A 144,179-nucleotide genomic window follows, 5' to 3' on the forward strand; every position below is an offset into this window, starting at 1 on the left:
GGACCAACAAGGACCCCGGAACACAGTACCAGTCACACAAACAAATTCACCCAGTGTCCCAAATTCACCCAGGCCCTGCATCCCAAATTCATAATGGGGTACGTGTTCACACTTCCACTTGCCCTCAGACCTCAGCAACGTTTGCGCACAGGAAGCAACCTTTAAGAGGAAAGAAGAAAACGAGACTAGAAGGGAACAGACCGGAGCGACTGAACAGGACAAAACCAAACAAAATACACAATGGTCAGTCACGTAGACATTCAGGAACAGGGCGCACAAGCGAGCTTGTCAGCAACAAGCTCCAACAAAAAGAAAGCCTCAGGGTCCTTCACATTACATTTTGGCAACATACGTAAGTTTACAACAATATCAAATGAGTCCGGGGCATGACCGAGAGAGTAGCGACCCCCTAGGTAAATCTGGGTCACCTTCCCAGAGCAAACTCCCTTGAGAGCTTTCCTTCCCTAACCAACTGTAGCAACTCGTTGCAACTTGATTTTTGCACACTCCAAATCCTGTTTAAATGCCCATTCCTTTTCATACTTTACATGATCATGCTCTAGTTGTAACAGAAGTAGTTATTTCTGTTGTTCAAAAGACAGACTACTAGGGCTAACAGATTGGAAGGCCATTGTAATGAAACAGGGAAATGGCGAGTCCTCGGCAGAGGCTGCTCCAAGAATACCACTCTCCATCACATTGGCTTTCAATATCAACCTAACAGAATTTGATGTTTTGTCACCAATTTCAATCTTGTAGAGTTCAGCGATCTTACATTTACATTACATTTACATTTAAGTCATTTAGCAGACGCTCTTATCCAGAGCGACTTACAAATTGGTGCAATCACCTTATGACATCCAGTGGGACAGTCACTTAACAATAGTGCATCTAAAACTTAGGGGGGGTGGGGTGAGAGGGATTACTTAACCTATCCTAGGTATTCCTTAAAGAGGTGGGGTTTCAGGTGTCTCCGGAAGGTGGTGATTGACTCCGCTGTCCTGGCGTCGTGAGGGAGTTTGTTCCACCATTGGGGGGGCCAGGGCAGCGAACAGTTTTGACTGGGCTGAGCGGGAGCTGTACTTCCTCAGTGGTAGGGAGGCGAGCAGGCCAGAGGTGGATGAACGCAGTGCCCTTGTTTGGGTGTAGGGCCTGATCAGAGCCTGGAGGTACTGAGGTGCCGTTCCCCTCACAGCTCCGTAGGCAAGCACCATGGTCTTGTAGCGGATGCGAGCTTCAACTGGAAGCCAGTGGAGAGAACGGAGGAGCGGGGTGACGTGAGAGAACTTGGGAAGGTTGAACACTAGACGGGCTGCGGCGTTCTGGATGAGTTGTAGGGGTTTAATGGCACAGGCAGGGAGCCCAGCCAACAGCGAGTTGCAGTAATCCAGACGGGAGATGACAAGTGCCTGGATTAGGACCTGCGCCGCTTCCTGTGTGAGGCAGGGTCGTCTCTGCGGATGTTGTAGAGCATGAACCTACAGGAACGGGCCACCGCCTTGATGTTAGTTGAGAACGACAGGGTGTTGTCCAGGATCACGCCAAGGTTCTTGGCGCTCTGGGAGGAGGACACAATGGAGTTGTCAACCGTGATGGCGAGATCATGGAACGGGCAGTCCTTCCCCGGGAGGAAGAGCAGCTCCGTCTTGCCGAGGTTCAGCTTGAGGTGGTGATCCGTCATCCACACTGATATGTCTGCCAGACATGCAGAGATGCGATTCGCCACCTGGTCATCAGAAGGGGAAAGGAGAAGATTAATTGTGTGTCGTCTGCATAGCAATGATAAGAGAGACCATGTGAGGTTATGACAGAGCCAAGTGACTTGGTGTATAGCGAGAATAGGAGAGGGCCAAGAACAGAGCCCTGGGGGACACCAGTGGTGAGAGCGCGTGGTGAGGAGACAGATTCTCGCCACGCCACCTGGTAGGAGCGACCTGTCAGGTAGGACGCAATCCAAGCGTGGGCCGCGCCGGAGATGCCCAACTCGGAGAGGGTGGAGAGGAGGATCTGATGGTTCACAGTATCGAAGGCAGCCGATAGATCTAGAAGGATGAGAGCAGAGGAGAGAGAGTTAGCTTTAGCAGTGCGGAGCGCCTCTGATACAGAGGAGAGCAGTCTCAGTTGAATGACTAGTCTTGAAACCTGACTGATTTGGATCAAGAAGGTCATTCAGAGAGAGATAGCGGGAGAGCTGGCCAAGGACGGCACGTTCAAGAGTTTTGGAGAGAAAAGAAAGAAGGGATACTGGTCTGTAATTGTTGACATCGGAGGGATCGAGTGTAGGTTTTTTCAGAAGGGGTGCAACTCTCGCTCTCTTGAAGACGGAAGGGACGTAGCCAACGGTCAGGGATGAGTTGATGAGCGAGGTGAGGTAAGGGAGAAGGTCTCCGGAAATGGTCTGGAGAAGAGAGGAGGGGATAGGGTCAAGCGGGCAGGTTGTTGGGCGGCCGGCCGTCACAAAGACGCGAGATTTCATCTGGAGAGAGAGGGGAGAAAGAGGTCAGAGCACAGGGTAGGGCAGTGTGAGCAGAACCAGCGGTGTCGTTTGACTTAGCAAACGAGGATCGGATGTCGTCGACCTTCTTTTCAAAATGGTTGACGAAGTCATCTGCAGAGAGGAGGAGGGGGAGGGGGGGCGGAGGATTCAGGAGGGAGGAGAAGGTGGCAAAGAGCTTCCTAGGGTTGGAGGCAGAAGCTTGGAATTTAGCGTGGTAGAAAGTGGCTTTAGCAGCAGAGACAGAGGAGGAAAATGTAGAGAGGAGGGAGTGAAAGGATGCCAGGTCCGCAGGGAGGCGATGTTTTCCTCCATTTCCGCTCGGCTGCCCGGAGCCCTGTTCTGTGAGCTCGCAATGAGTCATCGAGCCACGGAGCGGGAGGGGAGGACCGAGCCGGCCTGGAGGATAGGGGACATAGAGAGTCAAGGGATGCAGAGAGGGAGGAGAGGAGGGTTGAGGAGGCAGAATCAGGAGATAGGTGGGAGAAGGTTTGAGCGGAGGGAAGAGATGATAGGATGGAAGAGGAGAGAGTAGCGGGGGAGAGAGAGCGAAGGTTGGGACGGCGCGATACCATCCGAGTAGGGGCAGTGTGGGAGGTGTTGGATGAGAGCGAGAGGGAAAAGGATACAAGGCAGTGGTCGGAGACTTGGAGGGGAGTTGCAATGAGGTTAGTGGAAGAACAGCATCTAGTAAAGATGAGGTCGAGCGTATTGCCTGCCTTGTGAGTAGGGGGAAGGTGAGAGGGTGAGGTCAAAAGAGGAGAGGAGTGGAAAGAAGGAGGCAGAGAGGAAAGAGTCAAAGGTAGACGTGGGGAGGTTAAAGTCGCCCAGAACTGTGAGAGGTGAGCCGTCCTCAGGAAAGGAGCTTATCAAGGCATCAAGCTCATTGATGAACTCTCCGAGGGAACCTGGAGGGCGATAAATGATAAGGATGTTAAGCTTGAAAGGGCTAGTAACTGTGACAGCATGGAATTCAAAGGAGGCGATAGACAGATGGGTAAGGGGAGAAAGAGAGAATGACCACTTGGAGAGATGAGGATCCCGGTGCCACCACCCCGCTGACCAGACGCTCTCGGGGTGTGCGAGAACACGTGGGCGGACGAAGAGAGAGCAGTAGGAGTAGCAGTGTTGTCTGTGGTGATCCATGTTTCCGTCAGGGCCAAGAAGTCGAGGGACTGGAGGGAGGCATGGGCTGAGATGAACTCTGCCTTGTTGACCGCAGATTGGCAGTTCCAGAGGCTACCGGAGACCTGGAACTCCACGTGGGTCGTGCGCGCTGGGACCACCAGAGTAGGGTGGCCGCGGCCACGCGTGTGAGGAGCGTTTGTATGGTCTGTGCAGAGAGGAGAGAACAGGGATAAACCGACACATAGTTGACAGGCTACAGAAGAGGCTACGCTAATGCAAAGGAGATTGGAATGACAAGTGGACTACACGTCTCGAATGTTCAGAAAGTTAAGCTACGTAGCAAGAATCTTATTGACTAAAATGATTAAAATGATACAGTACTGCTGAAGTAGGCCAGCTGGCAGTGGGTGCGTTGTTGACACTACACTAATCAAGTCGTTCCGTTGAGTGTAATAGTTTCTGCAGTGTTGCTATTCGGGGCTAGCAGGCTAGCTAGCAGTGTTGTTTACGTTACGTTGCGTTAAAAGAACGACAATAGATGGCTAGCGAACCTAGAAAATCGCTCTAGACTACACAATTATCTTTGATACAAAGACGGCTATGTAGCTAGCTAAGTAGCTAGCTACGATCAAACAAATCAAACCGTTGTACTGTAATGAAATGAAGTGAAAAAGTGATACAACCTGTGAATGCGACCGGGTAGTTGAGTTCTATACAGAAGACGTTGGCTAGCGTTGGCTAGCTGTTGGCTAGCTAGCAGAGTTGGCTAGCTAGCAGAGTCACCTACGTTAAGGACGACAAATAGCTGGCTAGCTAACCTCGGTAAGTTAAGATAATCACTCTAAGACTACACACTCTAAACCTAAACAACACAATTATCTTGGATACGATGATACGAAGACAGCAAAGACAGCTATGTAGGTAGCTAACACTAAACTAATCAAGTCGTTCAGTTGAGTGTAATAGTAATAGTTTCTCAGTGCAGCTAATCAGTGGACGTTAGCTAGCTGGCTAGTGAAGACTACGTTAGGACGGCGAAATACGATAATTACGCAATTATCTTTGATACAAAGACGGCTATGTAGCTAGCTGAGAAGAAATTGCTAAGATAAGACAAATCAAACCGTTGTGATATAATGAAATATAATGAAAAAGTTATACTACCCGTTGGAGCGACGTGCAGATGCGATGATCACATTGGAGAAGCATGTAGAGCTGCTGTCTCAGACTCCACTGCTGCTTCCCACTTCAAAAATGCACAGGTCAAAGTGCACATAAATGATTAATGGTGTTCTAGCACCATACTTTCTGAAATAGTTTGTTGCCGATGTGGGTGACCAGCGTTTCAGCTCACTCCTCGATGAGTCCACGGATGTGGGTGACCAGCGTTTCAGCCTCCTCGATGAGTCCACAGATCTTCAACAGCTGTTCTTTAGTACATATTTCTAACAGTTCCATTGATGGAAAGCGAATAAACTTGTCTACACAAAGACACCATAGTCACAAGTAAATACAAAAAAGTATGCTTTTGCTCTTCCCCTCTGCTGAGCACACCAGACCACTAGAGAAATGACAATCACACTGGGCACCACAGAAGAATAATGAGACATATGGAGCTTCCCCAAAACAGACAATAACTCAACCCTAGTCTTCGGTGGGTAATTACGCACTGTAGCCCGCTGGAAAGGATATAAAAGAGGTTTATTTATCCTGAGACGCACCCGGGCCCAGGTGTGTCCCATGTCTCTGACGACCCTCCCAGCTCCGCCTGCCGATATCCTAATAAGGAAAACAAGAGCAAAGAGAAAGAATATGGCAGACAGAGTGGGAGGGTCGTCACCCAGTCAATATAAGGCTGACAGGTCAATAGATATCTCTGAACCTTACTGCAATAGGCATAAGTGTCACATCCAGGGGCCTGGAGATTAGCAGTTAGGCTGAAGCCTCTGCTACTGCTGTCGCTGGCCATTCTGTCACTGCGAAACTGGGGATCATGAGGCCTATTGGCAACACAGAGAAAGGTGCTCCCTACTGTAGCTCTCTCAACTAAGTCACCATGAGTCACCAGTATAATACCATTACAATGTCATACAAATGAGAGGCAGCTGCTAGTGAAGCTCAGTTTCACTGCTTGTATTTGCCTTGATTGAAGCAAAGAAATGATATGCCGTATAACTTGTCATTGTATATTTTATTTGCAAATGAAATAGTAATAACTCAGAAGTAGTAAAAATAGACATTTTTTTACTTGTAATATTTACATGGATTGTTTTCAACAAATAAAGAGAAGCAACTACAAGGAAGATGACAGATTATTGAAGAGAAAAGATTGGTTTAAATTTCCCTTAATGATGCTATGCTGAGCTGTCTGTCTGACATCCAGTCAAGGTTGTTACAGACAGAACCAAACCCCCCAACCCCCAACCCTCACCCGTGATGAGCACAGCACACAAAGGTGCAAAGTACATGGATTTGGAAGAACCAAAATAGAAAACAAATTAAAAGCGTCATAAAACTCTCTGTAATATATACTTACAATCATGTTTTTTAGCCAAATACTGGTATACATTTACATCAAAGCAAAGCATTCCCCCTCATCTGCTCCATAGCTTCTGACATGCAGCTCCCTTTGCGTTCCTCCTTTCTGAGATGGACTTCCACCCCTCCCTTTTCAGAATGTCACAACAGATCATGTTCCCGTGCCAGAGGCTGTCCAAATACAGTCTGAGCTTCAATCTGTCATGCTGAAATGCTTATCCCCAAAACTGCTTTAAGAACACAAACGTATTGGCTACATGAGATTCATAGTCATATAATATAATGTAGGATAATCAGAATCATGAATCATTTCACTTACATTTGAATGATGATAACATTATAGTAGAGCTACTTTAAGACCCATTTTGTCAGTGTTGCAAATCTGGGGGTGGAGAAAAAGCCTAGTTTAAATTCCCGACTGCTCAGACAAAAGCCTATCAGGATTCATTTGGAGAAAACAGAGCAGGTTTGACAGTCCACAAAGCTAGCACAGATGTGGAAAAAGCGACGCGAGGGCTCATAATCTGGGGAATTTTCCACCTGGGACCTCCAGTTGCTTGAAAGCAAATTAAAAAGTCGGAGGAATTTAAGACAAAGCATCTTATCCTCCACCGAGCTGCTCCTATAGGCAGTGGAGGGAATTTAAATGGAGGAGCCTAGAGCTCTGGCTCGATATCAATCTTGTTTTATGTCCCCTCCTCTCCCACTACTCTCTCATGTTCCCTTGAAAACTGTGAGAGCATTTGTTTTGAGAATGCTAAGACACATAGCACTGTTCATGTGTGTGTGTGTGTATTGTCTCCTGGGCTATGCAATGGTTATTTTTATGCTCCCTTTGCTGGAGAGTGCCATCAGTCAGTCGTAATGCCCGCCAACCATCCATCAAATGTATTCTGAAGGAACAGAAATAACAAGGCTGACTGTTTCGGCTTTTGGTTCACTATGTACTGTATGTGTGTGTGTCTGTATTTATGTGCATTTGTGTGTCTGTTTCTGTGTGTGTGTTTGTGTGTGTGTGTCTGTGTGTCTTCGTTTCTATGTGTTTGTGTTTGTGTGTGTGTGTGTGTGTCTGTGTTTCTATGTGTTTCTGTGTGTTTGTGTGTGTGTGTGTGTCTGTGTTTCTGGTTGTGTGTGTGATGGGAAGCTGTCAATACACAAAGAGACCGGTGCATGGCTATATTGAAAGACAGCTTTGCCAGGCAGATAGCATGCGAGCGACTTCCAGAGGCCTAGATGAGTATGAATTATGGACCGGCATTGTTACCATTGTTACATTGTTACTAGAGAAAACAAGATTGCTGCATGTGAAACTGAATTGATTTCAATAATAGACATACAGTTGAAGTTGGAAGTTTACATACACTTAGCTTGGAGTCATTATAACTCGTTTTTCAACCACTCCACAAATCTATTGTTTAAAAACTATAGTTTTGGCAAGACGGTTAGGACAGCTACTTTGTGCCTGACACAGGTAATTTATATCATGGCTTTAGAGCTTCTGATAGGCTAGTTGACATAATTTGAGTCAATTGGAGGTGTACCTGTGGATGTATTTCAAGACCTCCATTAAAACTCAGTGCCTCTTTGCTTGACATCATGGGAAAATCAAAAGAAATCAGCCAAGACCTCAGAAAAAAACAAATCTTGTTCAGCCTTGGGAGCAATTTCCAAATGCTTGAAGGTACCACATTCATCTGTACAAACAATTGTATGCAAGTAAAAACACCATGGGACCAGGCAGCCTCCATACTGCTCAGGAAGGAGATGCGTTCTGTGTCCTAGAGATGAATGTCTTTGGTACGAAAAATGCAAATCAATCCCAGAACAACAGCAAAGGACCTTGTGAAGATGCTGGAGGAAACATGTACAAAAGCATCTATAGCCACAGTAAAATGAGTCCTATATCGGCATAACCTGAAAGGCCGCTCAGCTCCAAAACCGCTATAAAAAAAGGCAGACTAATGGGGACAAAGATCATACTTTTTGGAGAAATGTCTTCTGGTCTGATGAAACAAAAACTGAACAGTTTTGCCATAATGACCATTGTTATGTTTGGAGGAAAAAGGGGGAGGCTTGACCCAAGTTAAACAATTTAAAGGCAACGCTACCAAATACTAATTGAGTGTATGTAAACTTCTGACCTACTGGGAATGTGATGAAAGAAATAAAAGCTGAAATAAATATTTCTCTCTATAATTATTCTGACATTTTACATTCTTAAAATAAAGTTGTGATCCTAACTGACCTAAGACAGGGAATTTTTACTCTGATTAAATGTCAGGAATTCTGAAAAACTGAGTTTAAATGTATTTGTTTAAATGTACTTAAACTTCCAACTTCAACTGTATACTGCAAGTCACAGAAACTAATATAAACACTGCATGTCTACACTGCAGTCTTTTCCATTCAGATTATTCAGGTTATGCCTAGCTGGTCCCACTATTCTTCTCACTTGAATGAGCGGCTAACATGAGAATGTGTGGGTGTTGGTGTGGCCCTGAAGGCTTGTACCATTGTTTTCAATTTTCGCCTAAAATGACATACCCAAATTCAACTGCCTGTAACTCAGGCCCTGAAGCAAGGATATGCAGATTATTGGTACCATTTGAAAGGAAACACTTTGAAGTTTGTGGAAATGTGAAAGGAATGTAGGAGAATATAACACAATAGATCTGGTAAAAGATAATACAAAGAAAAAAAGTTTTGTCTTTTTTTGTACCAGAAAGGCCATAATGTATTATTCCAGGCCAGGAGGAATTTAGATTTTGGCCACTAAATGGCACCAGTGTACGTGAACGTTTTAGACTGGTCCAATGAACCATTGCATTAATTTTCATTATGTTGTATCAAGACTGCCCAAATGTGCCTAATTTGTGCATTAATAACTTTTAATGTTCAAAACTGTGCACTCTCCTCAAACAATAGCATGGTATTATTTCACTGTAATAGCTCCTGGAAACAGTGCTGTTAGATTAACAAGAATTTAAGCTTTCAAACAATATCAGATATGTTTACTTGTTACTTACAACCTCATGCTAATCACATTAGCCTTCGTTAACTCAACCGTCCCGCAGGGGATCCACCGATCCTGAAGAAGATTTATAATGTACATCATTCCCTTGGCATGGAATGTTGTCTCATTATGGAGATGTACACCCTCTGCATTGTGATTGGGTTACATATACATATACATATATTATAGCAAAGATTAGTCCTAGTGAGATATTCTTCCGGGATACCCTTGTGCGCCTTCAGTCAGGGTCTTTCTCCACTACTTTGTATACAAAGCCTACATGCCTCTAGTGCTCTCAGTAGAGTACGTACCATTGATGAGACCTCTACCAGAAGGGATAAAAGTAATACAAAAATGAATAAAATAAAAACCATTCATGTCTGTACTGTTACGTATTGTTTTGTGAGTGATGACATCAAGGGAGTGATTGACATCAAGGGAGTGATGACATCAAGGGAGCTATTAAGTAGCATTGGAATGTGCTTATTGCTGATCCTGCTTGCCAAAAGATTTTCTCTGACCCTCCTCTCATTTCACACTACAGGGCCAGGAATGTCAGGGACTTCACTGTTAGGGCTGACACCAGGTGACTGGCTTCTACCTCTGTCGTAGTTGTGCAGCATGTAAGGATACCTATTACAAAGTGAGCGTATTCAACAGCTCTGCCACTGAAAATCAATACACTATCAAACAGTATCCACATGCAGGTCTTCTAACGTCATATTCTATTTCAGGCATGAATGAATAATTGTTATTGAAGTGTTTTCTGCAACTATTTGTGTACGATACCCCCAGCTAGTGGTGTCTCTAGCTCCCTACTCTTACAATCCTGTGTTATTTATTTTGAGGAAATGTTCACATTGTACATCTATAAGTAATAATTGATGATTTCTCTCTGTCCGCAATTGTATATAATCTAGACCATGCATTCTATTGTACTAGGTACTACTTTATAGATTTTCTGATGTATTTTCTTGCCCATGTGACATGCAAGTATCATTGAAATAGAAACCAGGTGTGTGCTGAAAATGTCCACTGATGGCCTCAGGAAGAAACATTTGTGTTTTCTTTTCACATTTTATTTATGCACTATGCTATATTCTTTGGACACCATGATGTTTCAATAAACATCTTGATTTTGCATTCAAGCCTAAGTTTTGGATCTATTATTTTTTCGACAAGGTGCAGGTCTCTATTTCGTCCAGTATTGTTACTTTGAATCCTACGCACCTGCAACAGACCCTTTTCAGTAGTAAGGACCTTAAAAGAGCGCAGATGGACTCTGATCAGATACATATAATCCCACAGGTTTGGTTAATGCCCCTGTCTCACTGTGTTTTGGCAGTAGATTCCCAAAGCTGGATCAACACATAACTCAAACCACACGTGCATTCATGATAAGGACAGAAAAAGAAACCATCAACAGGGATAGGGATTTCAAAGGCACACTAAATAGCCTACTTCATTCAAACTGCACAGGGTCAGACAGATGTACAACAAAGGGGATGGCTGATGCCAAAGCTTGGCCAATGTACAGAGAATGTACAGAGAAACTATCAAAACAATCAGACAGTAATCGAGTGGCACTCTGTTGTTGTGGATCCAAGGAGAGTACCTACCAGGGGGTGGAACCATGCACACTGTACAATAGTCCCCAGAATCATACTCCTTCCTCTATTCAATCATCCACAGTATTTTGGGGATTAACTTCAATGTCATTTTTGTCTCTTTAACTATGTTTTACTTCCTTCTATTCAGTACCTTACAAAGCATAGAACATAATCGTAGTGACCATCTTTGTTCAACACACATTCATTGACTTTTTGACAGGTTTTGGTTTCCGTAACATTGCAAAACAGTGGAGGTAAATAAATTAGTAAATAAAGCAACGATGACCCATCCTGGGGATTGGTGGCACTTCCTTAGGCTGAGACACAGCTGTCTGTCACCCTTCACAACCTGAAGTATAATGGATATTAAATATCCTTTGTCTTAAAGTTATTTTTATTATTCAGTATATTCAGTCATGTGTCTCTATCTACTGTACATTAACACCCAATTCATCCATATGCTAATTTGGGGAGGAGTTTCTGTACCATATGGGATGGTAACGCCAGTCCTCAGGGGCCTGATTGGTGTCACACTTTTGCCCCAGCCCCAGCTAACACACCTGACTCCAATTATCAACTAATCATGATGTTCAGTTTAGAATTCAATTAGTTTAATCAGCTGTGTTTGCTAGGGATTGGGGAACAGTGTGACAGCACTCTAGACCCCGAGGACTGGAATTGCCAATCCACGGAGCTGAGAGAGGATGTGGTGAGAAAAATAAAAGTTTCATCAGAACTCTGACTACCATGTCAGTGCTGCATCCTATGAATGTGGCTAAAGTTTCTCCAATTGAGAAAAGCAAATGAGCTGTTCTCTGAATGGGGTCAGGACCATGGAACATGATGTGTCTCAGATGTCGTCATGGAGTTCGTAAAGCATCACAGAGTCTGGAGCACAGGAGGCTGCTGAGGGGAGGACGGCTCATAATAATGGCTGGAATGGAGTGCATTTAATAGCATCACACAATGAAACCATGTGTTTGACGTGTTCGATACCATTCCATGTATTTCATTCCAGCCATTACTATGAGCCCATCCTCTCCAAATAAGGTGCCATCGGCCGCCTGTGTTCTGGAGGGTTGGTCTAGCGGTTTCTCTCCTCACAGGGCACACAGCATGCTCTCTGTCAGAAAGCCAGGGGTGTGTGGTTGTAGTGGGGGCTGGAATCTCCGGTGTGTCTGCCTGTTGGGAGTGGTGTGGTTGGATGAGTCAGAGACACCACTAGGCCAAAATAAAGAGGCGTGGTTCTCTCTCAGTGTTTCATGCCCTCATCCCTCCGTCATGTCGTCAGTTGCGTGTCTCCACTTTGGATCTCTTTTCTCAACCCATTCCTTCTTTCTTCCTTTTTCTCTGCACTCTTCCTGTCCTTTTGATTTGATAAATAACAGCTCCACTCTGGGTTTTTCTTACACCTCACCGCACACAGCGCTGTACTCGCTCATTGCTTCCCATGACTTCAAAGTAGAAAGAAAAGTGTAAAAATAAGTTATTTAGCCACGAGACAAACAAAAATGTGTTCTGTCTCAGTTTTTTTGTTTTTGTTGTTTTTTATTCAGTAGGGGGCAAGCATTTCTTATTTTCCCTTTTAAAGTATGCATTCATTAAAAGTGTTGGGGTTTATATTATTGATTATTTTAATTACATCCTTTTACTACTTGCATTTCGTTGTTTAACGGAAGAGTTTGTGTCTTTGAAGGGGTGGGTTTTACACATCAACATAGCCAGGATAGACTTTCTTCTCCATCCTATACAGTTTGAAAGGCCTTGGTCTGAGCAGGGACCATGAGAGTGGGGGGGAGTGGGCCCAGAGATCTGTTTCCTGGAGTTGATGTTGAATTTGGGGGTGCCAGGGGGCTCAGGGGTCTTGTTGGGGGGTACCACCGTTGTGTATGCTGGGGGGGACTGGGGGAAGTCAGGGGGCTGTCCATTCTCCTTAAGGGCAGCTATCGCTGGGGGCCGAGGGCGTTGCCCGTGGGGGGGCGGTGTTGTGCACCATGGACTGTGTTGAGGAGGCCCCGGAGCGGGAGCTGCCAGAGCGGGACGAGGACAAAGAGTTGGGCTTAACCAGCTTGGCCTTGGGAGCCTCTGCATCCTCCCTGCACAGATACACAAATCAAAAACAAAAACAAACAAGAGCTACTTAGATTTGGCAAGTCATGACCCCAAGCATGCACACAGAGACAAACATAAACTTAGACAAACTCTGCGGCCTTTCTGAGGAGAGCCAGTGGAGAAAACGATCTTACACAATCAGAGAAAAGGGTTTGGTGACGCTCCACTGCCCTTGCTGCATTATCATCTGGGTCTGACACAAGTGTCTAAATAAAAATAGTCCAACTCGTCTAGGTCTTAATCCACTACATTACATTGGCACCACGGTCACCGACCCCACTTCAGAAAACTGCCCCATCCCATCCCACCCGCTCAGTGGTTAAACATAACATGTAAAAAGGAAACACCTCCCCGTACTCTGCATTATTTATCTAAACATCGGCAAATAAGCAGCTACACAGCCTCCAAGCAGTGAATTGTTTTCTCTTCTGCTGTAACAAGCTGCGCCATTAGCAGCCTGGAGGCCCCAGTTTACTGTTCGCTCTGGGTGTCAAACACGGCCTCAATCCACACTTAGGCCCTGCTGCCTGCTTATGGCTGCTCTGGAGAGGAGAGAAGCTCTGGGCACGGGAGCAGAGAGGTGTGAAAAGGATGGCTCTCAGAAACCAATAAATACTACGCTTGACAATGAGAGATTTATTACAGACACACACACGCAATTGCACACACATGCTTCAGTATTTAAAAAGTTAGACAGAAAAAATAGTGAAAGAGGGACAGAAGATAAAGAGATACAGGAAGAAGAAGAAAATGACTGACCTGATCTCATTGGGAGTCTCCTCCTCCTCATACTTCTTCTTCTCCTTCTTGCGGAAGACGAGCCAGATGATTAGGATGATGAGGAGAACACCAAAGGAGACGCCCACCACGGCACCTGCCAGCACGCCCATCCCTCGAACATCTGTGGATCATCACACATTTTTGGCCTCAGAAGGGCAGTGGAAAACTACCATACATGCACCTGTACATACAGTATCCACACGCAAATATTGATGCTTCTCACGTCAACAATCCCTTTAAAAATAATGATTTAGTCCCGATAGGTAAATCCTGTGAATTTGTGGATGATAGATTTTGCTGGTGTTGTGTGTATTATGTGTTCGCTACAAGACTATGAATCTAATAAAATGCTATCACACCATTTCTGTTGCTGTGTTAACTTATAAATCATGTCCCCAACATTTCACCCTGTTGTGACCTTAAAATTCCTGTGCCTTTCTGGAAATCTATTACCGTGACATTGAAACATTACTGTTTGAGCGAAGTCGATGACCAATGGCCACTGTTTTAACGGTACAGTCCCCAGTGTTGTGTTACTGAGGCGCAGGGGAGTGGAGCGAGGAAAAAACAATGTCCAGGTGCTGTTGGAAACTACAGTCATCCATCACCATCATAGCATGGTGTGGTGCGGAGCCGGAGAGCAGCTCTCTCTACTCACACTGCATGGTGACCTCGATGATGCAGTTCTCCTCGCCAACGTCATTGCTGGCAGTGCACTTGTAGACACCTGTACTGTCCTTCGTCAGGTTCCGCAGGGTGACGATCTCTGGATTCTTCAGATCTGTAGGAGAGATAGATAGACTGTGATTTAACAACCTGCTCAACTTGGGAAAGATGATAGGACCAGGTTACAAAGTGGCTCAGTGACTCGTGTTTGCGTCTCAATGTGAAAAAAACTGTTTGCATGTTCTTCACAAAGAGGGCAACAGATGCTACTGAGCCAGATGTCTATGTGTCAGGGGAGAAGCTCCAGGTGGTATCCGATTTTAAGTACCTTGGCATCATACTTGATTCCAACCTCTCTTTTAAAAAGCATGTGAAAAAGGTAATTCAAATAACTAAATTCAATCTAGCTAATTTCCGATTTATACGAAATTGTTTGACTACAGAGGTTTTATTTTATTTTTTATTTTTTTATTTCACCTTTATTTAACCAGGTAGGCTAGTTGAGAACAGGTTCTCATTTGCAACTGCGACCTGGCCAAGATAAAGCATAGCAGTGTGAACAGACAACACAGAGTTACACATGGAGTAAACAATTAACAAGTCAATAACACAGAGAAAAAAGGGGAGTCTATATACAATGTGTGCAAAAGGCATGAGGAGGTAGGCAAATAATTACAATATTGCAGATTAACACTGGAGTGATAAATGATCAGATGATCATGTACAGGTAGAGATATTGGTGTGCAAAAGAGCAGAAAAGTAAATAAATAAAAACTGTGGGGATGAGGTAGGTGAAAATGGGTGTGCTATTTACCAATAGATTATGTACAGCTGCAGCGATCGGTTAGCTGCTCAGCTAGCTGATGTTTGAAGTTGGTGAGGGAGATAAAAGTCTCCAACTTCAGCGATTTTTGCAATTCGTTCCAGTCACAGGCAGCAGAGTACTGGAACGAAAGGCGGCCGAATGAGGTGTTGGCTTTAGGGATGATCAATGAGATACACCTGCTGGAGCGCGTGCTACGGATGGGTGTTGCCATCGTGACCAGTGAGCTGAGATAAGTCGGAGCTTTGCCTAGCATGGCCTTGTAGATGACCTGAAGCCAGTGGGTCTGGCGACGAATATGTAGCGAGGGCCAGCCGACTAGAGCATACAAGTCGCAGTGGTGGGTAGTATAAGGTGCTTTAGTGACAAAACGGATGGCACTGTGATAAACTGCATCCAGTTTGCTGAGTAGAGTGTTGGAAGCAATTTTGTAGATGACGTCGCCGAAGTCGAGGATCGGTAGGATAGTCAGTTTTACTAGGGTAAGCTTGGCAGCGTGAGTGAAGGAGGCTTTGTTGCGGAATAGAAAGCCGATTCTTGATTTGATTTTCGATTGGAGATGTTTGATATGGGTCTGGAAGGAGAGTTTGCAGTCTAGCCAGACACCTAGGTACTTATAGGTGTCCACATATTCAAGGTCGGAACCATCCAGTGTGGTGATGCTAGTCGGGCATGCGGGTGCAGGCAGCGATCGGTTGAAATGCATGCATTTGGTTTTACTAGCGTATAAGAGCAGTTGGAGGCCTCGGAAGGAGTGTTGTATGGCATTGAAGCTCGATTGGAGGTTAGATAGCACAGTGTCCAATGACGGGCCGAAAGTGTATACAATGGTGTCGTCTGCGTAGAGATGGATCAGGGAATCGCCCGCAGCAAGAGCAACATCATTGATTATATACAGAGAAAAGAGTCGGCCCGAGAATTGAACCCTGTGGCACCCCCATAGAGACTGCCAGAGGACCAGACAACATGCCCTCCGATTTGACACACTGAACTCTGTCTGCAAAGTAATTGGTGAACCAGGCAAGGCAGTCATCCGAAAACCCGAGGCTACTGAGTCTGCCGATAAGAATATGGTGATTGACAGAGTCGAAAGCCTTGGCAAGGTCGATGAAGATGGCTGCACAGTACTGTCTTTTATCGATGGCGGTTATGATGTCATTTAGTACCTTGAGTGTGGCTGAGGTGCACCCGTGACCGGCTCGGAAACCAGATTGCATAGCGGAGAAGGTACGGTGGGATTCGAGATGGTCAGTGACCTGTTTGTTGACTTGGCTTTCGAAGACCTTAGATAGGCAGGGCAGGATGGATATAGGTCTGTAACAGTTTGGGTCCAGGGTGTCTCCCCCTTTGAAGAGGGGGATGACTGCGGCAGCTTTCCAGTCCTTGGGGATCTCAGACGATATGAAAGAGAGGTTGAACAGGCTGGTAATAGGGGTTGCGACAATGGCGGCGGATAGTTTCAGAAATAGAGGGTCCAGATTGTCAAGCCCAGCTGATTTATATGGGTCCAGGTTTTGCAGCTCTTTCAGAATATCTGCTATCTGGATTTGGGTAAAGGAGAACCTGGAGAGGCTTGGGCGAGGAGCTGCGGGGGGGCCGGAGCTGTTGGCCGAGGTAGGAGTAGCCAGGCGGAAGGCATGGCCAGCCGTTGAGAAATGCTTGTTGAAGTTTTCGATAATCATGGATTTGTCGGTGGTGACCGTGTTCCCTAGCCTCAGTGCAGTGGGCAGCTGGGAGGAGGTGCTCTTGTTCTCCATGGACTTCACAGTGTCCCAGAACTTTTTGGAGTTGGAGCTACAGGATGGAAACTTCTGCCTGAAGAAGCTGGCCTTAGCTTTCCTGGCTGACTGCGTGTATTGGTTCCTGACTTCCCTGAACAGTTGCATATCGCGGGGACTGTTCGATGCTATTGCAGTCCGCCACAGGATGTTTTTGTGCTGGTCGAGGGCAGTCAGGTCTGGAGTGAACCAAGGGCTGTATCTGGTAGCAAGACTGTACTTCAAATCTATGATACTCCCCCACTTAACATACTGCTTGACTAGTTGGGCCCAAGCTTGCTGTACAACATTAAAACCTATTCAGTCTGTCTACAAACAGGCTCTCAAAGTGCTTGATAGGAAGCCCAATAGCCATCATCATTGTCACATCCTTAGAAAACATGAGCTCTTGAGTTGGGAAAATCTTGTGCAATACACAGACACATGTCTTGTATTCAAGATCCTTAATGGCCTGGCTCCCCCTCCACTCAATATTTTTGTTAAACAGAAAACCCAGACATATGGCAGCAGATCCACAAGGTCTGCCATGAGAGGTGACTGTGTAGTTCCCCTAAGGAAAAGCACCTTTAGTAAATCTGCATTCTCTGTGAGAGCTTCCCATGTCTGGAATACACTGCCATCAGACACACACAACTGCACCACATATCACACTTTCACAAAATGCTTGAAGACATGGCTAAAGGTCAATCAGATTTGTGAACATGGTCCCTAGCTGTGTGTTGCCGCTTTCCATGTTGTCTGTTGTCTGTAGCTTGTGAGGTGTGGAAACACTTTGTTGCTTTTATGAATTTTGTCTTGCTGCTTTTTGTTCTGTGTTGCTCTGTCTGCTATGTCTTGCTTGTCCTATGTTGCTCTGTCTGTATGCTATGTCTTGCTTGTCATATGTTGCTATGTCTTGCTTGTTCTATGGTGCTATTGTCTATATTGTAATTGTTTTTAATAACCTGCCCAGGGACTGCGGTTGAAAATTAGCCGGCTGGCTAAAACCGGCACTTTTACTGAAACGTTGATTAATGTGCACTGTCCCTGTAAAAAGAAACTAAACTAAACTAAACTAAACTAAAGACCGGGGTCTATGGTGCAGTTTGTACATGTATGTCCACTACAATGGTTTCAAGCACTTCTACAGTTAGCATGATCTTGAAGAGCAATTTGATTAACAGCATGTAATAAATCCTTGCAGTGAAGTACTGTACTTCATATCAAAGTCTACTCAGCTCTGATCCACTCCATTCTATGATAATCTAGTACAGATCAGCAGCAAGACAAATGCATTGTGAGGCTGTATTTGTATTGAGGCTGTATTCAATTGTATTGATAAGTGTTGAGCCTAGTTAGAACTGACTCAGGTCTGTTTTGGGCTAACCATTCCTGTCTGCAATAGCGTGTCAGCTCTGAGGTATCACACTCTGTGGGATGGAGCAAGAGGAGAGGAACTTGCAAATGTTGATCTTGGCCTCGGAGAGATTGTGTGTACTCATGCTCAGAGTGACTCTCGTGATTGAAGACCACCGGGCTCGTAGACCCTGGGGGAATTTAGGGGGAGTTGAAGGAGTTTGTCTGAGACAACGACGGAGATTTACGTGGCTAAGAGTCCCTTAGACATCCCTGTCATGACAGCCATGTGATATTACCGTTCACCACCACCCATAAATAATGGGCCACGACGGTGCGTTGTATCGCCCAATGCAAACGAATTAGACTGAACAGATGTTGTATCATGGAGGTCATTAATTTCTAGGCTTTCGGCATGGGCACGTGTCATCACTAATGCGAGTTGAGTGGGGAGAATAGGTGGTGAAACTGAAACGCAATGAAAGTGTGTTTTGTGCCTCAGAGGGGTAGATGCGTCTAGGATAGGGATTATCAAATAGATTCAGCCACGGGCTGATTTTCTTGTTGAGTGGATGGTCACGGGGTCATAATTAGTAATAATTTGTAGAATGCATAAATTAATAAAACATAATAATTTCAAACCTTGCTTACATTTGCATACAATCACATATATCTCTCTATTATGCGTGGGAGTACTTTTGAACAGATTTTCAAAATCAAAATCATTCAGAGCTGATTTGCTGGTGATTTTACAGTCTTTTATGTCCAAATAAAAACAGCCACGGGAACAAATTAGGCTGCCAGTTGGGGAACACTGGCTGAATTGTCGCTATCAGGACGTTTTTGTGCTATAATGAATCTCCATTACATTTTGGTGTTTCGGAGGCAGACTGGAATTTAAGTGTTTGGGGATAAAAATGTATTCTGGGAAATACTATCATCAAACTATCACAAATGATGTAATGTCCTCTTTAGGGGACCTGTGTTTCACATGCACATGGATGAAGTGGGGTACAGCAAGTGTACAATCTACAATCTACTTACCTCTCAGTGCCAGTAGGGGGAGGTTCCCAACACTCTTTCCCTTATCCAGCACCCTCTCCCAATTGTATTTGATAGGGTCTGAGCCGTCACTGGATTTGCAGCTCAGTTTAACATCACTGCCCTCCAGCAGCCTGCCGTCCATCCAGCATCGTGGCTTAGAGGGCTTCACTGTAGAAACAACAGAACAGTAGTTATAAAACACTACAAATAACATTATAATACTGTAGCAGCATGTGTAAACAGGAAATAATACTTAAAGATTCTTGAGTGTAACAGTAGCCTGTTTGTTTCTCATGGAAGCCAATGCTGTGATTACAAGTTGTGTTACAGGCCCCAAACCTAGATCAATAAGTGACTGTGAGTTGGTTTTGAAAGCCTGCAGACAGAGACAGGTCAGGAGAGAGTCCTGTGCTCCTGAGTTCCTGTGGCCTGGGGGTCACTATATGGCCAGCCCTTGTCTAGCTCTATGGCTGCTTCACAGCAGGTGCTCCAGTCCTCCTTATATCTCTCCATCCATCCCTTAACCCATCCCTCCCCTCCATCCCTTCCCTCCCAGTCTAACCGGCATGGTGAACATGCTGCTCCCACGCTCAGTAAGAGATATAATGAAGGGCCTGAGGAGAGTGCCGGGATTCTGCAGTACATCTCACAGCTCTGTCAGGGCCAGTTAGACCAATCTATCTGCAGCCGGAGCAGGCAGAGCGAGGACACACACACTGACACAGGGGCCCAGACCCAGCCAGCCACCAGCTCCTCTGCCAACCCATTATCTTAACGTCGGGACTGCAAGAGAAAAATGCAAATGTTCATCTCTCAGAATCAAAAGTGTCACTGCAAAGCTGAGGGCAATTAGTGAAAATCTAGATGCTAACTCAATGAAATGTCTTTATGGAGGAGAGGGAGAAAAGGAAAAAATGATTAAGAGACTGTTCCATTAAAGTACCAATAACCACCGGTTTAACTAATCTCCCATGATGTTTTAATAAATTGCATGGGAGAATGATCTCACTTCTCCCGTTGGACTACATTGTGGTATTGCTGCTCTCCACTTGCCTGTCTGTCCTTCAAAGCTGTTTGTCTATTCAACGATATGCAGAGACACATTTACCACAGAGCCAGTGAAAACTAAGCCATTTAAAACAGATCCGCCAAACCTCTGTGTATTGGGGCAATGAAAAAAATAACAGAACAAATCAAACAATGGGGTTTTTGCCCCTCTAAAGCAACCCAACTGGCTTTGTCATAATAGTTATGAAAGCTGAATGACGGCTCAGAACTCTGTATGGTGTTTAATAATTATAAACAGATAACAAATATTAAATCATCATAAAGAGCTTGTCTGCAGTACATTTGATGACAGAAAAAGTATTTTCAAATCAGGTTAGCAAAATAATTCCTATTGTTTAACAACTAAATTCTGCATCATCTGTTTCAAGCTGACAAGAGGTCAATCCCCAATGCCAGCCATTTTTTGACATATATTAGATTATGTTACTTCTATGTGCCTCAGCAACCATACATCTGAGACCCTCGCAAAGGATAAACAAGGCCAAACAAAAAAATCTAAATCGAATCACTCCATCTGAATCAAATTGAATCATTTGATCAGTCAGCATGAGAGAGGAAATGTGCCTGCTAATTCCCTATTGATTAGCGTGTGTGAGAGACAGAGCTGGAGAGCAGACTCACCCAGCACTATGAGGTTGACTTGGCTCCAGTGGTACTTTCCCCCCATCTTGACCTTGCAGTAGTACTCCCCAGAGTCGGTCAGCTGTAAGTCACTGAGGAGCAGGGAGGCGTCTCCTTTCAGGTAGTCCCCAGCGAAAGACAGACGACTGGTCCCGCTGGTCATCTCGTTGGTGTAAACCTGGCCCCCGAAAAACGTGATGATCTGGGTTGGGGAGAGAGACAATGAGACACACAGAGAGCTGTATGCAGAGAGATATGTAAAGGCATCAGCTCTGTATGTAGATTTAGACATGCATGGACACTGCTTGCTCATAAAGACATACACATACAGTACAGACAGGTACCCTCTATTTGTCTTTCACTCTCTCTACCTTGTAAAAACACACACACAACGACAAACACAGCTGTCACAGCAGCCTATTACTCAGGGCAAGTGAGAGCCTGCAGATGGGGACTGCTAAACGCTGGTGCCACAGCACATCAGTGCCATCGGAGCTGGGTTTACCTGCTGCGCTCGCAGGTGACGTCTGCCCATTTACACACACACACACACACACACACACACACACACACACACACACACACACACACACACACACACACACACACACACACACACACACACACACACACACACACACACACACACACACACACACACACACACACACACACACACACACACACACACAGTTACTGTGCATTTGCCTATGGGCACACTCCTGCTGTGTTCATCCATTTTGGATGCGGAGTGTACAGTATTTGCAGGTGTGTATGTGTTTGTGCTTGTGGCTCTGAACATATGTTTATGCGAGGTGGAATGAGTGATCTGTCTAATGTGCAATTTAATTCAATACAGCATCCAACATCAGAGTTCTCAATGTTCCCCTTGTCTGTGGACGGCCTCGGGATGGGCCTATGGGTGTGTAGCACCATTAGCATACGCATCCCCAGGTCAGCGCCAGTGAACCCTGCCCTTGCTCGGGATTTCTCTCCCCTCTGTGCTCCTGACACATGTAGCCTGTACACTCGGCAACAGAGGCTAAATGTTGACAAGCTGCTCTTTTCCATTTCAACACGACCTTCCAGCTGAAATAAAATAATGATTTATTAATTCTGCTACAGGCATAGTCTCATTTCTAATAAAATGTTCAGACGTTTCATTTTAATTAATGGTGCCTTCAATGTTATCTCCTCGTTTAAATATTCAATGCAATGTGCCAGCCTCTTCAGAGATATAAAAAAGACATTTGTTTTCCCCTTTCTTCCCTTCTCTCCCTCCTCCCTTCTCCCCTCCTCCCTCCTCCCTTCTCTCCCTCCCCCCTCCTCCCTTCTCTCCCTCCTCCCTTCTCCCCTCCTCCCTCCTCCCTCCTCCCTTCTCTCCCTCCCCCCTCCTCCCTTCTCTCCCTCCTCCCTTCTCCCTTCTCTCCCTCCTCCCTTCCCTTGTGGAACCAAATCTCTCATTGCTAATCAACAGATCAGTGTGTAAATGAATGACTTTCAAAGAAATTAGAAATCTCTTTCATCTGACAAGGCCTGTTGAGATTTCACAGTATTACTGTTATCAGATGTTTGTTTTTTCTTAATGAAATGTACTAAATCAAAACAGAAACTGAAACATCTTCTGAGAGCTAGAAGACAAGTAATTACATTAGGACTGTTTTTAGACTCGGGTAGATGATAAAAGGTGGGTGATAGGATCGAACATCTCTGGAGAGACCTGAAAATACTTGTGCAGCAACGCTCCCCATCCATCCTGACAGAGCTTGAGAGGATCTGCAGAGAATAATGGGAGAAACTTCCCAAATACAGGTGTGCCAAGCTTGCAGTGTCATACCCAAGAAGACTTGAGGCTGTAATCGCTGTCAAAGGTGCTTCAACAAAGTACTGAGTAAAGGGTCTAAACACTTATGTAAATGTGATATTTATTTTTTACATTTACAAACATTTCTTAAAACCTTTTTTTTCTCGCTTTTTCATTATGAGTTATTGTGTGTAGATTTATGAGGGGAAAAAACGTTTTAATCCATTTTAGAATAAGGCTGTAACGTAACAAACTGTGCAAGAGTAAGAGTATACTGTAGGAAGAAATGAGATGGGAAGAAAACAAATTGGAGGAACATTGTGTTGTATTAGTGTGCCTTTGAAAAAGCTATTCAAATAAATCAGATTGGTTGCAAGAAAGAGATTGAGGTAGAGAGGGGGGGTATAGAAAAGGAGAGAGAAGAGAGAGAAAGAAGGAAAGAAAGAGAGAAAATGACAATGAAAGAGGCACGAGGCAGCTTCCTCACCACTCTCTGCTTGGAGTTGGGCTTCTGCAGTAGCCACTCGATGTCAAGCAACTGCACATTGGATTGCCAGAACTGATGGTGGCACGGCAGGGTGGTGTTGTCTCCGACGACTCTCTTCATTTCTGTCTGGGCGCCGGCCGTCAGCAGGCTCAGCAGCACTGGAGCGAGAGAGAGAGAGAGAGAGAGAGAGAGAGAGAGAGAGAGAGAGAGAGAGAGAGAGAGAGAGAGAGAGAGAGAGAGAGAGAGAGAGAGAGAGCAAAGACACTGTCAGATATCTAGAACCAGATACACCACCAGACAGCAGCCACAGGCAGAATATATCTGGAGTAAAAAACCTAGTGAGATAGGAAACCCCATCAGAATTACTAGGACATAACTCATAATAGAAACAGAATCAAACAAACAAACCCATCTAAACCAAAATGAGACAAAGACTATAACTAGAGTCAATTTCTCCCAAGCTCACCTAGCTGTCAGGTTGTTTGCTGTACGACAGGGTCTATGTTGCACTAGGCTCCGTCAGCTGTGTATGTGGGGCTTGTGGCTTGGACCCTGGCCAGTGGCCAGACTGTCAGGGCATGCTATGCAGTGGGGGTCAAAGGGTTCATTTATTGGAGGATGCTGGACAGCCGCGCTGGGTTGAGGGGAATTCAACAGAGGCGTCAGGGGGATTTAAAGAGGGATGGAGCTCGTGGGGGCCGTTGGGTGATCAAGGGGACATACGACTCCCTTCCACTGGTAGACCCAGCACAGGGAAAACAATGCACATGCTCCACAGCCCCCATGACGCCTCCGGCTTACTCGCTCAAATGCGCTAGATATTTTTGGTGCTTCAGCATTAACCTAACGCACATTTCATTTAGCCACTGCAGAGAGCCGGCTAAGTGCCTGGCTTCAAAGTGCTCTAAATAAAGTTATCAAACGCTTGTTCGGCTAAATATACTCATTTTTATTACTCAGTGGTGTGTCGCTGATTAGGTGCTGAGTGGTTCAATAAATCACTAAATATACAATGTGGTATACAAACACTGTTTTTTCCTGTGGGCTGGCCCTGTGTATATCGGGGATTGAGAGATTAAACAGACAGCGACTCATTGAAAGAATGCCTTTGTGCCCTATCACCCTCGATCACATGTTGTCAATGTTCAGTGGATCACCATATGTGGTCAATGCCTCAGCCGGAGGCACATTTCTTCTTATACAGTGGCCAGCCTCTCAGGAACAGCACACATAAGAGCGGTCAGAGTCGATGAGAATGATCGCTTGTCTGCCTCATAAAATAGGTGACTTGGTGTAGGGATGTGGTAAAGAGGGCGACATCTTAAAAGTTCTGTCACTTTTACCCTGCCTTCATGTACATATCTACCTGGAATACCTGGTACCTCTACACATTGATCTGATACTGGTACTCTCTGTATGTATCTCCACATTGATCTGATACTGGTACTCCCTGTGTGTAGCTCCACATTGATCTGATAATGGTACTCCCTGTGTGTAGCTCCACATTGATCTGATACTGGTACTCCCTGTATGTAGCGCCACATTGATCTGATAATGGTACTCCCTGTGTGTAGCTCCACATTGATCTGATAATGGTACTCCCTGTGTGTAGCTCCACATTGATCTGATAATGGTACTCTCTGTATGTATCTCCACATTGATCTGATAATGGTACTCCCTGTGTGTAGCTCCACATTGATCTGATACTGGTACTCCCTGTGTGTAGCTCCACATTGATCTGATACTGGTACTCTCTGTATGTAGCTCCACATTGATCTGATAATGGTACTCCCTGTGTCTAGCTCCACATTGATCTGATACTGGTACTCCCTGGATGTAGCTCCACATTGATCTGATAATGGTACTCCCTGTGTGTAGCTCCACATTGATCTGATACTGGTACTCTCTGTATGTAGCTCCACATTGATCTGATAATGGTACTCCCTGTGTGTAGCTCCACATTGATCTGATACTGGTACTCTCTGTATGTAGCTCCACATTGATCTGATACTGGTACTCTCTGTATGTAGCTCCACATTGATCTGATAATGGTACTCCCTGTGTGTAGCTCCACATTGATCTGATAATGGTACTCCCTGTGTGTAGCTCCACATTGATCTGATACTGGTACTCTCTGTATGTAGCTCCACATTGATCTGATAATGGTACTCTCTGTATGTAGCTCCACATTGATCTGATAATGGTACTCTCTGTATGTAGCTCCACATTGATCTGATAATGGTACTCTCTGGATGTAGCTCCATTCTCGTGCATTTTACTCTCCGTGTTTCTATTTCAATGTTGTATTATTATGTTTCATCTCTGCCTCATTGGGATAGGCTGATAAGCAAGCATTTCATGGTAAAGTTGTAGTCGACAACTATGGCAAATATATTTTATTTGGTACATGGAGGGAGGTATCATACCTGCAAACCTGTTATTCATAAGAGGTTGAATGACTCATAATGATGACATCATTACTCTGTGAACTTTGTGTGCAGCTCTAAAACATTATTTGACTTTCACATTTCCCTGATGCAATAACCCTGGGCTCCACACCAGTCACTCACCACGTTGACCCAGCTCCAGACGCCCTCTCTGACTGGCACCCAGCACCACAGGAAAGGAGGTCATATTACAGTACAGCAGGGCCCTCAGTCTTTTCAATACAACCCTGGTGACAGGACACATTACTGAGGTCTTCCTACTGCTCTCGCTCTCCCCTGCTCTGCTGAAATCATTACTCATCAGAAAAAACGGCCACCTATTTCAAGCCAAGGAGCTCCCAACTCCCCTGAAGGTATCCCCATTCATGACTTTTTAATGCAGCATTTGCAAAGCCATTCATCTTGTGGGCACCCCGCAGATATTACTTGGATGGAAGTCATGGAGGGGAGCCTAGGAGAGAATGATCCAGCCAGAACAGAGGACTGTGGTCATCCTCTCAGCATAGCTCCTAATCACTTTGAGGAGGAGGAAGGAGGAGGTTGGCTGGAGTGTGTGTGTGTGTGTGTGTGTGTGTGTGTGTGTGTGTGTGTGTGTGTGTGTGTGTGTGTGTGTGTGTGTGTGTGTGTGTGTGTGTGTGTGTGTGTGTGTGTGTGTGTGTGTGTGTGTGTGTGTGTGTGTGTGTGTGTGTGTGTGTGTGTGTGTGTGTGTGTGTGTGTGTGTGTGAGAGTGAGTGACCGTTGAGTGTTAGGGCCCGGTGATGGTCCGTTGGGAGCCCAGTGCATGCTGCTGGCCAAGGCCTGTTCAAGCCGTGCTGTCTAGCCCCTGCTCGGTGTGCTGGGCCTGATAACAGCTAGTAAGCTCACCTCACCTCTCCACCACCTGCCCTACTTCCTCCCTTCGCCAGGGGAGTCGGGGAGAGAGAGAGAGTTTTGCATGGGAGCGATATGAGTAGGACCAATTATCAAAGGCAGTATATAGAAGGTTGTGTGTTGTATGTGCAATTAACTGTGCTGTATATCGCCTACTCCTTTAGCAAACTCTCAACGACCTTCCAACAAGCACACTGAGCCAATACAGACTGCATGGGTTTGGAATTAGGCTTCACTTTATCATCGGTCAATGGATTTACCATATATGAAATTATCTTAATTTCAGCCAACAACATGACAAACAATACAATGCCTTTATAGTAACACTACAATCAGCTTTTACATCCTCAGTTTATGGTTGTGGAGAGGGGATTTTGTGCTCTGGGGTCCAAAATAAGTCTACCTTGAAGTCGATTTGTTCTCAGATTTTTTGGATTGGCTTCATTCACAGTGTTCACAGCTGTGGCGGTTTGGACCGATGGAAACCATCATTTGTGAGATACCCAGTATGCGGCATACCAGGGTGTCACAGCATACTATGGTGACTCTGTATAGGAACCTCAGGTAGTCTTTAGTTTATGCCCTTGGCATTCAATGGTCTTATATAGTGGGATATTTCAGTTTACTTTAGTTTGTTATTTCAGCCGTTTAAAAAATAAAAAATAAATAAAAATAAAAATCGCACATAAATCTTTAAAAAGCCATACGTGCACATGAGTAAAATCATGGAGGATAACACACAATAAAGTCTGGGACTTATTTCCATTGTGGTCCTCTTGAGACAAGATGGCTAGGCAAGATCGAACACAGTATGGCACTGAGGTAATAAAACATAAAACCAAAGAAGAAGAACATCTATCATCACTGCAGTTACATCGCAGGGTACATTCATATGGGCACAGAAGACAAACAGTTTGGTACTTTATTGTTAAGTAACTCATTCTACTCTGAGGCTCCAGTATACAAGTAAGTACCTTTCCCAGCATTACTCCTGAACCTGTATAAGCACACATTAGCAACACCTGATCTGGTGCTGTGGTTGTGTGCATCCCTAACATGCAGAAAGTAATCAGTCAGATATCTGGACGCAGAACCATAAATACTAGTGTAAATCAGACTTTAATCTGGGACACCCTAGCATCAACAGGCAGCCAGCTGAGTTCCTGAAAGCAGCTCCTGCTTATGTGAGTATGTGGACTCAGGATCTTTGATGTTATACTGAGGATAGATACAAGCCTATAATTCCTATGGTCAGACTTTATCCCTCCTTCTCATAGAGAGGTATAACTTTAGCTTGTTTCCATGGGAAAGATGCATTGTTCAAGAGAGAGATTAAAGATGTGTAATACAAGGGGCAATTTCCTCAGCAGAATTTCAAAGAAACCTTGCTGGAATATTATCCAGGCCTGGGTCTTTGGAGCATTTATGCTCTGCTAGCATACTGGCTACTTTGGCTGTTGCTACCTTTGCAAGAGAAAAAGAGTTTAGCTGAACCCCTAACTCAGCATAATACTTCTTGACTTGGTCGTTTCCATACAAACTAGAACTGGTGGGCAGCATGCTGACAAGTAAAACAAAAAGATGGTTGAATTACTATGAATACCGGAGACACAGTAAATAGTCTGAGACGTTATCTACTGTCAGGCACAGCAAAATTGTCAAAACATCACGAGCAGACCTCGGTTCAAATACTATTTCAAATATCTCAAATACAGTACATACAAAGTAACCTTTCAGATATATTTGACTTGAAAAGACAAGTCCCACTTGGCACACACTGTTGAATCAATGTTGTTTCCACGTCATTCAATGAAATTAAGTTAAACCAACGTGCAATAGATGTTGAATTGATGTCTGTGCCCAGTGGGGTGGTTGAATATTTTTATGTAGTTGGAAATACAATTGGAAAGTATATTACAGTATTGTAAAATACTTATTTCAAATACTATTTTCAAATTCCTGGATTAAATGCATGAGTGTGTTTTGTCAGTCTATTTGAAATACAAGTTGGCAGACTATTTTTATTTTATTTTTTACAAATAACCATTCAAATACAAATACTTGTTTTGGGCTGTGTATTTGAAAATACTGAAATACTCAAATACACATGTATTTGATCCCAGGTCTAATCACGAGGCCTCTATGTGTTCACGTCTTCTTGACATTCCATAGGGCCCTGGGAAATTGTATGTTAAGGAGGCCATCTTAGCTGAGAGCTGTGAGTCAAGGGGGTGTTTCGCGATAAGGTAACTATGTTAATAACTTCTGGCTCTGACAAGACACCCCCCTCTCTCCCCCTCCTCTTCTCTCATTTCCTCTACTCTCTGGACTGGGATCAACATGGCTGAAAATGGACATTTTTGACAGGGCTCAGTTTTTACCCAAGCAAAGAAAAGAGCTAAATAAATGTATTATAATGAACAAAAGGGGACCTGGCAGCAGCATAGGCTTAGAGAGAGACAGAGGGACAGAGAGAGTGAGGGAGAGCTGGGGCGACTATAGTGGAGGAACCAATTTCTATGAAAATGCCCTAGGGGGAGTTGTGCTCCAGTAAATCCACCTCCCCGCAGAATGGTACAGTCTTATTATAGAGCAGCCAGTGGGATGCAGGCAGGCAGCGGCCCCAGATCTTTCACATTGCCCAAAGTCAAGCTCCACGTCCCATTCAGCACGTTGGCTTGGCTGGGGCCTCAGCACCGCTAAAGCTCCTGACCTCTGTCTCTCACAACTGTAGAGATCAGGGGAGGAAAAAGAGAAGAGAAGGCCCAATGTCTTGTGTTTAATAAGTCCACTCTGTTCGCCATGGTCAACAGATTCTGGCCACAATGAGCTTGTGTGTGTGTGTGTGTGTGTGTGTGTGTGTGTGTGTGTGTGTGTGTGTGTGTGTGTGTGTGTGTGTGTGTGTGTGTGTGTGTGTGTGTGTGTGTGTGTGTGTGTGTGTGTGTGTGTGTGTGTGTGTGTGTGTGTGTGTGTGTGTGTGTGCTGCATGCCTTGTGTGAACATCTGCTGTCTCAGAAATGCACTTTCATACTTCCGACTGCATAATGGGAAGACAAGACCTATCTCATGCTGACGGTAAATCAAGGCCACTGTGCAAACATGTGCAGTAGAATATAGCAGTCGTAGGGCATACAGAGTTTCAAATTGCATAAGAGTTACCAGCTGATCCACACAAGGTCCAGACAGGGAGAAAGGACTGCAGCATTCATCTCTCAGCACAGTCACTCTATACTAAAGTGTTATCTTGCTCCACTGACAGGCTTCTCTGGCAGGAGAAGAAAACAGAGGGAGCGGACAGGGAGAATTACTCAGAGAACAATGGGCTGGGACATAGAGAAATGCCTCCCGGATAACCAGGTACAAAGAATTTGGCTTAGCTCCATGGTATGACTTATATGTGTGAAATGCATCAGAAGCAACTGGTGACACACAGTTGAGCTGGGGACACATTCAAATGATGGAAAACGCTGAAATAGTCAGAGGTCACAACCAAAGTTTCCTCAAAAAATGTTTGGCACCGAGCATATTTCAGGTCTGCTGAACACAAACTTGAACGTTATGACAATTCTGTGCATCTTCCAGTGCGCGTTTACTGTTAACACGGAGGCTGTACCCGCTTTAAGTTACAGTTTTAACAGTGGCCTTGTAGACTACTGTGGCTATTTGATCATAATGTAGCCATAACATTTCAACATGGAAATACAGTAGCTGTTCTATCATTCAGTCTACAGTAGCATCCAATGTGTGGTCTTCAATGTAGGCCTACATTACATGAGACTTAAGAAACATGCAGGGCTTGACATTATAACCTGTTTATCCACTTGTCATTCAGTGGAGGAGGTGTCTGGAAATGTGGTGTTGTTTGATGCAATAAATTACTTCACAAAATTAAATGCATTATTATTTCCATGCCATTATTAGAGAGAATCAGACAAATTATGCTACCCTCTGCCTATTGGCTACTTAGCTTATTCAAGTCTGTCTTAAAATACAACACTTTAAGACAAAAAACCTGACTCACTTTTTAAAGATGTCTAGAAATGTATACATTTTGTGCTCCTGTAGGAAGCAATCACTCCCCTATTGCTGACTATAAATTATATATAACTGGGCTAATAACTCACTAACTAGCAAAGGATATGAACAAGATGTGCAGACGTGGCTACATGAAGCTCTCGCTTTGATCTCAAAACAAGCGCATCTACTCATGCTGTAAGCACAGTCCAGTTCAAAGTAAATGACACAGATGGTCTATTTGCATATAGGCCTACTGCAGCGCTGATTGTTTATGCTGCACGGGTCTGTGTAGAGTACTGGCTGAGTAGTGCATGTCAATGCAATAGAATCCTACTCCGATGTGTTCTGCCTACAACAAAAATCTCTTGCATAGTTAGTTTTGGTATGTTGCATTGAAATGGGATAATATTGCATTGATTCAATCACAATTTCTAGAGTAAAGAGAAACGTCAATAGTGTTAACAGGGAAAACTCTAGAACAGTGGTCACCAACCGAGTCAAGATCACTACGAGTCAAAATGCAACCCAAGATCTACCACTCAGTAAGCTATAGGCTCAGTACATTATCACTGCACATTGGCTGTGCCAATGCATTGTTGTTCAGGACATTTAAAAAAAATCATATTTCAAAATTTGAGGTAGCCTATATGATCATACAGGTAATAGATCCGTTGTTATATTACTTGTAAAGCACAGCTGAGTGAGCGTACATTTAAATAATTTGCTTATTATTTTACTGTGCTGATGGTGCCTGCATCTGACGGTCAGTCTCAGCAGAAGGAGAGAGCAGCAGACTGACGGTCCGCCTCTCAACATTCCTCCGCTCTCCCTTTCCTCCACTGACACTGACAAACAAGGGACACAGTCTTCCAGCTGATGACGAAACTTGAGCCAAACAGCATATTTCTGCATCATGCACATGTTGTTACTCCTGTGAACAGAGAAAGTGAAATATTCCTCAATATTACTGTAGGTCTACCTGCTAACCCACAAAGCATTTGGTCCTGCCGTACATACCTACATGTACGCTACAGTCACAAGACACAGGCCTCCTTACTGTCCCTAGTATTTCTAAGCAAACAGCTGAAGGCAGGGCTTTCTCCTATAGAGCTCAATTTTTATGGAATGGCCTGCCTATCCATGTGAGAGACGCAGACTTGGTCTCGACCTTAAAGTTTTTATTGAAGACTCATCTCTTCAGTAGGTCCTATGACTGAGTGTAGTCTGGCCCAGGAGTGTGAAGGTGAATGGAAAGGCACTGGAGCGACGAACCGCCCTTGCCGTCTCTGCCTGGCCAGTTCCCCTCTTTCCACTGGGATTCTCTGCCTCTAACCCTATTACAGAGGCTGAGTCACTGGCTTAATGGTGCCCTTTCATGCCGTCCCTAGGAGGGGTGCTTCACTTGAGTGGGTTGAGTCATTGACGTGATCTTCCTCTCCAGGATGGTGTCCCCCTCGGGTTCGTGCCATGGGGAAGATCATTGTGGGCTATACCTGGCCTTGTCTCAGGGTAGTAGGTTGGTGGTTGACGATATCCCTCTAGTGGCGTGGGGGCTGTGCTTTGTCAAAGTTTCGTTGGACGGGGCCAGTGTGTCTCCCGACCCCTCCCATCTCAGCCTCCAGTATTTATGCTGCAATAGTTTGTGTCGGGTGGCTGGGGTCAGTCTTATATATGAAGTTTTTCTCCCGCCTTATCCGGTGTCCTGTGTGAATTTTAGTATGCTCCCTCCTTCGCTCTCTCTTTTTTCTCTTAGAGGACCTGAGCCCTAGGACCATGCTTCAGGACTACCTGGCCTGATGGACTCCTTGCTGTCCCCAGTTCACCTGGTCATGCTGCCTGCGGCTATGGAACCCTGACCTGATCACCGGACGTGCCGCCTTGTCCCAGACCTGCTGGTTTGGACTCTCTCTCTACTGCACCTGCCGTCTCTACCTCTGAATGATCGGCTATGAAAAGCCCAACTGACATTTACTACTGAGGTGCTGACCTGTTGCACCCTCTACAACCACTGTGATTATTATTATCTGATCCTGCTGGTCATCTATGAACGTTTGAACATCTTGACATTTCTCCTAGCCACCGTGCTTCTACATCGGCATTACTTGCTGTCTGGGGTTTTAGGCTGGGTTTCTGTACAGCACTTTGACATCGGCTGATGTAAAAAGGGCATTATAAATAGATTTGATTGATATGAAAAAAGACGCAGTAATAATAAGAATGCAAGCCTATAGATACACTTTCCTACTCATTAGTTACTGCTGCAGGGCTTTCTGTGAAGCTGAAAGGAAATAGGAAGAATGCACATTTTATGGCTTATAAAAGTGATCAATACAAAGTGTTGACAGCTCCGAGTAAGAACTTAAACTCACTCATAAAAAGAGCAGCTCTTTGTTGATTTTGTTGACAGTCTCTCTAGTCATGGTTTTAAACATTCTGAAATCTCACAGTATCAAGCTTTTTTATGCCTGCTACATTACTGCAGACAGTCATCTTGAGTTGTACCCTCACACATTAAATGGTTCAAATTGACAACAGTTCGCCTATCTGGCACACAGGGCAGCAGAATCATGAATCGGGTGCACCTACAGTACCGTCTGAGATAAAAAAGGCTTTATCATTTTTTTACAGAAATGTTTAGCGATCGACTAGGAATGCCTTAGAGATTGACTAGTCGATCCCGATCAACCGCTTGGTGCTCTAGAAAGTTGAGTGAAGTTCAATCTCTTGAGTCTCTCTGTGAGCTAATATTTACGTGCAGCAATCTCGGGGCTAGCTTAGAGGGAAAATTGGTCACAGCCAGAAGTACAGCTTGGTGTTCAGAAAGATCAGTGAAATTAATACTTGTGGGTTTGTTGACAACCTGTTGCTATACAAATGGTAAATATATTGGTGCTTTCTTCACAAGGAAACAGTTATTACAGCGATGGGCACAGAGGGAGGTAAAGCATATGCTCTCATTTATACTGCTCTCTGAGGTGGACTTGAAACACTGAAAATGCTCTCACATCTCTGATGGCTCCCCAGACAAGAGCCATGCTCGGAGACACTAGTACAAACTAACAGGCTACAAAAACAACCCTCGTCAGACCTCTCACAGAGACTCCTTTATACAGCCTCATTCATATACAGGCTCTTTTTAATTAGTTCTTCTGAAGGGATTAAATACTTTAACTCTACCAGAGATCACACCTTAAAATTAAATTGTACGCGTTGCAGGCACTCCCTAATTCTTGGTCCAAGTCATGAATATTTTTCTCCTGTGGAATCCAAGAGGGCTGTGTTTTCACTGACTGGAGGCTGCTTTTTGAAGGGATAAAGTACCCATAATCCTTCTCTGCATTGCGCCCGGCAACCAACACCCCTTCTGCTAATATGGAACTTTTCTCCATGCCACTAACAGTACTATTAAAGATCAGGGCCATTTCAAGCATGGAGAGAGCCGGGGATTGAAAATGTTTAAAATGAGGGCCCAGTCATGTACACACTCATCTGTGATGATGGATTCCTAAGAGCCTGGCTAGAGCAGGCGGATACAAAGGAATGGAATCGCTTCAAGGATAATCCATATGACCTGGAGGAGAGAAATAGGGAAAGGGAGAGAGCCTATGGGAAATAAGGAATGGGAGATGAAATTCCACTAAGGTCTGAATAATATACGACCCTGTGGTGCGTTTTCACCTCAAGCGCTATTGTTGGCTTCATTAACATTTATTTCAAGGGCTTGTCATCTATGTCACATCAAGAAAAAATGGACACCATCCCACTGATAGAATCCTAAAATAGATGTTAAATTGGTTTCATGCCGAGCCCTTTTAATTCACCCAAAAGTTTTCAATAAACTAGCAGCAGATAAATTCCTCAAAAAGCTAATTACGACTTTTCCCAAAGGAACGCCAAGTCACGGAATCCTGCTTACATCTTCCAAACCCTGCAGCTGTCGTCATCATACTGTATACATGGGTGTTATCCAAGATCCTATGGATGTTGCGTCAGCTGCTTAGCCGTTAGCGTTAGCTTAAACGACCAGGGCTCCAGAGTGTACCACATGTGGTACTCGAGGCTTTCCAATCAGCAGCTACTGCCACCCCACTTCCTCCCTTTACCTTTATGTGGCTCAGTAAAACCGTAGCTCCACATATGACAGAGTGGAGTTACGAACTCCTTTGGCCCTGCAGTCTAGGGGGGATGGAAACAAGACCCGTAACATATCTCATGCAAATCATAACCGTGAAAAGGAACAGTGAGAACTAAAAGAAATTCACAGACAACCTAAACCTACTGTCAAACACATGTTTATTTCAAACACACGGTAATGGAGGGGGGGGGGGCTGAGCTGGACCCAAGGAAAAAGTATTAATAAATATATATTTTAAAACCTAATCTACTCTTACCTGCTTTAAGAACAGTTAGCTACCTAACCAATAAAATACAGTGGGTGGTCCACCCAGTTCTAACTAGGGTACTTAGACAGAGTTCTCCTACGGGTAATGTATGCCCATGGGCGACTTGGCTTCATATACCCTTTTCCCACCAAAAAACTAACAGTCATACATACTCACAAGATAATTGACAAAATGAGATCTAGGCGCAACAACAAAAGAGAGATGTACCATTCCAGAAAGAGAGAGAGAGAGTTTCTGAAACAACTGACTGGGTTTTTAAACCAAGGGAAAGGGAATGTGATTGGGGAAGGGAAAAGGAGCAGGTGTGTCTTCAGTGGTGACTGATTGGCGACAGATGATTGCCACCTGTGACTAGGGCAGAAGGAGAGAAAACAAACACACAGAGGATACCTGTATCCGTAACAAGTGGCACAGGACTTAAAAGTGCTCAAACACAAAGACTGATAGTCATTGGTCGAGTTTGAATTAAAACGCATATTCATCATTTGGAATGGACATTCAACCAACAGTTTGCCACATCAAATCCCAGAGCTGATAAGGTAAAAATCTGTTGTTCTGCCCCTGAACAAGTCAGTTAACCCACTGTTCCTAGGCCGTCATTGAAAATAAAAATGTGTTCTTAACTGACTCTCCTAGTTAAGTAAAGGAAAAATAAAAAATACATTCTTCATTTACATTTGAATTATGCCAATGCATCTTAAGAGATTCCAGGCTCCCTCGCAGGATAATCGCTGGAGGCTTGTAATGGTGTTAAACCGTTTAAGGTGTTATTTTCAGCTTGAAATAACACCATGCAAAGGACCTCCTATTTCCATGATGTGTTCTAAATAAACAAGCCCCCCCCCAAATGTCAAATGGTCTGGCTTGCGCAAGATAACACGCTTCAGCTGAATTGTGGGGATTGGACAAAGGCCCTCTTCTCTGCTGTGGTAACACATCCTCCCCACATCTGGCCACTACAAAACATACCAGCATGTGCGTGAATTCACTTCGCTACAAATGACGAGAGTGTCTATATACAGTACGTACTTAGCTTTCTCTTCAAATTAAATCAAATCAAGCTTTATTTATACAGCACATTTCAGACTTGGAATGCAACACAATGTGTTTCACAGAAAAGAGTGAGAGAGCGTGAGAGAGAGAGAAGTTTAGACTTACTCCTCACAGAAAACAGCTGAAATGACTAATGTGCTGGTCCTTGGCAGAATCTCTCTCTCTCTCTCTCTCTCTCTCTCTCTCTCTCTCTCTCTCTCTCTCTCTCTCTCTCTCTCTCTCTCTCTCTCTCTCTCTCTCTCTCTCTCTCTCTCTCTCTCTCTCTCTCTCTCTGTGTGTGTGTGTGTTTGCTTCACACGTGGTTGGGGTGTGGGCCTTGTAAAGGGCACATTCCCCCCAGAACACACACACACACAGAGAGGGAGAGAGCGACACACAGAGACGCACACTAAGAGAGAGACACACGAACACACACACCCTTGCAAAACCTTTGCTAGCCCCCAATGCCCCACATCTTAGAGCGGCCACATTTCATGGACAGGGGACTGAAATCCCTTGACACGGTAAGACATTCTCAGACAGGCTAGAATAGACTGCTTTTTTGCCATTTCCACAGAAACATTAGACAACTTCGCTGAAAATAATTTTCACTTGTGTGTATACAGTAAGTAAGGATGGAAAACAATGGCAATATTTGACTGAGTCAGAAATTTGGGATATTTAAAGACAACAATTATACATCCTGTTAAGAAATTACATGTATTTTCACAGAAACTATTAGGAAAACCTGTATTTAATTGAAGCACAATCACAGTTTCTCCAAGAATTCAGCCAAACTATTGTTTTCTGAGCTGGGCCTATTTTTCGCTTTGAGTGCCATTAAGTTATTTTTCTTGGCAAACAAAAAGGTTATTTTCCAGGATTGTGCAAACAGAAAGGAAATATTAATCACAGAGGATTATTACTGTAACAGTTAGCTGGTGAAGAAACAAGAAACAATAACTAGAAAAAGACAAACAGTCATAGATTTGCCTCCATGGGGTTCAGGCTTGGCTTGACCCTGACATCAAAACAGATGGTGCAGTCAACAAGGAAGCTGGCCTTATGAATTAAAGCACTGTTTAATACTGCCTCACCTGCTACTGATAACAGGAGCTGTCCTGTTGGGTATTGGCATGATAGAAGCTAAATTATGCTTGGGACAGACATATGGAGAAGATCTGAGACCAAACACAATTGCCATGGTATCCATACATGTATCAACAACCTTTTTGTGTACTATTTCACCTGGCACCACAGGTGTGCATTTCTCTCCATTATTCAGGACACAAAATAGACAACGTTTATTTCCCTGTTATTTATGCGGTCTAATCTCCATTTGAGGCTGGCTGCTGGTGAACTCCACTCACATTGTTGGTGCTGCCTGAATTTGTGCATTGGCCTCCGAAGATCAATACTTAATACCCTATGGTGCTGCCAAGTCCATTTAGCTGCAATCTGCTATTTTTTATGTCCATTAGGTGGAAAATAAAGCTGACTAGGTGGATGACCACAGGAAGTGGAATGCATGATGTTCGCCCAGTCTCTGTGGTGATGAATGGTCTGTAGCAGCGTACTGTACGACCAATAAAAATATCAGATGCTGTCTGCCTCAAGTATTGTGCCATTAACTTTTATTAAATGCAGTTCAATACTTTGATGATGATGTTTTAAAGGAGTCTCTTTAACTCCTTTTACAAGATGTAGGAAGACAATAAAACACAAAGGATGGTGGTGGTACGTGAAAACAGGGCTGTTTGAAAACAAAACGGCCTGGGTTTGGACATGCTAACGCTAAAGCATGGCTTTAGACAGCATAAAACGGCCTGGGTTTGGACATGCTAACGCTAAAACATGGCTTTAGACAGCATAAAACGTCCTGGATGTGGACATGCTAAAGCTAAAGAATGGCTTTACACCATAAAACAGCCTGGGTTTGAACATGCTAACACTAAAGCATGGCTTTAGACAGCATAAAATAGCCTGGGTTTGGACATGCTAAAGCTAAAGAATGGCTTTACACCATAAAACAGCCTGGGTTTGAACATGCAAACACTAAAGCATGGCTTTAGACAGCATAAAATAGCCTGGGTTTGGACATGCTAAATCTAAACCATGGCTTTAGACAGCATAAAACAGCCTGGGATTGGACATGCTACATTTTGTGGGTTCAGCTTGAGCGTGCTGCTGGGGCTCTGGATCCTTCCCTGATTCCTCTCCTCTCCTCTCCACACACATTTCATTCCATTAGCTTGTCCACTGCCACTGTCTGTCAGTGTCGAGGCCCTTGAGTTCACCCAGGGTTAGACAGAGCATTTCTGAGCAAAGGCACTGAAGCGCTGGGCTGTGTCCATGGACAAATATGATCGGAACAACAACAGAGCGCCTCCTATGTTGTACATTTCACAAGCTAATTGAAAACAGAGGGGATGCTATCTCCCTCCCCTGATCCGAGGCTGCTAGTTCGCCAGCAACATATTATCACTGTCTCCAGACTTATGGTATGTATCTGACTTATTATTATTTTTAACCTTTATTTAACTAGGCAAGTCAGTTAAGAACAAATTATTATTTTCAATGACAGCCTAGGAACAGTGGGTTAACTGCGTTGTTTGAGGGTAGAACAAACTATTTTACCTTGTCAGCTCGTGGATTTGAGTTTGCAACCTTTCACTTACTAGTCCAACACTCTAACCACTAGGCTACCTAATTTGACTTGACTGACAAAGCAGAAAAGAACAAACGCAGTACACCTGAAACCAGGAGTGGATGCCTGATGCTGCTGTTGCTTCCTAGGAGTGGAGTCACCCTGTCCATCCTGTCTGATGACTGGGAAGGGCACACCAATGGACGCCATCTCCATTTTTCTAACTTGATCACTAATAATCAGAATAATTTGAGAGTGCTCTTCTCGACCATTGATGGTCTGATAAATCCTAACCTCGCAAACCCATGTGACCTTTCTTCCACATCGAAATGTGAGGAGGATGCAGCATTTTTCAGAGATAAAAAAGCAAACATTAGGCTGGGTATCAGTGAAGCAAGACCTGATGAGAAGTTTGATAATATGTGCCCTAGCCTACCACACAAAGGCACTATGGATTCATTTCCTCTGGTTGACATGCTCAGGAAAGTGATATCACAACTTACGCCTTTCTTACGCCGTATTTACATTATATAGCCCTTCTTACATCAGCTGATATCTCAAAGTGCTGTACAGAAACCCAGCCTAAAACCAATGCAGGTGTAGAAGCACGGCGGCTAGGAAAAACTCCCTAGAAAGGCCAAAACCTAGGAAGAAACCTAGAGAGGAACCAGGCTATGAGGGGTGGCCAGTCCACTTCTGGCTGTGCCGGGTGGAGATGACAGAACATGAAGCCAAAGATGTTCAAATGTTCATAAATGACCAGCAGGGTCAAATAATAATAATCACAGTAGTTGTCGAGGGTGCAGCAAGTCAGCACCTCAGGAGTAAATGTCAGTTGGCTTTTCATGGCCGGTCATTAAGAGTATCTCTACCGCTCCTGCTGTCTCCAGAGAGTTGAAAACAGCAGGTCTGGGACAGATAGCACGTCCGGTGAACAGGTCAGGGTAACATAGCCACAGGCAGAACAGTTGAAACTGGAGCAGCATCCTATCCCCACCACCTTCTTCAAAATAGTTTTTAATTGTATATGTGAAGGAGTGCAAGCTATTGTTAATCATTCCCTGTTCATAGGGACATTCCCACTGCACTAAAAACTGCTATGACGAAACCCCTTCTAAAGAAAAGTAATCTAGATTCTTCAGCTTTTGGCAATTTCCGGCCAATCTCCAACCTTCCATTCTTAAAACCTCTACAGGATCGGTGTCCCCCCCGCGGGACGGTTGAGCTAATGTGAGCTAATGGGATTAGCATGAGGTTTTAAGTAACAAGAACATGTCCCAGGACATAGACATATCTGATATGGGCAGAAAGCTTAAATTCTTATTAATCTAACTGCACTGTCCAATTTACAGTAGCTATTACAGTGAAATAATACCATGCTATTGTTTGATGAGAGTGCACAGTTCTGAACTTGAAAATGTATTAATAAACCAATTAGGCACCTTTGGGCAGACTTGATGCATTTTGAAGAGAAATGCAATAGTTCATTGGATTTGTCTAAACCTTTGCACATACACTGCTGCAATCTAGTGGACATAATCTAAATTTCGCCTAAGATGGAATAATGCAATGTGGCCTTTCTCTTGCATTTCAAAGAGGAGGAAATAATACAAAATAATACAAAATACATTTTATTTTATATTATTTGTATTAACTTTTATCAGATCTAATGTTGGAGTTGGAGATGGAAGTTTACATACACTTTGTATGGAGCCATTAAAACTAGTTTTTCAACCACTCCACAAATGTCTTGTTAACAAACTATAGTTTTGGCAAGTCAGTTAGCACATCTACTTTGTGCATGACACAAGTCATTTTTCCATCAATTGTTTACAGACAGATTATTTCACATATAATTCACTGTATCACAATTCCCGTGGGTCAGAAGTTTACATGCACTAAGTTTACTGTGCCTTGAAACAGCTTGGAAAATTCCAGAAAATGACATCATGGCTTTTGAAGCTTCTGATAGGCTAATTGTCCCCTATTTGAGTCAATTGGAGGTGTACCTGTGGATGTATTTCAAGGCCTACCTTCAAACTCAGTGCCTCTTTGATTGACATCGTGGGATAATCAAAATAAATCAGCCAAGACCTCAGAAAAAAATTGTAAACCTCCACAAGTCTGGTTCATCCTTGGGGGCAATTTCCAAACACCTGAAGGTACCACATTCATCTGTACAAACAATAGTACGCAAGTATAAACACCATGGGATCACGTAGGCGTCATACGTTCTGTCTCCTCGAGATGAATGTACTTTGGTGCGAAAAGTGCAAATCAATCCCAGAACAACAGCAAAAGACTGTGTGAAGATGCTGGAGGAAACGGGTACAAAAGTATCTATATCCACAGTAAAACAAGTCCTATATCGGCATAACCTGAAAGGCCGCTCAGCCAGGAAGAAGCCACTGCTCCAAAACCGCAATAAAAAAGCCAGACTACGGTTTGCAACTGCACATGGGGACAAAGATCATACTTTTTGGAGAAATGTCCTCTGGTCTGATGAAACAAAAATAAAACTGCTTGGCCATAATGACCATTGTTATGTTTGGAGGAAAAAGGGGAAGGCTGTAACGGCTCTCTTCTATCTCCTCCTCTGACGAAGAGGTAGAACAAGGATCGGACCAAAATGCAGCGTGATGATGATTCATGATATTTTAATGAAGGAAAACTATACATACAGAAACTACAAAAATAATGAAATGAAATAACGAAAACCGAAACAGCCCTATCGGGTGCAAACACAAAGACAGGAACAATCACCCACGAAACACTCAGAATATGGCTGCCTAAATATGGCTCCCAATCAGAGACAACGATAATCACCTGACTCTGATTGAGAACCGCCTCAGGCAGCCATAGACTACGTAGACACCCCACAAAACCCCAAGACAAAAAAACACACCACAATAACCCATGTCACACCCTGGCCTGACCAAATAAAGAAAGAAAACTCAAAATACTAAGACCAAGGCGTGACAAAGGCTTGCCAGCTGAAGAACACCATCCCAACCGTGAAGCACGGGGGTAGCGGCATCATGTTGTGGGGGTGGTGCACTTCACAAAATAGATGGCATCATGAGAGAGGAAAATTAAATGGATATAAATGGATATACTCCTCCCAGTTAGGGGGAGTGATGAGCTCTACAGCAGAGTCTCACAACTCAATCGCTGGTTGAAAACTGTTTTCTGCCCCTCCCAAAAGATAGAATTTGTAGATAATTGGCCCTCTTTCTGGGACTCACCCACAAACAGGACCAAGCCTGACCTGCTGAGGAGTGACGGACTCCATCCTAGCTGGAGGGGGTGCTCTCATCTTATCTGCCAACATAGACAGGGCTCTAACTCCTCTAGCTCCACAATGAAATAGGGTGCAGGCCAGGCAGCAGGCTATTAGCCAGCCTGCCAGCATAGTGGAGTCTGCCACTAGCATAGTTAGTGTAGTCAGCTCAGCTATCACCATTGAGACCGTGTCTGTGCCTCGACCTAGGTTGGGCAAAACTAAACATGGCGGTGTTCGCCTTAGCAATCTCACTAGGATAATGACCACCTCCATTCCTGTCATTACTGAAAGAGATCATGATATCTCACATCTCAAAATAGGGCTACTTAATGTTAGATCCCTTACTTCAAAGGCAATTATAGTCAATGAACTAATCACTGATCATAATCTTGATGTGATTGGCCTGACTGAAACATGGCTTAAGCCTGATGAATTTACTGTGTTAACTGAGGCCTCACCTCCTGGCTACACTAGTGACCATATCCCCGTGCATCCCGCAAAGGCGGAGGTGTTGCTAACATTTACGATAGCAAATTTCAATTTACAAAAAAAAAAATGACGTTTTCGTCTTTTGAGCTTCTAGTCATGAAATCTATGCAGCCTACTCAATCACTTTTTATAGCTACTGTTTACAGGCCTCCTGGGCCATATACAGCGTTTCTCACTGAGTTCCCTGAATTCCTATCAGACCTTGTAGTCATTGCAGATAATATTCTAATCTTTGGTGACTTTAATATTCACATGGAAAAGTCCACAGACCCACTCCAAAAGGCTTTTGGAGCCATCATCGACTCAGTGGGTTTTGTCCAACATGTCTCTGGACCCACTCACTCTCACAGTCATACGCTGGACCTAGTTTTGTCCCATGGAATAAATGTTGTGGATCTTAATGTTTTTCCTCATAATCCTGGACTATCGGACCACCATTTTATTACGTTTGCAATTGCAACAAATAATCTGCTCAGACCCCAACCAAGGAACATCAAAAGTCGTGCTATAAATTCACAGACAACACAAAGATTCCTTGATGCCCTTCCAGACTCCCTCTGCCTACCCAAGGACGCCAGAGGACAAAAATCCGTTAACCACCTAACTGAGGATCTCAATTTAACCTTGCGCAATACCCTAGATGCAGTTGCACCCCTAAAAACTAAAAAAATGTCTCATAAGAAACTAGCTCCCTGGTACACAGAAAATACCCGAGCTCTGAAGCAAGCTTCCAGAAAATTGGAACGGAAATGGCGCCACACCAAACTGGAAGTCTTCCGACAGCTTGGAAGGACGGTACCGTGCAGTACCGAAGAGCCCTTACTGCTGCTCGATCGTCCTATTTTTCTAACTAACCAATTCCCAAGAAATTGCACTTTTTGATAAATTCATGAACTGAGGAAAAGATTATGATTATTAGAAAGCAAAGGACTAAACCTAAAACCTCAGCAGCATTGCCCCAAGAGAGGATGACTTGCACTTTAATCATGCAAACCTTCAAGTGATAAATTCATGAACTTCTTTGAGGAAAATAATAAACGATTGGATGATCACTAAAAGTTAATAAAGAAAAAGCCAAACAAGAAAATTAAAAACCTGCGTAAAAATTCCTCCAAGACCCCATCAGTTTGTCATTTTGATGGCATGAGTCTGCACAACTCTGCCAGGACCTCCAGGATCAAGAGAGACGCTCAAGTGTTTTAGTACTATATCTCTTGACACAATGATGAAAATAATCATGGCCTCTAAACCTTCAAAATCAACTGCTGTATACTGGACCCTATTCCAACTAAACTACATTTCAATGAAAGAACCCCCAAAATTGCTGCTTCCTGTGCTTGGCCCTTGTTCTAGGTCCCAAGAAACAAAGAGATGTTGAATCTGACATAATAAACGGCTCTCCCCAAACTCACTAAAAATGTGGCAGTAATAAAGCCTCTCTTGAAAAAGCCAAACCTTGACCCAGAAAATATAAAAACTATCATGGGATTTGGTCCTGCCGTATCTTCCATTCCTCTCAAAGATTTTAGAGCTCCATTTTTAGGCTGTTGTCAGAGACAAACTCGGTCTCAACCTTTAAGTCACTGCTCATTCTTCAGTGGGTCATATGAAGACTGGCCCAGGAACAATGGCTCTGGACGAAATGCTGTCACTGGGATCTGGTTTGTTAGACCCTCTCTCACCTAGCACTGTCGGAGATCTTTGTGGGCTACTTTGTCTCAGGAAGTTGGTGGTAAATTTCCCTCTAGTGATCCTGGCAGTATTTATGCTGGTAGTTTATGTGTCGGGGGGCTGGGGTCAGTTTGGGAGCTTCTCCTGTCCTACTTCTCTAATTCTCTCCTTCTCTCTTTCTTCTCTCTCTCGGAGGACCTGAGCCCTTGCCCCAGGACTACCTGACATGATCTCCTAAAAATGAGATGACTATGAACCCCAAAATCCACCTTCGACATAAGGACTGCAAACTTTCTTCCATTCTAACAAAGAGATTTCTGTTGAATCTCTTAGGTTGTAACATTGAATGTTAATGTCTCAGACTCCTGACTGACAAGATCATATTACTTTCCCTAGTCCACACTGGCCATGCTCAAAGCTCATTTCAGTTTCAACTGTTCTGCCTTTTGGTCTATTATTCAACCATGCTGGTCATTTATGAACATTTGGAACATCTTGGCCATTTCTGTTATAATCTCCAGCAAACCCGCACAGCCAGAAGAGCTGGCCACCCCACATATGCTCTCTCGCAAATTCTCTCTTTCTTTCTTTCTCATCTCTTCGAGAGAGCAGCATCTGACAAGACCATCTGTGCTGCTGCTCCAGTTTCAACTGTTCTGAGACCATGTTCAAAACATTTGAACATCTTGGTCATGTTCTGTTATAATCTCTACCCGGCACAGCCAGAAGAGGACTGGCCAAATCCCGGTTCCTCTCTAGTTTCTTCAAATTTTTCCTAGCCACCGTGCTTTTATGCATTGTTTGCCCTGTAAGCATAGATATCTGATCCAAAAATAAATTTGATTTGATTTGATATATTGAAGCAGCATCTCAAGACATCAGTCAGGAGGTTAAAGCTTGGTCGCAAATCGGTTGTCCAAATGCACAATGAGCCCAAGCATACTTCCAAAGTTGTGGCAAAATGGCTTAAGGACAACAAAGTCAAGGTATTGGAGTGGCCATCACAAAGCCCTAACCTCAATCCTATAGAACATTTGTGGGCAGAACTGAAAAAGTGTGTGCAAGCAAGGAAGCCTACAAACCTGACTCAGTTACACCAGCTCTGTCAGGAGGAATGTGCCAAAATTCACCCAACTTATTGTTGGAAGCTTGTGGAAGGCTACCCAAAATGTTTGACCCAAGTTAAACCATTTAAAGTAAATGATACCAAATACTAATTGAGTGTATGTAAACTTCTGACCCACTGGGAATGTGATGAAAGAAATAAAAGCTGATATAAATCATTCTCTCTACTTTTATTCTGACATTTCACATTCTTAAAATAAAGTGGTGATCCTAACTGACCTAAGACAGGGACTTTTTACTCTGATTAAATGTCAGGAATTGTGAAAAACTGAGTTTAAATGTATTTGGCTAAGGTGTATGTAAACTTCCGACTTTAACTGTAAATATTTCTGTATTTTTTCTCATTGTTTTTATTCATTTTTTCCCGAGAAGCACATTTTGTTGCATTTCATCTCCGAAATGTGCTGTATAAAAAAAGATTGATTTGATCTCCTCTGAGGTGAAGAGGTGCCATGACAGCTTTCACTGCTTGTGAAAGGCGTTGATTTGTGAGGTATCAGACAAAGACAAAGTGCTGCTGTGGCTGTGGCTGTGCAGGGCAAAATGGAGCCAGCGCTTACAGGAAAGGTCCCGTTTACGCTCAGAGGATCGCTAATGGCCCAGGTTACCATCTGTCCTGCTGGCTACTCAGGTCCAATGGATCAGACAGACACTGAGTGCCTGCTAGGTACACACAGACAGTTACTACTTGCTGGCCTAAGGAAACTATGCAGCAGTTCAGTAGGCCTAATATAGCAGCCTATCAATAGTAAACAATTGAGAGGTATCTTTAAATCATAATTATTGTACTTTGTCCATTTGTAATGTGCCATACACTAGATATCTATCAAAATAATGCATGTGATGTGTTTGGTTTGGAATGGGCATAGCACACTGAACCTTCATAGCCACCAAACATCTTACAGCACAAGGAAACAACATGCCTAAAAAGCCCTTTTAAAGAGAGCACCAGGAAAGGCCTAAAACATTCTCCCCTCTCTGGGGGCCAGCAGCACTAGCAGAGCAGAGGTCCCCATGCATCCACATGTGGCATAAACTTCACAGCTCTCACACACTCCCCCAATAAATAAGGCTGGCCTTTGGGCTGATCAGCTCAGTCAGTCTCTCTCAGGGCAGGGTTGTCCCTCCCGGCCCGTCAGCAAGATAAGGAATTTCCATGCGGCCACATCCGAGGGTGGAGAGGAGATTGAAACCAGATGAATGTGACTTTGGTGCAGCAGGCTCGCCAGGCCCATATTTCACTCCCCAAAGCATGATTAAACGAGATGCGGAGCTTTTTGGGCCAAGGCTGAGAACTCAGTGCTCAGAGGCAGGGCGTGGGCTCACTGCGACAGCCCAAGCTAGAAAAACAGGGCAAAGGGCAGACCTACAGTCTCTCTGATTTGTTGCTGAAGTCTCAGGAGTTAAATCCAGACACGTCAAGAATGCACTCCGAATTTGCTTCAGACACAATAATTGATCTACCCTGATTCAGACTTCTCAGTGAAATGGGAGCACTGATGAATGTAATTAAATTAGGTTCTGTCTAAAAAGGGGTTTGGTGGGAATCTGTCACATTACATTGTGTTTTTGTGTGAAATAAAGCAGTGCAATGTAGGCCATGGGGTTGAAACTGACAACCAACGGTGCCAAAAAAATGAGGGCAAACGGCAACATTTTGGTGCTTGCCTAGGAGCTGTGAGGGGAACGGCACCTCAGTCCTAATCCAGGCCCTACACCCAAACAAGGGCACTCCGTTCATCCATCCTGGCCTGCTGAGCCTCCCTACCACTGAGGAACGTCCTCCCGTCTAATCCATGAGTCAAAACTGTTCGTCCCTGTCCCCCAGGGTGGAACAAACTCCCTGTCAATCCAGGACAGTGAAATAGTCAATCACCACCTTCCAGGAGACACCTGAAACCCCACCTCTTTAATACCTAGGATAGGTTAAATAAACATCCCTAAGTTTTAGATGCACTATTGTTAAATGACTGTCCCTGGATGTCCAAGGTGAATGCACCAATTTGTAAGTCGCTCTGGATAAGAGCGTCTGCTAAATGACTTAAATGTAAATGTAAATGTAAATAGGAACGTCCCTGTCTAATCCAGGAGTGAGAAATAGGAACATCCCTGTCTAATCCAGGAGTGTGAAATAGGAACGTCCCTGTCTAATCCAGGAGTGTGTTATAGGAACGTCCCTGTCTAATCCAGGAGTGTGAAATAGGAACGTCCCTGTCTAATCCAGGAGTGTGAAATAGGAACATCCCTGTCTAATCCAGGAGTGTGAAATAGGAACGTCCCTGTCTAATCCAGGAGTGTGAAATAGGAACGTCCCTGTCTAATCCAGGAGTGTGAAATAGGAACGTCCCTGTCTAATCCAGGAGTGTGAAATAGGAACGTCCCTGTCTAATCCAGGAGTGTGAAATAGGAACGTCCCTGTCTAATCCAGGAGTGTGAAATAGGAACGTCCCTGTCTAATCCAGGAGTGAGAAATAGGAACGTCCCTGTCTAATCCAGGAGTGTGAAATAGGAACGTCCCTGTCTAATCCAGGAGTGTGAAATAGGAACGTCCCTGTCTAATCCAGGAGTGTGAAATAGGAACGTCCTTGTCTAATCCAGGAGTGAGTAATAGGAACATCCCTGTCTAATCCAGGAGTGTGAAAAGGGTGAAAAAAATTGACACAGATCTACAATTCCTAGAGTTACTAATTATACCTTAGACAGTAAAATTGCATTGTTGAGTTACTAAAATGACACTTTCATACCCCTGTCTGCAATTACTGTATTGGATGTAAGGCCTTGTCCAATGAAATGCAACATATGGTAACTCACGCCCCTCCCCCAAATTTGAATGTTTTACAGCAATGTGGTATAAAGTACATTTTCCAGTTGTCCAGGACATCAGATGTGCACAGTACAGAGAAGTTGAGCAACGTGGAGAGTGTTGGCCTGTGCTTCAGGGGACTGGGGAAGAAAGAGAAAAAACAAACCAACTGCACAGGTCTTGTTTTTCCAGCTTGGAGGCGATTTTCTGTTGGCCAGCAGAGGACTCTGCTAAATGTGTGTGTGTGTGTTCAGGGCAGATGGTGTTTGTGAGTGTTTAAGGGTCTGCTTTCATTGGTTGTCCACAATGGCCCTCCTGAGCGAGGGAAAGTGGCATACTTTTTTTCCAGCCCCTGCTCTAGGAACTGTCCCTGTTCCCTCTGACATGTAGCTGGTTGGCCACACTCACAACCCAACGCCAAACACACTCCATATCACCACATTTCAGCTATGTCACTGCTAAAATAATTGTGGCTGCTTTGCTGGCCGCTGCCCTGCGCTATACTCAAGTAAATAAAGAAAAACCTTGTTTTTAATTCAGCCATACTGTTTGATCTGCATTTGCTTGGCCAATGAGAGACTAATCTCATTACCCTGTGCTAAATTGCATGCTTGGGCATCCTCTCTGACAGGACTAACATTTTTCCGTTAGTTAATTAAGAGAACCATTAAAAAGACACTGGACCTACTGGACACGTAATACATTTCGAAGACAGCTCAGCCAGTAGAGAGCAAACCACGTAGATGACAAAATACCCAGCACTATAAACACACACAATAACAATGGCAGAATGGGGGAAACCTGGCACAGGACAGGCTAGTTCTGTGGTCGAACATGTGCTCCAAGTGATGCGGTGCGAGTTTAGTTAGTTGTGGTTTACCTGCTGTGAGAGTGCCCTATTAAACTCAGCCAGCCTTGCCACAATATACATGCAGGCTAAGCTTATTATTCTCCTCCTCCTATTCAAACAGCTCCCTTCATGTGGCACATTAATCATAATTTACACCCATTTGAAATTAGAGGAGAGAGGAGAAGGAGAAAGGGAGAATGAGAGAGAGACAGAAAGAGAGAGAGCGAGAGAGCGCGAGAGAGAGAGAGATAGGGAGGCTGCTGCTGTTCCTGCTATCCTTTCCTCTCCTGTCCTCAGGTTCTTCCCATCCGCATTGGCTTCCTCATCGCTCTGTGTGAATCATGAGCCAGGCCCGAGCCTCCATGACTTGATCCCCTGTGACATCAACCCGGGAGACGTAGTGAGCAACACAAAGCAAAACAACCTCTCTCTCTCTCTCTCTCTCTCTCTCTCTCTCTCTCTCTCTCTCTCTCTCTCTCTCTCTCTCTCTCTCTCTCTCTCTCTCTCTCTCTCTCTCTCTGTCTGTCTCCTCTCTTTCTGGTTTCAAATGGGTGTAAATGATGATTAATGTGCAAGAAGGTATCTGAGGATATGTCAGAGGACCTTAGATATTACAGTTTTTCTCAGTTGCTAACCACAATTTCTGAAACCTTGCTCCATTTCCTGAAAACATTAAACACAAAACCTCATCTTCAAACACTATTTACATAACTTTGACTCCTCTTGCAAAATGAAACATTCGCCTCAAAACAGTTTTAACTGTGTTCAAAATCAAACACCGCTCTCAAATCATAAACAAAGTGTTTAAAATGATATACGCTCTCAAGCAGTCAGTAAACAATACACCAAAAAATAGAAAACACATTGTTCAAAACATACAATTCTCAGGGAGAAGTACATTTTTAATTTAAAAAAAATATTCATATTTTTCCTTCATTGTCTTTTGATGAACGAAAACAGGTTCTATCATAGTAGCTCAAAATTGATCAGAAATTACTACTCTGCTTTGCTCTTTGCAATTTTGTTTTTTGTTCTTCCTCCTCCTTGTACCCCTATTTTTACAGTACTGTACCCTGCATCTCACAAACTTGTCCTTGTGATACTGTAATTCTTGTTCTTTGTTGATATGAACCTGCAACCAGTCAAAATCTATTGAGCAGTCAGTACTGTTAATAAATGGAAAGCACAATGTTCAGGGCCATACAATTAATCCATTGTACAGTATACAGCCTACAATGCACTGTACTACAATATCCATTCTCAGACTTTCTCCTTCCCACCTTCAACAACCTGTTTGCTCTCTGAACTGGCTTATATTGGTTGTGTTGCATCATTTGAAACAGGTTAAATCAATTTTGAGTGGTTGTGTTCAATCAATGACATATGTTCTCTATTTGTATTTGATTGTGGCCACTTGTGTTTACCAGTATGGATGACATGTGCATTAGAGTGCAGAATGTGTTTTGAGAATGAGAATGTGTTTAGAGTTTTGCTGAAAAGTCTAAGTGAGATCTGCAAATTGTATTTTACCATGTGAAATGGTTTAAGGTATTGACAACAGACTGCATAATTAGCTAAATGAGTCCAGGCAACTGAGAACTTTGTTCAGCCAATGGGTTTTAGTGTTTTAGCAATTGAGAAAAACTGTAATTTAACAGATATTTTCTTTTCGGAGACTGAAATTAGTCTCTCTCCCTCTTCTCCTTCGTTAAGCCATTTATTCCCCCTCTCCTCCCTCTCTTGATATGTTATGTAAATTCATACCTTCCATTAATTTGTTTAAACACAGCAACACAGCCCTAGATGAGTGCTTATGTAGAGTGGCAGCCAAACTAGAATCAACACAGGGCCCTTTTAGCCATGAAAAAAGTGTACCCTCGAGGGCTGAATACATTTATTTATTTTAGGCAACAGAATATAAAATGTTCTGTAAGGCCAGACATGCTAAGTGCTTTGTCTCTTATGCATCAACCCTTGGGGCAATTTATTCCTCTTAATTAAAAAGGGAGCAAGGAGCAGAGGAGGGATAGCTACTGTTGAGGCGGGTGGGTTTCTTGTTGTATTTCTTGTCAGAGTTTTTGGTATGATCCTCACTGCCGTGGAGTCTGCGGTTCTGCTGATGCAGGGGCTTTGTTTCAAGATTAATGAAATACGTTTGGCTCATTGGCGTTTGGATCCAACTCAGAGGTTAAGAACAACCTCCAACTGGCAAAGGTTTATGCGCCACACTATACAGAATGTTCTGCTCACTCAGTGAAGCAATTCTTTCTCTCCTCCTCTCCCATTTTTACCCTCCTAACAAAGAAATAAAAAGTGAACCTCAGATTAATTTGAAAATGCCTACTTTTTCACTTTCTCCTGCTGACAAATCAGATTTCAAGCAGGAAAATGAAAACCATTACCCCAAATAATACCATTGCCACGTTTTTGAAGGCAGCAACCATGTTAGAATAGAATATCATCTGTTCTAAAAAGGACAAACGACTCCTGATTTGGGACTGCATGAGAATGCTATTCATTGACCACAGCTCAGCTTTCAACACCATAGTGCCCTCAAATCTAATCAACAAGCTAAGGACCCTGGGACTAAACACCTCCCTCTGCAACTGGATCCTGGAGTTCCTGACGGGCCGCCCCCTGGTGGTAAGGGTAGGTAACAACACATCCGCCACCCTTATCCTCACCACAGGGGCACCTCAGGGGTGTGTGCTCAGCCCCTCCTGTACTCCCTGTTCACTCATGACTGCACGGCCAGGCACGACTCCAACACCATCATTAAATTTGCCGATGATACAACAGTGCTAGGCCTGATCACCGACAACAATGAGCCTATAGGGCGGAGGTCAGAGACCTGGCCATGTGCTGCCTGGACAACAACCTCTCCCTCAACGTCATCAAAACAAAGGAGATGATTGTGGATTACAGGAAAAAGAGGACCGAGCATGCCCCCATTCTCATCGACGGGGCTGCCGTGGAGCAGGTTGAGAGCTTCAAGTTCCTTGTTGTCCACATCACCAACAAACAATCATGCCATACGACTCCTGAACATCTAGTCAAATGGCTACCCAGACTATTCGCATTGACCCCCCCCTGCCCTCCCTTCTCCATGCCCCTTTAGCTCTCTGTTGTCATCTATGCACAGTCACTTTAATTAACTCTACCTACATGTACATACCACCTCAACTAACCGGTGTCCCCGCACCTTGACTCTGTACCGGCACCCCCTTGTATACATTGTTATTTTTTACTGCTGCTCTTTAATTACTTGTTACTTTTATCTCTTATTCTTCACCATATTTTTTTAACTGCACTGTCGGTTAGGGGCTCGTAAGTAAGCATTTCACTGTAAGGTTGTATTCGGCGCATGTGATAATACAATTTGATTTGATTTGATGTCCTTTATGTTCAGGAGTTGATTCATATGCCATTTATATGCCGCCCTGTACCATGCAGCATCACATACATATGTGGAATCAAGTACTCCATATTCATAAAACCTAAAAACATCATGCTGCGAATGCCATCCATCTTATAGAATTCTCCACTTGACTGTGTCCGTGCCAGATAAATCCTATTCCACAGCAGCAGACTGTGGGCTTTGCTTTCTGGGTGTGATGAGAACATCATTGGGTGTCATGACTTCACAACACAGTGAACCGGTGATTGCCTGATCCCATCATCGTCTGGTCATATTAAACATCACAGGTAATATGTAGGTACTAAAGCCTATAACACAAAGCTTTGGCATCTGCCATTGTCCAACATACTTTTCAAAGACGATTATATCAAACAGCGAACTGCAGCATCTTCCTATTCAGAACTACAGTGAGGTCTGGAGGCAGACAGAGTGAAAATGTATAAAGAGACTTTGTCATGCTGTCTGTCTGATTGCCACCCAACCATCCCAGTCTAAGAGGCACCGCATTACTAGTGGTGATACACTTCACTCTCAGGCTACTCCCTTTGTGTGGAAGAGGACCATTTCAAACCAGATTCACCATCACTGTCTGGCTTCTCTGCTGCATTGGGGAAGATGGGGATAGGGAGAGAGGGTTCTGGGGGGAAGAGGGTGAGGGAATGTTTTCAGGAGCCTGCAGTGAGACGTTTTTTCTTTCTTCCATTCATCCCAACCCTTATCCTTCAACCCGTTCCTGCCTCCAATCCTTCTCCACCAACCTCTTTTGCCTTGATGTAGACAAGCCTACAGTGCACCCACAGAACACATACTACAACACAAACACACAGTCTCGCCCTGCATGGCGACTGTTCGGTGAAGGGGAATAATGCACTTGCCATGCATGGGTGGGCCAATGCCAGGGCAATGACAACATTCTCCCAGGGATCCAATAAACAAGAACTGATTCAATCAACTTTGTTTCCGGCCCAAATGCCATGCAGTAGCCCGGTCGGTCTCTTCAGCTGGAGCAGCAAGCCAGCGGATTTGAGGAGAGGAGAGCCGAGCCGAGCCGAGCCGTGCGACGCTGAGGTTAGCAGGATACGTTTCAGACCAGCCCGCTCTGCTCCGGGCTTATTTATCCCACCGTGGCCAATCACACAGGCTCTGGGCGCAATTTATATTCCCTATCGTCGGACGGATTAGTCCAGTCTAATCTGCTCAACTCATAGAAAAAACCTTCACAATTTTTCTCACTCTAATATTTCTATTAGTTCCGCCTGAATTCCAGTGATGTGCTGCGACACAAGTGGCTCTGCGTGAGAGACTCCTCTAATAGGTGGTGGAGGGGGAGGTCAGGCAGGCACAGGACTTCTTAATGCAGTCATAGGTGGAGAGGATCAGGGTGGGACTGCATGCTGATTATGGGTCTGGTGTGGATGAGAGGGAGAAATTACTTGTATGATTTAATGAGCAGTGGCTATTGGCCTGGAGCAGGGTCTTAGGAGGGCGCACACACGTACGGAGGCAACTGGAGCAGTAATGCTGCCCTTAGCGAAATGCTACAGACTCCATAGTGCGACCTTCCAGCCCCAATGTCCTTCCTCCCTCAGATGTCCTTCATGGCAAGCCAGGTCCCCTTTCACTCATTACAAAGCAGGAAGGATATATAGATGAATGTGGATGAGAGAAAGAGAGAGAGAGAGAGAGAGAGAGAGAGAGAGAGAGAGAGAGAGAGAGAGAGAGAGAGAGAGAGAGAGAGAGAGAGAGAGAGAGAGAGAGAGACTTGCATGTTTGGTATATCAAACTGAATAATATACTGAATAATAACTGCCACTGAGGTAAGCACAATAGACCCCCCTTTCACTTTATGAAGAGCAGATTAATAGCCAAATGCATAGAAAAAAAATATCTAATGACATTTGAAGGCCTTCATATTGACATCGGGTCCCCAGCAGCGGTTTTGTATGCTGTAGTAGTGCTCCTGGCCAGTAGGTACAAGCGTGCCTGTGTGCTCGCCAGCTGATCAGCTGCGTAATGTCACTGGGTTTTACCAGAAATTATTCTTAATGTCACTCCGTCTCCCACGCTTGAATGTCACTGCCTTTTAATTGGCCCAGTAAAATAGCAGTGTTGTTTGCAACTGGGAGTGACGGATGGGAGGGGACAAATGAGGTGATGGTGGTTTCAGAGACATGTTCTATGATGGGGGAATCAAAACCTGGCCACGAGCCACGAGCCATTTTGCAATTGGGCTGATTCTGTGGTGCATTGTTTCACTACTGCCAAAGCAACATTAGGTTACACTGTGTGGGAACAGAACCGAGAACCATTCATTGACCCAAGTCAATAGTGTACATACAAAGAACAGTGGATACCCTATACTATTGAGTGATAATGTATGTAGGGACCTGATTGGTTGGTTATGTAGAGGGGAATTGTAGGGCAGAGGTCAAAACAGTCAGGACTGCCCTTAAGCCCTGCCTGTGGCCCAACAGACTCTGGGGACACTGTTCGACTGATATGACACACACACACATCAGCCAGTCAGTCAGCTACAGTAGCAACACAGCACTGAGCGTCACATGCCAACCTAACTCTATGTCCCTTCTGACTACGCTGACATGGTGACATCCCCATTTGGCAAGGTCCTAGACTAGTGCCAGGACTATGAAAATGATCCCTCTGCTCATAAACAAACAGCTTACAGTCAGAATCGTGTGCCCATTGGAAGATTAACGCAAGGAAACATTTGCTCTCTGTGATTTTGGTTTTGAAACATAACAGGAATTTAAGAAAAGAGCCCACTGGGAATGTGCTAGCACTAATGTTTCTGGAATGGAAAGAAAATGATATCAGGTTTCTAGTTTTGAGTAATAAAAGAGCTCATTCTCGGTTAGCTCGGAGGAGGCGCTCTGAATCAGAAAGCCACATAAGCAAAGATCTCAGAGACGTAGAGGAGGAAGAAACAGGCTGATGGGGTTGGTGTTGTGTGGGGCTCGGTAGTGTGTGATCCGTGTGCAGCCTGAATATCTGGTTGCAGGGTGAATTTATCACCTCGCTATGACTATACATGGCAATCAGGTGAAACTGGGGATAGCCTGCCTGCCAAGAGGCTCCAGGTTCAAGTTCAGTTTGTGTTTAATCTCAAGCACACACACTTGGACACTGACACACACACACACACACACACACACACACACACACACACACACACACACACACACACACACACACACACACACACACACACACACACACACACACACACACACACACACACACACACACACACACACACACACACACACACACACACACACACACACACACACTGCTTCACAACCTTCTCTTTTGCCATGACTAACAGAGTGCACATTACTCATTGCAGCTCTGCCGAAGCTCTTTGTTTAGATTAGGTGAGGCAGAGCAGAGCCCTGTCAGGCCCTGTGGCTGTGAACGCCACACGTCCGCCTGCCTGCCGTGCTATATACACACAAGCACGCACACACACACTGCCAGTCTGCTGGCCTTATGTAGGCATGGTGGAGACCCATTGCATTTCATGGGAGAGCTGACATCGTTTCCTCCTGTCCTAAGGCTCAGTGTTTTCCATCCACAGCCATCATACCGTTCGGAATGACAGGAAAGGAGGGAGGGGGCTGAGCTGCAGGAGACAGGGAGATGAAGAGTACTCTGGTGCTCCCACAATGTTTACAGTGGTTCAGTCGTTTGGCACCAGATTCGTCCTCACTCTAAGCCCCTCTTTCCTGAGTTCCAAACACCTGAGTGGTTCTGGGACGATCTGAGCTCGATAAAAAATATGTACTGCTCTTGTCACTGTAATGTGTATGTGAGGCCTGCTGGGAAGAGAAACTCTGTCTGCATTGGTTTCTTCCTGCTTTTTCTGAACTTCGAGTATGATTTGTATTGAAGTTGGATTTGTATTGAAAGCACAGTATGCTCCCAATAAAACTAAAATTGTCATAGGCCCACCCACTCGGGAGCCAGGCCCACCCACTTGGGAGCCAGACCCAGCCAATCAGAATGAGCTTTTCCCAATAAAAGGGCTTTATTACAGACAAAAATACTCCTCAGTTTCATCAGCTGTCCGGGTGGATGGTCTCAGATGATCCCACATGTGAAGAAGCTGGATGTGGAGGTCCTGGGCTGGCGAGGTTACATGTGGCCTGTGGTTATGAGGCCGGTTGAAAGTACTGTCAAATTCCCTAAAACGATGTTGTGGGTGGTTTATGTTAGAAAAATTAACATTACATTCTCCGGTTCAGTTTTAGATGCAAGATGGCGCTGACAGACATGGCAGCTCCTAAAAGCAACTTTGCAGAATTTAGTTTTTTTCCTTTAGTTCACCCGACCTAGAATGCCTCACAATCAAATGCTGACCGCATTACCGCCAAAGATAATTATGTTCGGTTATAGTCACAGCCGTGTATATCCCCCCTCAAGCCGATACCAAGATGGCCCTCAAGGAACTACACTGGACTTTGTGCAAATTGGAAACGACATATCCTGAGGCCGCATTTATTGTAGCTGAGGATTTTAACAAAGCAAATTTGAAGAACAAGTTACCTGAGTTCATTCAAAAATCCCCCTTCCGGGATCGATACAAGACCCTCCTCCACCCTTCCTTCGGCAAATCAGATCACAACTCAATTTTTCTTCTCTCTTCCTATAGGCAGAAACTAGAACAGGAAGTACCCGTGCTAAGTTCTATTCAACACTGGTCCGACCAATCCATGCTTCAAGATTGTTTTGATCACGCGGACTGGGATATGTTCCGGGTAGCCTCTGAGAATAACATTGACTTATACACCAACACGGTGATTGAGTTCATCAGGAAGTGTATAGGGGATGTTGTTCCCACTGTAACGATTAAAACCTAAACAAACCAAAAAACGTGGATAGATTGCAGCATTCGGGGTGCACTGAAAGTGCGAACCACCCCATTTAACCATGGCAAGGTGACTGGGAATATAGTTGAATACAAACAGTGAAGTTATTCCCTCCGTAAGGAAATCAAACAGGCAAAACGTCAGTAGAGAGACAAAGTGGAGTCGCAATTCAACAGCTAAGACACGAGACATATGTGGCAGGGCCTACAATCATGTACTACAAAGGGAAAACCAGCCATGTCTTGGACACCAATGTCTTGCCCCCGGACTTGCTAAACACTTTCTTCACCTGTTTTGAGTCTAACACAGTTGTTCATTGACTATAGCTCAGCCTTCATCACCATAGTACCCTCCAAGCTCATCATTAAGCTGGGGCCCTGAGTCTGAACCTCGCCCTATGCAACTAGGTCCTGGACTTCCTGACGGGCCGCCCCCAATGTGATGAAGGTAGGAAACAACACCTCCACTTTGCTGATCCTCAATCCGGGGGCCTCACAAGGGTCCGTGCTCAGCCCCCTCCTGTACTCCCTGTTCACCCATGACTGCGTGGCAATGCATGCCTCCAACTCAATCATCAAGTTTGCAGACGACACAAAAGTAGTAGGTCCGATTACTAACAATGATGAGACAGCCTACAGGGAGGAGGTGAGGGTCCTGACGGAGTGGTGCCAGGAAAATAACCTCTCCCTCAACATCAACAAAACAAAGGAGCTGATCATGGACTTCAGGAAACAGCAGAGAGACCCTATCCACATCAACAGGACCGCAGTTGAGAATATTTGAGAAGATGATAAGTTGAGAAGATGTTGAGAAGTTAAGAAGATGAACAGCTTCAAGTTCCTTGGCGTACACATCACTGACAATCTGAAATAGTCCACCCACACAGACAATGTGGTGAAGAAGGCACAAAAGCACAATAGCACCTCTTCAACCTCAGGAGGCGGAAGAAATCTGGCTTGGCCCCTAAGTGTAACGTCTGCTTCCAAATCACACTCTGCTTCCAATTCACATACGTAGATCCCCTGAACTTAGCTCACTTTCCAGCCAACTTTCCAGCTCACAGTCTCAAACACATAGATCCCTAGAACACAGATCACGCTCCAGATCCCAATCAGCTGAATTCTGATCACCTGTTCACACACCTGTATGTCATTATCACACACTATTTAGTTCAGTTCTTTGCACCCTATCATTGTGAGGTATTGTTTGTTTTGTGACACTTCTATTCTGAGCTCTGTTTTTCCAGTAATTTAATCCTCCCATGTATGATAGTTTTTGCCTTCCTCACTAACAACGCCTTTTGCCTATTCCCTGTCTGTACTTTAGCCTATTGTATTCCCTGTTATCAACATATTGCCTGATCTCCCGGAAGACATGAATAGCCTTTTCCCTGCCTGTACTGTTGCCTTTTTGGACCCCCAGTGTATGACCTTCTGCCTGCCCCTAGACCAAGCTACCTGCCTCCTCCTGTGGTCCTTTACAATATACACCTGAAGCCCTGCACTTGAAAACAGCTCTCTGTCTACCATCATGTTCATTACACTGAGACCCTCACAATTTTTACAGATGCACAACAATCTTGTTGGGCTATAACACTGCCTGGTATGGCAACTGCACCGCTCACAACAGTAGGGCTCTCCAGAGGTTTGTGCGGCCTGCTCAACCCATCACCACGGGCACACTGCCTACAGCACCTGATGTCACAGGAAGCCTAAAAAAAATCACCAAGGACATCAACCACCCAAGCCACGGCCAGTACAGGTGCATCAAAGCTGGGACTAGGGCTGTGGCCATTACAACATTTTGTCAGCCCGTGATTGTCAACCAAATAACTGTCGGTCTCACGGTAATTGACCGTTAATTAACATAAACATATTTAGCATCTCCTGGCTTCCATTGTTGCAGCCCTTTATTTCCGAAGAACAGAATAGCATACTCTGAGTTGTCCCTATGTTAGGTCCTGATCTCGCTATGACAAATGGCTGTGGATTACACTAGGTCATTTAGCAGATTTTTTTTAATTTTTTTTAATTGAACATTTATTTAACTAGGCAAGTCAGTTTTAAGACCAAATTATTATTTACAATGATGGCCTAGGGACAATGGGACAATTGTGGTCCGCCCTATGGGACTCGCTATCACAGCCTAGATTTGACCAGGGACTGTAGTGACGCCTCTTGCACCGAGATGCGGTGCCCTAGAATTGAACAAAGCTAAATAAAATAATACTTTCTCCAAACGATTAGAGGGAGTGCGCACATGTGGCAAATCTTTGTTGAGCGTTAACAAAAAAATAGTTATTCCTATATGCTTAATTATTTAGCATCTCCTGGCTTCCATTCGTCCAAGATGGCGTAGCAGTGAAGACGTGTTTTGTTCGTGTCTCGTGTACTTTTGTATTTTTCGTATATTTTTGTATATATATTTCAATTTTATTTTCAATCTCTTCTCGATTTTTAATTTGATTATACCTTCCGGTAACCTGCCTCACCCAATGTGATACGGAATCGCTATTATTTTTAATTTTAGAACACATTCAAGAACCTCCAGAAGCTAACCAACTAATTAGCTATTCAGTCATTGTTAGCCACTGCTAGCAGCTTTTACCTTCTGCACAGATACCAGCCCTGTTCTTAGCCTGGATAATATAATACTCTCCAGTCTACTAGTATTGGACTGTCTCTCCACAACAACGCCGGATTCCTGCTGTAATCCCTGGACGACTACTTCTGATCTTCACTGCTAGCGTGCAGCTAGCTAGCTCACAGCTTGCAGTTAGCTAGCTCACTTTGGTACCCAGTACCGAAGCTATCCCTGAGGCCCACTTCCCGGCCTACTCAGCTGTTCACCCGAACCCCACTCATACACGTCTAGAGCCCGATACTCCACCGGATCCTTGCTGTAAACTCTGGACCTTGGCACCGGATCACAGCTGCTACCGATTGGCTATAGTGGCTAACGCCACTGCCAGGCCTCTCTCAAATATCAACATGCCTCTTATACTGTTGTTCAGTTTACTTAACCTCTTCAACCTATGGGGGCGCTATGTCATTATTGGATAAAAAAACGTGCCCATTTTAAGCGCAATATTTTGTCACAAAAAGATGCTCGACTATGAATATAATTGCCAGCTTTAGAAAGAAAACACTCTGACGTTTTCAAAACTGCTGTGAGTGCCCCAGAACTGATCTTACAGGCGAAACCAAGAGGAAACTTCAAACAGGAAATGAGCAGGATTTTTGACGCTCTGTTTTACTATCGTCTCCTTATGAGGCTGTGAATATGCTGTGAACGAGCTTATGCGCTCTGCTTTCATCCAAGATGTATGCAGCATTGTGACGTGTTTGTAGGCATATCATTGGAAGATTGACCATAAGAGACTACATTTACCTGGTGTCCCGCCCGGTGTCCTGTGTCGAAATTATTGCGTAATCTGTAGATCCATGCGCATTCCATTTCTTCAGAAGAGAAAGTCAACTGCCAGGATTTATCATCGATAGATATGTGAAAAACACCTTGAGGATTGATTCTAAAAATCTTTTTGCCATGTTTCTGTCGATATTATGGAGTTAATTTGGAAAAAAGTTTGCGTTTTAATGACTTACTTATTATTATTATTATTAATATTGCCTGGTCATTCTTTAAAAGTAACTTCCTCACCAACTTAGATAAGTATGCTCCGTTCAAAAAATGCAGAACTAAGAACAGATATAGCCTTTGGTTCACTCCAGACCTGACTGCCCTCATCCAGCACAAAAACATCCTGTGGCGGACTGCAATAGCATCGAATTGTCCCCGCTATATGCAACTGTTCAGGGAAGTCAGGAACCAATACACGCAGTCAGTCAGGAAAGCTAAGCCCAGCTTTTTCAAGCAGAAATTTGCATCCTGTAGCTCCAAAATGTTCTGGGACACTGTAAAGGCCATGGAGAACAAGAGCACATCCTCCCAGCTGCCCACTGCACTGAGGCTAGGTAACACGGTCACCACCGATAAATCCATGATAATCGAAAACTTCAACAAGCATTTCTCAACGGCTGGCCATGCCTTCCTCCTGGCTACTCCAACCTCGGCCAACAGCTCCACCCCCCCCCGCAGCTACTCGCCCAAGCCTCCCCAGCTTATCCAGATAGCAGATGTTCTGAAAGAGCTGCAAAACCTGGACCCGTACAAATCAGCTGGGCTTGACAATCTTGACCCTCTATTTCTGAAACTATCCGCCGCCATTGACGCAACCCCTATTACCAGCCTGTTCAACCTCTCTTTCATATCGTCTGATCCCCAACGATTGGAAAGCAGTCCTCCCCCTCTTCAAAGGGGAGACACCCTGGACCCAAACTGTTACAGACCTATATCCATCCTGCCCTGCCTATCTAAGGTCTTCGAAAGCCAAGTCAACAAACAGATCACTGACCATCTCGAATCACACCGTACCTTCTCCGCTGCGCAATCTGGTTTCCGAGCCAGTCACGAGTGCACCTCAGCCATGCTCAAGGTACTAAACGATATCATAACCGCCATCGATAAAAGACAGTACTGTGCAGCCGTTTTCATCGACCTGGTCAAGGCTTTCGACTCTGTCAATCACCATATTCTTATCGGCATACTCAGTAGCCTCGGTTTTTCTAATGACTGCCTAGCCTGGTTCACCAACAACTTTGTACACAGAGTTCAGTGTGTCAAATCGGAGGGCATGTTGTCCGGTCCTCAGGCAGTCTCTATGGGGGTGCCACAGGGTTCAATTCTCGGGCAGACTCTTTTCTCTATATATATCAATGATGTTGCTCTTGCTGCGGGCGATTCCCTGATCCACCTCTACGCAGACGACACCATTCTTTATACTTCTGGCCCTTCCTTGGACACTGTGCTATCTAACCTCCAAACAAGCTTCAATGCCATACAACACTACTTCCGTGGCCTCCAACTGCTCTTAAACAGCAGTAAAACCAAATGGATGCTTTTCAACCGTTTGCTGGCTGCACCCGCACGCCCGACTAGCATCACCATCCTGGATGGTTCCGACCTAGAATATGTGGACATCTATAAGTACCTAGGTGTCTGGCTAGACTGTAAACTCTCCTTCCAGACTCATATCAAACATCTCCAATCTAAAATCAAATCTAGAGCCGGCTTTCTAATCCGCAACAAAGCCTCCTTCACTCACGCCGCCAAACTTACCCTAGTAAAACTGACTATCCTACCGATCCTCGACTTCGGCGATGTCATCTACAAAATAGCTTCCAATACTCTACTTAGCAAACTAGATGCAGTTTATCACAGTGCCATCTGTTTTGTTACTAAATCACCTTATACCACCCACCACTGCGACCTCTATGCTCTCGTCGGCTGGCCCTCGCTACATATTCGGCGCCAGACCCACTGGCTCCAGGTCATCTACAAGTCCATGCTAGGTAAAGCTCCGCCTTATCTCAGTTCAATGGTCACGATGGCAACACCCACCCGTAGCACGCGCTCCAGCAGGTGTATCTCACTGATCATCCCTAAAGCCAACATCTCATTTGGCCGCCTTTCGTTCCAGTTCTCTGCTGCCTGTGACTGGAACGAATTGCAAAATTCGCTGAAGTTGGAGACTTTTATCTCCCTCACCAACTTTAAACATCTGCTATCTGAGCAGCTAACCAATCACTGTAGCTGTACATAGTTCATCGGTAAATAGCCCACCCAATTTACCTACCTCATCCGCATACTGTTTTTATTTATTTACTTTTCTGCTCTTTTGCACACCAGTATCTATACTTGCACATGACCATCTGATCATTTATCACTCCAGTATTAATCTACAGAATTGTAATTATTCGCCTACCTCCTCATGCCCTTTGCACACAATGTATATAGACACTTTTTTTCTTTTTTTCTACTGTGTTATTGACTTGTTAATTGTTTACTCCATGTGTAACTCTGTTGTTGTCTATTCACACTGCTATGCTTTATCTTGGCCAGGTCGCAGTTGTAAAAGAGAACTTGTTCTCAACTAGCCTACCTGGTTAAATAATAATGTAACTTTAGTTGTTCTACAAACATTGGACTATACGTTTTGATTTTTAATACATTGTAAGGCTGCATGTTGCAACTCTAATGATGATTTTTAAAAAGTCGCTTGAAAGGCATGAACTCTGCTTTGTTTTTGCACAGGCTGAACAGTCGTGGCCAAAAGTTTTGAGAATGACACAAATGTTAATTTTCACAAAGTCTCCTGCCTCAGTGTCTTTAGATATTTTTGTCAGATGTTACTATGGAATACTGAAGTATAATTACAAGCGTTTCATAAGTGTCAAAGGCTTTTATTGACAATTACAAGAAGTTGATGCAAAGAGTCAATATTGGCAGTGTTGACCCTTCTTTTTCAAGACCTCTGCAATCCGCCCTAGCATGCTGTCAATTAACTTCTGTGCCATATCCTGAATGATGGCAGCCCATTCTTGCATAATCAATGCTTGGAGTTCGTCAGAATTTGTGGGTTTTGTTTGTCCACCCGCCTCTTGAGGATCAAGAGGACCACAAGTTCTCAATGGAATTAAGGTCTGGGGAGTTTCCTGACCATGGACACAAAATATCGATGTTTTAGTCCCCGAGCCACTTAGTTATCACTTTTGCCTTATGGCAAGGTGCTCCATCATGCTGGAAAAGGCATTGTTCATCACCAGACTGTTCCTGGATGGTTGGGAGAAGTTGCTCTCGGTGGATGTGTTGGTACCATTCTTCATTCATGGCTGTGTTCTTAGGCAAAATTGTGAGTGAGCCCACTCCCTTGACTGAGAAGCAACCCCACACATGAATGGTCTCGGGATGCTTTACTGTTGGCATGACACAGGACTGATGGTAGCGCTCACCTTGTCTTCTCCGGACAAGCTTTTTTCCAGATGCCCCAAACAATCGGAAAGGGGATTCGTCAGAGAAAATGACTCTACCCCAGTCTTCAGCAGTCCAACTCTGTACCTTTTGCAGAATATCAGTCTGTCCCTGATGTTTTTCCTGGAGAGAAGTGGCTTTTTTGCTGCCCTTCTTGACAACAGGCCATCCTCCAAAAGTCTTTACCTCACTGTGCGTGCAGATGCACTCACACCTGCCTGCTGCCATTCCTGAGCAAGCTCTGTAATGATGGTGCCCTGATCCCGCAGCTGAATCAAGTTTATGAGATGGTCCTGGCACTTGCTGGACTTTCTTGGGTGGCCTGAACCCTTCTTCACAACAATTGAACCGCTCTCCTTGAAGTTCTTGAAGATCAGATAAATGGTTGATTTAGGTGCAATCTTACTGGCAGCAATATCCTTGCCTGTGAAGCCCTTTTTGTGCAAAGCAATGATGACGGTACGTGGTTCCTTGCAAGTAACCATGGATGACAGAGGAAGATCAATGATTCCAAGCTCCTTATGAAACTTCCAGTCTGTTATTCGAACAAAATCAGCATAACAGAGTGATCTCCAGCCTTGACCTCGTCAACACTCACACCTGTGTTAATGAGAGAATCACTGACATGATGTCAGCTGGTCCTTATGTGGCAGGGATGAAATGCAGTGGAAATATTTTGGGGGGATTCAGTTCATTTGCATGGCAAAGAGGGACTTTCATCTGATCACTCTTCATAACATTCTGGAGTATATGCAAATTGCCATCATACAAACTGAGGAAGCAGACTTTGTGAAAATTTATATTTGTGTCATTCTCAAAACTTTTAGCCACGAATGTACACACTAAATCAGTCACTCATTCACAATTTGACAAGCACTTGATAATCCCTAGAATTTCACAGCGGCATCCCCTTTGTGTGGCCTTATTGCACCCTAAAAAATTCCAGGCCTGTTGCGGCCATTGGCCGTTGTGCCCTTCTCCCTGCGTTCCGAATCACCTCTCACTAACATGGCTCTCCATCACGTGATCGGGTCTTTCTCACAGGCTACAAGTGAAGGCGGACACACCAGGGACACAACTGCATGTGTCCTCATCCAATTCCGATGTGCATATTGAGGATATTGGAAGAACTCTCCATTTACTATTCGTCAGCAAATATGAAGAGTAGGCACTAGCCTATGTCATTCTACTGTCCCCCATCCTACAAAAGTCGACCTATTCTGTTGTGAGAAATACATATAAATATACTGAAGAGCCAGTTAGGCTCTACAGCCCTTGTAAAGCGGATTAATGTGCTTAATTTAGTTATTAAAAGTTATTTGGCCACTTTAGTTGTGAAAGAACCCTATCAAAACATACAGTTGAAGTTGGAAGTTTATATATACTTAGGGTGGAGTCATTAAAACTAATTTTTCAACCACTCCACAAAATTATTGTTAACAAACTATAGTTTTGGCAAGTTATGACATCAACTTTGTGCTTGACACATCAACTTATATAATAATTTTTCCAACAATTGTTTACATTATTTCCCTTATAATTCACTGTGTCACAATTCAGTGGGTCAGAAGTTTACAGCTTGGAAAATTCCAGAAAATGATGTCATGGCTTTAGAAGCTTCTGATAGGCTACTTGACACAATTTGAGTCAATTGGAGGTGTACCTATGGATGTATTTCAAGGCCTACGTTAAAACCCAGTGCCTCCTTGCTTGACATCATGGGAAAATAAAAATAAATTAGCCCAGACCTCAGAAAAAATGTGTAGACCTCCACAAGTCTGGTTCATCCTTGGGAGCAATTTCCAAATGTCTGAAGGTACCACGTTCATCTGTACAAACAATAGTACGCAAGTATAAACACCATGAGACCACGCAGCTGTCATACCGCTCAGGAAGTGGACGCGTTCTGTCTCCTAGAGATTAACGTACTTTGGTGCGAAAAGTGTAAATCAATCCCAGAACAACAGCAAAGGAAAAAGATGTAAAGATGCTGGAGCATCTATAGCCACAGTAAAATGGGTCCTATATCAACATAACCTGAAAGGCCGCTCAGCCACGGCTCCAAAACTGCCATAAAAAGCCAGACTACAGTTTGCAACTGCACATGGGGACAAAGATAGTATTTTTTGGAGAAATGGCCTCTGGTCTGATGAAACAAATATAGAACAGTTTTATTGACCATTGTTATGTTTGAAGGAAAAAGTTGGAAGCTTGCAAGCCGAAGAACACCATCCCAACCATGAAGCACGGGGGTGGCAGCATCATGTTGTGGGGGTGCTTTGCTACAGGAGGGACTGGTGCACTTCACAAAATATATGGCATCACGAGGGAGGAAAATTACGTGGATAGATTGAAACAGCATTTCAAGAAATCAGTCAGGAAGTTAAAGCTTTGTCGCAAATGGGTCTTCCAAATGAACAATGACCCCAAGCAAACTTCCACAGTTGTGGCAAAATGGCTTAAGGAAAACAAAGTCAAGGTATTGGAGTGGCCATCACAAAGTCTTTACCTCAATCCTATAGAAAATGTGTGGGCAGAACTGAAAAACTGTGTGCGAGCAAGGAGGCCTACAAACCTGACTCAGTTACACCAGCTCTGTCAGGAGGAATGGGTCAAAATTCACCCAACTTATTGTGGGAAGCTTGTGGAAGGCTTCCCAAAACGTTTGACCCAAGTTAAACAATTTAAAGGCAATACTACCAAATACTAATTGAGTGTATGTAAACTTCTGACCCACTGGGAATGTGATGAAAGAAATAAAAGCTGAAACAAAAAATTATCTCTACTATTCTGACATTTCACGTTCTTAAAATAAAGTGGTGATCCTAACTGACCTAAGACAGAGAATTTTTACTCTGATTAAATGTCAGAAATTGTGAAAAACTGAGTTTAAATGTATTTGGCTAAGGTGTATGTAAACTTCCAACGTCAACTGTATAGACCTACATGAGGTGTGCAACTATGATTAGAAAAAGTTGCAAAAAAGGCATTGTTTCTTATGCTGGGCAGGTGATAATATATAATTCACAAGTGATAGGCTAATATTGTCACCCATCGGACTATTCTTGATTTAATCTTATCTTTACATATACTAAATAACCTTAAGTGTGAAATTGGTTTAGATTTAGAATGGACCAATTTCATGCACCTGTAGGTGCATTTTTGCACTTAAATAGCGAATGGAGGAAGCTTTTCCCGTGGTTCATTTTCAAGCCAGCCAGGTAGGCTTTTCTCCTGTTGTAATTATAATTAATGAGCTTAATATTAGGAAAGTTGAGAAATAAATATAGTAGGCCTAGCCTACAGAAAGCTGATGAGATCCGCCTATTTTTAGTAGAGGCCATCACTGTTTTCTCGCACAATTGCATAGACTATAGAAATGTTGTGCAACATGAGCTCATGAGCTCTAATGAAGTGTTTCATTAGATTTTTAATTACTTTTGCATTGATGTCAGAGTGATCATAGGGACAATGGAGTGCAGAGGCAGTTAACACATTTGGTAGGCTACTAATGACGAGCAGCAGCATCAGAGCTTGGAGAAGCCTAATCACCTTGACTAAACAGTCACGTGGAATTTGACTGCCTTCATGACTAGTAATACGGTCACCGCAACAGCCCTTGCTGGGACCGAGAGACTGAAAAACAGCTTCTATCTCAAAGTCATCAGACTGTTAAATAGCCATCACTACCTGGCTTCCGCCCGGTTACTCAAACCTGCACCTTAGAGGCTGCTGCCCTATATACATAGACATGGAATCAATCACTGGTCACTTTAATAATGGAACACTAGCCACTTTAATCATTTTTACATACTGCTTTACTCATTTCATACGTATATACTGTATTCTATTCTACTGTGTTTTAGTCAATGCCACACCGACATTGCTCATCCTAATAATTATATATTTCTTAATTCCATTCTTTTACTTTTAGATTTGTGTGTATTGTTGTGAATTGTTAGATACTACTGCGCTGGAGCTAGGAACACAAGCATTTCGCTACACCTGCAATAACATCTGCTAAATATGTGTATGTGACCAATACAATTTGGTGTGATTTGAGCTCTGGTGGACATTCCTGGGGTTAGCTTGCCAATTTCACACTTCCTCAAAACTTGTGACATCTGTAGCATTGTGTTGTGTGACAAAACTGCACATTCTAGTGGCCTTTTATTGTCCCCAGCACAAGGTGCACCTGTGTAATGGTCATGCTGCTTAATAGGCTTCTTGACAAGCCACACCTGTCAGGTAGATGGATTATCTTGTCAATGGAGAAATGCTCACTAACAGGGATATAACCAAATTTGTGGACAACATTTGAGAGAAACACGATTTTTGTGTGTATGGAACATTTCCGGGATCTTTTATTTCAGCACCTGAAACATGGGACCAACACATGTTGCATTTATATTTTGTTCAGTATATATGCTCTGCATACATTCTGACACTTCACTGGCAACACTGTCCAACAGGAGGTTCCAGTTCAGCGCACAATAAAACTCCACTCTCCACTGTGACTCCAGGGAGTCATAACAGGCTCATTATAAATGAATGAAGAGCGCTACATCTACGGCTACATACAGTAACGTTATGCACGACTGACATACTTTAATGGAGGGCGCTTAGAACGATTTTTAACTAGTCATGGAAATTATGGTCAAGCCTATTGATTTGGGCACAAAGTAAAATGTTACGATGTCACTTGATATTGGGAATAGATGCATGAAGAGCTTGAGGGTTTTGTCCATTAATGACCATGTAAATTAAGCTGTTACACAAACATGAGGGAAATTAAAGGGACATGGTGGCTTATGGCTGGATTTCCATATGCATACTGTATGTAAATGAATAACAGGTGCTACACTTGTGTAATGATGTCACAGGGCTGATGAGTCATGTATCAACATTGTTGCAGCCTAACTGTATTTCTGCCATGGAGACTGGCCTTATGTACATGTTGAAGCCTAAATCGGAGATATTGCTCATTAAACAATGCCTGTTTCATGTACATGTTGAAGCCTAAAGCTGCCTGGGATATAATAGAGTACACAATGTCTGTGTGCGCTAACAACCACACTACATATGACCAGGGTGGAGCTCCTTGTCTTTATTTTTTCCCGGTCTCTCCCAGTCTCTCAAGCTCTCTCTCTCCTTGCCTCCTATTTACGTGTGTAAAACTCTTCACACCCACCCTTCTCTCCCTCTTCTTGTTTGTTGCAGTAATCTCTCCCCCACCCCTGGCTACCTATTCCCTTTCTCTCCCTCTCTCCCCATCTCGATCGCGCTCCCCTGTCTCATCAGCTGACATGCACAGTGTCCCTCAGAGAGGGCCAGATGAAAGACACAGAGTACCGTGACCTTCACTTCACTGCAGGGCCACTATCAGTGACAAGCATTCAGCTACAGTGAGACACTGTGTATACTGTGTATACACACAGAGGCAGGGAGGCAGGCACGCACACACAGGCAGGGAGGCAGGGAGGCACGCACACACAGACAGACACAAGGTAGTGCACACAAAGACACGAAAACCACACATCAAATTCTCACGATTCAAAAGCACCCATCCTCGCCAATCCTAAACGCCACTCTGCCAGGGATGACACCTCCAGAGGTGGAGAGCAGCAGCAGCCATCTTGGCCCTCGGCCCAACCCCTCACAAGGCAGTAGTGGGATGGGGTTGGAGCGTTTAGAGCCTCCTGTGGGTCACTTCCTTGGCCTGTGGCAGCAAATACAGAGCATCATGTTTTAATCAGCCTGAGGGACACATGGGTACTCCCCATCATGCTAACAGGTCCTCCTACATCATGGCAGCAGGGGGCTTGATCACATGGGTCCATAGGGTCAGGTGGAGAGACAACCTGGTTGACCCCCGGGGCGGGTTATCAGGATGCTATTTCCTTAGCAAAGCCCATAAACATAGGATGAGCTATCTGAGGCCGAGAGACTCAGTAACCTTGGGATATGGGGTGTGATGGATGGAGACTGTAGACATTGGCCCTGTTCCATCATTGATCAGGGAATCTCAATCACATGAGGACCTGTGAAGCTTCAACTCATCCATGGTGTGCTCTCCAAATAAAATGGGACCAAGGCAATCAGGACCACTGGAAAACACACTTGGGGGTGATAATTATAATCACAGAGCAACTGCATGTCATTATAATAAATGATCAGGAAAATACGTAATCAAAACAATTGGCATAATTAGCTAGCTAGCATCTCTGCAGTCATTACATTCAACAAAGCTTGTTTACTGTACCAAACAGGTAGAAGGCAGCACCATTTAGACTAACTGCCTTTGCTTGCTTTTTGGGTGACTGCTTTATTTTTCAGAGTGCTCTGTTGTAAAGAGCGGGCTACGGTAAGAAAGAGAGGAGGAGTGGAAGATTTCAGTAATGTAATCAGGGCTTGGTCGCTTTGACATCTTGCTGCTGACTGCACTAATGGGGCTGAGTGTAGGACTGAGGCTGAGGATGGTGGGGTGTCCACACTGTGTAATGCCAAGGAGAAAAAAGCCTGAGTCATGCCAAGCTGGGAGTAGGGACCTTGCATGTCCGTGGACATCTGGCGTCCAACCGCACTATGAAACCAGATCACAAGACCCCGGGCCTCCTGTTTACTATAACCAGACAGTCACCAGGATTGGTGGATGCAGACTCACAAACTACCTCCCCACTTTATAACACATCAGAACAGGGTGGTTCTGTGAAGGATTTACTGCTAATCCTGTTTGTGGAACAGACCAGTCTGTGACAAAAACAATGCTATGGTAGAAAATTTAGCCAAATGTTATACTGAAGCATGACTTGGTACAATGTTTTAGCTTATATGAGGTTCAGTTTATGTGAATAATAACAAATAAAGATCCATCCATTTGCAAGTGGTGACTGCAAGTGGCGTATTAGCTGACATTGTAAATAAGAATTTGTTCTTCACTGACTTGCCTATAAATCAATGTTTGAAAAAAATAACATTGAATTTCAGCTGTCACAGAGGAGAGACAAAAACACTTACGAGTTTGAGTTAGTCACAGACACACAGCCAGACCTGTTATGGAAAGCACTGTGAACATCCAGCAGTGTGTGCTGTTGATTACCAGCCAGAGTATTCACACTAGATACTGTAGATTGTCTGGAGACACAGCTTTGTTGTCATTAGCAAATAGCATCTATACACATGAACTGGAGCAAAGGTGTCAGAATATGAGGCCTCAAGAAGACTAAATGTAAACCGTCCTCGCCAACTAGTGCACTTCTTGCATCTCACATGACTATGTCTCCATGATATTATTTATGACATTGGTGTCATAATAACAGGAATTACACAAGGCTAATTTCTTGGTACATAATAATCCTTCCTACTACAGAAAGAGCTAGAGAGAAAGATATAAACTGATAGAGTGAGAAAACTAGAAAGACAGAGAGATGTAGAGATAGAGAGAGAGGGAATGAGAGAGATGGAGGTGGTGTATGGTCTTCAAACCAGTGACCTTTCATAACCAGCACTGTAACCGTTAGGCTACCTGCCACCCTAAACCATAGCATAGAAACACAATCATGTCAGCCATTAAGAGAGACAAAGGCTGTCTGACATGGTTTTTAGATGTCTACTGTTTAGACTGAGTAATTGGAGAGAGATCATTTTGGTCTGGTCACACATAAATTGACAATTCACAGAAACGTACACACAGCCGTACACACAACTAGACACAGTCATTAGGTGTTGCCCCCCCGGATTATTATGAGCTGGACTTAATAACTAGTGGAGGGGCACCACGTGTCTTTAATGTGTCAGCTCTGTGACCCGCTACATACGTGACACGATAAACACGCCTAAACATCTGCACATTTAGAGTGTTTTTCTCTCCCTCACTCACTCTCACTCCCTCCCACTCTCTTCTATTAATGGGGCTGCCAAGAGACAGAGAGAAGCTAATCAGAATGTGACAGAGAGAAGCTAATCAGAATGTGACAGAGAGAAGCTAATCAGAATGTGACAGAGAGAAGCTAATCAAAATGTGACAGAGAGAAGTTAATCAGAATGTGACAGAAAGAAGCTAATCAGAATGTGACAGAGAGAAACTAATCAGAATGTGACAGAGAGAAGCTAATCAGAATGTGACAGAGAGAAGCTAATCAGCTGAATCAAAATGTGACAGAGAGAAACTAATCAGAATGTGACAGAGAGAAACTAATCAGAATGTGACAGAGAGAAACTAATCAGAATGTGACAGAGAGAAACTAATCAGAATGTGACTTAGAGAAGCTAGAGGGAAGCTAATCAGAATGTGACAGAGAGAAGCTAATCAGAATGTGACAGAGGGAAGCTAATCAGAATGTGACAGAGAGAAGCTAATCAGAATGTGACTTAGAGAAGCTAGAGGGAAGCTAATCAGAATGTGACAGAGAGAAGCTAATCAGAATGTGACAGAGGGAAGCTAATCAGAATGTGACAGAGGGAAGCTAATCAGAATGTGACAGAGAGAAGCTAATCAGAATGTGACAGAGAGAAGCTAATCAGAATGTGACAGAGGGAAGCTAATCAGAATGTGACAGAGAGAAGCTAATCAGAATATGACAGAGGGAAGCTCATCAGAATGTGACAGAGAGAAACTAATCAGAATGTGACAGTGAGAAGCTAAAGTAACTTAAGTTGTTTCACAAACATATATGTACATATGCAAACGCATATCTCCATTAAATTATTTATGATATTGGTTTTATACTAACAGGAATTACTTGGCTGATTTATTGGTACAGTATAATAATAATTCCAACTAGAGGAAGAGCTAGAGAGAAAGATATAAACTAAAAGAGAGAGAGCTAAAAAGAGAGATGGTGAGATATGAAGAGCAAGGGAAAGGGGGGAGATGGTTCTCTCTGATGAGAGTGAAGAGTCTAACTCTGGAGCCTCCTCAGATCTCCTCCTGTCCTCATCTAACAATGACAGTGCACTCATGCAGCACTCATTCGGGCCGAGCCAGCTTCAATCCCTCTCCCTCCCTTTCCTCCAGAGAACAGGTTAGGATGAAACAGCATAAAACAGTGTGGGAGCCTTTCTCTATTAGTCTCCTATACTGTAGACTTGCTATCAATGATTCTCTCAGTTCCTAAAATCCTTTTAGCTCCGATGCAGAGTTCACTAAATAAGTTTCTTATTAGTCATGCCTGAACCAGGAGCTATGCTACTTTGTCTATTTGTCTGCCTCCCCAAATTTCCCCTGGCAAACCTTACAGCTCTCTGTGGCAATCTGTTTTGTAAATAGAGACTAAACCAAATAGGGGCTGTGATTGATTGGAAAGCATGTGAAACAGCTCAAGTGCCCAGATTGACTCATTTAGGGCCATTTACTGTTCCAACGAGAGGAAGCCTGCCCTGCACTACCTGTGGCCATCAGGACTGGCTGAGGTGTGCCATGTTCAATTTCAGAGTAATAGGGGATTGTTTCCTTCTCAAATGGATCATTGTGCCCAAGCTCCCAGGAGATAATTGGAATGGACAGGTAGGTCTATTCTTCAAGCAGACACTGATCATGCAGTCTAGAGGGGGACCGAGACAGTCTGTCTGCTTGTTGAGTTATTTGAAGGTAAAGAAAAAGGAATATACAAACGGTGTGTCTAAAACTATAGTTTAACAGTTCTGGAACACATATTTAGAAAAAAAGCTGCTTTTAAATAATCCCTCAGGGGTTGGAATTTCTCACTATCTCACTAATTGTGTACTTTAGGAACTCAAACTCCCAGCCACTCCTGATTAATGTACCTAAGATGGTGAAGATCAAATGTAATATGAATTAGACAGACAATGAGGTCACCCAGGCTGTTAACACTGAATTAACGTACAGTCTAAGTCTAATAACCCAAAGAAATGGGCAGACAGACAACACGGCTTAACAGTTAAAGCCATTATAGGCTGTTAAGATTTGATGTAGGACCTTCATTTGATCACTCATTTGTTACTGAGAATTTTCCTGTAAAGCAGGAAATTAAAACTTGTTGTGTATTTGAGTTTTAATATAACTTCTAAAGTTTGTAATTTCTACTTTGAAATTTCAGATTTGATTTCTCCTAAATAAAAATGTATCAACCTCTACAAAAATGTTAATTAATTCACATAATAATTCACATTTCCTGTTGCTGCGGGGAAAAAAAGTATGTTGTAGAAAACTGGCTCAAATTACGATCCTGCATCTGTAGCATTACAGTATATGCCACAGGGATAGCACGGAGTCTACGAGACTGGTGCTCTGAACCACGTGTCCCCAAAAGGTAACATCTGGCTGGTGCCATGAGAACTAAAGTGATAAGCATTGTCTCTCTCCCACACTGGGCAGTTCCCTATCTCTGCACCATTACAAATGGTCCTCCAGAAAATAATAAAACAGGGGAATGGCATGTAATGAAGTTGTTTCTGGCCTCCACCTTTTCCTAATGAAATGCTAGGCAATAACTCATTTAGGACATAATTATGATGGATGCGGCCGTGAGATTTGTTAAACCCCAGCGAGAGAGGAAAAGTGTTGATGAGTGAGGGAAAATAACTTCCCCGCTAAAGAGTCAGCTATCTGGACAATCTCTTTCTAAAATTATCTGCCGCAATTGTTGCAACCCCTATTACTAGCCTGTTCATCCTCTCTTTCGTATCGTCTCAGATACCCAAAGATTGGAAAGCTGCCGTGGTCATCCCCCTCTTCAAAGGGGGAGACACCCTAGACCCAAACTGGTACAGACCTATATCAATCCTACCCTGCCTTTGAAAGGTCTTCGAAAGCCAAGTTCACAAACAGATCACCGACCATTTCGAATCCCACCGTAACTTCTCCGCTATGCAATCTGGTTTCCGAGCTGGTCATGAGTGCACCTCAGCCACGCTTAAAGTCCTAAGTGATATCATTACCTCAATCGATTAAAGACAATACTGTGCAGCCGTATTCATCGACCTGGCCAAGGCTTTCGACTCTGTCAATCACCAGATTCTTATCGGCAGAATCAACAGCCTTGGTTTCTCAAATGACTGCCTCGCCTGGTTCACCAACTAATTCTCAGACAGAGTTCAATGTATCAAATTGGAGGGCATGTTGTCCGGACATCCGGCATGCAGTCTCTATGGGGGTACCACAGGGTTCAATTCTCGGGCTGACTCTTTTCTCTGTATACATCAATGATGTTGCTCTTGTTGCTGGTGATTCTCTGATCCACCTTTACGCAGACAACACCATTCTGTATACTTCTGGCCCTTCTTTGGACACTGTGTTATCTAACCTCCAGACGAGCTTCAATGCCATACAACTCTCCTTCCGTTGCCTCCAACTGCTTTTAAATGCAAGTAAAACTAAATGCATGCTCTTCAACCGATCCCTGCCCGCACCTGCCCCCCGTCTAGCATCACTACTCTGGACAGTTCTGACTGAGAATATGTGGACAACTACAAATGCCTAGTTGTCTGGTTAGACTGTAAACACTCCTTCCAGACTCACATTAAGCATCTCCAATCCACTAAATGAAATCTAGAATCGGCATCCTATTTCACAACAAAGCATCCTTCACTGCCAAACATACCCTCGTAAAACTGGCTATCCTACCGATCCTTGACTTCGGCGATGTCATTTACAAAATAACCTCCAACACTCTACTCAGCAAATTGGATGCAGTCTATCACAGTGCCATCCGTTTTGTCACCAAAACCCCATATACTACCCACCACTGCGACCTGTATGCTCTCGTTGGCTGGCCCTCGCTTCTTATTCGTCGCCAAACCCACTGGCTCCAGGTCATCTACAAGTATTTTCTACTTTGGCCTCCTTTCCTTCCAGTTCTATGCTGCCAATGACTGGAACGAATTGCAAAAATCACTGTCAGAGCAGCTTACAGATCATTGCACCTGTACATATCCCACCTATAAATAGCACATCCAACTACCTCATCCCCATATTGTAATTTTTATTTTGCTCCTTTGCACCCCAGTATCTCTACTTGCACACTCATCTTCTGCACATCTATCACTACAGTGTTTAACTGCTAAACTGTAATTACTTCGCCACTACGGCCTATTTATTGCCTTACCTCCCTAATCTTACCTAATTTCCACACACTGTATATAGACTTTTCTATTGTGTTATTGACTGTACGTTTGTTCTTTCCATGTGTAACTCTGTGTTGTTGTTTGTGTCGCACACATATTTGCTTTATCTTGGCTAGGTCGCAGTTGTAAATAAGAACTTGTTCTCAACTGGCCTACCTGGTTAAATAAAGGTGAAATAAAATAAAAAATAAAAATCTTCATAATGTGGATCATGAACTATTTAGATTGGCTTGCAAAATTCTGGGAACAATCAATAAATTCCCTTGTTTTCCCGAAATCCCGTTTGGAGGATTACCGGAGTCAGAAGGGAATAGGCAGAAAATCCGGAATCCACCAACCAGGATTTCAGGATATGCAAGGAATTCATATTATTTAAAAACCAAAAATTCCCAAATGAGCTACATTTAGAGTTAGAGTTCAGAGGAATGAGTTTGTTTGGTGAGTTCCATTCCGTGGTTGAAAGGGACACTAAGAAACCCTGAGTGGTGGAGAAGAAGAGAGAAAGAAATGGAGAAAAGGAATGAACTTCAAAGGTCTGCCTGATACCCCCAGTGCGATGAGAGTGCTTTACACAATCTCAAGAGGCAGGGCAGAAAAACAAAGCAGCTCGGCAGTCAGTCGAGGATATGTGAGATTGAGAACAACAGGGAAGAAAGAAAAAGAGGAAGGGCTTTCATATGTGAACTCTCTCTGAAACAGCCAGCCTCTAGCCTTCCTATCACACCATGTCCAAATCAAATACATTCATACTGAGCCACCGATGGAATCCAAAAGACCTGCAGTGCTATGCTCAAGAGGACAACACGTGGCAAAGGAAGCATAGAACAACAACCATGTCCGCCATTGTAAGAGGGAGAAGAATGACTGGCATGGTTTCTAGATGTCCATTGTTTAGGACACCCTCAGTGGGAATGATACCATCCGGAAACATCAGGTTTTCAGGGATACAGTATCTACAACCGAGCTTCCTTTTCCCCTGAAACCCAGATGTGGGGATCCTGCTTAGTGTTGATTCACAAACATACAAGTATATATGCAAACACTCCTGCAGAGCTCAGAGGTTGGTTGTTTTGGTTGAGGAGCATGCGGCTGTTGCCCTGCGCTGTAGTAAACCACACCATCTCTACACGGCTACTAATGAAGGCAACTGTATGCAGTTGCACTGTGTGACTCACTGAGCTGGCTGCTCTTAGGGTGGGACTACTGCTCACTGGGGCACTATGTATCAGTCTCTCTACTGCAGTTCCATAGATTGAGCCATAAATAAAGAAGATCACACAATTGTTTATGTGGACTCAAGTCTCACTTTTTCTCTTTGCTTTTCTCTCACTGTCTGTCTGTCTGTCTGTCTGTCTGTCTGTCTGTCTGTCTGTCTGTCTGTCTGTCTGTCTGTCTGTCTGTCTGTCTGTCTGTCTGTCTGTCTGTCTGTCTGTCTGTCTGTCTGTCTGTCTGTCTGTCTGTCTGTCTGTCTGTCTGTCTGTCTGTCTGTCTGTCTGTCTGTCTGTCTGTCTGTCTGTCTGTCTGTCTGTCTGTCTGTCTGTCTGTCTGTCTGTCTGTCTGTCTGTCTGTCTGTCTGTCTGTCCTTTTCCCTGCATGACACAGATTGTTTTGAATATATTCATTTGAAATCCACTGGGTTGCTATAACTAGGAAACACACAAGAAGGGATGCAGATCATGTAGACAGATAGCAGACAGTTTCTAGCCTGGTCTCCTTTATGCACCACTATCATCTAGATGTCTTTGTACTGGAACATTGTTTCCTAGTTTGGAGAATGAAGTAAATCAGATTCACAAAACAAGTGGATTAACTTAATTAATCACTCCTCCGTTTTGACAATGACCTTCGCTTCTCAACCACAATAGGGATTAGGGGAAGTTGAGGACATATGCCATGCAGCAGAGAAAGATTAGAGTTTTCCCGTGACAGAATTATTGAAATGTGCTATTCAGAATTCCTTCACGGTGCCGCGCTACTGTGGGATAAGATGCAATATGGTACAGTACAAACTCTCTCAGTTACAGTAGAAGTCGGAAGTTTAGATACACCTTAGCCAAATAAATGTATGTTTTTCACAATTCCTGACATTTAATCAGAGTAAAAATTCCCTGTCTTAGTTCATTTAGGATCACCACTTTATTTAAGAATGTGAAATGTCAGTTGAGAGAATTATTTATTTTAGCTTTTATTTATTTCATCACATTCCCATTGGGTCAGAAGTTTCCATACACTCAATTAGTATTTTGTAGCATTGCCTTTAAATTGTTTAACTTGGGTCAAACATTTTGGGTAGCCTTCTACAAGCTTCCCACAATAAGTTGGGTGAATTTTGGCCCATTCCTCCTGACAGAGCTGGTGTAACTGAATCAGGTTTGTAGGCTTCCTTGCTCGCACATGCTTTTGAGTTCTGCCCACACATTTTCAATAGGATTGAGGTCATGGCTTTGTGATGGCCACTCCAATACCTTGACTTCGTTGTCCTTAAGTCATTTTGCCAATACTTTGGAAGTATGCTTGGGGTCATTGTTCATTTGGAAGACCCATTTGCGACAAAGCTTTAACTTCCTGACTGATTTCTTGAGATGCTGCTTCAATCTATCCACGTAATTTTCCTCCCTCATGATGCCATATATTTTGTGAAGTGCACCAGTCCCTCCTGTAGCAAAGCACCCCCACAACATGATGCTGCCACCCCCGTGCTTCATTGTTGCGATGGTGTTTATTGGCTTGCAAGCTTCCAAAGTTTTACTCCAAACATAACAATGGTTATTATGGCCAAACAGTTCTATGTTTGTTTCCTCAGACCAGAGGACATTTCTCCAAAAAGTATGATCTTTGTCCCCATGTGCATTTGCAAAGCGTAGTCTGGCTTTTTTATGGCAGTTTTGGAGCAGTGGCTTCTTCCTTGCTGAGTGGCCTTTCGGGTTATGTCGATATAGGACTCGTTTTACTCTGGATATAGATACTTTTGTACCTGTTTCCTCCAGCATCTTCAAACAGTCTTTTGCTGTTGTTCTAGGATTGATTTGCACAATTTGCACTTTTCGCCCCAAAGTACGTTCATCTCGTGGAGACAGAACGTGTCTCCTTCCTGAGCCGTATGACGGCTGCGTGGTCCAATAGTGTTTATACTTGCGTACTATTGTTTGTGCAGATGAACGTGGTACCTTCGGGCGTTTGGAAATTGCTCCCAAGGATGAATCATACTTGTGAAGTTCTACCATTTTTTTCTGAGGTCTTGGCTGATTTCTTTTGATTTTCCCATGATGTCAAGCAAAGAGGCACTGAGTTTGAAGGTAGGCCTTGAAATACATCCACAGGTACTCCTCCAAATGACTCAAATTATGTCAATTAGCCTATAAGAAGCTTCTAAAGCCATAACATAATTTTCTAGAATTTGCCAATCTGTTTAAAGGCACAGTCAACTTAGTGTATGTAAACTTATGAACCACGGGAATTGTGATACAGTGATTTCTAAGTGAAATAATCTGTCTGTAAACAATTGTTGGAAAAATGACTTGTGTAATGCACGAAGTAGATGTCCTAACCGACTTGCCAAAACTATAGTTTGTTAATTAACAAGAAATTTGTGGATTGGTTGAAAAACGAATTTTAATGACTCCAACCTAAGTGTATGTAAACTTAACCATTAGGCTACAACTGTATGTAGCCTAGTGGTTAGAGCATTGGACTAGTAACCGAAAGGTTGTAAGATTGAATCTCCAAGCTGACAAGGTAAAAATCTGTAATTTCTGCTCCTGAACAAGGCAGTTAACCCAGTGTTCCCCGGTAGGCCGTCATTGAAAATAGAATTTGTTCTTAACTGACTTGCCTAGATAAATAATGGTGAAATAAAAATTCAAAAATGTCAGGAAAAATAGCAAGATACTGTACTTGTACACAGCAAAAGCATCTGGTGTAGCTTACATTGAAGTCCACTGTAACTGTAAACAAAAGTATTGCAGCACCCACAACAGCTACAGAAGCGGGGAAGTTTTAATTTGCAGTGGGGATTCGATTATGGCTACGGTTTGTGTATTCAAGAACTCATATCCTTTGTGAAATGATACGCATAATATTTCTTAGGGCCCATGCTATTGATTCATACGAAGGAAGGAAGTCAGTTCAAGTTATTCCTGGGGCCATATGAAAGACAATACTGCCATGGGTCATACAATGAATAATATGCGTTCACCTTTATCCTCACTTGAATGAAACCTGAGGTTAGGTGGGAGCAGCAAGGTCACTGGACTAGCAGCTCAATGCAAAGGGAGGAATGAGATCAGCGATAGGGACGATGGGTGACCATTGATTTCTGGTGACACAGGAACAATCAATTGCCATGCACAAGTGTCTTCTAAACGAAGGACGCTGTTGGAAATGCTGATATGGGACAGTGAAGGACATTTCCTCTCTCTGTGACGCGTGTGCCACTTCAGTATGTACTGGGATTGGTGTGCTATTGTCTCATGTCAGCTGGATGGGGTAGGGTAAATGTTACTGTAAAGTAGGCTGATTGCTGACTGGTAACTGTGTGCGCATATGTGTGTCAATGTATGTGTGTGTGTGTGTGTGTGTGTGTGTGTGTGTGTGTGTGTGTGTGTGTGTGTGTGTGTGTGTGTGTGTGTGTGTGTGTGTGTGTGTGTGTGTGTGTGTGTGTGTGTGTGTGTGTGTGTGTGTGTGTGTGTGCGTCAGTGTATGTATGTGTGAGCATCAGTGTGTGTGTGTGAGGCAGGATGGGAGTAGGTACGACGAGGGACTGTAAATAACAACAGCCACAGGGCGGTGGAAGGGGGAAACGTGCCGTGAATTTACCCCCCCCCTCTCCCTCCCCCCTCAACCGACCAACACCTAACCCCCTCATAAGTCCCACCCAGAAATGCAGGAGATGGACGATAGGAGTGCAATGTGCTGTTTCTGTAGGCATGACATTAAAATGTGGTGACTAGCATTACATAAGGTCCGAGGGCGGAGCTCGGAAGGGGGGTTGTTTATCCTAGCAGGGTCCACTTTAAAGATTGTCCTGGGAGTGGTACAAGGACAGGAGGCACTGCACATGACAGGCCCCAGTGACGTAGAAGAGTAACAGTCACAGAGGGTTAAGAAGTCCAGAGGAGCCAGTAGGACCGCTGTAACAGACCCAACACCACTCTCCATCTTCCTCGTCTCTCCTTCCCCTCTCTCCCGGGGACAAGTGAATTGTATGTTCATTACCCAGCATGTCACCTGTCCTTGACACCTATCCATCTCTCTCTCCCGGTACAGCAGCTTATGATGGAAGTCATGTTCTCCTCCTTATCATGCACCGGCACGCAAGCACGCACACGCACGCACGCACGCACGCACGCACGCACGCACGCACACACACACACACACACACACACACACACACACACACACACACACACACACACACACACACACACACACATGGAGAATAAACACAGACATACTGTACATATTGACACTTGCACGCAGACATACTGTACACCAAGAATGCAGACATGCAAATACGTACACAAGTATGCATGAATGCAGGCAAGCACATACGTAAACACACACACATACACACATACGGAGGTTGGGGAGGAACTGGCAAGCCACTGAGTCACGAAGCAGCAGTCGGCAGGCTGCAGTCGGCAGGCAGCGCAGTGCTTACATTGTCCCCTCAGAGGCGAGTATAAACAGATTGATTGGATTACTCCTGCTGACTCACACGTTACATTAGCAAGCTGGGGGGGGGTTCATAAACGATCCTAATTCTGCCCCCCTCCCCCATCCCCCCCAGTCAGGCCCAAAGTTAGCTGAGGGGCAGCCCACTTGAAGTGGTGTCTAAACGGTGGACAGGCCACCTGAAGCGGTGTCTAAACGGTGGACAGCCCACCTGAAGCTGTGTCTAAACGGTGGACAGCCCACCTGCAGCGGTGTCTAAACGGTGGACAGGCCACCTGAAGTGGGTCTAAACGGTGGACAGGCCACCTGAAGCGGTGTCTAAACGGTGGACAGCCCACCTGAAGCTGTGTCTAAACGGTGGACAGCCCACCTGAAGCAGTGTCTAAACGGTGGACAGGCCACCTGAAGCAGTGTCTAAACGGTGGTCAGCCACCTGAAGCTGTGTCTAAACGGTGGACAGCCCACCTGAAGCTGTGTCTAAACGGTGGACAGGCCACCTGAAGCGGTGTCTAAATGGTGGACAGCCCACCTGAAGCTGTGTCTAAACGGTAGACAGCTCACCTGAAGCTGTGTCTAAACGGTGGACAGCCCACCTGAAGTGGTGTCTAGACTGTGGACAGGCAACCTGAAGCAGTGTCTAAACGGTGGACAGCCCACCTGAAGCGGTGTCTAAACGGTGGACAGCCCACCTGAAGCTGTGTCTAAATGGTGGACAGCGCACCTGAAGCTGTGTCTAAACGGTGGACAGGCCACCTGAAGCGGTGTCTAAATGGTGGACAGCCCACCTGAAGCTGTGTCTAAACAGTGGACAGCGCACCTGAAGTGGTGTCTAAACGGTGGACAGCCCACCTGAAGCTGTGTCTAAATGGTGGACAGGCCACCTGAAGCTGTGTCTAAACGGTGGACAGCCCACCTGAAGTGGTGTCTAAACGGTGGACAGCCCACCTGAAGCGGTGTCTAAACGGTGGACAGGCCACCTGAAGCGGTGTCTAAACAGTGGACAGGCCACCTGAAGCGGTGTCTAAACAGTGGACAGGCCACCTGAAGCGGTGTCTAAACGGTGGACAGGCCACCTGAAGCGGTGTCTAAACAGTGGACAGGCCACCTGAAGCTGTGTCTAAACGGTGGACAGGCCACCTGAAGCTGTGTCTAAACGGTGGACAGGCCACCTGAAGTGGTGTCTAAACGGTGGACAGCCCACCTGAAGCGGTGTCTAAACGGTGGACAGCCCACCTGAACCGGTGTCTAAACGGTGGACAGGCCACCTGAAGTGGTGTCTAAACGGTGGACAGCCCACCTGAAGCGGTGTCTAAACGGTGGACAGCCCACCTGAACCGGTGTCTAAACGGTGGACAGCCCACCTGAAGCGGTGTCTAAACTGTGGACAGGCCACCTGAAGCAGTGTCTAAATGGTTGACAAAGAAGTCCCTCACACCATCTCTGATTAGCAATCTTTCATGGTAGACATACAGCCATAAAGAAGAGACTGAGAACCAGACCCACTGAGACTGACGGTGCTGGAGCGAAGCGTGGGTGGGGTGCAGAGTTTGTTGTGTAAATGAGCCCAATGTCACCGTGACTGCGCCACACTCCTCTGAGGGAATCGTAGGCTAGGAGGGGACATGATGGACGATTCTTGCTGCCTCCCTCCACCATGGTCAGGCATGCACACACACAGACAAACACACATACACAGCAGAGAGTACAGCACAGGCCTCATTACGACCACGGCCATGGCTAATGCCACAAGATCAATGACAGATCCTGCCTGTCTCTCCCTCTCCTTCTCCTTTTCTCCCTCCATCTTCCTCTCTTTCTCTCCCTCCCTCCCACTCTCTTTTTTTCAGTCTCCCTTCTCAAGTGCTGTTTCTGCCTCTCCACCTTGCTTACTGTCCCAGACTTTCTTTCTCTCAATGGTTCTCTCTCTCTACTTATAGCTCTCCTACTCTGTCCCCTAGTGTCTCCCTACAGTGCATTCCTTTACCAAGCAATAGCCTCCAATATGTTCCTGCAGCCAACCCAACTCAACCCCACTTCCACTTCCACCCTGCACTTCCACCCACTTCCACTTCCACCCTGTAGGCTATGTGTCCATGATGCTCCACTCGTACATAGCCCGTTCCATTACTCAGAGATGAGGGAGGGGTGAGAAGGAAAAACAAAACAACAGTGTCATATAAACTGGTGGACTATGGCTCTGCACTTGTAGTGTTTTGTTGCTGTACTATACACAGCGTTACTGGCTATGATTAGTTGTAGTCAAGCCGAGGCTGAGAGTATGTGGTGGCTACACTCTAAACATTAGGATTAATGGTCTGATAGGGTCAGCTAAGTGAAACATCATTCATGCTTCAGCTCCATTCAAAAGACACACAGGGACTACAACACAAAACAGACATTTGGGATTTATAAAAATACATTATTGCTTATTTCTTCCAAATCCAATTCTAATAGATCAGTGTTGAAAATCAAAACAAATGTGCGGTAAATATGCTGTATTACCTTAACAGATCTCAATACGGTGCAGCTGAAAAATATAAAGGTGAGATAATGGTGGTTTTCAAAACCTATGTAGCCTTGCCATTGGCCAGGCATGCTAATGCATTCAAATGATAATGCGTGGCGTGATACATCCAAATGTCCGGCCCCCAGGACAGGACAGGTGAACTGCCTGCCCTCCCCCTGCACAAATGTTCTGTAAAATCAATTGCAGGAGATGATTCGCTTGATGGGAGGATGGTCTAAGGAGACGAGGGCAGATAGGTTGAGAGCGACATACTGGTGAGGTAACTGGGTCATACTGGTAGTAAAGGAATAGAAAGGGGGATACCTAGTCAGTACAGTGCTAGAATAAACCCTCTTCGTTAAGCACTGATGCACCCTCATACTGAATGGTTTCCCCTCAGAGGCAACTGAGACCAGACAACAACAAAAAATACAAAAATGGGGCTAACCAGTCAGTTGATGAATAGGCTCCCAAAGCACTTGAATGCACTGGGGTATAACGGAGCTATTGACATGCCTTCAGAAAAAGCATTCCCAAGACAATCCATCTTCACCAGCGCAGTTACCATGCGATTTGCGACATTCAAAGGGCCCATCCTGTCATGTCTTGGCTAATGGTGAGCACTCGTTAGCTAGCCTCCTGAAACACAAAATACAGCGCAGCTCCAACCATAAGCAGAGTGCCACTGCCTGCAACATCCAACAGCATTGCTGTACATTGGGATGTGCGTCCTCAGGGTGCACACTCAATACATGTCCCCTAACCAGAGAAGTAAGAGACCACTGTTTCATCCTGCCATGCTATGTGGGTTGAATATTGAATAAGGAATCATTTCTCCAGTCTAATGTCTTTATAAAGGTCCTGTAAGCAGTGCATTTGGATGAAAGGAGTACATCTGCAAGGCAGGGAAGTATTTATCCTTCAGCATGCTGATGTGCTGTCAAGCACGTCCCCTGCTGGATCTGGTGTCCCTCCGTTCAGCCAATGATAGAGCAGACATGGTCGGCCATTGCTCACAAGTCACTTTTCTAAGGTCTTGTCAGTTTGCCCTCCAGGTGACTTGTAAGTGAAACCCCCCAATCCAGCTGCCTCACAGGCGTCAATCGCTCGCAGGGGTGATTTCTGGCTATTGATCCACTCATGTGATCTGCAGATGGAGCTTGACAAACGATATGTCACCCTTTGTTGTTTTGTTCTCAAAACTGGAGAGGATGTGGAAATCCTATACAAATGGACTGCTACTTGATATACTTGATAGACTTTTCTCTGCAAAACGGAATCAACTGACATGTTGTTTTATACATGTACATACATGTACTCTCTACAACGGTTTGGTCAAAACAAGCATCATGATATAACATGGGTAAGCCTATGATGCAAAAATGGGCATCTCGTTTTCTATTCCATCTGTGAAATCCCTGTGCATCCAGTGTCCCATCAGCTCAGCCAGCCAATTCATTAACTTGATCTCCACTGTAAAGAGCATCAAGACATTATTTCTCCTTACTTCTAGCATAACATTTGGTTTGCAACAACGGGGGTTTGTACAAACGTTGCTGTCTGGCTCTTGACATTTGCAACAATGTTTCAATATTGAAATTCGATTTTAACTGTCCTATTGAGAATGAACCTGTCAGGACGAGAAGGCCATATTTTCTCAGCCAGAGGAAATCATTTCTATGGATATATACAAAGAAATGTCAGGTGAAACAAAAATGGAGAAATGCAGCTATTTTGCTGTTATTCTAGCTGCAAGGTTTGACGTGACTGCTGTAGTTGGCTAGATAGCAAGCTGTAGTTGGCTAGATAGCAAGCAAGGGATAAGAAAGTTGCCAGCCAGCACGGTAATGGTACATTTTGAACTAACGACTGGGATGCAATATGTACATAGATACAGAACAAAAAGACCTAACAACTGGGTTGTGTCTCTGGCAACCTAAATGATAGAATGAATGTCCAGCTGGCTTGGCTAGCAAACATAGCTGTGTCGGAAACATTTGACAAGCGATCCATGTGTGATTTGTTTTGAGAGCATTTGTGTGGGCATACATGCATGTGCTCATGCATATAATAAAGCAATTGTACACGAGGTTGTGCAAAACAACTTTTTTAGCATGGCTGATCTACGGTACTCGGGTCCACCTCGTACCTATGACCGCAGCACAGCCGTGCTAAAAAAGCAGTTTAGCACGCTCTCTCATGTACAATTGCTTTATTATATGCATGAGCACATGCCTGTATGCCCACACAAACGCTCTCATTACAAATCACGCATGGATCGCTTGTCAAATGTTTCCGATCAATCACTAGATAAGCGGCCGTGAAAGAGGAGATTTCGGACATCTCCTGTCTCTCTCTGCACAGTGCGTTGCAATATACCTTTCCAGCACTAAAGAGTAGCCGTCTTCCTTCTCCGCAGAGTGAGGCGTTCTCTTTCATGCCGTCTGTCAGGAAACACCAGCAATTCATTACCAGAGAAGAAGAAAGTAATCTGACGGTTAAACCAGCTATTTGAAGACAGAAAACGATGTCCCGTAATCCCTTCCCTTTCTGAACAGCGGTAAGCCTTGGCGTTATCACCGCCTTTAAACACATTAACTTAGGCTCTAATTCTGTACATGACACAACAGCGAGAAGCTATAGAGGTTTGGAGGAAAAAGCATACTAACTAATGTCACTACAATTTAAATGGGCAAAAGGAGGAATGCGAAGTATCAGTGCAATTTAAACAATCAACATTAGCCTGTAATAAGCAAAACAGCCTTGAGGTGAATGCATTTCCATGCTTTAATAAACATCCCCATTACACAATAGGAAGATGCAATCTAAAGAAACACATGATGCACACACGCACGCACGCACACACACACTAACACACACACATAAACATACACACTAACACACAGGATTCTCTAGTAACGAGTGACCAAGTGAAGGAGAGATGGGCCTTGTTTTACTTATGAGCGTCATGGAAGAGGGAGGAAAAGGCGAAACAAGCACCCACGCACCACACTACCTCCAGCTGCAGTAGGATCCCTCCATCCACACTGCTGCAGCCTAACGTCCCCTCCCTGAGCAGGAGCTTTTGGTGGCATGAATAACTCATGGACTAAAGGAAACATGGTAAATACTCCACTAACGGCCCGGGGTGACCGAACAGGAAAACGCTGCTGCTGCACCGTGTTATACTCAGGTCAGGTTCACTGAAACACAGTAGTCAAAGGTTGTAGTCATACAGGGAAAACTCTGAAGCAACACTATAAGACCATGTACTGTTTCACATCCCATCGCCAAACAGGAAGCGCACAAGCATCAATCATGGATAACGTGATTCTATGAGGCCACTAGCTGGACAACGCTTCAATACGGCCTGGCCCTGCTGGTGATCTGAAGAGATGAGCGAGGGTCACATTGACAAGGGAGGGCCACAGGAGAAGGAAGGATGGGAGAGGGGATGGAGGGGGAGTGAATCCCACCAGACAGCCTGCTCGGGCCTTCTGTTTGCAGCCAGGGGGGAAGAGACACTTGCTGATTGCAGAGACTGCAGATGACTTCTCGGGCCTACACTCAGCCCAGTGCTCCAACACGGCAGGATAGACTTAATTGCCTCATTAGCAAAGGGGCTAGTGACGAGTCGGCTCTTCCACATTGTTCAATGTCAAGAGTGCATCCAAGAGGAAAGGTTCATAGAGTAAATAGCATTTTCTCTTCTACATAGAGCAAATGTTTTTTTTTTAAATTGGGTCCAGTAACCAAGGAGATGAGGCATGCCTTTATTCTCTCCTCACAAACAAGGGATAGACCATCCATTAAATAATATGTTCTTATTCTATACTCTATATTCTTATTCTATACTCTAACCCCATGCCTTTTTTTTATAACATCGAATACAGTTAATGGTACAGTACTTTCCATCACTGTACATTTTGAGCTTGGACTACTCTAGAATACACAGTCATCATTGCCAACTTTAATTATTTTAAGAGCTTGAATTCGCAAACGTTGCTGTTCCTCCTCCACAACAACTCTGGACCTCAGACTGAAAATCATGCCTAATGTTAACACTCCAGATTTCCCTTTCTGAAATGACACAGACAATAAAGTGATGTGTGCTGATAAAAACCTCACCTTGAATATCAAGAAGACAAGCCATGCCCATCATGTTCTATTTGCTCCCAACTGAACCTTTACTCCAAAAACTTAACAAATATTTGAAAAGGAACATCTCATTCACAAGCAGACAGTTCAGCACCACTATGGAATACATTGAAATGTGACAATTTTGACAAAACCACAGAACCATTACAAGCACTTTAAACACAGTCCTAAGCCGTGTCTTCTCTGGTGGCGTAGTGAACTACAGTTAGCCTGTCAGGCTGCATGAGGACCAACGTAAAGAATCCAGGAGAGACACAGGAGAGGCAGAAGATGACTAAACAATGGAGTGAAAATGGCAGCATCTGCAGGAAATGTAAGTAGGAGCTTAGACCATCCAGGAACAGGGAAGTAGATGGCATTAATTTGCCACACCCCAGGGTACTGGAAGCCTCCTCAGACACAGGAGTTGTATGTATGTGTTTCAGAGAGAGAGAGAGAGAGAGAGAGAGAGAGAGAGAGAGAGAGAGAGAGAGAGAGAGAGAGAGAGAGAGAGAGAGAGAGAGAGAGAGAGAGAGAGAGAGAGAGAGAGAGAGCGAGAGAGAGAGAGAGAGAGAGAGAGAGAGAGCGAGAGAGAGAGAGAGAGAGAGAGAGAGAGAGAGAGAGAGAGAGAGAGAGAGAGAGAGAGAGAGAGAGAGAGAGAATATGTGTATTTCAGGCATGCAGAATAACAACCCCACACTACACTTTTATCAGAGCACAGGGGTGGTGCTTCTGCCGCCTCAGTCAAGGGAATACACAATGTGTCCACTTTGGAAAGGCAATATTAAAAGCCTTGTACTGTGCAAATCTAATGCTTGTGTGTGTTTGGGTTGTATTTTACATTGCTATTTCTGCACGGCACTCTGCGACTTGGTGGATAACATCAAACCATAGAGCTACACATCTGCATGGGCAGTATAGTGGAAAGGCTCCATTTCATCATCAAGTCAAGTCTAACGACTCGTAAAAACAAAGGTGATGATGCCATCTGTTCTGGAACAGTTTCACAGGAAGAGGAGAATGTTCTTACTTTTCAGCAATCTACTGTACACTCACCATGGTCTAAGCCAGGGGTGCCAAACATACATAAAACAACATCTCTCTATATACTTTAAAATGAACCAAACCAAATTGAAACTGTGTAGTAATCAGTTGTGTAAAGTACTTAAATAAAATACTTAAGTTGTTTTTTGGGGTATCTGTACTTTACTTTACTACTGTACTTTTTAACAACTTATACATTTACTTCACGAGATTCCTCAAGAAAAGTATATACTTTTTACTCCATACATTTTCCCTGAAACCCAAATGTACTTAGCAGAACAGGAACATTGTCTAAATCACACACGAATCAATAGAACATCCCTGGTCATCCCTACTGCCTCTGATCTGGCAGACTCACTAAACACACATGCTTAATGTGTAATGATGTCTGAGTGTTGAAGTGTACCCCTGGCTATCTGTAAATACATTTAAAAAAACAAGAAAATGGTGCCATCTGGTTTGCTAAATATAAGGAATTTGAAATTACTATACTTTTGATACTTAAGTATATTTAAAACCAAATACAGTGCCTTGCGAAAGTATTCGGCCCCCTTGAACTTTGCGACCTTTTGCCACATTTCAGGCTTCAAACATAAAGATATAAAACTGTATTTTTTTGTGAAGAATCAACAACAAGTGGGACACAATCATGAAGTGGAACGACATTTATTGGATATTTCAAACTTTTTTAACAAATCAAAAACTGAAAAATTGGGCGTGCAAAATTATTCAGCCAGTTTACTTTCAGTGCAGCAAACTCTCTCCAGAAGTTCAGTGAGGATCTCTGAATGATCCAATGTTGACCTAAATGACTAATGATGATAAATACAATCCACCTGTGTGTAATCAAGTCTCCGTATATATGCACCTGCACTGTGATAGTCTCAGAGGTCCGTTAAAAGCGCAGAGAGCATCATGAAGAACAAGGAACACACCAGGCAGGTCCGAGATACTGTTGTGAAGAAGTTTAAAGCCGGATTTGGAGAAAAAAAGATTTCCCAAGCTTTAAACATCCCAAGGAGCACTGTGCAAGCGATAATATTGAAATGGAAGGAGTATCAGACCATTGCAAATCTACCAAGACCTGTCCGTCCCTCTAAACTTTCAGCTCATACAAGGAGAAGACTGATCAGAGATGCAGCCAAGAGGCCCATGATCACTCTGGATGAATTGCAGAGATCTACAGCTGAGGTGGGAGACTCTGTCCATAGGACAACAATTATTGCACAAATCTGGCCTTTATGGAAGAGTGGCAAGAAGAAAGCCATTTCTTAACCTGTTACTCCTACCCCCTACTTTTTCGAACATTCTGTTAACATTTCAGCGCCCTGCTGCGCAACATTTCAGCGCCCTGCTGCTCATGCCAGGAATATATATATAGCTCATGCCAGGAATATAGTATATGCATATGATTAGTATGTGTGGATATCCGACCGGATATTTTGATTGAGATTTACCCGGACATTATTTCCAGGCGGACAGCTAAAGAATATACAGCGCCTCGTGATCAATTTGGTCGCTTATTAACGTGTACTAATACCTAAAGTTGCATTACAAAAGTATTTCGAAGTGTTTTGTGACAATTTATCGTCGACCTTTTTAATAAAAAAAAAATGACGTTACGCCATAAGACGCTATTTTTTTCCGTTTATCACACAGTCTTCATAGATCGATATCTAGGCTATATATGGACCGATTTAATCGAAAAAAAGACCCAATAGTGATTATGGGACATCTAGGAGTGCCAACAAAGAAGATTTTCAAAGGTAATGAATGTTTTATATTTTATTTGTGCGGTTTGTGTAGCGACGACTATGCTAATTATTTTGTTTACGTCCCCTGCGGGTCTTTTGGGGGTGTTACATGCTATCAGATAATAGCTTCTCATGCTTTCGCCGAAAATTTTAAAAATCTGACTTGTTGCCTGGATTCACAACGAGTGTAGCTTTAATTCAATACCCTGCATGTGTATTTTAATGAACGTTTGAGTTTTAACTAGTACTATTAGCATTTAGCATAGCGCCTTTGCATTTCCAGATGTCTAGATGGGACGCCTGCGTGTCAGGTAGGAGCAAGAGGTTAAAGATATCCATAAAAAGTGTTGTTTAAAGTTTGCCACAAGCCACCTGGGAGACACACCAAACATGTGGAAGAAGGTGCTCTGGTCAGATGAAATCAAAATTGAACTTTCTGGCAACAATGCAAAATGTTATGTTTGGTGTAAAAGCAACACAGCGCATCACCCTGAACACACCATCCCCACTGTCAAACATGGTGGTAGCAGCATCATGGTTTGGGCCTGCTTTTCTTCAGCAGGGACAGGGAAGATGGTTAAAATTGATGGGAAGATGGATGGAGCCAAATACAGGACCATTCTGGAAGAAAACCTGATGGAGTCTGCAAAAGACCTGAGACTGGGACGGAGATTTGTCTTCCAACAAGACAATGATCCAAAACATAAAGCAAAATCTACAATGGAATGGTTAAAAATAAACATATCCAGGTGTTAGAATGGCCAAGTCAAAATCCAGACATGAATCCAATCGAGAATCTGTGGAAAGAACTGAAAACTGCTGTTCACAAATGCTCTCCATCCAACCTCACTGAGCTCGAGCTGTTTTGCAAGGAGGAATGGGAAAAATGTCAGTCTCTCGATGTGCAAAACTGATAGAGACATACCCCAAGCGACTTACAGCTGCAGCAAAAGGTGGCACTACAAAGTATTAACTTAAGGGGGCTGAATAATTTTGCACGCCCAATTTTTCCGTTTTTGATTTGTTAAAAAAGTTTGAAATATCCAATAAATGTCGTTCCACTTCATGATTGTGTCCCACTTGTTGTTGATTCTTCACAAAAAAATACAGTTTTATATCTTTATGTTTGAAGCCTGAAATGTGGCAAAAGGTCGCAAAGTTCAAGGGGGCCGAATACTTTCGCAAGGCACTGTATATTTAGATTTTTACTCAAGTGGTATTTTACTGGGTGAGTCACTTTTACTTGAGTCATTTTCTATTAAGGTTTCTTTACTTTTACTCAAGTGTAACAATTGGGTACTTTTTCCACCACTGGTAGTAATGATAATGGTTCTACATTCATACAGTTTCTTGATTGTGTCCTGCTCCCTAATAACCACCAAAATGAAAGCTAGACAGTCAGGGAGCATCGCATTTTTCCAAAACAATGGATAGAGGATTATTTTTCACATTTTTTTATAGGGAGGAAATATAACCAATTTTAAGTGCGGCCCTCCAGACCTCGTTGAAGAACGAATGCAGTTCCCAGGGGAAAAATGAGTTTGACACCCCTGGTCTAAGCACCTAAATGTGACTTAATCTCCTAAGCAAACATTAACTTCTTCCATTGAGTGCATCTCGCCTCATAGCGTTTAAAGGTTGAGCCACCGTTAGTGTGACACATTGCAGGCTAGCGTAATCAGCAGCATTAAACACTTAATTGCAGGAAGCCTAGCGATTGATCAGCGATATCCAGTTTACAATGTTTTTGCTGTGGTATGAACAGCCAGATAAATGCCTGGCATTGTGTCTCGATAATTAAACCATCCATCATGATGCCTCTAGTACAAGATAACAGCAAGCCACTACAGTGGGACCTAAATATGGCATTCTACAGTTACTAGCACTGAATAGCAATAAAATATCTGCAGTCGTGATGACCAATGCATTTATCCTTGTTTAAAAAAACATCAGCATCATTTTACAGTACGTGTTTATCATATAAAGCCTTTTTCATGGTTCTAATAAAATAATTGCAACCTACATGTATCTGAAGTACAGGATGTTGTGTAATGGTCCATTTATGACAGACATGAAAGAAAAGTATTGAACCACGAACAAGCTTCGGATTTTAAACCCCTCCATATCAAACAGGGAAGACAGATGGTCCTCAAGCTGTTGTTGCTACCTGCAGGTTAACCATTCCTTCTTCCTATTTTTAAATGCACTAATCAATGGCCACCAAATTCCCCCCTGCAAACACCATCCATCTTTGGATCTCTTCCGGATGGAGTGGTGATGACAATGGGGGTGAAGATGAATGCAAGAAGAAAAGGAGGCCTCTGCTGATTACTGGCGCTAACGCTTGGGGGAGAGCAGCAAGAGTGAAATGGAGTGAGACAATGGCAGAGCTAATAGACTGTTTCAAATTGAAAGGAACAGCGGGCGTCTAAATAGTCAGACGTGGAACATTCCCCCTGTTCTCTCAGTTGGCTCTCATTCCACAAAAAAGAGAGGGAGAAAAAACAACAGGGTTGTCATTGCCTTGTGAAACATGCTTTTGCATCATTGGTTGATAACAAAAAAAAATCTGAATTCAATTTCAATAATTAATTTACTGCTTGATGTCATACGAGGCATTTTACATCATTTATGCAGCAGCGTACAAGACATTTTTGGACTCACCTTGTTGTGCTGTGTTCACTTGAACAGGAAGATGGTGCGGCAGTCCTTCGTGGGCAAATTTTGTCATCAAACGTTGTCATCAAATTCTGACATTCTCTGGATTGATGATGCTTTCAAGACAACTGGGAACTTGGAAAAAAACAAGGTTGAATCATGATGACATCAGTGATCTTCAGATCGTAGCCCTAGAAATAGGCCCGAGTTCCCAACTTACAATTCCGAGTTGGATGACCATTCAAAATGTATTATTCCAGTAGGAGCTTGTTTTTCCCCAAGTTCTCAGTTGTATTGAGCTCATTGAAGTCAGATTTCCCAGTTCCGAGTAAACAGTTGTTTTAAGTAGAGCATGGCGCTTGTAACGCCAGGGTAGTGGGTTCGATTCCCAGGACCACCCATACGTAGAATGTATGGCTGTTCCACTGGATGTCATAAGCACCAATTTGTAAGTCGCTCTGGATAAGAGCGTCTGCTAAATGACTTAAATGTAAATGTAAATATGCACACATGACTGTAAGTCGCTTTGGATAAAAGCGTCTGCTAAATGGCATTTATTATTATTATTATTATTTAAACGTGGCAGAAATCATGCTGGGTTGACTGCATGGCCAATGTTGAATGTTTATCATTCTAAGATTGGAAAAAGAGACTCTTAAACCCAGAATTGGGACCACACACCAACTCTGCGGAATAGCAGTCTAGTGATTGCTTTGCAATGCTTGCAGTTAGCCACTGATTCCTTCCAAACCACTCATTATTGAATTTGTGATCTCCAACTTGTTGTGTAATGTTTTTGTCCAATGGCCGATGAGCACCGATATGTTTCATCTATAATTTCTCTTCATTATTTCTCTTCATATGACAAGGATCAAAAAGGATTTGCCAGTAGATTGTTGACTTGATTCATGATGATGACGGCTAGCTAAGATTTTGAAAGTATGATCAAAGCTACTGTAGATATAAGGTGATTTGATGTCATTTTATCTGTGGCCAATGACCTTGAACCTTCTTGGATGGGCACTTCTAATGTAACTCTATGGCACACCCAAGGAGCTTGAATTTTTTTTAGCTCTACCCTTAGATTTGGCAGTGACGTAGTGTCCCCATGAGTGAAAGAACACTGAGCCAATCACAGCGCAACTAGAGAATTGTCACATTCGCTGGAATAATTATCGGACCAAGCTGCAGCGCAATATGGTTTCCACATATTATTTATTAGAAACGCACAAAACAACAAAGAAAGAATGAAACAAACAACGAACCGTAACAAATAGGTGTAACATACACTAACTTAAAACAATATCCCATAAAACACAGGTGGAAAAAATGCTACTTAAATATGATCCCCAATTAGAGACAACGATAGCCAGCTGCCTCTAATTGGGAATCATACCAAACACCAACATAGAAAAACTAAACTAGAACCACACAGAAAATAATAACAAGAAAACCACCCAGTCACGCCCTGACCTACTATACCATAGAAAAACAAAGGATCTCTATGGTCAGGGCGTGACAAGAATATTACCAACCCCTACGCTCCGTATTATCTACTGGCTGCCCCACCACCATAGAAAGCAATGAGCTAGGCTGAAACACCTGCATTTTGGAGCTGCCTTACTCAAGAAAGCAAAAAAAAGACCATGTTTGTATCCAGTTTTATTTATTATTCAGTTATTATTTTTATTTTTTTACATTGTTTGCAAACTGATATGTGACATGTATTATCGCCAAAATAACATGCAAAACAGGCAACCCCTCACAAAAATAAAAAACTATATTTTTATTTTGCTTTTTTTTAGATAAATATGTGGGGCTGAATTACGGGTCGCCACTGATTGTAAAAATGTCCCGCCCCCTCCGACCATCCGCTCAAGACAAAATTGGCCCGCGGCTGAATCTAGTTGATGATCACTGTCACAGAGTGCTTTATAGTGAGAACCTATTCCTCTGAGAGCAATATTCCAAAATTATTCAGATCTTCAGTCACATCATGCCTTTTGAATATCAAAGCCTCTATTTGGACATAATAATCAATTAGTCCCTCCAGGATTCTGCGATTCTGTGATTGCAATTTTTTGGGGAAAAATCAACAATTCCATGCATTTTATTTGAGGGCATGCACATTTGACCAATCGCATAAAACAGTCAAATCACAATTCATAATCGCAGACTTGCAATGTCAACACCTCAGCTCTAGCTAAAGGGTGGTCCAGATGACAGTGGGCTAGAGCGTTTGACACAGAGGAAACGCACACTACAGCCTCGGAGGAAAATAAGGTTTAGCCAATTTCAGCCATGGAACTAACGTACAGAATGACAATCCCATCTTTTCAATGGAGGAAAATCGCATATAAAATACATTGTAAGGCACTTGTTATTCTTCTCCTGTCGTTGATGTAAGCAGCATGCTAAGCTGCTTGAAAATGAAAGACCTTTGCGACAGAAACAATCTATTTTCCTGTACCAATAACGGATCCCTCAGCCTCTCTGAAAACAGAAATACCTGGTTTCCAAAGAGAGAACACAGATCAAAAGCATGTTTTGCTCAGAGTAGACAAGCGTGCCACACTTATTTTGGGCTGCCAGTTTTCAGTTAGGTAGAGCATGTTTGAGAGAAGCAAAACAGAGCTGTGAGCTTGGAATGATAGCATCCTAACAATGAATGATGATAATGGATTTCTTTTAAATGGTATTCAGAAGATGTGTTGATTTTGATAAGTCTCTATTCACTTGGCAGTAGCTATCCATTGAAATATGTGGTTGAAGTCCAACAGTTACAATCATTTATGTGCAACAATATCTGTAGCTCAGTTGGTAGAGCATGGCGCTTGTAACGCCAGGGTAGTGGGTTCAATCCCTGGGACCACCCATACGTAGAATGTATGCACACATGACTATAAGTCGCTTTGGATAAAAGCGTCTGCTAAATGGCATATATTATTATTATTATATCATACCAGGGGATCGGAGAAACCATGATCAGTCAATGGGAAATATCATTATACCTTTGGGTAAAGTATTTATTTTTAGGGTAATATTGGTAGAAATGTTAAAAATAGGGAGTTTCCAGACCCCCGTAAGACATCATAGTAAAATGGAGGGATGTATTCCAAAAGGAAATAGCAAAATGGCATTATACTGGGAAAGATGGGTTCATCTCTGGACATCGGAGGGTTGTCGTTAAAATCAGAATGAATGGTAGATTGGTCGCTTTGGGTGAAAACCATTTGCAGAAAGAGTAAATTAGGACCATGCCCTTTGTAGTTTGGGGCAAAAACATCAGCATTTGTCTTGTCATTTGTTCACCCTCAGATCTCTGCGTCCTTATAAAACAATCAAAGAGACCCTCATCAGACTGTTTATGTTCACTAGCGGCAAAGCTTTCCTGAAAAGTAGCAATAATGATCCCCGCTCTATTGACTTTCATGGTTATTTACCCCAACAAATAATGCAGAAATCCTCACTTTTGCTCGTGCATGACCATGGTGGCAGGGATGAAAGAAATCCATAGGGTACTCTGTTGTTTGAACCACTTTTATGAACCTAAAATGGAAGGTTTGCAATGCTTGATAGATATCATAGAAAGAAGAGCTTGGTGTACCAGAATGAACGCAGCCTACTGTACTATACATGTGGCTTGAGTTAACGTGAATCTGAGCCTCTCCAGAGCATCTGTCAAAAGTTAGCCGTACAGGGAAATAGGCAGTTCCTGTTCATGTGTTCCAAAATAATCTGGAAGTAATTTTGTCAGTGAAGGTTGAAAAGCGGCTGAGATTTATAGATCAGAAAACAACACACACCCAGTTCTGTCCAGATGTTTGTGGCCCACGACAATGCTACATAATATTTCAAGCAAAGACATACTGTATTTTGAGACAGACCTCTTGAAAAGACATTGATCAATGGGGAAATTGATGTCCAATGTCAATGTAGTGTATTGATGCAAATAAGATGGTGACAGACACAAGGGGGTAAAATAGGAAGGATATAGAAAAAAGAGAGGATATCTGTCATACATTTTCATCTCGCCAGAATGACCTTCACTTGTATCGAAGATGATTTTGGCTGTTTAAACCTCTCTTGGATATGTGGGAGGGTAGCATCCCACCTCGCCAACAGCCAGTGAAAGTGCAGAGCGCCAAATTCAACAACAAAAATCATACAAGTATTTTACACAATTTTAAAGATAAAATTATTGTTAACGTCTTTGGCATAGGGGGCAGCATTTTCACTTTTGGATGAATAGCGTGCCCAGAGTGAACTGCCTCCTACTCAGTCCTAGATGCTAATATATGCATATTATTAGTAGTATTGGATGTAAAACACTCTGACGTTTCTAAAACTGTTTGAATGATGTTTGTGAGAATAACAGAACTCATATGGCAGGCAAAAACCTGATAAAAAATCCAAAAAAGAAGTGGGAAATCTGAGGTTTGTAGTTTTTGAACTCTATCGAATACACAGTGGGATCCGGATTATTTTTGCACTTCCTAGGTCTTCCACTAGATGTCAACCGTCTTTAGAACATTGTTTCAGGCTTCTCATGTGAAGGGGGGCCGGGTGGGAGCTGTTTGACTGAGGGGTTTCTCTTTCTCAGTCATGCGCTTTCACATGAGAGGTAGCTCTCGTTCCATTGCTTTTCTACAGACAATGGAATTCTCCGGTTGGAACATTATTGAACTTTTATGATAAAAACATCCTAAAGATTGATTCTATACTTAGTTTAACAAGTTTCTTCGACCTGTAATATAACTTTTTAAACTTTTTAAACTTTTTGTCCGATGTTCGGCTGGACCAGAACGAGCTTTTGGATTTGTTTACCAAACACCCTAACAAAAGAAGTTAAGGACATTAATGGACATAAATGATGGACATTATCGAACAAAACAAACATTTATTGTGGAACTGTGATTCCTGGGAGTGAATTGTGATGAAGATCATCAAAGGTAAGTGAATATTTACAATGCTTTTTCTGACTAATGTTGACTACCCAACAATACTCTACTCAGCAAACTGGATGCAGTTTATCACAGTGCCATCCGTTTTGTTACACCTTATACCACCCACCACTGCGACCTGTATGCTCTAGTCGGCTGGCCCTCGCTACATATTCGTCGCCAGACCCACTGGCTCCAGGTCATCTACAAGTCCATGCTAGGTAAAGCTCCGCCTTATCTCAGTTCACTGGTCACGATGGAAACACCCACACATAGCACGCGCTCCAGCAGGTGTATCTCACTGATCATCCCTAAAGCCAACACCTCATTTGGCCGCCTTTCGTTCCAGTTCTCTGCGGCCTGTGACTGGAACAAATTGCAAAAATCGATGAAGTTGGAGACTCTTATCTCCCTCACCAACTTCAAACATCTGCTATCTGAGCAGCTAACCGATCGCTGCAGCTGTACATAGTCTATTGGTAAATAGCCCACCCAATTTACCTACCTCATCCGCATACAGTTTATATTTATTTACTTTTCTGCTCTTTTGCACACCAGTATCTCTATCTGTACATGACCATCTGATCATTTATCACTCCAGTGTTAACCTGAAAAATTGTAATTATTCGCCTCCTCATGCCTTTTGCACACAATGTATATAGACTCTCTTTTTTTTCTTTTTTTTCTACTGTGTTATTGACTTGTTAATTGTTTACTCCATGTGTAACTCTGTGTTGTCTGTTCACACTGCTATGCTTTATCTTGGCCAGGTCGCAGTTGTAAATGAGAACTTGTTCTCAACTAGCCTACCTGGTTAAATGAAGGTGACATCTAGTGGAAGCCGTAGGAAGTGCAATATGACCCCATTTACACTGTATATTGGAATGACAAAGAGTTGAAAAACTACAAACCTCGGATTTCCCAATTCCTGGTTGGATTTTTCTCAGGTTTTCACCTGCCATATGAGTTCTGTTATACTCACAGACATCATTCAAACAGTTTTAGAAACTTCAGAGTGTTTTCTATCCAATGCTACTAATAATATGCATATATTATCATCTGGGACAGAGTAGCAGGCAGTTTACTCTGGGCACCTTATTCATCCAAGCTACTCAATATTGCCCCCCTGTCACCACAAAGTTAAAAATACACACATTGAAAATATTCCACAGAGTGCAAGAAAGCAGGCACTATTTCACCTAAAGTCACTCTCATTCAGAACCCAGAACTAGGGCCTGGATTCAATCAGATCTATTGCTAACCAGCGTTATCCAGCATTGGCTGGATCCACATACAGTGCATTCGGAAAGTATTTCGACCCCTTGACATTTTCCACATTTTGTTACATTACAGACTTATTCTGAAATGGATTACATCGTTTTTCCCCGTAATCAATCTACACACAATAATCCAGAATGCCAAAGCAAAAACAGGTTTTTAGAAATTTTAGCAAATGTTTTAAAAATAAAACACTTAAATATCACATTTACAAAAGTATTCAGACCCTTTAGGCAGTACTTTGTTGAAGCAACTTTGGCAGCGATTACAGCCTCGAGTCTTCTTGGGTATGACGCTACAAGCTTGGCAGTACCTGAATTTTAAGAGTTTTTACAATTCTTCTCTGCAGATCCTCTCAAGCTCTGTCAGGTTGGAAGGGGAGCGTATCTGCACAGCTTTTTTCAGGTCTCTCCAGAGATGTTAGATCGGGTTCAAGTCCGGGCTCTGGCTGGGCCACTCTAAGACATTCAGAGACTTGTGCCAAAACCACTCCTTCATTGTCTTGGCTGTCTGCTTAGAGTCATTGTCCTGTTGGAAGGGGAACCGTCACCCCAGTCTGAGGTCCTGAACGCTCTGGAGCAGGTTTTCATCAAAGATCTCTCTGCACTTTGTTCCATTCATCTTTCCCTTGATCCTGACTAGTCTCCCAGTTCCTGCCGCTGAAAAACATCCCCACAGCATGATGCTGCCACCACCATGCTTCACCGTAGGGATGGTGCCAGGTTTCCTCCAGACGTGACACTTGGCATTCAGGCCAAAGAAATCAATCTTGGTTTGAGAGACCTTTAGGTGCCTTTTGGCAAACTCCAAGTGGGCTGTCATATGCCTTTAACTGAGGAGTGGCTTCCGTCTAGCCCCTCCACCATAAAGGCCTGACCGGTGGAGTACTGCAGAGATGGTTGTCTTTCTGGAAGGTTCTCCCATCTCCACAGAGGAACTCTGGAGCTCTGTGAGAGTGACCATCAGGTTCTTGGTCACCTCCCTGGCCAAGGCTCTTCTCCCCTGATTGCTCAGTTTTGCCTGGCAGCTCTTGGAAAAGTCTGGTGATTCCAAACTTCTTCCATTTAAGAATGATGGAGGCCATTGTTTTCTTGCGGCCCTTCAATGCTGCAGAAATGTTTTGGTACCCTTTCCCAGATCTGTCCCTCGACACAATCTTGTCATGGAGCTCTACAGCCAATTCATTCCACCTCATGGCTTGGTTTTTGCAAAGGGTCTGAATACTTATGTAAATAAGGTATTTCTGTTTTTTAATTCATAATAAATGTGCAAAAATGTCTAAAAACCTATTTTCGCTCATTATGGGGTATTGTGTGTAGATTGATGAGGAAATGGTTTTATTTAATCCATTTTTGAATAAGGCTGTAAAGTAACAAAATATGGAATAAAGTTAAGGGGTCTGAATACTTTCCGAATGAACTGTAGCTGATGTTTTGATGGTGTTGGAGGTGTAACTGAGGTATGAGCTGACAAATTGGGGAACGGCTGCTCGTGTGTCACAAACCGCTCCCTTCCTTATTATCCCTACTGCGTTAGAAGTTCAAAACGGCACTAGAAAGTGTAGGCTCTATTGATGTTAGAAATAATGACTTGTAAAAAAATTCAAGCCATTGATGTTAGACTAATGCATGTTTTCATGTTCATTTGGATATGGTGATTTAGTCTAATTCGAGTGTTTGAACTTGCAAAGCGGCTGCATGAACTTCTAACGCGGCTGCATGGGAATTGTGGGATTATAGACAGCTCTAACGCAGTTCCACCTCTGACACTGCCAAAACAACTGATATGCTGACCAAAGCGGATCTGATTGAATCGGGCCCTAGGCTTGCTCTGCACAGAAAAACATTCCTAAAAGCACTTCAATCAATGAAACAAGGTTATTTCTGAAGAAAATCAGGAAAAGTGTATTAGCCATCTAAAGGCCATAGGAATCAAGTAAGACATAACACATCAGGATAAACTGCTAGAAAAGCAAATCAGTGTTTGTTAGTGATATGGGTGTATAGTTCTAGTAGTGACAGTTAGACATTCGTGCTCAAACATAGTCTCATTAGGGTGCTCATTACATGTGTGCTCACATCTTCTAAAAGGTTATTCCATCCTGTGTGTATCTCTGCAATCTTGAGCTTGAAATATTTGGAGTGTTTACGTGAATGCAGTCTCCGCTAATGCGGGAACATTGCTTTCAATTTCAATCACGCTGTAATGCTGTACTTCTGTGATACAGATTGAATACAGCCCCAAGTCTATGAATATGGCCTAGAGTGGCAGGGTAGCCTAGTGGTTAGATTGGTGGACAAGTAACTGGAAGGTTGCAAGTTCAAATCCCTGAGCTGACAAGGTACAAAACTGTTGTTCTACCCCTGAACAGGCAGTTAACCCACTGTTCCTAGGCTGTCATTGAAAATAAGAATTTGTTCTTAACTGACTTGCCTAGTTAAATAAAGGTATACTGTAGACCTACAGTATTAGTGCTTTCTATGGTCATCAGATTTTTAAATGGCTGTGTGTTTGTATGAGTGTGAGATAGGGGAGTATGTGTGGAATTGTGATTCAGGGCCAAACACATCGAGATGTCACTTCAAGACCTCTGGCTCCGGAGGCTCCTGTCATCTCCACATTTGAGAGATGCTTTGTCCACCCCTGGAGACACGCTAAATGTAGAATAGGAACAGAAACCCGTTTTAAACCTAGTCACTCTTAGCATATATCTCCTTACATTACAGATCAGATGAACGATGATTATGCAACTTGAGGATGCAACTCAAATTCCCTCTGCCATTGTCATAGAGGAGCATAGATGCAAGACTGATAAATATCATAGCGGTCAAAGTGGATAAGCTCCATTTGAAATTAGGGTGTTTGCGGGTTGGAAATGTACAACTCCAACGGAAGGGCTACTCACTTTTTCCCATTACATTTCTGTCAAGTGAATTACAATCTGTTTTTACTTCCTGGACAGTCATTTAACATGTTCCATTCAAAACCATATATTGCTGAGGGAATGACAGGCAGGCAATCCATCATTAAGCTCCACTACTTTGGTTTGGTTACTCTGGTTCTACTTCCAGCTTTTTTTACAGGCTTTACCACATCATTTGACCTTCCACTGCACCATTCATTTTATGATGTAAGCCTTGATAAAGCCAGTTAAGGAATTCTGTGGTGTTTAATTGTGGTACTTATCTATAATGTGAACACTGGATATTACATCTCCCACAGATATTAAGTTAATTAAGGATGTCTCTGGACTTCCAAGGCCAAAGAGAAATTAAAAGGAAATGAGCTCTATTAATTAGTATTGATCATTCCATAATAAAATAAGCTCTTCTCTCTTAGCTCAGCCTCTGGGTTGGTCTTAAATAAATATTGTTCATAACTATAAGGGAAATGTCCTTCAACCGGGTTTGCCATGATGAAAGACCGCACAGAGGGGTATGTCACCACTACATGTATGCCATCTGACTATCAATTCCAACCTACACATTAGCAATACACTAATCTGCTAAATACAAAAAAAATAATACAAATTCCATCGTACTCGACATCATCATCACCACCACCACCAAACCATCACCATCACCATCATCACCACCACCACCACCAAAACATCATCACCACCACCATCATCACCACCACCACCACCACCAAAACATCATCACCACCACCATCACCACCACCACCACCATCACCACCACCACCACCACCACCACCACCACCACCATCACCAATATTCACCATCATCACCACCACCATCATCACCATCATCACATCAACTTCATCACCATCATCACATCAACTTCATCACCACCATCACCACCACCACCACCACCATCACCAATATTCACCATCATCACCACCACCACCAAACCATCACCATCACCATCATCACCACCACCACCACCAAAACATCATCACCACCACCATCACCACCACCACCACCACCACCACCACCACCACCACCACCACCACCACCACCACCACCACCACCACCACCACCACCACCACCACCACCACCACCAATATTCACCATCATCACCACCACCATCATCACCATCATCACATCAACTTCATCACCATCATCATCATCATCACCACCAGCTAACAAAATTAATAGCTGATAATACAGTTCACTAGAGCTATGATTGCATGTCTAGGCTGTCAACCCAGTTATCCCCAGCCTATTGGATAAGGAAAATGAACACAATGGCAACCCACATCACTTGTCTGCCTCACTCATAGGCCTATCATTGCAGAGCAGGCTACTGAGACCTCATTCAGGTGTAGCTACTTTGACAATAGAGAACATGTAAAGCTCTAGCTATGGTATTTGCTGAATTTATAGAAACCTCACAGTGAAATTTTGATGTGATGTTACTGCAAGAATTATGGAAGATGCGTTGAATTTGGACAAAATAAGACTTTAGGACCCAATTTAACATACAAATATACTGAACAAAAATACAAACGCAACATGTAAAAATGGCAAACATTTATATATAAGGAAATCAGTCCATTTAAATAAACCAGTAGGGCTGTGGCATTGTCTTGTGTGACAAAACTGCACATTTTAGAGTGGGCTTTTATTGTCCCCAGCACAAGGTGCACCTATGTAATGATCATGCTGTTTTATCAGCTTCATGCAAACAAATGTGTGCACACAATTTGAGAGAAATAATATTAGCGTGCAATTTCTGGGATCTTTTATTTCAGCTCATGAAACATGGGACCAACACTTTACATGTTGCATTTATATTTATGTTCAGTATATATTGGCAGAGGTAATGTATTTAATGTGCTATTGCAAAGAAAATATATACTATATTAAAGGTCCAAGTTTGATAAACACATTAGGCTACACATAAACTGTCATCAGAAAAAATATACTAATGGAATGCACCATCACAACAACGGACAGAATTGTTGGAATTGAACCAAAGGAGACAAGAGTGGGCCTATTCCATGTTTGCTTTGCTCAACTCTCACCAACTCTGACCCCGGCACACGCCGGCACGCGATATCTAGCTTCCTCATCTCGCGGTCAAGTCCCTCTCAGGGCACCAGCTAGGCACTCTCAACACCTGCCATGATCTATTAGAAATATCTATTTTTGCCAATCGGTGACACAACACATTAGTTTGTGATTCGGATTATAGGTGGCGTGCCCTGTCTTTGTGCTTTCTGTTAAGAAGCAGTTGTGTTAAATATGTCATTAACATTCAATGGACAATACAATACACTCAGACTACAGTCTTTCTCCAGAACCAGTCTAGTGGATGGATGCCTGAAGTGCAGCATTTGTACAGTGATCATAACACAGAAACATCTGCTGTCAATTCACATTGTAGGGGCTTTTTTTCCCGAAGTTAACTTTTTTCTTCTTAACACACATTTTTCATTGAATTACTTATCACAATGAAGTCTCATCTCACTATTTATTTAACATTTTAAAATGGCTAATTTGTCAGACTGATCTAGGCTATTCATAAAGAACTTGGGATAAATATTATGAACAGCTTATGTTACATTATTTGTAGGCTAATTTCGATATAATTCTGGATACAATTACGCACGATGGAGCGCTGTCAGCTATGGTAATTTTTTGTGAACAATAGCCCACATAACGGCTCTGTATAAATCATAACCCCAATTACATCCTTTATCGTGTTATTGATCATCTCCTATTAATAACTACATATTTTCATATGAATGGGAACTCACTTACCCAGAAACAAAGAGCGGAATGTTGCAGACATCACCGCACCCGACACGACTGGAAATCCCATGCGACGAAGCTGGAAACAATGCGCTCAGACTGCCTTAAAATTCATGCGGGTGAACGAAGTGTACAATCACAATAAAGAAAGATTTCAGAAATAGGAGAGAGCAATTAAATATAATCTACAATGAGCAGGGATCCAATGACATTATATATTGGAACACTCGAAATGTCAATTATTCCCTTCACTAAGGAATGCAGCTCTTTCGTGTCGTCAATTTCATCATTATCGGCCACGCGTCAAATCAAAGTTCCCTTCCTTTCTGTGTCGTTCGGGACGCGTGCGTGTCTCAGGTTCCTTCTGTCTCCGTGGCTCTGAGCGTTCTACTCCCCTTCCTATACCGCTGTCCGCTGCACTAGACAGTGAGGGGAAGAATTCCGATAGGTGGATGTTGCTGCATGCTGGATGGAGACCTCTAGAGCCTGAAGCGCTCACATTGCCTCATCTGACCACAAAGGCATCTTGGGCTGGTCTGACTGTGGGGTAGGTTACTTGAGGCCCACTTCATTAGCAGTGCATCAAAAGGGTAACAATGTTCCCCCCCTACAGATGTCTGAATGAAAATGTTTTTTAATTTTATGTTCTTGCATTATTTTTACAATAGTGCATGCTGGAACTGGAAAAATAATGTGATAGTTTGGGAGACAGCACAGTGGAAATTTAACACATGGGAAAGATTGAAATGGAAAATAAATTACTGTAATTGCTTATTTTTCTATATATAGCATATAAATTCAATATATATTTGCAATTTCAAACAAATGTCACTACTCAACACATAGTTCTAGCATTTTTCTGTCGACACATCTATTGGCTTGTAGTAATAAGTGTCTATTATCCTGGAGTTATAATGCACACACAGTCAGGATTTATGTATCCACTCATGGGCTCCCTGGCTGTAGAATGTATGACTGTGCAACAGTGAGGTAAATAAACAAACAGCGAGAGGAGCAACACTTCCTATCAGGCATTGAGACAGGCATTTCTACTGAAATAACACACAGGGCTGAGGCCTCCAGTGGCCACCAGGCCAGCCCTTCCCCTCACTGCTGCTTCTCTTTGAAGTGGCTCTTTGAGCACAAGAACCCCCATTCCTTTCCATCACAATAACTTGATACCCTGAAACAATGCCCCCTCCTTCCCCTCCATCTACATCAAGCTAATGTGCCAGTAGAGATATGGAAGTGCTTCTATTTGTCTCACTCTACCCATGAGCTATAGAAAGTGCAGTTTTGTCAGAGAGCTCCTTCAAATTTTATACAAACTGATATGTTTTCTTGTATTTGGGCAGGCAGTGTAGCCTAGTGGTTAGAGTGTTGGACTAATAACCATGAAGGTTGTGAGTTCAAATCCCCAAGCTGACATGGTAGAAATCTGTTGTTCTACCCCTGAACAAGGCAGTTCAATGACAGGCTGTTCCTGGTCTGTCATTGAAAATAAGAAATTGTTCTTAATTAAATGACTTGCCTTGTCAAAATGAATTCATAAATGTGTCCGATTTTGACATAATGTTATTGATAGACGTCGATCAATCTTATGGCAAACATGTCATTTATATAATTGTCTTATTGCGACAACTCAATTCATTGTCGAATACTAAGAGCATAACATGAAACTTTGCTCTTCCAACACAGATTGTCAAACTATGATGGATGGAAGATTACCCTTAATGCTGCAATCCAAGACATAACCATAGACAGGCTTGGCACTGTCAGCATAATTCCAGGAGAGAAGCAAAGCAATAGCATTGGGGGTGCAATGCACAGCTTACTCAATGAGCAAATGTGATAAACATGGCACACTCTCTGAGCAGTTGATCGTGCGATCACCACTGAACTGATTGCAAACACATAGGTACCTGTACTGAATTGTCCCCAAAGGATAAGTTTGCCACAGCTACTGTAGGGGCGGCAGGTAGCCAAGTGATTTTTTTTCACCTTTATTTAACCAGGTAGGCTAGTTGAGAACAAGTTCTCATTTGCAACTGCGACCTGGCCAAGATAAAGCATAGCAGTGTGAGCGGACAACACAGAGTTACACATGGAGTAAACAATTAACAAGTCAATAACACAGTAGAAAAAAAGGGGGAGTCTATATACATTGTGTGCAAAAGGCATGTGGAGACATAGAATGTATGCACACATGATTGTAAGTCGCTTTGGATAAAAGCGTCTGCTAAATGGCATATATTATTATTATTAGGTAGGCAAATAATTACCATACCATTTTTCAGATTAACACTGGAGTGATAAATGATCAGATGGTCATGTACAGGTAGAGATATTGGTGTGCAAAAGAGCAGAAAAGTAAATAAATAAAAACAGTATGGGGATGAGGTAGGTAAAAATGGGTGGGCTATTTACCGATAGACTATGTACAGCTGCAGCGATAGGTTAGCTGCTCAGATAGCAGATGTTTGAAGTTGGTGAGGGAGATAAAAGTCTCCAACTTCAGCGATTTTTGCAATTCGTTCCAGTCACAGGCAGCAGAGAACTGGAACGAAAGGCGGCCAAATGAGGTGTTGGCTTTAGGGATGATCAGTGAGATACACCTGCTGGAGCGCGTGCTACGGATGGGTGTAACCATCGTGACCAGTGAACTGAGATAAGGCGGAGCTTTACCTAGCATGGACTTGTAGATGACCTGGAGCCAGTGGGTCTGGCGACGAATATGTAGCGAGGGCCATTAAGAGTGTTGGGCCAGTAACTGAAAGATTGCTGGTTCGAATTCTCGAGCCACTAGGTGTTAATGTGCCCTTAAGCAAGGCACTTAACCATAATAGCTCCTGAAAAGCGAAAAGACTCAAATGTAATGCAGTTAGATTAAATATTGTGAGGTAGATACTAATTATCATGCAGCAGATCACCCATCATAAATGGGAAGCAGACCTTGCCATGGAAGTGAACTTGGTGGCTTGGCCTTGATGCATGATATAGCACCTTAATGCAGATGGCTGAAATTTATACCACAGGCCCTGAAAAGTCACTAGTGTGGAAACAGGTCCTTGTCAGCACTGATTGGTGAACTAGCATTACAATGTGCCACATTCTGTCCTGGCGTTCAATGAGGCATCATTGTTGGCATAATGATTCCATTTGTGGGAACAGATTCCCTTTAAAAATGATAATGGTGATGATCTTGGGACTCTTCTTTCACCGCATGAAAATGTAATTCTCCTATGTGCAAGGTCCATACTTTTTTAAAAGCTTCAGACACAACATGGCTCCCGTTTTAGAGCACTCCGAGCACTCCTAACACTAGCACTCCTGTATATCCAAGATGGCATAGCAGTCAGACGTCCTTTGTCCTCGTCTTGTCGTGTCCCATGTATATATATATTTACGTATTTTCTTCGCATATCTTTTTATATATATATATATTTATATACATTTTTTCCCTTCTAAAACTCAACTTAAAAACACTCTCCTGCAACCCGCCTCACCAATTTATATAAAAAAGTTTTATTCACCTCAAATCTGAAATTCACAACAGAAGCTAGCCAGAACCTAGCCAGAAGCTAGCCAGTATTCAGCTAACCACGGTTGTCGGTCATCAGCTATCCTTTAGCTCAATGTGACTCAGACCAGAGTATACTATTTCTACCGCAAGCTCTGGACATTTACACCTGCATCTTGCAGCTAGCTAGCTGCTATCCGAGTGACTATTGGCATAGGTCGGTCCCGGAGCAAACGTCAATTATTCCGGAGCGAGCCAGCTGAAGAGTTCCATCAGCCACTCCTGGGCTTTAATCACCGATCCGGACCCGTTTTACTGGCGATGCGGAGCCCCACCGGGCCTTCAAGACTGGCATACCGACGTTATCTGCCCGAGGGAGTTATCCAACTGGCCTCTCCGTCGTAACGTTACCTGAACGCCCATCTGCGGCCCGCTAATCGTTAGCTGTCTTATCGGCTGCTATCTGAATAAGTGTATCGGACAATTTTCTTGGGTCACTATAACTATATCTATTTTGCCAATTGGATTGGTCCCCTCTACCACACGGAACCCCACTAATCTACCGACGGAAACGCATGAGGTGGCTAAAAACAGACCTCCATCCTCTACCAGATTGCTACCCATGGCCCGGCTAGCTGTCTGAATCACCGTGACCCCAACCAACCTCACTACTCACTGGACCCTTATGATCACTCGGCTAAGCATGCCTCTCCTTAATGTCAATATGCCTTGTCCATTGCTGTTCTGGTTAGTGTTTATTGGCTTATTTCACTGTAGAGCCTCTAGTCCTGCCCATTATACATTATCCAACCTTTCAGTTCCACTACCCACACATGCGATGACATCACCTGGTTTCAATTATGTTTCTAGAGACAATATCTCTCTCATCATCAATCAATGCCTAGGTTTACCTCCACTGTATTCACATCCTACCATACCTTTGTCTATATCTTGCAGCTATTTTATCGCCCCCCAGAAACCTGTTCCTTTTACTCTATGTTCCAGATGTCCTAGATGACCAATTCTCATAGCTATTAGCCATACCTTTATCCTACTCCTCCTCTGTTCCTCTGGCGATGTAGAGGTGAATCCAGGCCCTGCAATGCCTAGCTCCACTCCTATTCCCCAGGCGCTCTCTTTTGATGGCTTCTATAACTCTAACCGTAGCCTTGGTTTCATGCACGTTAACCTCCAACAGCTCCCCCCTACTTTGTGCAATTTCTGCCTGAAAACATACCCAAATCTAACAGCCTGTAGCTCAGGCACAGAACCAAGGATATGCATATTCTTGGTAACATTTGAAAGAAAACACTCTGACGTTTGTGTACATGTGAATTGAATGTAGAAGAATATAACACAATCTGGTTCAGATAAAACAATTACAAAAGCATCATTTTTATTTTTTATTTTTGTATCATCATCTTTAAAACCAGTTAAGGATAGGCAGAATACTGCCCCCTTGCGTGCCCATAGTAAACTGAAAAGAAATCTGTCCAAAATTGCTAATATATGCATATAATAATGATTATTGGATAGAAAACACTCTAAAGCTTCTAAAACCGTTTGAAAGTATAACAGAACTGTACGTATGTATGTAAGTAAAGCAGTAAGTATAGCAAGTATAGCAGAACTCACAAGGCAGGCAATCTCCCAAACTATTTTTGGGAGCCTCAAACTTGGGGCTATTTCGCCTACCAAAATTATATTTTTGGAAAAAAAGAACATTTGCTATCTAACTGGGAGTCTCCTGAGTGAAAACATCCGAAGTTCTTCAAAGGTAAATTATTTAATTTGATTGCTTTTCTTATTTTCGTGAAAATGTTGCCTGCTGCTAGCAGAGCCTAGCATAGCATTATGCCATGATAAACTTACACAAATGCTTGTCTAGCGTTGGCTGTAAAGCATACAGTGTCCATGGCAAAGCCACCATGGCTTTTTTTGCCATTACCTCCCTTATCTCACCTCATTTGCTCACATTGTATATAGACTTATTTTTCTGTTGTATTATTGACTGTACATTGGTTTTACTCCATGTGTAACTTTGTGCTGTTGTATGTGTCGAACTGCTTTGCTTTATCTTGGCCAGGTCGCAATTGTAAATGAGAACTTGTTCTCAACTGGCCTACCTTGTTAAATAAAGGTGAAATAAATGAATAAGTGGATTTACAATTCAAATATAACAAGCAATGTGCTATGGCTCGGACATCAGGAACGGACCTGGCGAGTGTTCCTGGTTGCTCTTACACCGTATTTCCGTGGTCGTGACATCACACGGAAGATGACATCACACCACAGATGTACATGAGCTCTGCGGGAAGTTGAGCCTGTCTTTGAGTCCTGACTTCGGAGACAGCAGACAGACTTTAAAGGATTCTTGAATAACAATATGGACTGAAAAATCTATATTGTTTGGGCTCTGTTTTTAGGCACCGTAGTCTTTTACGGCTCACAGATCTTTTATAATTTAATGAGGGAGAGGGTGGCCCCGGGAGATTTATGGTCAGCATCTCGAGGCAGAATAGACCACTCAGCCTATTGATCCACAATGGATGTTTGTTTATAGGTCAGTAAAGCACATTCCCTCCTGTGTAGTAGAACACAGCCAGGCCTTTAGTGATGCTCATATCCACATGCAGGTACAGTGGGGCAAAAAAGTATTTAGTCAGCCACCAATTGTGCAAGTTCTCCCACTTAAAATGATGAGAGAGGCCTGTAATTGATGATGAGAGGCCTGTAATTTTCATCATAGGTACACTTCAACTATGACAGACAAAATGAGAAAAAAATCCAGAAAATCACATTATAGGATTTTTATGAATTTATTTGCAAATGATGGTGGAAAATAAGTATTTGGTCAATAACAAAAGTTAATCTCAATGCTTTGTTATATACCCTTTGTTGGCAATGACTGCTGGGCAATGACTGCTGGGCAATGTTGCTGGGCAACACGGACGTTCAACTCCCTCCAAAGATTTTCTATGGGGTTGAGATCAGGAGACTGGCTAGGCCACTCCAGGACCTTGAAATGCTTCTTATGAAGCCACTCCTTCGTTGCCCGGGCAGTGTGTTTGGGATCATTGTCATGCTGAAAGACCCAGCCACGTTTCATCTGCAATGCCCTTGCTGATGGTAGGCTTTGTTACTTTGGTCCCAGCTTTCTAAAGGTAATTTACTAGGTCCCCCCGTGTGGTTCTGGGATTTTTGCCCACCGTTCTTGTGATCATTTTGACCCCCCATAATTTTGAGATATTGCGTGGAGCCCCAGATCGAGGGAGATTATCAGTGGTCTTGTTTGTCTTCCATTTCCTAAAAATTGCTCCCACAGTTGATTTCTTCAAACCAAGCTGCTTACCTATTGCAGATTCAGTCTTCCCAGCCTGGTGCAGGTCTACAAATTTGTTTCTGGTGTCCATTGACAGCTTTTTAGTCTTGGCCATAGTGGAGTTTGGAGTGTGACTGTTTGAGGTTGTGGACAGGTGTCTTTTATACTGATAACAAGTTCAAACAGGTGCCATTAATACAGGTAACGAGTGGAGGACAGAGGAGCCTCTTAAAGAAGAAGTTACAGGTCTGTGAGAGCCAGAAATCTTGCTTGTTTGTAGGTGAGCAAATACTTATTTTCGACCATAATTTGCAAATAAATTCATTAAAAATCCTACAATGTGATTTTCGGGATTTCTTTCCCTCATTTTGTCTGTCATAGTTGAAGTGTACCTATGATGCAAATTACAGGCCTCTCATCTTTTTAAGTGGGAGAACTTTCACAATTGGTTGCTGACTAAATACTTTTTTGCCCCACTGTAGCACCTTTTAATCCAATCACATTAATGTATTATCTTCCCAAAGGTCCTTTGTTTCTGCCTCTCTCACTATGACGTCGTCATGGCAAGAGGAAAAGTGATTGTTCAGATGCATGTTTATTGATCTAAAATTACTGTTAGGGTTAGTGAATGTTTGTCACTCTCTTTCTCTCTCTTGCTCTCTGTCTGTCATTTGCTATTCATATATTTTTTTGGGGGGGAGCAATGCTCACTCCTTGCATTTAAAAGACCAATGACTTCAAAAGCAGATGTGACACTGAGTCTTCTTTTTGATTTCTTCATGAAGCTTTAATCGTGGTAGAGAATCAGAGAGGGAGAGAGAAATCAGAAAATGTTTATCATGCACTGATTAAAGACAAGGGAAATGACTGAATCAGAATCAAGAGCCAAACGTGGAGCCAATGTTTTATTTTGCATTTGTAAGCTGCTTGAACGGATCAAGAGGGGTCAGTCGGAAGATTATTGTCAAAAATGCTGAATTTGATCACTGTTTATGCTGAATCTCATGGTTGTACCTTTGAGAGGTAAAATATACCACTGTGTCAGAGGAGGCTGGTGGGAGGAGCTATATGAAGATGGGATCATTGTAATGGCTGGAATGGAATAAATGGAACGGTATCAAACACATCAAACATATAATGGAAACCACATTTGACTCCGTTCCATTTATTCTATTCCAGTCATTACAATGAGCCCATCTTCCTCTAGCTCTTCCCACCGGCTTCCTCTGCACTGGGTAGTACAATGCCTGGTGCATTCAAGGTAAACAGATCAATATCTTTTCAACATAATTTCCACGACATTGCACACAACATTTGCTTGATATTTTCAGCACCACTAGACCCAAGAAAATGCTATATCTTATAGCCATAAATCAACAATATTCTTAAGTACTAAAATAAATACATTTGGCATAATTGGAATACTATTTGTACCTTTGTGTGAATGGTTGTGTGCTCAAAAAACCCTCAAAGGTAGTGTGTGAGATACTGCATATACTCATGCTGCATGGGGCGGCAGTGTAGCCTAGTGGTTGGACTAGTAACCGGAAGGTTGCGAGTTCAAACCCCCGAACTGACAAGGTACAAATCTGTCGTTCTGAACAGGCAGTTAACCCACTGTTCCCAGGCCGTCATTGAAAATAAGAATATGTTCTTAACTGACTTGCCTGGTTAAATAAAGGTAAAATAAAAAATAAAAAAAAAAAAATATCTGGGGAACAGATTGTCTTGTAGATACTGTATAGAGTGAACCATTCATTCAAAGATATCAAGTGATATTCTGCAAACTGAGTTACTATGTTAGCATAGCCCACTTCCTTCACTAAGAGATGCAACCGGGTTGCTTATGAATTCTCGCCTGGCTCAGTCTCTCCTCTCCGCTCCCCAAAGAGCCACTGTTGTTTTTTTATTTCATCTCTATTCCACAGGGCCAGTCTCTTTGACAGGAGGAAGTTTATCCCAAAGACAAACTGTACCAGATTGCATACCCCTCCCATACCCTTCCCCCTGCGAAAGCGGATAATGGGAAAAGAGAAAACTATCTTTACGTACCTTTTAGGACATCGAGGCGCCCCAGCCACCGATTGGGAGCTTGGGATGCATTATTGAACCAAATTAATTTGCTGATTAGCTTGGGATTTAAATGCAAATTGACTGCATTCCTTGGCATTGATCCCTTTGTCTTTTATGGTCTATTCACATAAATGCTGGACATGGATGATGATGTGGACCCCAGGAAGAGTAGCTGCTGCTTTTGCAACTGCTAATGGGGATCCTAATAAAATAGCAAACAAATAACAAATGCAATAGTGGCTAGCTTTCTAAGCAAACCAGGATGCCTTGAGAAAGGCTCAAGTGAAGGGTGGGGGTTATGGAGGAGGTAAGGTGTTTTATGTCATGCCACCTCCCCTCTCCTTCTCCAATCCCACCACTCCTCCCTTGATGAAGTGTTCCCTATCCGGGGAATGGGGAGTGAGGGATGTGATGCGATGTGAGGCGCACGCCACTGCGAGGAGAGCCAGTGTAAATCAACAGGCGCGTTGCATCATATGTCAGGTGGGGGGGAACCCATCAGTTCTCCACAGGTCTACATCAATCATGCTGCTAAATGAGGGGACCTTACTCTGCTGCTTATAAATACAACTGGTTTGTTCACCACAATACTAAGCCTACAATACTCAAACTTATTGTAGGATGCAGCTTTGGACAATGTGCTAAATATGAAACATGTTATCTTTTAACATCAGAGGAACAAAACAGCTCTTGAATTCAGGACCATAGAATCTCTGCTTGATGAAAGGGGTAATAGTTCATATTATTACTAGACATGTAAGGTCAAGGCCTAAGTCTGTCAATGTCTGGGAAAGGTGGAAAGTCATTTTGATGTATTTTATGTGACTCCCCTACCCCTATAGGTCTATAGGCTAAAAGTGTCATTTGGGTCATGGTGGGTGAGATTAAATTTTTCACAGAATTACTTCAATATAGTCTCCAGATGCTCTTGTTTCAATGTATGGGTATAGAGGGAGATGAGGAAAGCTGTTTATGAAATCCTTCTTAAGGCTCATAGACTGTGACTTGATTAAGGCAGAGTTTGGAGATAACACAAGAGATCACCCAAGGTCAACTCAATAGTTGCAAGAGCAGGCAAAATTATGTTAGCATCCGTCCCTTGCTGAATACCACTGCATTTTGAAGGGTTGAAGAGGTGTTCTCATCATTAAAAGGGAACATAATCTACCATGTGAAGGAGTGTGAGAAACTGGACATGTACTGTTACTAATCTTAAGGAAAACCACATTCCAATACAGAGTCAATGCCTCTCACACAGTATAAAAAAGAGGACATACAGAGCCGCAAGATTCATTTTCCATACATAAAAAAATAAAAAAGATATGGGACTACTTTGGTAATGCTTTGGGGTCGAATATACTTCCAAATCTAAAAAAAAAATACTAATAATTCAACGAGGGAGAATTTATTGGTCAAAGAAAATTCTGTGCCTCTAGCAGCGGACTAATCTAAAGTCCCGGCTATTTTCCAAGCAACTATGGACTGAGGCGTAACTGACGCAGTGACCAGCCAAGCAAGATCATTCCTTTGACAAGCCCCTACTAAAGAAGAATGACAAGACATGAAACTGTAGCACAAAGATGATACCCTTTATACTGGCAATGTAACTCCGTAATCTAGAAAATCCTGCATGCAGGGATTCTCTTTTGATATGGATGATCATATGCCTTCCTTCACATGTTCATTAATGCACTCTAATACAAAGGCTATACCTCCATGCATCGGTGGGACCGGTTTACACTTGTAAAATATCCTCAGCACTCTAAAAATAGACTCTGTTCTCATCAAAGGTTAAAGGAGACATGGATTCCTCTGTACTGTGACATTGTCTCTTGGAGTGCAGCTATTAGACACATTGGCTTTTAGAGAAATATCAAAGGTTGTTCGGCTCTAGTTTCCGGCCCCAGTTGAAGCTGTGAGACAACCACATGCCCACCACGCTGTCCTCAAGGCCCAGCAGGCCCAACAGGCCCAACATCATACTAACAGTTTAGGGTGGGTCTAATTCAAATAGATTACAGTAGGGTGGTTACAGTTTTGTTCAATTCTGATCTCCACTTATACGAAACAACAATAGTTATTGTTTTTTAGCTGTGTAATAAACATGTAATATTCATTCTCTGATTATGCACGTCGTTGATTGTGAGTATAACGATGTGCCCTGTTTCAGATTTCCAAAAGAGAGCAGCCGACTGCATATGGATTATAAAATGTATCTCAGATTATTATCGTTTCGATCTACATTTCCTGGCCAGAGACACAAACCCCCTCCATCTCAGCTAGCTCTGACCTTTGGGCTGGGTACGTGTTTCATTTACCACTAAAGTGAAAATAGAAATCTCTATAGATTTTCCTCCCTGACGAAATCAGGACGTTTATTAGCAGCAATGCCCTGATGATATCCTGCTGGATGTATTCCAATCATACAAGTAATAAATAGGATAATGGCAGTTTGGTCCTTCCATAAATCAATCACATTTCATTCAGGAAGAGCAGGACAGTTCTTTCGGAACTAGCTACCACTAATCTAATTGAGGAAAGGAACCCTGTGACATGGATTGAAGAAAAATAGATAAAATGGCTAGAAATCTGAATCTATAGGGATGGTGCCTGTCTTGTGCATCTGTGTTACAATTGAGGCGTAAAGGTGTGATAATATGGAATTACAAATCACATTTTCATGCACAACCATAGAATGCACTGGGCACATACATAATACAGCTATTAGCTTCAACTGGCTTGTCCATTGATAAAGTTACTTGAACATACTGTACAGTACATGTGAAATAGACAACATAGCTATTTGTCACAGAGGTGCATTCATGCTGCACACTGTACACAAAACTAGGTGGCTGTAGCGTTCACTAAAGACATTACAGCACAGTTTACTACCCAATTAATTATGGTACATGACATATTCAGACATGTAATTAGGTTAGACATTGAACTCGAGTTTCATAAGAAAGAAATTACAACATAGAATAAAACATGTCACAAAGCTTTAGTCAGGAAGGCCACCCACTAAATATCACACAGCTCATTATTGTGCCTTGAGCCACGGTTGCTGCACACTGCCTCGCTGAACAAACAGCAGCTCAACATTATACAGGGAGACAGGTAACAAGCATACTTTATGACATACACAACCGTTCAAAAGTTTGGGGTCACTTAGAAATGTCCTTGTTTTTGAAAGCAAAGCACATTGATCAGAACCAAATTGATCAGAAATACAGTGAAGACATTGTTAATGTTGTAAATTACTATTGTAGCTGGATAGAATATGATATACCTGAAATATATCTGAAATACATCTGAAATATCCAATGGCATGTTGTCACGTTCTGACCTAAGTTCCTTTTTTATGTCTCTATTTTGTTTGGTCAGGCCGTGAGTTGGGGTGGGCATTCTATGTTTTGTTCTATGTTTTGTATTTCTGTGTTTGGCCTGGTATGATTCCCAATCCGAGGCAGCTGTCTATCGTTGTTTCTGATTGAGAACCATACTTAGGTAGCCTTGTCCCACCTGTGTGGTGTGGGTAGTTATTTTCTGTTTAGTGTGTTTCGCACCTGACGGAGCTGTTTCGGTTGTTCCTTTGTTGTTTTGGTTATTCAGTCTTCAGTTAAATAAAAATGATGAACACGTACCACGCTGCGCTTTGGTCCTCACCTTCTTCCACCAACGGCCGTTACACACGTTGTGTTAACTAATCCAAGTTTATAATTTTAAATGGCTTATTGATCATGAGAAACCCTTTTGCAATTATGTTAGCACAGCTGAATCAGCATTTCTGGGTTTGATTACAGGCTCAAAATGGCCAGAAACAAAGACCTTTGAAATGAAGGATAATCCATGTCAGAAAATGCCAAGAAACTGAATATCTCATACAACGCTGTGTACTACTCCCTTCACAGAACAGCGCAAAATGGCACTAACCAGAATAGAAAGAGGAGTGGGAGACCCGGGTGCACAACTGAGCAAGAGGACAAGTACATCAGAGTGTCTAGTTTGAGAAACAGACGCCTCACAACTCCTCAACTGGCAGCTTCATTAAATAGTACCCGCAAAACACCAGTCTCAACAATAACAAGAGGCGACTCCGGGATATTGGCCTTCTAGGCAGAGTTGCAAAGAAAAAGCCATATCTCAGACTGGCCAATACAAATAAAATATTAAGATGGGCAAAAGAACGCACACACTGGACAAAGTGAACCCACAAATGCTGATGCTCCAGATATTCAACTAGTCTAAAGAAGGCCAGTTTTAATGCTTCTTTAATCAGGACAACAGTTTTCAGCTGCGCTAACATAATTGCAAAAGGGTTTTCTAATGATCAGTAAGCCTTTTAAAATGATAAACTTGGATTAGCTAACACAATGTGCCATTGGAACACAGGAGGGATGGTTGGTGATAATAGGCCTCTGTACGCCTATGTAGATATTCCATAAAAAATCTGCCGTTACTGGCGACAATAGTCATTTACAACATTATAACGTCTACACTGTATTTCTGACCTATTTGATGTCATTTTAATGGTCAAAAAATGGCTTTTCTTTCAAAAACAAGGACATTTCTAAGTGACTCCAAACGTTTGAACGGTAGTGTACTTCAAATACGTCCTGTACTCTCCCACTGAAAGAATGCCACACCACATTAGAGCCACCCAATGAGAAATATTGGTGCATTACTTTTGTATTGACTGGAACTCTTGACCTGGTAATGCTTGTCATTTATCTATGACTGAACTATCTCAGGACGGGATAAACTGTTGATACTCCCTGCTTGATACTCCCTGATTTATAAGACAAACTTTGCATTATCTAATTGCAAGCAGTTGATTAAGTTACCTTAGTCGAGTGCGTTCAATTTTTCTCTTATCTTTGATCGGGTTCCAACCTTGTGACTACTTCATGCTGTTTTATTTCAAGGTAGATTCTGGATTCTGACTCACCTGGTACAAACTGATTTGTGGGCCCACAAGACAGATTCCTTGGCCCCATGCCAGCTCTGCAGTCTCTAGCTCTCTGTCTCTGTCTCTGTCTCTGTCTCTGTCTCTGTCTCTGTCTCTGTCTCTGTCTCTGTCTCTGTCTCTGTCTCTGTCTCTGTCTCTGTCTCTGTCTCTGTCTCTGTCTCTGTCTCTGTCTGTCTCTCTCTCTCTCTCTCTCTCTCTCTCTCTCTCTCTCTCTCTCTCTCTCTCTCTCAAATCAAATCAAATCAAATCAAATCAAATTTATTTATATAGCCCTTCGTACGTCAGCTGATATCTCAAAGTGCTGTACAGAAACCCAGCCTAAAACCCCAAACAGCAAACAATGCAGGTGTAAAAGCACGGTGGCTAGGAAAAACTCCCTAGAAAGGCCAAAACCTAGGAAGAAACCTAGAGAGGAACCGGGCTATGTGGGGTGGCCAGTCCTCTTCTGGCTGTGCCGGGTAGAGATTATAACAGAACATGACCAAGATGTTCAAATGTTCATAAATGACCAGCATGGTCAAATAATAATAAGGCAGAACAGTTGAAACTGGAGCAGCAGCACAGTCAGGTGGACTGGGGACAGCAAGGAGCCATCATGTCAGGTAGTCCTGGGGCACGGTCCTAGGGCTCAGGTCCTCCGAGAGAGAGAAAGAAAGAGAGAATTAGAGAGAGCATATGTGGGGTGGCCAGTCCTCTTCCAGCTGTGCCGGGTGGAGATTATAACAGAACGTGGCCAAGATGTTCAAATGTTCATAAATGACCAGCATGGTTGAATAATAGTAAGGCAGAACAGTTGAAACTGGAGCAGGAGCATGGCCAGGTGGACTGGGGACAGCAAGGAGTCCTCATGTCAGGTAGTCCTGGGACATGGTCCTAGGGCCCAGGCCAGTTGAAACTGGAGCAGCAGCATGGCCAGGTGGACTGGGGACAGCAAGGAGTCATCATGTCAGGTAGTCCTGGGGCATGGTTCTAGGGCTCAGGTCCTCCGAGAGAGAGAAAGAAAGAGAGAAGAGAGAATTAGAGAACGCACACTTAGATTTACACAGGACACCGAATAGGACAGGAGAAGTACTCCAGATAAACAAACTGACCCTAGCCCCCCGACACATAAACTACTGCAGCATAAATACTGGAGGCTGAGACAGGAGGGGTCAGGAGACACTGTGGCCCCATCCGAGGACACCCCCGGACAGGGCCAAACAGGAAGGATATAACCCCACCCACTTTGCCAAAGCACAGCCCCCACACCACTAGAGGGAAATCTTCAACCACCAACTTACCATCCTGAGACAAGGCCGAGTATAGCCCACAAAGATCTCCGACACGGTACAACCCAAGGGGGGAACCCAGACAGGCCGACCACAACAGTGAATCAACCCACCCAGGTGATGCACCCCCCAGGGACGGCACGAGAGAGCCCCAGCAAGCCAGTGACTCAGCCCCGTAACAGGGCTAGAGGCAGAGAATCCCAGTGGAAAAAGGGGAACCGGCCAGGCAGAGACAGCAAGGGCGGTTCGTTGCTCCAGAGCCTTTCCGTTCACCTTCCCACTCCTGGGCCAGACTACACTCAATCATATGACCCACTGAAGAGATGAGTCTTCAGTAAAGACTCTCTCTCTCTCTCTCTCTCTCTCTCTCTCTCTCTCTCTCTCTCTCTCTCTCTCTCTCTCTCTCTCTCTCTCTCTCTCTCTCTCTCTCTCTCCCTCTCCATCCTCCCCGCTGTGGAGACATCCTCTGTTACAGTCTAGATAATATCTGCCCGCCATTCTACAGGCAACCAGGCTTGGGTTACTGCCAGACGTTACTGCCATGGGAGATTGGGGAATACTTATTTTGGTCACTTGGCAATGTAGTACGACAGAGCCACCAAGGAATTTATATTGAAGAGGAAAGAGGATTCAAGTCACAACAGCTCAATCCTTTACCTCTTTTCACAGGGTTATTGTGGGTTCAGAGCCATAAACAATGCTTTACCATATTGAGGGGAATGGAAAGCAAGCGGAAGGCACGTCCACATTAAGGCCCTGGCTGTGGCTAGGAAAAAAGAAAAAAAGAAAATGATGTGTTCTGCACCAAGCTGTCTTCATGCAGTAGCCTTGACAACACGGTTAACTTGAACCACTGAACACGTTTAGCAGAAAGACTTTCTGCTCCTGTCAAAACACAGATAAGAAAATAACATATTCATGGCATAATTATACCTGTCACATCCAACACTAAAAATAACACACTGTTTGCAGAACAATTATAAATTTTCTCATGGCTGTGTTTTATAGTGTGATGGAATCATATATGCCAGTCATATCATTCCCAAGTTTTTGTCTCTTTCAGAAACACCCCCAAAACAGCGTGATCAAGGTAATCATGAGAGGATGTTATCTGCAGATTTCTAAGATGATAATGCTATGCCCTTTAAGTCTCATGGAGATGGCTGAGATGGAATAGAAGAAAGATTAATTGGGCTTTAGAACAAAGCTTTAGAACAGGGCTTTAGAACAGGGCTTTAGAACAGGGCTTTAGAACAAGGCTTTAGAACAGGGCTTTAGAACAAGGCTTTAGACCAGGGCTTTAGACCAGGGCTTTAGAACAGGGCTTTAGAACAAGGCTTTAGAACAGGGCTTTAGAACAGGGCTTTAGAACAAGGCTATAGAACAGGGCTTTAGAACAGGGCTTTAGAACAGGGCTTTAGAACAAGGCTTTAGAACAGGGCTTTTGCCTCTTCTCTGGGCTGCAAGAAAGGACATGGTTGGTAGAGAGAGAAAGAGGGGAGCAAATAAAGAGATAAAGCAAGAGGGAGAAAAGAGGCAAATGATAGATAAACCAAAGCAAAGCAAATTAAAGAAAACAAGTGAGATGGAGAGAGAGAAAGAGGAGCTCCTTCTGGAGTGCAACTCAAGTTCTCAGTCAGCCACACTGCATTTTGGCTCTTGCAGAGCAGAAGAAAAATGTCTCTGCCCTGCATTAGCACTGCAACGTTAATGAGGACTATATATCACTGACTGTATGAATGGATTTTGCATACCTTGTGCAAGATGCTATTTAAAAGCAACAGCGTTCATTCAGCCTGAGCTGAATTAAAGGAGATAAAAGTTCTCTCCTAAAATAGCTTGTAGTGCGTAGAACAGTGATTCCCCTAGCCTTTTATGTTATTCCGGTCAACCTGCATGCAGTTTATTCCCTCTTGTGGTCTTCCCGTCCATGCTGGCTGATGAGGAGGATGAAATGGAAGGGCATGGACCCTGACACCTGGTGCTTTAGCATCACATCAAACCTGGAGTGGACATGGATGCATAGAGAACCGGAGGTAGAGAGAGAGGTGCTGCAGTGATGCCTGGCCAGCACATGCACCACAGGGCACGGGCATGTCTCGCTTCAAAAAGGAAGAGGAGGAGGAGGGGAGGGAAGGAAAAGAGGAGGAAGGGAGCAAGGATCAAAGCAGAGCATGAGCTGGTAAAAATAGCTGCCCTCCCTGCCTTTCTCCTGTACCTTTGGGCAGATTCCCCTAATAATAGTAAATACACACATGGACACGCACACACACACACACACACACACACACACACACACACACACACACACACACACACACACACACACACACACACACACACACACACACACACACACACACACACACACACACACACACACACACACACACACACACACACACACACACACACACACACACACACACACACACACACACACACACACACACACACACACACACACACACACACACACACACACACCTCTCATGGCCACAGCAAACAGGCCAGGGATGCACACACACACCCAGAGGATGTGCACCTCAATCAGTGATGCCACAGAAACAGGCCAAGGGATGCAGACCACCGTGGCTGGGAAAACAGAGGATGTGCCTCCTCATGGATGGAGTGGGAGGAGGGCAGTGATGCCTCTGGATCAGAACACATGGCTCCTGCAATAAAACACTACTGGGAGGGAGTCTGTACACTTCTATAAGGAGCACGAGCTGGCTGGGAAAAAAGTGACGTTCCAATGAGCTTCAATTTCAGACATGGATGGAAACAGACAAGACCATCAGGAGGAATGATGGATCCTCCCATCCAGTGAATACTGCTTGTCCAGAGCAAACAGGAATCACTTTCAACTGCACCATAAAACACTACTGGGAGGGAGACTTACAGTACCTTGAAAATAATAATTTTTTCTTAACTGACTTGCCTAGTTAAATAAAGGTAAAATACTAAATGGGTTCTTTAAATTCATTAAATTGTCCCCTGCTCTGGATAGACACAAAGCATTATATTTGCAGATGACTCTGCTTGACACTGAGGAGCCAGCAACTCCCTCCCAGAATATTTATATATCTGTGCCAGAATATCCGCTGTCACATGTCTTTTGTGATTGGTGAATTCACAAACCGTTGTTTCTTTAAAAACATTTAATTGGGAAATATTGGAACATTGTGTGAATGTGAAAGTCGTGCTCCAAGGAGATGATCGTTGAACTGAGAGTGGCTATGTATATTTGCCAAGGCAGCAGCTACTCTTGCTGGGGTGCAGCAACATTAAGGCAGTTACTGTATATACAATTTGAAATATTGTATGATATTACATTCCATAATACTTTTCACAACACATTGTGTTTCCTCAGGCCACTACTCTACTTACCACATGTACAATGCAAAATCCAGGTGTATGTGTGTGTAGAGTGCGTGTGTTAGCATGTGTCTGTGTGTGATAACAAATGATTCAAGGTGTGGCACAACAGAAAGGCGAGATACCCATGCTCATCATGAATAGGACTCCCAACACGGGCTGCTGTGCACTCGGTACCTTTGCTTTGAAGACGGTGTGATTTGTTAACGCTCAGGAAAATATGAAAATGTCACAAATGAAATGTAATTTAGCATGAAAAACAAATATCGGTGGTCCTTGCCAATATGGTTTCTAATTTGATATCTTTCTTGGCAATAGGAAAGCAATACTGTTTCTAAATAATAGATCTTAGTGTGAATGGAATACACAATTTACCCATCGCTTTGACTGCGATTGGATGACATTTTTCACTCTAACAATGTTACCATGACAAACTGGCATAGAATTCTAGGACAGAAAGATATGTGGTGTATTAAACATTGAGAATCGAATGGCAGGCTTGGATATTAGTGTCAGGGCAGGTTGAGCTGAATTGTTAAATATGTCAATGTTTTCAGTTAGACAAAGTTTGGGAAACAAATTGTAATGTAAGCCCAACAAATACCACATTTCCTTTTGTGCTTTTCTCATTGTTACCCACTATAACTTATTACAGACTAAATGTTGACAATTCCTCTACAAGGACTGAGAATGGCATGCTTTTTAAATCCCAAAAGACAGTCTCATAATACAATCAAATTCAGCAATTGGACTTGTAGAAAAGGTTTCCAACAGTGGGTGAACACTGTCAAAATCTGTAATAAAACCAAAACCCAAACAGGAGACCGCCATGCCTTGGTTGTAACTATTTTCTCTACAGATGTGGTCACCAGAGTTGAAATGCTATAACATGGATGTGGTTACCAGAGGTAGACAATATGTCAAAATGAAATGCTATAACATGGATTTGGTCACCAGAGGTAGACAATATGTCAAAATGAAATGCTATAACATGGATGTGGTTACCAGAGGTAGACAATATGTTAAAATGAAATGCTATAACATGGATGTGGTAGCCAGAGGTAGACAATATGTTAAAATGAAATTTAATAACATGGATGTGGTAGCCAGAGGTAGACAATATGTCAAAATGAAATGCTATAACATGGATGTGGTCACCAGAGGTAGACAATATGTTAAAATGAAATGCTATAACATGGATGTGGTTACCAGTGGTAGACAATATGTTAAAATGAAATGCTATAACATGGATGTGGTAGCCAGAGGTAGACAATATGTCAAAATGAAATGCTATAACATGGATGTGGTTACCAGAGGTAGACAATATGTTAAAATGAAATGCTATAACATGGATGTGGTAGCCAGAGGTAGACAATATGTTAAAATGAAATGCTATAACATGGATGTGGTAGCCAGAGGTAGACAATATGTCAAAATGAAATGCTATAACATGGATGTGGTTACCAGAGGTAGACAATATGTCAAAATGAAATGCTATAACATGGATGGGCCAGGTGCGCTTAGGCAATGGAGTTAGCATGAGCGTGAGTTTCGACATTAGGCAACAACAAGAGGTGCACCAGGGAGCTTAGAAAACAATTACAGCATGATGGAGTGAAGTATAATCCTATGGACACTACCAGTCAACCATTCTGGTTCAGTCTGCAGGCCAGGGACAGAGCGATACAGAGATACAGAATAACTTTTAACACTGTATGCTTCATTCCATCACAGAGAGAAACTAGTCAAGACTGGAGACGTATGGCATCCTCCACCTCACTGAAATGAGCAGCATTTCAGTGAAACATGGTGGGAAAGATAGGAGCAACAGAGCACAATGATATTCCCTCCGCTGCTTTACTTTAAAAATGCAAATCACGCAAAGCACGGTTAAATGTTTTGTAGCTCACAGACGTTGCCTACAGGGGTTGATACCTAAAAATAACACCTTGCAAGTCATGACCCAAATTTGCTTCAAAAATATCTCACTGGAAGACCTAAACCCATAGCGACATGTGGCAGGCAGCGGAAACCCAAATCTCGTTTCCATTTCTGTCACACTCGCTGATACTGCCAGCATTATTTATTGATATCATTTTGCAACAAGAAAAATAAACAAGTGTGGGAGAGTGGCGGGACATCTAGATCTGATGCTTGTAACTTACTTATTGTCGAATCTCAGGACTACTAACAAAGCTTTTTCAGGAGAATTGGAAGAAAAAGATGAACAAAGGACAGTGAGAGGTTGATTCAAGTCCGACCTTGACATATCATGTTATGCCATATTTCTGGGGTGAGTGGGGCTGTCAAGGACTTGTGTATGATTTCATGTCAGACCCATGAGACTCCTTTATAGATTTCTGACTGGACCTTTAAATTCGCTATATTTCCACCACCATGTGGTTGCCATAACAGCTGATTCACTGAGGGCATGTTCTTTTATTAATTAGAGGGGGCAACCTCATCCTCCACCTTCTCCATATGCATTATTCACCCATACTGTAGCTCAAGGGACCAGGTGATTATCTCTGAACCATTTATTTAATTGCACAAAATTTTAATGTCCGTCATACTCAGAGGACTGAAATGAAAGGTGTTTTTGAGACGGACAATTCATTTTCTCTCCTCTCGATAAATACTTCTGTGTGTGAAAGTGAGGTTATTATAGGGTCCATGTGCGATAATCATGCTGGTGTGTGTGCACTATTTAACACAGGGCCATATTGGTTTTTCAATACCATGGTCTAATGAGAAGCAGCAGAGGTCTTCCTCGCTCCCTAAGCCTCTTAAGTCATGGTCTCATCACACGGCTTGCAGGCATCCCCTGCGTTCTCAAGAATGAATTTGCCAAATAAATGATTCAATAATCACTATCTTCAGATATTTCTTCATAAACATGCCTGTGTATGGATACCTCAATGATAGTTGCATTGTATTGGTATTATTTCTCAGGACCAGTATGAGAAGTATGACAGAGAGGTTAGAGAAATGAAAGAGGTTTGAGGAGACGAGACACATATCTATAGGTCACAGATGATACTAACTGCAAATACCATGAAAATGACACTGAACGAGTTGCAGGATAAGCCTCTGTTGTCACCTTTGGAATCATTTAAAATCATATAAAATCCATACCCACACTAGAGAGTCTTAAGATAAACCTTAAGAATGGTTTATGGGCAAAATGCTTTAAAACTACACAGGCGTAAATAAAGTAGAATTGTTTGAAATGAACATTACATGGTAATCTATTTGATTCCTTGTACGGTTTCCTCCCTACTGATGAGATATATTTGAGATGTCTTTTGATTTCATTTTATAATCTTGTGTAGATTTTGTTTTCATGTATTTTCTCGAGGACCACAATGGTAATAAGTTATACAACTTTTTTGTGTCATCCTCTATGATTTAAATTTGATTGAACCTTTAATTAACTAGGCAAGTCAGTTAAGAACAAATTCTTATTTTCAATGACGGCCTAGGAACAGTGGGTTAACTGCCTTGTTTTGGGGCAGAATGACAGATGTGTACCTTGTCAGCTCAGAGATTCGATCTAGCAACCTTTCGGTTACTGGCCCAACACTCTAACCACCAGGCTACCTGCCCCCCCAAAATGGCATTGCACTGTATCCATGTGTGATTGTACTGTGTTTAAAAATGACAAACTTCTTTGCACTCATTCAATGGATTACATCACCTGAATCTAACAGTAATTTTGTTTGTGATGTGATGTTATGTCTCCTTTCCAGTTAAACTGGAAACAGCGAACTGCAACAATTCACAGAGGTGCACATTTTCCATGCTAGTGAGGTCCACAGTACCACTACCCCAGACATTCTACTTGTAAGTTAGAAGGGCTGACCTACATAGTTTAATCTCATTGAATCCCTTCTCTCCTCTCCTCTTGCCTTAGACATCGGAAGGCATATAGGGCACTCTCACTGGCTCAGGGCTAAGGAAACATTTTAGACTTTAACACTGAGAGACCCCTTTCTCCCTCTCTCTTATAACACCCTTTCTGGACCTTCCTCTTGATCTGTTTACACTCTACTGAGTGTGTGTCATCTTGCCAGGTAGAATTGGCCCCATTTTTCCTTCCTGTTGTTTGACTTCTATAAATAAAGCCCTTGCTTGTCGTGAAGCGGCCACGTGGCTGGAGTTTGGGACTCTGCAGGGCTCAACACTTCACTTCCTGTTGAAGAGGACAGAGGAATGCATGTTCCCATCGTCTGAGAGACAAAACAGATTATTGTCTACTGTGAACATTAGCGTGTGCAGCAAAGACACTTTGACTAATTTGGGGAGAAGTGTTAGTACATTGCGATACATCAAATCAAATCAAATGTATTTATAAAGGCCTTTTTAGATCAGCAGAAACCCGACCCAAAACCCCAAACAGCAAGCAATGCAAAATCCCACATGCAATGGGATTCTCATAACTGATTTGAAATGTGATGACTTATTTTCCATTGCATGTCATACACAACTACAGTACTCTTATTGCAAAAGGAGACAATGTATTTTGGTAGCATGGGATTGATTGTATAGTAACCTACAGTACATTATGTACTGTACCTTTTCATTGAATCTGCAAAGTTACTGTATAACATAGTCTCCTGCTGCCAACTTTGTTGAACTTCTTAAGACCACACCTATCATAGACATAATTATTGCTCTGAGACTGCTGCTGGAAGAAACAGAACTGGCAACAAAGGGAAGAGAGCTCTCTCCAGACTTGAAAGTTACAAAAGCAAAAACCCGAAATGAGGGCAAACAGGGATATTTTTTCTCAACTTTAGAACATGATGCATATGGTCACAAGTGCATCGGTTTCTTTGATCTCAGTAGACAAAACAGGCAAAGAAAGAAAGAGGGAAATCTGCAATACCATTGCCAGCCTAGATTGTTTGTACATTACAAGTCTAGAGGAGCGCTATTCATTCGTTTCCGACATGAGGGAAAAGACATGAGTTTGAATTGCTTTGACTAGTTAATGGGTTAGTATGGTTGTTCAATAGACTATAAGACAGAGCCTATGAAGTCAAGCAATGCTGTGGTAGGTACGTTCTCTATAATGTATTGATGCGCTGATCGGAATAAGATGTCCATACGGTTCACCTGGCATATTGCTATGTTTTACTCCAGCAGGACCTAATGGATTTGAAGTGAAGAAACTGCTGAATGATCCAACAGCATGTTTGAATTAGTTGATTAAATTAAGGAAAAAAAGGTCATCCCAGTTACTGTATGGAAATATGACCTCTGTGTGAAAACATCGTACCATTATGCCAAGCATGTTGCTTACATGTGCAAAAATGTCATTGCTGACAGCGGCAGATTCTGGAATTTATGTTTTAGCTTTAGATTTTACAATTATATTACAGCAATAATTTGAGGCCTGGATCCAAATACCATGTTAGGAGTACTATAGCTCACAGTATGTTGTTGTTTCATGTTAGGAGTACTACAGTTCACAGTATGTTGTTGTTTCATGTTAGGAGTACTATAGCTCACAGTATGTTATTGTTTCATGTTAGGAGTACTACAGCTCACAGTATGTTATTGTTTCATGTTAGGAGTATGACAGCTCACAGTGTGTTGTTGTTTCATGTTAGGAGTATGACAGCTCACAGTATGTTGTTGTTTCATGTTAGGAGTATGACAGCTCACAGTATGTTATTGTTTCATGTTAGGAGTACTGCAGCTCACAGTATGTTGTTGTTTCATGTTAGGAGTATGACAGCTCACATTATGTTATTGTTTCATGTTAGGAGTACTACAGCTCACAGTATGTTGTTGTTTCATGTTAGGAGTATGACAGCTCACAGTATGTTGTTGTTTCATGTTAGGAGTATGACAGCTCACAGTATGTTATTGTTTCATGTTAGGAGTATGACAGCTCACAGTATGTTATTGTTTCATGTTAGGAGTACTACAGCTCACAGTATGTTGTTGTTTCATGTTAGGAGTATGACAGCTCACAGTGTGTTGTTGTTTCATGTTAGGAGTATGACAGCTCACAGTATGTTGTTGTTTCATGTTAGGAGTATGACAGCTCACAGTATGTTATTGTTTCATGTTAGGAGTATGACAGCTCACAGTATGTTATTGTTTCATGTTAGGAGTACTGCAGCTCACAGTATGTTGTTGTTTCATGTTAGGAGTATGACAGCTCACAGTGTGTGTCATGTTTTGTCATATATTGTCATGTCTTGTCCCTGTGCTTCCTCTTCTATTCGTTTCCCCCTGCTGGTCTTATTAGGTTCTTTCCCTCTTTCTATCCCTCTCTCTCCCCCTCCCTCTCTCTCTCTCTCTCTCTCTCTCTCTCTCTCTCTCTCTCTATCGTCTATCGTTCCTGCTCCCAGCTGTTCCTCATTCTCCTAACTACCTCATTACTCTTTCACACCTGTCCCCTATTTTGCCCTCTGATTAGAGTCCCTATTTCTCCCTCTGTTTCTGCGTCTGTCCTTGTCGGATCCTTGTTTGATGTTTGCTGTTCTGTGTCCTTGTTCCGCCCTGTCGTGTTTTTGCCTTCTTCAGATGCTGCGTGTGAGCAGGTATCTATATCAGTTACGGCCTGCGCCTTCCCGAAGCGACCTGCAGTCTGTGGTCGCATCTCCAGTTGTTCCCCTCTACTGACTAGAGGATTTCAGTTTTCCTGTTTTGACTTTACCTGAGATAATATCCAGGATTATCTTTTTTGTTAAAGACTGGAATAAAGACTCTGTTTCTGTTAAGTCGCTTTTGGGTCCTCATTCACCAGCATAACAGTGTGTTATTGTTTCATGTTAGGAGTATGACAGCTCACAGTGTGTTATTGTTTCATGTTAGGAGTACTATAGCTCACAGTATGTTATTGTTTCATGTTAGGAGTACTACAGCTCACAGTATGTTATTGTTTCATGTTAGGAGTACTACAGCTCACAGTGTGTTATTGTTTCATGTTAGGAGTATGACAGCTCACAGTGTGTTGTTGTTTCATGTTAGGATTATGACAGCTCACAGTGTGTTGTTTCATGTTAGGAGTATGACAGCTCACAGTGTGTTATTGTTTCATGTTAGGAGTATGACAGCTCACAGTGTGTTGTTGTTTCATGTTAGGAGTATGACAGCTCACAGTGTGTTGTTGTTTCATGTTAGGAGTATGACAGCTCACAGTGTGTTATTGTTTCATGTTAGGAGTATGACAGCTCACAGTATGTTATTGTTTCATGTTAGGAGTACTATGTTATTGTTTCATGTTAGGAGCTCACAGTATGTTATTGTTTCATGTTAGGAGTACTACAGCTCACAGTGTGTTATTGTTTCATGTTAGGAGTACTACAGCTCACAGTATGTTGTTGTTTCATGTTAGGATTATGACAGCTCACAGTGTGTTGTTTCATGTTAGGAGTATGACAGCTCACAGTGTGTTATTGTTTCATGTTAGGAGTATGACAGCTCACAGTGTGTTGTTGTTTCATGTTAGGAGTATGACAGCTCACAGTATGTTATTGTTTCATGTTAGGAGTATGACAGCTCACAGTATGTTGTTTCATGTTAGGATTATGACAGCTCACAGTATGTTATTGTTTCATGTTAGGAGTACTACAGTTCACAGTATGTTATTGTTTCATGTTAGGAGTATGACAGCTCACAGTGTGTTGTTGTTTCATGTTAGGAGTATGACAGCTCACAGTGTGTTATTGTTTCATGTTAGGAGTATGACAGCTTGTTTCATGTTAGGAGTATGACAGCTCACAGTATGTTATTGTTTCATGTTAGGAGTATGACAGCTCACAGTATGTTGTTTCATGTTAGGAGTATGACAGCTCACAGTATGTTATTGTTTCATGTTAGGAGTACTACAGCTCACAGTATGTTATTGTTTCATGTTAGGAGTACTACAGCTCACAGTATGTTATTGTTTCATGTTAGGAGTACTACAGCTCACAGTATGTTGTTGTTTCATGTTAGGAGTATGACAGCTCACAGTATGTTATTGTTTCATGATAGGAGTATGACAGCTCACAGTATGTTGTTGTTTCATGTTAGGAGTATGACAGCGCACAGTATGTTATTGTTTCATGTTAGGAGTACTACAGCTCACAGTATGTTGTTGTTTCATGTTAGGAGTATGACAGCTCACAGTATGTTGTTGTTTCATGTTAGGAGTATGACAGCTCACAGTATGTTATTGTTTCATGTTAGGAGTATGACAGCTCACAGTATGTTGTTGTTTCATGTTAGGAGTATGACAGCTCACAGTATGTTATTGTTTCATGTTAGGAGTATGACAGCTCACAGTATGTTATTGTTTCATGTTAGGAGTATGACAGCTCACAGTGTGTTATTGTTTCATGTTAGGAGTACTATAGCTCACAGTATGTTGTTGTTTCATGTTAGGAGTATGACAGCTCACAGTATGTTATTGTTTCATGTTAGGAGTATGACAGCTCACAGTATGTTGTTGTTTCATGTTAGGAGTATGACAGCTCACAGTATGTTATTGTTTCATGTTAGGAGTACTGCAGCTCACAGTATGTTATTGTTTCATGTTAGGAGTACTGCAGCTCACAGTATGTTATTGTTTCATGTTAGGAGTATGACAGCTCACAGTATGTTGTTGTTTCATGTTAGGAGTATGACAGCTCACAGTATGTTGTTGTTTCATGTTAGGAGTATGACAGCTCACAGTATGTTATTGTTTCATGTTAGGAGTATGACAGCTCACAGTATGTTATTGTTTTATGTTAGGAGTACTGCAGCTCACAGTATGTTATTGTTTCATGTTAGGAGTATGACAGCTCACAGTATGTTGTTGTTTCATGTTAGGAGTATGACAGCTCACAGTGTGTTGTTGTTTCATGTTAGGAGTATCAAATCAAATCAAATCAAATCAAATTTATTTATATAGCCCTTCGTACATCAGCTGATATCTCAAAGTGCTGTACAGAAACCCAGCCTAAAACCCCAAACAGCAAACAATGCAGGTGTAAAAGCACGGTGGCTAGGAAAAACTCCCTAGAAAGGCCAAAACCTAGGAAGAAACCTAGAGAGGAACTGGGCTATGTGGGGTGGCCAGTCCTCTTCTGGCTGTGCCGGGTAGAGATTATAACAGAACATGACCAAGATGTTCAAATGTTCATAAATGACCAGCATGGTCAAATAATAATAAGGCAGAACAGTTGAAACTGGAGCAGCAGCACAGTCAGGTGGACTGGGGACAGCAAGGAGCCATCATGTCAGGTAGTCCTGGGGCACGGTCCTAGGGCTCAGGTCCTCCGAGAGAGAGAAAGAAAGAGAGATTTAGAGAGACATATGTGGGGTGGCCAGTCCTCTTCTGGCTGTGCCGGGTGGAGATTATAACAGAACGTGGCCAAGATGTTCAAATGTTCATAAATGACCAGCATGGTTGAATAATAGTAAGGCAGAACAGTTGAAACTGGAGCAGGAGCATGGCCAGGTGGACTGGGGACAGCAAGGAGTCCTCATGTCAGGTAGTCCTGGGACATGGTCCTAGGGCCCAGGCCAGTTGAAACTGGAGCAGCAGCATGGCCAGGTGGACTGGGGACAGCAAGGAGTCATCATGTCAGGTAGTCCTGGGGCATGGTCCTAGGGCTCAGGTCCTCCGAGAGAGAGAAAGAAAGAGAGAAGGAGAGAATTAGAGAACGCACACTTAGATTTACACAGGACACCGAATAGGACAGGAGAAGTACTCCAGATAAACAAACTGACCCTAGCCCCCCGACACATAAACTACTGCAGCATAAATACTGGAGGCTGAGACAGGAGGGGTCAGGAGACACTGTGGCCCCATCCGAGGACACCCCCACACACCATCCGAGTATGACAGCTCACAGTATGTTGTTGTTTCATGTTAGGAGTATGACAGCTCACAGTGTGTTATTGTTTCATGTTAGGAGTATGACAGCTCACAGTGTGTTATTGTTTCATGTTAGGAGTACTATAGCTCACAGTATGTTATTGTTTCATGTTAGGAGTACTACAGCTCACAGTATGTTATTGTTTCATGTTAGGAGTATGACAGCTCACAGTGTGTTGTTGTTTCATGTTAGGAGTATGACAGCTCACAGTGTGTTGTTGTTTCATGTTAGGAGTATGACAGCTCACAGTATGTTGTTGTTTCATGTTAGGAGTATGACAGCTCACAGTATTTTGTTGTTTCATGTTAGGAGTATGACAGCTCACAGTATGTTGTTGTTTCATGTTAGGTTTCATGTTATGTACTACAGCTCACAGTATGTTATTGTTTCATGTTAGGAGTACTACAGCTCACAGTATGTTGTTGTTTCATGTTAGGAGTATGACAGCTCACAGTATGTTATTGTTTCATGTTAGGAGTACTACAGCTCACAGTATGTTGTTGTTTCATGTTAGGAGTATGACAGCTCACAGTATGTTATTGTTTCATGTTAGGAGTATGACAGCTCACAGTATGTTGTTGTTTCTTGCTCAATGGGTTTCTTCTGTTATGCAGGTGAATGAGGACCCAAAAGCGACTTGGCGAAAACAGAGTTTTTAATCCAGTAAGAAACTTTACAAAACAAAAAGCATAATACTACTCGTAAAGACGAGAACAGACTGGAGACTTGATCGAGAACTGCAGGTTGCCTCGGGAAGGCACTTGAACCTAGCAGACTCAGACACCTGCTCACCACGCAGCATCTGAGGGAAACACGACACGACAGGGCAAAACATAGACACAGCACGGTGAATTATAGATGAGGATCCGACGGGGCAGGAACGGAAAACAAGGAGAGAAATAGGGACTCTAATCAGGGAAAAGGATCGGGAACAGGTGTGGGAAGACTAAATGATTGATTAGGGGAATAGGAACAGCTGGGAGCAGGAACGGAACGATAGAGAGAAGAGAGAGCGAGAGAGTGAGAGAGGGAGGGGGAGAGAGAGGGATAGAAAGAGGGAAAGAACCTAATAAGACCAGCAGAGGGAAACGAATAGAAGGGGAAGCACAGGGACAAGACATGATAATTAATGACAAAACATGACAGTACCCCCCACTCACCGAGCGCCTCCTGGCGCACTCGAGGAGGAACCCTGGCGGCAACGGAGGAAATCATCAATAAGCGAACGGTCCAGCACGTCCCGAGACGGAACCCAACTCCTCTCCTCAGGACCGTAACCCTCCCAATCCACTAAGTATTGGTGACCCCGTCCCCGAGAACGCATGTCCATGATCTTACGTACCTTGTAAATAGGTGCGCTCTCGACAAGGACGGGAGGGGGGGGAAGACGAACGGGGGTGCGAAGAAAGGGCTTGACACAGGAGACATGGAAGACAGGATGGACGCGACGAAGATGTCGCGGAAGAAGCAGTCGCACAGCGACAGGATTGACGACCTGGGAGACACGGAACGGACCAATGAACCGCGGAGTCAACTTACGAGAAGCTGTCGTAAGAGGAAGGTTGCGAGTGGAAAGCCACACTCTCTGGCCGCAACAATACCTTGGACTCTTAATCCTGCGTTTATTGGCGGCTCTCACAGTCTGTGCCCTGTAGCGGCAAAGTGCAGACCTCACCCTCCTCCAGGTGCGCTCACAACGTTGGACAAACGCTTGAGCGGAGGGAACGCTGGACTCGGCAAGCTGGGATGAGAACAGAGGAGGCTGGTAACCCAGACTACTCTGAAACGGAGATAACCCGGTAGCAGACGAAGGAAGCGAGTTGTGAGCGTATTCTGCCCAGGGGAGCTGTTCTGCCCAAGACGCAGGGTTTCTGAAAGAAAGGCTGCGTAGTATGCGACCAATCGTCTGATTGGCCCTCTCTGCTTGACCGTTAGACTGTGGATGAAACCCGGAAGAGAGACTGACGGACACACCAATCAAACGACAGAACTCCCTCCAAAACTGTGACGTGAATTGCGGGCCTCTGTCTGAAACGGCGTCTAACGGGAGGCCATGAATTCTGAACACATTCTCGATAATGATTTGTGCCGTCTCCTTAGCGGAAGGAAGTTTAGCGAGGGGAATGAAATGTGCCGCCTTAGAGAACCTATCGACAACCGTAAGAATCACAGTCTTCCCCGCAGACAAAGGCAGACCGGTAATGAAGTCTAGGGCGATGTGAGACCATGGTCGAGAAGGAATGGGGAGCGGTCTGAGACGACCGGCAGGAGGAGAGTTACCCGACTTAGTCTGCGCGCAGTCCGAACAAGCAGCCACGAAACGGCGCGTGTCACGCTCCTGAGTCGGCCACCAAAAGCGCTGGCGAATAGACGCAAGAGTGCCTCGAACACCGGGATGACCAGCTAACTTGGCAGAGTGAGCCCACTGAAGAACAGCCAGACGAGTGGAAACAGGAACGAAAAGGAGGTTACTAGGACAAGCGCGCGGCGACGCAGTGTGCGTGAGTGCTTGCTTAACCTGTCTTTCAATTCCCCAGACTGTCAACCCGACAACACGCCCATAAGGAAGAATCCCCTCGGGATCAGTAGAAGCCACAGAAGAACTAAACAGACGGGATAAGGCATCAGGCTTGGTGTTCTTGCTACCCGGACGGTAAGAAATCACAAACTCGAAACGAGCGAAAAACAACGCCCAACGAGCTTGACGGGCATTAAGTCGTTTGGCAGAACGGATGTACTCAAGGTTCTTATGGTCTGTCCAAACGACAAAAGGAACGGTCGCCCCCTCCAACCACTGTCGCCATTCGCCTAGGGCTAAGCGGATGGCGAGCAGTTCACGGTTACCCACATCATAGTTGCGCTCAGATGGCGACAGGCGATGAGAAAAATAAGCGCAAGGATGAACTCTTAATCGTCAGACTGGAAAGCGCTGGGATAGAATGGCCCGGGATCCCCACTACCCTGCCTACCTCGCCATGCTCTAAACTGAGCTCAACCTCGACAATGAATTGTCTAGTGACGTCAGGAGTAACGAGGATAGGAGCGGACGTAAAACGTTCTTTTAGAAGATCAAAAGCTCCCTGGGCGGAACCGGACCACTTAAAACACGTCTTGACAGAAGTAAGAGCTGTGAGAGGGGCAGCAACTTGACCGAAATTACGAATGAAACGCCGATAGAAATTAGCGAAACCTAAAAACGCTGCAACTCGACACGTGACCTTGGAACGGGCCAATCACTGACAGCTTGGACCTTAGCGGAATCCATCTGAATGCCTTCAGCGGAAATAACGGAACCGAGAAAAGTAACGGAGGAGACATGAAAAGAGCACTTCTCAGCCTTTACGTAGAGACAATTCTCTAAAAGGCGCTGTAGAACACGTCAAACGTGCTGAACATGAATCTCGAGTGACGGTGAAAAAATCAGGATATCGTCAAGATAGACAAAAACAAAGATGTTCAGCATGTCTCTCAGAACATCATTAACTAATGCCTGAAAAACAGCTGGCGCATTGGCGAGACCAAACGGCAGAACCCGGTACTCAAAATGCCCTAACGGAGTGTTAAACGCCGTTTTCCACTCGTCCCCCTCTCTGATGCGCACGAGATGGTAAGCGTTACGAAGGTCCAACTTAGTAAAGCACCTGGCTCCCTGCAGAATCTCGAAGGCTGATGACATAAGGGGAAGCGGATAACGATTCTTAACCGTTATGTCATTCAGCCCTCGATAATCCACGCAGGGGCGCAGAGTACCGTCCTTCTTCTTAACAAAAAGAACCCCGCCCCGGCCGGAGAGGAAGAAGGCACTATGGTACCGGCGTCAAGAGACACAGATAAATAATCCTCGAGAGCCTTACGTTCGGGAGCCGACAGAGAGTATAGTCTACCCCGAGGAGGAGTGGTCCCCGGAAGGAGATCAATACTACAATCTTACGACCGGTGAGGAGGAAGAGAGTTGGCTCGGGACCGACTGAAGACCGTGCGCAGATCATGATATTCCTCCGGCACTCCTGTCAAATCGCCAGGTTCCTCCTGAGAAGTGGGGACAGAAGAAATGGGAGGGATGGCAGACATTAAGCACTTCACATGACAAGATACGTTCCAGGATAGGATAGAATTACAAGACCAATTAATAGAAGGATTATGACATACTAGCCAGGGATGACCCAAAACAACTGGTGTAAAAGGTGAACGAAAAATCAAAAAAGAAATAGTCTCACTGTGGTTACCAGATACTGTGAGAGTTAAAGGTAGTGTCTCAAATCTGATACTGGGAAGATGACTACCATCTAAGGCAAACATGGGCGTAGGCTTGTCTAACTGTCTGAAAGGAATGTTATGTTTCCGAACCCATGCTTCGTCCATGAAACAACCCTCAGCCCCAGAGTCAATCAAGGCACTGCATGTAGCACCCGAACCGGTCCAGCGTAGATGGACCGACATAGTAGTACAGGATCTAGATGAAGAGACCTGAGTAGTAGCGCTCACCAGTAGCCCTCCGCTTACTGATGGGCTCTGGCCTCTTACTGGACATGAATTAACAAAATGTCCATCAAATCCGCAATAGAGGCACAGGCGGTTGGTGATCCTCCGTTCCCTCTCCTTAGTCGAGATGCGAATCCCTCCCAGCTGCATGGGCTCAGTCTCAGAGCCAGAGGAGGGAGATGGTTGCGATGCGGAGCAGGGAAACACCGTTGATGCGAGCTCTCTTCCACGAGCCTGGTGACGAAGATCTACCCGTCGTTCTATGCGGATGGCGAGAGCAATCAAAGAGTCCACACTGGAAGAAACCTCCCGAGAGAGAATCTCATCTTTGACCACTGTGTGGAGTCCCTCCAGAAAACGAGCGAGCAGCGCCGGCTCGTTCCAGTCACTAGAGGCAGCAAGAGTACGAAACTCTATAGAGTAATCCGTTATGGATCGATCACCTTGGCATAGGGAAGCCAGGGCCCTAGAAGCCTCCCCACCAAAAACTGAACGGTCAAAAACCCGAATCATCTCCTCTTTAAAGTTCTGGTAATTGTTAGAACAATCAGCCCTTGCCTCCCAGATAGCTGTGCCCCACTCTCGGGCCCGGCCAGTAAGGAGTGAAATGACGTAAGCAACCCGAGCTCTCTCACTAGAGTATGTGTTGGGTTGGAGAGAGAACACAATATCACACTGGGTGAGAAAGGAGCGGCACTCCTTGGGCTGCCCGGAGTAGCAAGGTGGGTTATTAACCCTAGGTTCCGGAGGCTCGGCAGACCAGGAAGTAACAGGTGGCACGAGACGAAGACTCTGGAACTGTCCAGAGAGGTCGGAAACCTGAGCGGCCAGGTTCTCCATGGCATGATGAGCAGCAGACAATTCCTGCTCGTGTCTGCCGAGCATGGCTCCTTGGATCTCGACGGCAGTGTTACGAGCGTCTGTAGTCGCTGGGTCCATTCTTTGGTCGGATCCTTCTGTTATGCAGGTGAATGAGGACCCAAAAGCGACTTGGCGAAAACAGAGTCTTTAATCCAGTTAAAGGAAATAGCAATACTCCTAGACAAATCGGAGCGGTAAATAAAGCATAAAAAACAATTCCACTCGTAATCACGAGAACTGACTGGAGACTCGATAATAAACTGCAGGTTGCCTCGGGAAGGCACTTGACCGTAGCAGACTCAGACACCTGCTCACCACGCAGCATCTGAGGGAAACACGACACGACAGGGCGATACAAAGACACAGCACGGTGAACAATATACAAGGATCCGACAGGGCAGAAACGGAAAACAAGGGGAGAAATAGGGACTCTAATCAGGGGAAAAGATAGGGAACAGGTGTGGGAAGACTAAATGATAGATTAGGGGAATAGGAACAGCTGGGAGCAGGAACAGAACGATAGAGAGAAGAGAGAGAGGGAGGGAGAGAGAAAAAGGGGAACGAACCTAAAAAGACCAGCAGGGGGAAAACGAACAGAAGGAAAAGCAAAATGACAAGACAATATAAGACAAAACATGACAGAGTCAGAACGAAATGCAGCGTGTAGGTTACTCATGACTTTTAATGAAGAAAATAGCGGTACATGAAATAACTGAAAAATACGAAAACAACAAACGAGTGAAACTAATACAGCCTATCTGGTGACTAACACAAAGACAGGTACAATCACCCACGAAATACAACGCGCACTCAGGCTGCCTAAATATGGTTCCCAATCCGAGACAACGAGAATCAGCTGACTCCAATTAGGAATCGCCTCAGGCAGCCAAGCCTAACTAGACACACCCCTAATATACACACTCCCAATTAATACAACCCCAATACGAAATACAACATATAAACCCATGTCACACCCTGGCCTACCCAAACATATAACAAAACACAAGATACAATGACCAAGGCGTGACAATATATATATATATATATATGTGTGTTTTTAACCTCTGTAAGATTAACGTCCAGTCACCGTTTTCCACTATCACTCTCCTTTTATTGCTCCTGCAATAGCCAATGTATTTGATGTGGCTGTTTAACAGTCAATGCATTTCCCCATTATATCATCCAAAGCGTTTGTCCAACGTTGTGAGCGCACCTGGAGGAGGGTGAGGTCTGCACTTTTGCCGTTACAGGGCACAGACTGTGAGAGCCGCCAATAAACGTAGGATTAAGAGTCCAAGGTATTGTTGCGGCCAGAGAGTGTGGCTTTCCACTCGCAACCTTCCTCTTACGACAGCTTCTCGTAAGTTGACTCCGCGGTTCATTGGTCCGTTCCGTGTCTCCCAGGTCGTCAATCCTGTCGCTGTGCGACTGCTTCTTCCGCGACATCTTCGTCGCGTCCATCCTGTCTTCCATGTCTCCTGTGTCAAGCCCTTTCTTCGCACCCCCGTTCGTCTTCCCTCCCCCCCTCCCGTCCTTGTCGAGAGCGCACCTATTTACAAGGTACGTAGGATCATGGACATGCGTTCTCGGGGACGGGGTCACCAATACTTAGTGGATTGGGAGGGTTACGGTCCTGAGGAGAGGAGTTGGGTTCCGTCTCGGGACGTGCTGGACCGTTCACTGATTGATGATTTCCTCCGTTGCCGCCAGGATTCCTCCTCGAGTGCGCCAGGAGGCGCTCGGTGAGTGGGGGGGGTACTGTCATGTTTTGTCTTATATTGTCTTGTCATTTTGCTTTTCCTTCTGTTCGTTTTCCCCCTGCTGGTCTTTTTAGGTTCGTTCCCCTTTTTCTCTCTCCCTCCCTCTCTCTCTTCTCTCTATCGTTCCGTTCCTGTTCCCAGTTGTTCCTATTCCCCTAATCTATCATTTAGTCTTCCCACACCTGTTCCCTATCTTTTCCCCTGATTAGAGTCCCTATTTCTCCCCTTGTTTTCCGTTTCTGCCCTGTCGGATCCTTGTATATTGTTCACCGTGCTGTGTCTTTGTATCGCCCTGTCGTGTCGTGTTTCCCTCAGATGCTGCGTGGTGAGCAGGTGTCTGAGTCTGCTACGGTCAAGTGCCTTCCCGAGGCAACCTGCAGTTTATTATCGAGTGTCCAGTCAGTTCTCGTGATTACGAGTGGAATTGTTTTTTATGCTTTATTTACCGCTCCGATTTGTCTAGGAGTATTGCTATTTCCTTTAACTGGATTAAAGACTCTGTTTTCGCTAAGTCGCTTTTGGGTCCTCATTCACCTGCATAACAGACTCTCTTCAAACAGCAGACGAACTACATTACATATATATATATATATATATATATATATATATATTATTCAAACTCAAATTGCCATTTAGGCATATACTGTATCTGAATGAATAACGCAATGGGGTTTATGTTAAATTATTAAATAACCCATTGCTCTATTTGTTCGTTATGCACTGAAATATCAATGAGATGTTGAGCGATGCAAAACTAAGATTGGAGCAATCCTCCATGCAAAACTAAGATAGGAGCAATCCTCCATATTCGATAATGATTTACTCATTTTATTGTCCATGCACACAATTTTAAGCATAGACAGTGAAATGAGTTGCAGCAAAATGTACTTTGCCTCTCTCTCTCTCTCTCTCTCTCTCTCTCTCTCTCTCTCTCTCTCTCTCTCTCTGTCTCTCTCTCTCTTTCTCAAATTCAATTCAAGGGCTTTACTGGCATGGGAAACATATGTTAACATTGCCAAAGCAAGTGAAGTAGTTAATAAACAATAAAAATGAACAGTAAACATTACACTCACAGAAGTTCTAAAAGAGTAAAGACATTTCAAATGTCATATGATGTCTATATACAGTGTTGTAACGATGTGCAAATAGTGAAAGAACAAAAGGGAAAATAAATTAACGTAAATATAGGTTGTATTTACAATGGTGATTGTTCTTCACTGATTGCCCTTTTCTTGTGGCAACAGGTCACAAATGTTGCTGCTGTGATGGCAGACTGTGGTATTTCACCCAGTGGGAGTTTATCAAAATTGGGCTTATTTTTTAATTTGTGACCACTTTGTGGATCTGTGTAATCTGAGGGAAATATGTGTCTCTAATATGGTCATACATTGGGCAGGAGGTTGGGAAGTGCAGCTCAGTTTCCACCTCATTGTGTGGGCAGTGTGCACATAGTCCCACGTGGCTCTCAAGAGAAGACAGGCTATGGTGGCCTTTCTCTCTCTCTCTCTCTCTCTCTCTCTCTCTCTCTCTCTCTCTCTCTCTCTCTCTCTCTCTCTCTCTCTCTCTCTCTCTCTCTCTCTCTCTGTGGATCTGTGTAATCTGAGGGAAATATGTGTCTCTAATACAGTATGGTCATACATTTGGCAGGAGGTTAGGAAGTGCAGCTCAGTTTCCACCTCATTTTGTTGGCAGTATGCACATAGCCTGTCTTCACTTGAGAGGTCTCTCTCTACCCCCCCTCTTTCTATCTCTGTATGTCTCTCTCTCTTTCATATTGATCTTATCCAGATACCTTAGACTCAATGTCCCTCCCCCTTCCTCCATCAAACCCTACAAAGCACTCACCATCTCATCGCTGTATGTGTGGATTCAAAGCAACAATAAAGTACCATTGATTTTTACACTCTTGATTTTAAAGGACAAAGGAAGGGTAGTGACTGAGATGAAGCAGAATGCTAGCTTGCCCTGGGAATGGATGGAGAATAGCTGGCTGCCTTGCTGTCACTGACAGGTGTCCATCACTCTCTAATTGCTTTTGCCAGTTCAGGGGCAACAGGAGCCCATTCTTTAGAAAATCAAACTTCATTGTAATTTGTTTCTGCGGAGAGGTGGTCTAACGAGCTTAGGGACATAGGATTTGTTTATGCTTCCTCTGGCTCATTTCTCAGCCGGAGGGCTGTTTACTTGGTGCGTACAATTATTAAACTTCTTGTGCGTCCCTTGGGCAATGTCACCAGGAACAGGCATTATGAAATGAATCAACAATTCATTTGGTCCATTACTGGTAAGAATTATGGATAATATATTTCAATGGAACCGTTGAGTATTAAGTCACTTTCAGATCCTGACACTAATATGTCAGCTGTTGTTTTATGCTTAGTATTTAGTCTTTAGTTTGCTCTTATTGTCACACGTTCCTTAAACCAGAATGACATAGGCCTACTAGAATAAAATATGATGTAATGACATTGTTATTACACTGTAATTCATGTTATTATTATTATTATTTATATTTAGGTAATAGTTATGTGTATGGTCTTCGAAAACAGGAATAAACAGTGGTAAATACGATTTAAGTGTCTGTATACCTGGCACAATTTGATTGTAGGTAATCACACAGCTTCCCAGGAATACTGCCAATGTCTAATGATGCACTAATAAAGAAACTGACAGTCACCATAAAGGAAGGAAATCTCCATGTTTCAAAACCTCATAGAGGTTAATGAGTGGGCAGGGTAAGTAACTCCTATCACATGGCTGTGGTAAAATGAT

At 43.5% G+C, this 144,179-nt stretch overlaps 1 protein-coding gene across 2 annotated transcripts; it reads right to left on the reverse strand.

Moving 5' to 3' along the window:
- Positions 1-8,886: 8,886 nt before the first annotated feature.
- On the reverse strand, positions 8,887-106,415 carry LOC124005819 (CXADR-like membrane protein). Of its 2 annotated transcripts, none has more exons than XM_046315391.1 (7): positions 105,918-106,415; positions 23,302-23,459; positions 21,011-21,212; positions 19,322-19,489; positions 14,334-14,456; positions 13,655-13,796; positions 8,887-12,879 (listed from the first exon to the last, which is right to left on the reverse strand). In XM_046315391.1, the coding sequence occupies exons 1-7, from the start codon at positions 105,976-105,978 to the stop codon at positions 12,717-12,719; spliced, it is 1,017 nt and encodes a 338-aa protein (XP_046171347.1). In that variant the 5' UTR covers positions 105,979-106,415; the 3' UTR covers positions 8,887-12,716. The 2 variants fall into 2 exon arrangements, with proteins under 2 accessions (XP_046171347.1, XP_046171349.1); XM_046315393.1 differs by lacking the exon at positions 105,918-106,415 and adding an exon at positions 23,768-24,639.
- Positions 106,416-144,179: the final 37,764 nt, after the last annotated feature.

This window comes from Oncorhynchus gorbuscha, linkage group LG19 (genome assembly GCF_021184085.1).
Source record: "Oncorhynchus gorbuscha isolate QuinsamMale2020 ecotype Even-year linkage group LG19, OgorEven_v1.0, whole genome shotgun sequence".
In the NCBI taxonomy this organism is placed as follows: domain Eukaryota; kingdom Metazoa; phylum Chordata; class Actinopteri; order Salmoniformes; family Salmonidae; genus Oncorhynchus; species Oncorhynchus gorbuscha.

What these genes read in the sequence shown, in the direction of transcription:
- LOC124005819 (XM_046315391.1), bottom strand. Translation starts at nt 105,978, where the DNA reads ATGGGATTTCCAGTCGTGTCGGGTGCGGTGATGTCTGCAACATTCCGC. An exon ending in CCCCCTACTGGCACTGAGAG is followed by an intron (nt 14,457 to 19,321) that starts GTAAGTAGATTG and finishes TCTCTCCTACAG; the next exon opens with ATCTGAAGAATCCAGAGATC. An exon ending in CATCGAGGTCACCATGCAGT is followed by an intron (nt 13,797 to 14,333) that starts GTGAGTAGAGAG and finishes GATGATCCACAG; the next exon opens with ATGTTCGAGGGATGGGCGTG.